General features: G+C 42.6%; 2 protein-coding genes across 2 annotated transcripts in view; one reads left to right on the top strand and one right to left on the bottom strand.

Annotated features, from left to right (window-relative positions):
• Nucleotides 1–4,932, top strand: part of PIGK (phosphatidylinositol glycan anchor biosynthesis class K) — a 115,406-nt gene extending 110,474 nt beyond the window's left edge. The window contains exon 11 of the mRNA XM_054038321.1: nucleotides 4,125–4,932. Coding sequence (XP_053894296.1) covers nucleotides 4,125–4,241 — 117 coding nt within the window. The 3' untranslated portion in view covers nucleotides 4,242–4,932. The remainder of the gene's footprint in view (nucleotides 1–4,124) is intronic.
• Nucleotides 4,933–27,723: 22,791 nt separating this feature from the next.
• On the bottom strand, nucleotides 27,724–119,587 carry ST6GALNAC5 (ST6 N-acetylgalactosaminide alpha-2,6-sialyltransferase 5). Its single transcript, XM_054036395.1, has 5 exons — nucleotides 119,225–119,587; nucleotides 117,997–118,230; nucleotides 46,577–46,986; nucleotides 41,135–41,242; nucleotides 27,724–30,966 (listed from the first exon to the last, which is right to left on the bottom strand). The coding sequence occupies exons 1-5, from the start codon at nucleotides 119,237–119,239 to the stop codon at nucleotides 30,735–30,737; spliced, it is 999 nt and encodes a 332-aa protein (XP_053892370.1). The 5' UTR covers nucleotides 119,240–119,587; the 3' UTR covers nucleotides 27,724–30,734.
• Between the last annotated feature and the right edge of the window lie 2,309 nt (nucleotides 119,588–121,896).

Below are 121,896 nucleotides of genomic sequence, written 5' to 3' on the forward strand. Positions count from 1 at the left end.
ATGCCCCCATTATGTGGGTACAAATAGGTATATGAAACTTTTGCTCCTGAAGCAGTCCCTTTGATTTAATATATTCTTAAGGCCAGAAAGGACCATTACAATATTCTAGCCTGACCATAGAATTTCACCCAGTAATCCTTGCAGCAAGCTCAGAAATACTGGTTGAGTTAGAACGTAAATCCAGTTTTGATTTAAAGATTTAAACTTTGGCCCTCAGCTGCGGGGCACTTTATAATTGCCCTCTTCTCTCTGTGCACCTATTTGCATTCTGAAAACATCTTCTAACACCTCCTTCCCACTTCACTGAAAAAACAGCAGCGTTTGTGACTGAAAAGAAACAGAAATGCTTAGACCAAAATGTTAGTTACTGTAAAATTCAAATAATTATTCTAATCACTGACATCTGAAAATTGTTTTGCTTATCTACATCTCTGAAATTCTTGATGTTCTGTGTTTAAAAAAACAAACCAACCCTCTTGTCTATAAGCTATACCCTGTTAGTCTCTGTCTTAGTACTTTCAGTACATATGAAGATTACTTATAAGGTTGTTTAGGCAATTTTTAGCCATCTTATTGTGTTTTTACATAGACTGGGAAATATGGCTCCATGTAAATACATCAAGTTGAGGAGCATGCTCACTTTCTCTGACTAATTGTTTTGTTTCATGAATAAGCATTAGTGGATAAAGCTTATAACAGAATCTGATTTGACTAACATTTGCCTATGTGGGTTTTTTTCATTGTTTCTATTTGAAATTTGTGTGTGTTGTTGTGGTGGTTTTTTCTTTCTTTCTTGTGGTTGCCTTTTTAACTTTAAAATTATTTTTTTGTACTAAAGTTTTAAAAGTCAAAGTGATTTAAAACACACAGCTGATAATGTTTGGGCAGTGGAACTCAAGCAATAGAAGAGGTTTTAAATAAATCATTTTTACTGTATTTAAAAGGCTAAAACATCATCTAAGTACATGATTACATTAAACCAAAATTTAAATTATTTAAAAATCCATCCCAGTATTGTTTCCTTGTACTCCTCCATCTGTCTATCTGTATCCATCTGTTGTCTCTTGTCTTACACTTGGATTGTAAGCTCCTTGGGGCAGGGACTGTCTTTTTGTTCTGTTTGTACAGCACCTAGCATGATGGGATCCTGCTCCATGACTAGCTTTCTTAGGTTCTCAGGTAACTCAATTAGTTAATAATAATAAACCTCATTCCTTCTCTTATGTCTCTGGTATTTGTCTTATCTCACGCTCTGGCATAGAAAGGAGGGGTGAACTCCTGACCTGGTTGAAATTAATGGCATAACTCCCATTGACTACAATACCGGCAAGTCTGTAATTCATTATTTCTCAGGATCTTAGGGAGGTAAATGTGTTAAACTAGAGCACTAATTCTATTGTTTTAAGACAGTCATAAACTCTTTTGGGAATCTTACATACAAGTTTTGAGAGTTTCAGAAAACGGTTTCAGGTCATCTCATCCATTTATTTCTGTGCTATCATTTTATGTGTTCAGTAGTTGTGGGATGTCTATGTGACACCATAGTTGAAAATGTTGGTACATTTAAATATAATTATGTACTCAGCAGCATTATTGACAGTTTTAGGTGTGCAACAGAGGCACCTCTTGGACTTGAACATAGCAGTGGTTTAATATTCACATATAGTTTTCAGTTTCTAAATCTGTAATCCTATTTCTCAAGATATATTTATGTTTAAGATAACTGAGCATGCAGCGTCACTACTCCCAACTATTTTCCTTTATGTTGCATTAGTCTTTCTATCAATAATATATCCAGTACATTTTAAAGTTGTGCTGCTTGGCTTTGAACAGATTATTTTGTGTCCTTGAATTCAAATGTAAAAGCATTACTGTACCAGACTCCATTTTCTCTTGGAATTTCATGGGGAAAGCTTCAGTACATGGCATGACAAAACGTAAAACCATACTCCTAGGTCACCTTATAAATATTTATACATATAAATTCTTTAAAGAAATTAAATTATGTGTTCTGTATAAAATAGAAGAGAGGCTTTTAGTGTCACTGACTGCAAATTGAAGTCATTTGTCTAGAAGGGTCAGGTGCCACTTTATTGTAAGGATTTGTCTCCGCTCCAAGAAGAGAAAGATTGATAGTACAAAGAGATTGATGAAATGAGCAATGCAATATGCATACGAAGTTGTGGGTTAATTAGAAGAATTTAAACAAGAAAGTTCCTTTGTATGGAGAAGTGTTTGGGAGCTGTTACTCTCAGAACTGAGGTACATTGGCAGCTTGCACATTTAGACTTGATTTTCCTGAGATATTTACATGAAGCTGTGTGGTTGCGAATACCAATGAAGGGGTATCAACAGCAGATACGTTTTATAGTTAACGATAGTTCTTTAGCAAATGTAAGGATGTATATATTTACTTTATTTTAAATCTTCTGCTTTGTTGTTATTAATGTAAATTATAATCTGAGTTTCTTGGTTCTTTCAGCAGGGAAAATAAATTCAACAACATTTCATTGGCCTGTTTTTCTGGTTTGTGTCTCAGGCCCTCCTGTTTCCATTTGTTTTGTTTATGCATAACAAATATTATACGTAAAGAGAAATTTTCTCTTGATTTAGGGAAAAAAAAAAAAAACTATCCAGATCTATCCAGCTTTAGAAAATGGAGGCAGAGAAATCCAAAGGCTTTTGTTGTTGATTGAAAAGCTGTTTTGAAAGAACAGACGCTGCAAACTGCACCTATGGCTTTAAAGTTCCCAGCCACCTGGTGCATTTAGTGGGAAACAGCAAACTTCCTATAACCAGTTTCATGCAGAAATTGGAACTGTGGAGTATTTTGTATTTGTAATAATTTACCTGAGTGAAATATGACTGTTTTAATTTGACTTCATGCTACAAAAGCAGAACACCTTTGAATGCTCATGGTATAGAAGGAGAATATGGTTCAAGCTTTAGGTAGAAAATGTATATATTCTATGCATGACTGATGGCTTTTCTAATCCAAATCACTCCTCAGAAAATGAACAAAAACTAAGCAAGAACTTCAGTACAGTATTTGTGCTATTTAGACGTGGCCTATTTCTTTAGCAATTCTGTTTTAGCTGCATGTGTTTATTTTTCCTCGAGCAACTCCACCCTTTGCATACACCTAGGATTCTGCATTACTGTTTATGGTGTTAGATTGTGTGCAGGAGGTGTTGAGTTGTGCTTCTCATAAGAATTGCAACTCTGATATCTCTGATTTCAGCATGTTTAAATTCTCAGCCAAAATGTTGCATGTACGTAGCATGAATTACACAGATCTTAGACAGATTTTGGGCACTCTAGGTCTCTACCTGGCAGAGTTCATTTCCCACCACAGACCATACAAGATCTGAAATTTTCATGGTGCTGAGGAGAGAGCAGAAGTGATGCGAATCTTACCATTCAGTTTGTATCAGAAGGGGCGTAGCTGTCCTGGATATAGTTCACTTGTCTGCAGATAAGAGGATTGTTCAAGGGAGGAGTACTGATTGAGGACCAGGCAAGCACAGGCTCTTGGGCTTCCTGAGGTGCAAATCCTAGGGGAAACTACTGCGTTCAAATCAATCATACTGTGTATTATAGTCATTTAACTATTAATAATTATTTATATATTTAAATAACTATTAATTCATTAAATAACTCAGCACAGAAGGAACATCTGACCATTTCTTAGATGATGAAAAACCACACTTTCACACTTAAGAATGTATATTTTTAATACCCAACAAAGTTTTACCAAATTCTCCCATAAAATTTCACAGTTCGCCTGAGCCCAACCATGAGAGATTTCACTCCAAACAAATGTGTGAGGGATTTTTCTTCTGGAAAGTTATGTGCACCTGCAAATAGTGTACAACGAAAGTGGTGTCTCACTCATAGCTATAGCGTCACTCCCAGGATGCAGGTATAACAGGCTGTCAACTCACTTCACGCCAGTTACTTTTAACTTCATTAAAAGGACAGATGTTTGGTGCTGGATATCAGCTTTGTAAAGGATGTGCATATTGTCAATATTTTGCTCAAGTGCAAAGATTTTTTTTCCAGTTGATAAATCCAATAAGTATTTAGCATGAAGAACTAACAGTGATACTGTTTTTATTTTACAGAAACCAAAACAGAAAGACTGGCATCCTCCAGGAGGTTTTATTCTAGGACTCTGGGCATTGATTATCATGGTTTTCTTTAAAACATATGGAATCAAGCACATGAAATACATCTTCTAGGTTTTCTGAGCAACCAAGATGATTGCACTGACTGCAACATGGGATGAAAATTGGTGTTATCAAAGGTTCTTTATTTGTGTATTATGTCTGTTTGTAGTGACAAATAATGCTGAAACCTCACATCTAGATGCTCTTTTGATGTTGTGTCATCTGTCCTCCTTTCTGTAAAAAGCCTAACTAATAGTTATACTATTAGATAAAATGTATTTAAATGAGAAAGTATAAAATTAATGTTGTTTCTGAGCAATTTTTCATCCTGTGTTTTCAGAGAGAGCAGGAAAACTGAAGATCTCAGCTGAATCTTTAAAATGTTAAGGCTGTTTATGAATTGTAAAAAGGGAGAATTCTTTCCCTTCCACCTCTAAGTAAATCTTTTTTAAAAGTTATCCCATCACTGGAACAAAGGTCTAGACAGTGTGCGGAACCTTATTTAAGTAAGATGTAATTTTATCAATAAAAACTTCAGGCATGACGTATTGAAAACTTGCTCAACAGAAACAAAAATATTGTAGAAAATATTGATTTTTTTTTTTTGGTGTTAAATACAATCCTTTAGATCAGTACTTTTACCTAGGGCAACTTTGGGTTTAGGATTCTATGAGCCATTAGAATTGAAAACAAAAATATGGCCAAACAATGACTTAATTGAATCTAGTTGAATAAAAAGCTGCCAAAATGTGTGAAAACATTATTTCATCTTGTCCATTAGAAAACAGTAAATATCTAATAAGAACAAACCAATAAATATGTCAAAACAGAATTTACAAGACTTAAAACAATGCAGCTCAGAAACTCTTGAGTACAATAGTACAATTTTACAACTATTTTAAATCCCTGATACCAGAGTCAATTTTCCTCTCTGCAAAGAAGATCCAGTGTATCTAACGCATTGGAAACCCTCTAATCCAGATTGCATAGCCTTAAAAAGACAGTGTTGCAAGGTCTATGAATGGTTCTATGGATGAATGGCTAATGTATGCTTAATTGGGCTTTGTTCTTAGATTTTACCAATATTAGGTGACAGGAGGATCAAATCTGTTCATATACAGGAACAACAAATGCCAGAAGAGAGATTTCTGAAAATGTTTTTCCTGAATGCCTAAAGGTTCTGCTCTGTATGCCAAATATAAAGATTAGATATACAGGAAGGGAATAGTCTATCTGGCATAAATCTCTAAAAATCATTAGCTACATTAGGCTTGATTGTAGCATCTTGCTACAGCCTCATGTTAGGGGTGGTGTTGAGGCGCGCTGTCCTACAGGCAGAAGTGCTGCTTCTGGAAAGGGTCTGGTGTCTGCCCAGATACTTCTAACGCAGGGGTGGGGAAGCTTTTTTCTATCAAGGTCCATTGACCCACAGAAAAAATCAGTCGAGGGCCACACACAAGTAAAAAGCAAGGGTCTGATCCAAAGCCCATGCTGTTGACTACCCAGGTCTTTGGATCAGATGCTGTGATGACGTTCTCGCAGTAAATCAGCCCTGCCATCCCCTGGTGGTGTTGTGTGGGCAATGATGCGGGGGGGTGGGAGCAGGAGAAATTGGGGCCATCTTCCCCCCCTCCCACCAGCCTTGTGGAGGGTGATGGACACTCTGTCCAGGGGTTGCCTGGGGCCCCGAGCTCACATCTAGCTCCGAGAGGAGACGCTGCTCTCCAGCAGCAACAGCTCCTGTCCCACCTCCCCGCACCGGGCCTGGCTCCCGAAGCAGCAGGCCTTTCTTTTTTGAGTATTCCTCTGCCGCCCCTGGGCTGCCTGCTCGCTCGCCTGTTGCCCTCCTTCCAGTGCCGGATTAGCCACTGGGCCAAGGGGGCGTGTCCAGGAACCCCAGCCAATTGGGGGGCCCCAGAAAAATGGGATCCCATCCACTCCGACCCGGCTTTCTGCCCTAGGCCTCAGGGATTCTAATGCTGGCCCTGTTTGGTGGCCCCCCTGAAACCTGCTCGCGGCTCCCCAGGGGGCCTCGGACCCCCTGGTTGAGAACCACTGACCTAGACCGTCCCTGGCCCCGACAGGTGTTTGTCCAACATGTTCTTAACTTCCAATGATGGGGATTCCACAACTTCCCTTGGAAGCCAATTCCAGAGCTTAACAACCCTGATAGTTATAAAGTTTTTCCTAATATCTAACCTAAATCTCCCTTGCTGCAGATTAAGCCCATTATTTCTTGTCCTACCATCTGTGGACATGGAGAACACCTGATCGCCATCATCTTTATAAAAGCCCTTAATGTCTTTGAAGACTGTTACTAGGTCCCCGCTGAATCCCCCCTTATCTCAAGATTAACCATGCCCAATTTTTTTTAACCTTTCCTCATAGGTCAAGTTTTCTATATCTTTTAACATTTTTGTTGCTCTGCTCCAGACTCTCTTCAATTTGTCCACATCTTTCTTAAAGTGTGCTGCCCAGAATTGGACACACTACTCCAGCTGAGGCCTCACGAGTCACAAGTTGATTCAGAGACTTTAAGGCCAGAATCATCTAGTCTGACCTCCTGCACACCACAGGCCACAGAACCTCACCCACCCACGCCTGTAATAGACCCCTAACCTCTGGTTGAGTTACTGAAGTCCTTAAATCATGATTTAAAGACTTCAAGTTACAGAGAATCCACCCTTTACACTAGTTTAAACTGCAATTGACCTGTGTCCCATGTTGCAGAGGAAGGCAAAAAACCCCAGGGTTTCTGCCAACATGACTTGGGGTGAAATTCCTTGCTGACCCCAAATATGGTGATCAGTTGGCCCCTGAGCATTTCAGCAAGACCCACCAGCCAGACAGCTGGAAAATAATTCTCTCTAGTAACTCAGAGCCCTCCCCATCTAGTGTCCTATCACTGACCATTGGGGATATTTGCTACTAGCAGTCACAGATGGGCTACATGCCACTGTAGGCAGTTTCATCATCATCCCCCCCCCAAACTTATCATATTCAGTCTTGAAGCCAGTTAGGTTTTTTTCTTTTTTTTTTTGCCCTCACTGCTCCCTTTGGAAGGCTATTCCAGACCTTTACTCCTCTAATAGTTAGAAACCTTTGTCTAATTTCAAGCCTAAACTAGAGTAAACTAGTTCTAGAGTAGAGCAAGACCATTACCTCCTGTGTTTTACGTATAATATTCCTGTTAATGCAGCCCAGAATGATACTAGTCTTTTTTTGCAGCTGCGGCACATTGTGACTCATATTCAATTTGTGATCCACTATAACCCCCAGATCATTTTCAGCTGTACTACTGCCTAGTCCCATTTTGTAATTGAGCATTTGATTCGCCCCTCCAAATATAATACTTTGCACTTGTCTTTATTGAATTTCATCTTCTTGATTTCAGACCAATTCTTCAATTTGTCAAAGTCATTTTGAATTCTAATCCTGTCCTCCAAAGTGCTTGCAACCCCTCCCAGTCTGGTGTCATCTGCAAATTTGACAAGCATATTCTCTATCATCCAAGTCATTAATAGAGAATATTGAAGAGTATTGGACATGACCCCACTAGATACATCCTCTCAGTTTGACAGCAGAACTGTGGTCTTTCAACAAGTTGTGCACCCACCTTACGGTAACTTCATCTAGACCATATTTCCCTAGTTGGCTATGAGAAGGTCATGTGGGATGGTGTCAAAAGCATTACTAAAATTAAGATGTATCATGTCTACAGCTTCCCCCTCCATCCACTAGGCCAGTGGTTCCCAAACTTGTTCCGCCGCTTGTGCAGGAAAAGCCCCTGGTGGGCCGGACCGGTTTGTGTACCTGCCATGTCCGCAGATTCGGCCGATCGCAGCTTCCAGTGGCCGCGGTTCGCTGCTCCAGTGCCAATGGGAGCTGCTGGAAGCGGTGGCCAGTATGTCCCTCGGCTCGCATCGCTTCCAGCAGCTCCCATTAGCCTGGAGCGGCCACTGGGAGCTGCGATCAGCCGAACCTGTGGACGCGGCAGGTACACAAACTGGCCCGGCCCGCCAGGGGCTTTCCCTGCACAAGCAGCGGAACAAGTTTGGGAACCACTGCACTAGGCCAATAAACCTGTCAAAGAAGAAAATTAAGTTGGTTTGGCATGATTTGTTCATGACAAATCCATGGTAGCTATATTTTATCTTATTATGGTCTAGGTGCTTATGATTTGATTAATAATTTGTTTCAGCATCTTTACAGGTATTTAAGTTCGGCTGATTGGTCTATAATTTCCTGGCTCCTCTTTGTTCCTCTTTTTAAAGATAGGTACTATGTTTACCCTTCTCCAGCCCTCTGGGATCTCACCTGTCCCCCATGAATTCTCGAAGATAATTGCTAATGTTTCTGAGATTGCTTCAGTTAGTTCCTTAAGTACTCTAGGATGAATTTCATCAGGTCCTGCCAACTTGAATACATCTAACTTATCTTTAACCTGTTCTTGCCCTGTTTGGGCTTGTGTTCCTTCTCTCTTGTTAGTGTTAATTGAGTTGAGTATCTGTTCAGTGTTAACGTTTTTAGTGAAGACTGAAGTAACACAGGCATTAAACACCTCAGCCTTCTTGATGTCATAAGTTATTAGCTCTCCTTCCCCACTAAGTAGAGGACCTACACTTTTCTTCATCTTTCTTTGCTCCTAATGTATTTATGGAACCTCTTCTTCCTTTTACATCCCTTGCTAGGTTTAACTCATTTTATGCCTTAGCCTTTCTGATTTTGTCCTTGCATTCTTGTACTATACTTTTGTACTCCTCCTTAGCAATTTGTCCAGGTTTCCACTTTTTGTAGAATTCCTTTTTGATTTTCAGGTAATTAAAGAGCTCTTGATAGAACAAGATTGGCTGTTACTAGTCTTCCTATGTTTCTTTCACATCAGGATAATTTGCTGTTGTGCCTTTAATGTTGTCTCTTTGAGAAACTGCCAGCTGTCCTGAACAAATTTATCCCTTACATTTTCTTCCCATGGGACCTTACTTACCAGTGCTCTGAGATTGTTAAAGTCTGTTTTTTTCAAAGTCCGTTGTTCTTATTTTGTTGCTCTTTCTCCTTCCTTTCCATAGAATCTATCATTTCATGATCATTTTTACCCAAATTGCCTTTAACCTTTAAATTTACAACCAATTCCTCCCTGTTGGTCAGAATCAAGTTTAAAATGGCTGACTGTCTCCCTGATTACTTCTTTTCTGAAACAAAGTTCTCCCCCAGAACATTCCAAGGACTTATTGGAAATTTTGTGTTTTGCCATATTACTTTTCTAATAGATGTATGGGTAGTGAAAGTCCCCCATTACTACCAGGTCCTGTGTTCGGATTTTTTTTTATTTGTTCTAGAAATGCGTCCATCACCACTTTTTAACCCCATTTTTCCCCTTTTACCTTTACCCAGAGATTTTCAACTGATCTGTCTCTCACCGCTTTCTGGAACATGTGTATGTATTTTTAATGTCTAATGCAACACCTCCTCCTTTTTTCCCTGCCTGTCCTTCCTGAACAAGCTATACCCCTCTATAGCAATTTTTTAGTCATGTATTTTATCGCACCAAGTCTTTGTGATGCTAGTTAAGTCATAATTTAGCTTATCTACTAACACTTCCAGTTCTTTTTTATTCCCCATATTCCTTCCATTTGTGTATAGACATCTAAGATCTTGAGCAGATTACCCCATTGATATCCCTCTTGATGCTCCTTGCTGACCCTGCTGTAATTTTCTATTGCCTCCCCCCACCCCCGTCCAATCTAGTCCTCTGTTAAGGTTGCCTTTGTTAATGTTTACCTGTGGGCTTTTGTCACCTGTCCTCTTTGAACCTAGTTTAAAGCCCTCCTCACTATGTTGTTGAGTTGGTGTTCTTCCCCTTCTTGGTCAGATGCACTCCATCTCTTCTCAACTGTTGTCCTTCCCAGAAAAACATTCCATGGTTAAGGAAGCTGAATCCCGGAACCCCGATAAGTCAGCCATCTTGCTCATGTGACAGTCTTTTCTTTCAGGTATTTGATTATAATTTTTGTCCCTAAATACAGTAGCACTCAGAAAAGTGACTCTAGAAATACGTCTCAGTAAGGTTCCAAGTAAATGTGCTGTTTACAAGTGCAATGCCCCCTGCCCTCCCCCAACTTCCAGCCCTGTGAACTCAACCTGGGATCTAAGAGTCAAACTGAGTACTTTCCATCTGTCACATCATATATGTTTTGCAGGGCAAATTATACCCTTTGTGCAATCTCAGTGCTTTCTCTGAGGTTGCATATTTTAGCTCTGCATTTGGAATTTAATAAACAATTTTGATGATAATGCACACAGAATAGAATCCAGCTTTTTCTCCCTCTTGGGAATATAAAACAGTAAAATCTTTTTTTTTAGTCACTAAAGTATGCAGCTATGAATGACTATAGATAGGAGTAGAACTGTTGTATAAAAATAACTTTTTCAGTAGACACTTTTCAGAGCAGAAGTACACATTGTATGTATACTGTATGTGTGTACACCCATGCCCACAGTGTGGCCAAGATTGCATTGCTGACCTTCTTGTCTGTAAATCTTTGACCATACAACTTCCCTGATGTATTGTATTGTTTCACTATGTAGTACCTAGGACAAATTACGATGCTATAGGAATGGTAAAAACTTTTTTAAAAAACCTGAATAATCATCACTCTAAAATCAGCACCTTTATTTCAACATTTTCACTTTTTTAGGATCACTTATTCAAGCATATTGCCATCATTTGACTAAAGGTATGGTAGCTTTTCCATATGTACATAGCCAGGTATGCATGCCTAAATGTCTGTGTACCTTGATTCATGGCTGTGGCTTTACCTTTAATAAGAAAAAATGATATCCTGGATGTATGTGCAGTACTTTGTTTTCCCAGGCATGCCCAAATGATTACACAAATACATGACTCCAGACTGGCAGAAAAGGCTGCAAATCAGAGATAAACAAGCAAACCTACCTAAGCCCCAAGGCAGAAAGTCCTGGCAGCTATGAAAATAAGAGGGTTCAATTCACCATACAAGCCAATCCTTGTTTTTCTGGGTTATCATAATACCTACCAGGAAGCTATGTCTTCCTGACATGATGAAGGAATATAGGTAAACCAAAGCTGCTGCTATCCCTACTATCACCAGTAATGCCACCCACTTTTGTTCAGAGAGCTGCCCCTCTGAGTAAAGACCAACCTCCATCAGATTATGGTAATGGTAGTGTTGACACCTGTTCTGCAGGGAGGACATATGCCCCTGTCTCTAAACTGCAGCGAAGTTGAGAGACATTCCTACCCCTACGTAAACAGCCTTGCCTGGATCTTTGCTCTTCAGGACCAGAGATTACAGATGGTGCTAAACTCTAAGCTTAGTGGGCATCCTCCATTTAATCAATTGCTCTTCAGTCAGGTCTGCAGCCTAAAACTAAAGATAACAGAGCTGACATCACAAAATTGCATGCAATTGGGCAAAGCAGGCCAGGACACTCGTAAGAAAAACTCTTATTCCTAATGGTTGGTGGACAGTGCAGCAAATAAAACTACTTCCATCATTGTTGACCCCTTTCCTAGCCCTGTTTCCCATGAGGCGTTTGATGGCACCCTCTTGAAATGTTTAGGGTCAGCAGCTCCAACCTGGCTAATTGAGTGGCCAGGACCATTGGACTGATTTTTGTCTTGTTTCACCCACTGCAATAGCCTGATAACAGCCGAGGAACCAAATCATTTCCACAGTGCTGGATAATTGCATCTAAGCTACCGGTGTTTTCCCTCAGCTTCTGTATTTGGACTGAGCAGATCACATCTCATGCCCTGATGCCTCTTCAAGTAAGGATCCACAGGGGATAAAACAAAGCTGAATTGGAAACAGTATTGCCTGCTTATGGGCCCAGTAGGTGATGCTAGGACTGAGGATTCAAATACTGTAAGGAAGAGTGAACACCAGACATGGTACTAGACCAACCAGTTGTGGAAAAAAAGCCAAAAAGGTGAGAGCAGGGAGCAAATTCAAACATGTGTTGATAGTGGGAGGAGACAGGCTGCTAATCTACGTGATGGAAGGGCCTGGAAAGTGTCATGACCCAACGAGGTCATAAGTAATAGTGTAAGCTGATTCTCTCATGCTGGTAACCTGGCTAGGTCTGCTGTTTTGGCAATCCTGATCCCAAAAGAATATGATCAGAGCCTTCCAAAAGATTGGCTCAAACTGGTTTTGCACTTCCCCTTCCCTGCGATGGAGTCTGCTGCCATGGAAGTAGGGAACGGAAGGTTTTCTTCCAGGGGCTGAACTGAATTGCCTAGCATTGCAGGTGTATGTTACAGAGACCCCATAGCCCATCTTTCAGCTGAATGCAGGTGTCCTATGGGTTTCGAGTAAGGTCACTAACATAAAATTAACATGCTTATATCGCATATAGCACTGTTTTTTAATTTTTAAATTAAAAGTATAAAACCAGAGCCAGATAGTCCCCTGCTGCAGAATGGGGCTAGTTGGAACATCCCCTTTCTTCCTGTGGAAGCAGATGAGGTTCATTCACTGAAGCCACTGTAGAGCCACAGGGTCTTCTACACTAACACCCTGTACTGCCACAGCAGCACCAAGTCCCACTTTCTCTGAATGTTGGCTTCCCGCTGTGCCTGTGTCACATAGCTATGACTTAATAACATTTTATCAAACTTTCCAAATGAATTCACTTTTGAGGACAAGCATGAGAAGGGTAATTCCTCCAGAAAGTTACAAGCTACAGAAAATAGGAGTGTATACAATGAAAGTGTCTCCTCAACCATAATTTTAGCACTGCTGTGCAATAAAGAGCATAATAGTGGGTTTTTTACAGTGGTGAAAGCCAAAGTAAAAAAGAACAGGTAGATGTTTGTCTTAGAAGATAATATCCTCTGCTGTTTGTAAACCTAATTAGCTGTGGTTTGCATTTGTCTGCAAACTTTTAAAAATAGCACACTGTAAGTCAGACATCTTGAAAGCCTTTGTGCTTAAATATGAAAATTTTTTATATCCTAAATAATATGCTACCGAAGTAACGCACCTGTTTCACTTGCAAATTCTTCAAAATTAGAGTGTGGGGTCTTTTGCTTTTGTTTTTTCCTAAAGTGGATATGTGTCGCATCTAAATGGTTAAACTGGCATGTGCCTTTCAAGTTTTGTTTTTTTTAACACAGGTACATGTATATATTAAATTTCTCTCCACTCCATCTATCCCTATACTATTATATATATATTTTTAAATGTTTGTATATGAGGGACACTGACTTGTCTATGCTAGAAAGGGTTTGTTGATATAGCCTAGTGGAGGTGCAGTTTGCATCAACAAAGAAATGTTCTTTTGCCAATATAGCTTATACCAGTTCCCTAAACTCTAAATAATATAATAATAAATGGAGATATACCTATCTCCTAGAATTGGAAGGGACCCTGAAAGGTCATCGTGTCCTGCCCCCTGCCTTCACTAGCAAGTACTGATTTTGCCCCAGATCCCTAAGTAGCCACCTCAAGGACTGAGCTCACAATCCTGGGTTTAGCAGTCCAATGCTCAAACCACTGAGCTATCGCTCCCCCAAATAACCTAAACAATGCTTCCAAAAGGATTTTTTTGGCTGGTATAACTATGTCTACACTAGGGCTGTTTCTGGCATAGCTGTATCAGGTGTGTGGGGAGGGGGTGGTAGGAAGGGATGATATTTTTTTCATATTCCTCACTGACTTTGCTATGCCAGCAAAACTTTTAAGGGTAGATCAGTCAACTGAGCTTTATATTCTGTTGGGAAGATGCATTTTGTCTCTGACATGTCATCTTATTTCCTTTTTCTAAAACTGTATGAAAATAGCACCTGTCTTCTCCTATCACCAAATGGTTACTGGAATAATACTGCCATGTATTTACAGTTTGATCAGGCCCATAGCACTGGGGGTGGGCAGGGCTATAAAGAAGATAGTTATAATGTACACAGCCACCATTTCAGAGTGCTTGGGAAGAAGAGTGACTCATGTAGTAACATCAAACAGTTTTATTTTTGAATTAAAAGTATAAAACCAAAGCCAGATTGTCCCCTGCTGCAGAAAGGGGCTGGTGGGAACCAGGGCCGGTGCAAGGAACTTCCACCTTGTGCCCCCGCTCCGATGTCCAGCCCCCACCTTCCTATGGCCAAGTTCCCCCCAAGGGCCCAGATGTTCACAAAGTGCAGGGCATGGGGGGGGCTGCAAAGAGGGGGGTCATATGGGGGCTCTTCCAGGGGGTGAAGGTGGCAGAGAGGGGGGTGCACGGGATTGTTGCAGGGGGTGGAGGTGGCCAAGACGTGGAGGAGGCAGGGGTGTAGTGGCAGGGAAGAGATTGCACAGAGGCAAAAGGGGCTCGTTGCAGGGGGTGCAGTGGCAGGGAGGGAGTGGCACAAGGGAAGAGTGGGCAGGAGGGGATTGTTGAAAGGGGCTGGCAGGCGTGGGGGTGTCTGTGCCCAGGGTTGTTGCAGGGAGTGCAGTGCCAGGGAGGGAGTGGCACAAGGGAGGAGTGGGCAGGAGGGGGAGTGTCTGTGCCTAGGGTTGTTGCAGGGGGTGCAGTGGGAGGGAGGGAGTGGCACAAGGGAGGAGTGGGCAGGCAGGGGGGTGTCTGTGCCTGGGGTTGTTGTAGGGGGAGGGACTAGCCGTGCTGCTGACGGCCCCTCTGGAACTGGGAGGCAGGGAGCAGCGGCAGCCTGGTGCTCCGCTGTTTAAAATTTTGGGGGGGGGCACCGCTTTTTGGCGCCCCCAACCACTTGGCACCCTAGGCGGCCGCCTAGTGGTTGCACCGGCCCTGGTGGGAACAAGCCTTTTGCCCCATTCTTCTTCCCTGCAGAAGCAGCAGAGGTTCATTCACCCAAGCTACATTAGAGGCACAGGTTCTTCTACCTTCTTCTACCTTCGAGCTTTTGTGAACAGGGGCTGCTAACAGGGAGTTTCACAAGGGAGTTGGAAGGGGAGCAGGAGGGAGTGTGGGTCCCTTGCCGGTTCTATCTTATACCCTTTATTCCCCTTATCATGGTGGTTAAGTCCATTAATGGCTATTAGCCAGGACGGGTAAGGAATGGTGTCCCTAGCCTCTGTCTGTCAGAGGGTGGAGACGGATGGCAGGAGAGAGATCACTTGATCATTGCCTGTTAGGTTCACTCCCTCTGGGGCACCTGGCATTGGCCATTGTCGGTAGACAGGATACTGGGCTAGATGGACCTTTGGTCTGACCCGGTATGGCCTTTCTTATGTTCTTATGTACTTTGACACCCTGTACTGCCACAGCAGCACCAATTTCCCAGCTACCCAGTAACCTGCCTCTGTTAGGACTCCCTTGCTCCCAGTTACCCCTTGGATTCTCCTTAAATGAGGGTTCCAGGCATGAACTTTCCTGTATGACCTACTTAGCAAGATAGGAATTGTTCCAGGATCCTGTCTCTGAGAATGACCACTACTACCTGATTCAGAAAAGGGGCTAGAAAAATAGACTCTAATTCTGCAGTGGACAGTTATGGAATAACCAACCCCTGTGGAATGTGTTTTGCTCATGTTAATTAAGGTGAATTTCCTTTATAGGGAGACAGGGTTGCATAGTGAGCAGAGCGCTAGACTGGGACTTGAGAGACCCAGTTTCTATTCCCAGCTGTGAGCTTGGGCAAATTACTTCATCTCTCATAGCATTGATTTACATAAAAGATGGTCATAAAGGAGATACAGTAATGAGACTGAAAAATAAAATACAGTAATCCTCCGAATACTGGTAACCATATATACCAGTTATCTCAGTATCTGCATGTAAGAAGGTGGCATTTCTGTACCATAACATGCTATCCACACACATTAGATAGGGTCCAAAGCATGGGTGCAACCACTGTGGGAGGTGAGGAAAATATATCCCTTTGACTTTTTCTTTATTACCCCCTGTTGGGGGTGTGATGAACTGGGACTGTTCTTACTGTGGTCTTTAAATGCTGACAGGGGAGTGTGGCTAGGATAGTCTGCATTGGGGGATGAGAGACTGACCGACGGAGAATACCTGAGCATGTAACATGAGAACCCAGGAAGGGGTTAGAGGCCAGGTGACACCTTTGCCCGGGAAACTGAACAAAGGCTGTGGGAGGGGTCGCTGAAGGGAGAGTTTTCAGGAGCTGGCTGGTGAAAAGGCTGGGAGGCAGACAGGGCTCTGACCTCCCAAGGGGGCTGTGGGGCCCCGAGACCCCAAGATGGACCTAACTGGGGGGGAATCTGTTGTCTGTGCCTGCAAGACCTGTCTTGGACTGTGTTCCTGTCATCTAAATAAACCTTCTGCTTTACTGGCTGGCTGAGAGTCATGGTGAATCGCAGGAAGCCGGGAGTGCAGGGCCTTGTGTCCCCCCACACTCCGTGACAACTGGTGTTAGCGGTGGGATCTACTGCACCCCGTGGACGGCGCTTCCTGCAGTAAGTGACTGGGGAGCAGTAAAACGAAGGGGGATCGACGGGGACCAGGTGGGCTGAAGAATCAGAGAGAGACGGTTTCAGGGGGCGCTTAACCCCTGGGAGTGTGTGACCAGTGAGAAGGACTTTTGCAGTAACAGGGTCCCCTGGGGGATCGCAGCGAGCGGTCCCGGGGCGGAGGAGTCTACAGCTCGACCCTGGCAGAGAGGTGGTAACCTGAAGAAGGGTGGGCACACTAGGGGTCCCCCTGGAACAGTGGAAAGCAGAGAGCACAGGCCGGCGAGTGGCCAGCAGGAGGATGTATGCTAAACGCCTTAAGAGTGACCTGGTGGAGCTGTGCAGGCGGAGGGGGCTGCACATTGGGAGGTCCACCAAAGAACAGCTAGAGGAGAGGGATCGCTTGGATGAACCGAGCCCTGTCCCTGAGGGAAGCCGCCTGGCGGATGCAGCGTGGGCCCTGGGGCCTGACATGGCTGGGAGGGGTCAGACTGCTGCCGAGGACATCCCGAGACCCTGCCTACCTGTGCCTAGGGGAGGGGTTGGGGGAAGCTCAGCGAATACCGAGGGCACCCTGACCCCGGTGGCCAGCAGGGAATCGTCCCGGCGGAGCTCCCTGTCGCGGGAGCGGATGTGACTGGAATGTGACAAGGAGCTGAGACTGAAAGAGCTTGAGTTAAGGCAGCAAGAACTGAAGCAGGAGCGGGAAGAGATGGAGAAACAACGTCAGCATGAGCTGGAACTGGCCAGGCTGAAGAGCAGTGGGGCCCTGGCTGCGGTGAGTGAGGGGGGAACCAAGACTGCAAAGAGCAAGACTGATAAGTGCTTTCTGGCCCAGCGTAAGGAGGGGGAGGACATGGATACCTTCCTGACGGCCTTTGAGAATACCTGCGAGCTGCTCCAGGTTGACCCTGCAGACAGGCTCCAGTTTCTCATTCCCTCACTGGACTCCACAGCCAGGGAGGTGTATAGCCGACTGAAAGGGGCGGAGACAGGGGACTATGAACTGTTCAGAAAGGCCCTGCTCCGCAAGTTTGGGCTGACCCCTGAGATGTACCGGAAAAGGTTCCGGAGTCAGCGTAAAACCCGTGAGGTCACATACCTACAACTAGCCAACCGGGTGCAGGGGTATGCCCGCAAGTGGCCAGCTGGGGCCCAAACTAAAGAAGACCTGCTTGACCTATTCGTACTGGAGCACGTGTATGAGCAGTGCCCATCCGACCTGAGGCGATGGTTGATGGACCAAAAGCCAGAGAACCCGCAGCACGCAGGCCAGCTGGCCAACGAGTTTGTGAATAATCGGGCAGGGGATAACAGGGAGGAGTCCCAAAGGAACAGTCCCACCACAAGAGCGAGAGTCACCGTGGGACTTCCCAGCAGGGAAATATGGAGAACCCCCACCAAAGGGGAACAGCCAGCGTCAGGTCCATCCGAACCACTAGAGGGGACCCACGGGACATGGGCTGCTATCACTGTGGCCAGAGAGGCCACATACGGGCCCAGTGCCCCAGGCTCAGGGACAGATTGAGCAGACCGAACCCACAGAGGGTTGACGGGGTAGAGGCCCAGTCGGACGAGGGGCAGCATTCCCAGGCCAGGGGGGGCTGGCAGCATACCACCTGCTAAGGAGGGAGGAGAGCTCCAGCCAGCTCCTCTGGGGTGCTGGATGCTCCAGACTCAGGGTTTTTGGTTTATACGGTGGGCGCGGGGCTGTCCCTCCGGAGAGAGTACCTTGTTCCCCGGAGGTGGATGGGAGGAAGGTCAATGGATACTAGGATATGGGCGCAGAGATGACGCTGGCCCGGCCTGAGGTAGTGGCCCCAGATCGGATGGTGCCTGACACCTACCTGACCCTGAGGGGGGTGGGTGGGACCCCATTCAAGGTGCCTGTGGTGAGGGTACACCTGAAGTGGGGGGCCAAGGAGGGCCCCAGGGATGTGGGGGTACACCAGTATTTGCCCACTGAGGTGTTGATGGGGGGGGGACCTGGAGGACTGGCCAAGCAACCCCCAGGGAAGAACTAGTAGGGGAAGCAAAAGTGGATGGGAACCTGGGAGGCAGTGACCATGAGATGGTCGAGTTCAGGATCCTGACACAAGGAAGAAAGGAGAGCAGCAGAATACGGACCCTGGACTTCAGAAAAGCAGACTTTGACTCCCTCAGGGAACAGATGGGCAGGATCCCCTGGGAGAATAACATGAAGGGCAAAGGGGTCCAGGAGAGCTGGCTGTATTTTAAAGAATCCTTATTGAGGTTGCAGGAACAAACCATCCCGATGTGTAGAAAGAATAGTAAATATGGCAGGCAACCAGCTTGGCTAAACAGTGAAATCCTTGCTGATCTTAAACGCAAAAAAGAGGCTTATAAGAAGTGGAAGATTGGACAAATGACCAGGGAGGAGTATAAAAATATTGCTCAGGCGTGCAGGAGTGAAATCAGGAAGGCCAAATCACACTTGGAGTTGCAGTTAGCAAGAGATGTTAAGAGTAACAAGAAGGGTTTCTTCAGGTATGTTAGCAACAAGAAGAAAATCAAGGAAAGTGTGGGCCCCTTACTGAATGAGGGAGGCAACCTAGTGACCGAGGATGTGGAAAAAGCTAATGTACTCAATGATTTTTTTGCCTCTGTCTTCACACACAAGGTCAGCTCCCAGATTGCTGCACTGGGCAGTACAGCATGGGGAGAAGGTGACCAACCCTCTGTGGAGAAAGAAGTGGTTCGGGACTATTTAGAAAAACTGGACGTGCACAAGTCCATGGGGCCGGATGCGCTGCATCCGAGGGTGCTAAAGGAGTTGGCGGGTGAGATTGCAGAGCCATTAGCCATTATTTTTGAAAACTCATGGCGATCGGGGGAGGTCCCAGATGACTGGAAAAAGGCTAATGTAGTGCCCATCTTTAAAAAAGGGAAGAAGGAGGATCCGGGGAACTACAGGCCAGTCAGCCTCACCTCAGTCCCTGGAAAAATCATGGAGCAGGTCCTCAAGGAATCAATTATGAAACATTTAGAGGAGAGGAAAGTGATCAGGAACAGTCAGCATGGATTCACGAAGGGGAAGTCGTGCCTGACTAACCTAATTGCCTTCTATGATGAGATAACTGGCTCTGTGGATGAGGGGAAAGCAGTGGATGTGTTATTTCTTGACTTTAGCAAAGCTTTTGATACTGTCTCCCACAGTATTCTTGCCACCAAGTTAAAGAAGTATGGGCTGGATGAATGGACTGTAAGGTGGATAGAAAGCTGGCTAGATCGTCGGGCTCAACGGGTAGTGATTAATGGCTCCATGTCTAGTTGGCAGCCGGTTTCAAGTGGAGTGCCCTAAGGGTCGGTCCTGGGGCCGGTTTTGTTTAATATCTTTATTAATGATCTGGAGGATGGTGTGGACTGCACTCTCAGCAAGTTTGCAGATGACACTAAACTAGGAGGCGTGGTAGATACACTAGAGGGTAGGGATCGGATACAGAGGGACCTAGACAAATTAGAGGATTGGGCAGAAAAAAACCTGATGAGGTTCAACAAGGACAAGTGCAGAGTCCTGCACTTAGGACGGAAGAATCCCATGCACTGCTACAGACTAGGGACCGAATGGCTAGGTAGCAGTTCTGCTGAAAAGGACCTAGGGGTCACAGTGGACGAGAAGCTGGATATGAGTCAACAGTGTGCTCTTGTTGCCAAGAAGGCTAACGGCATTTTGGGCTGTATAAGTAGGGGCATTGCCAGCAGATCGAGGAATGTGATCGTTCCCCTTTATTCAACATTGGTGAGGCCTCATCTGGAATACTGTGTCCAGTTTTGGTCCCCACACTACAAGAAGGATGTGGAAAAATTGGAAAGAGTCCAGCGGAGGGCAACAAAAATGATTAGGGGTCTGGAGCACATGACTTATGAGGAGAGGCTGAGAGAACTGGGATTGTTTAGTCTCCAGAAGAGAAGAATGAGGGGGGATTTGATAGCAGCCTTCAACTACCTGAAGGGGGGTTCCAAAGAGGATGGAGCTCGGCTGTTCTCAGTGGTGGCAGATGACAGAACAAGGAGCAATGGTCTCAAGTTGCAGTGGGGGAGGTCCAGGTTGGATATCAGGAAAAACTATTTCACTAGGAGGGTGGTGAAACACTGGAATGCGTTACCTAGGGAGGTGGTGGAGTCTCCTTCCTTGGAGGTTTTTAAGGCCCGGCTTGACAAAGCCCTGGCTGGGATGATTTAGCTGGGAATTGGTCCTGCTTTGAGCAGGGGGTTGGACTAGATGACCTCTTAAGGTCCCTTCCAACTCTGATATTCTATGATTCTATGATTCTATGAATCGCAGGAAGCCGGAGGTGCAGGGCCTTGTGTCCCCCCGCCACACTCCGTGACAGGGGGTTTGCCTTTATAACAACAGCAAAACCTAAAACAACTCAGCCTTCTGGTTCTCCTGCACTGGGCTGCTCCTAGTGTTTTCCCTACAGAACTTGCAGTTGTCAGCAGGATCTCAGCCAGTACTCTCCTAAGGGATATGGCACAACAGCTGCACTACAGATGTGGTCAGAGGCACTGTCATCCAGAGCTTCCCCTGGAGCCCTGAGACTCCACTTTGCAAGTGCTGCCTGGCCCTTTATACACTTTTCTCTGTTACTTTACATGTGTTAAAGCAACATTTTTAAAGAACCCCATGATGGGAACCAATATTTTGTGCTGCAAGTGTGGCCATTTCTCAACCACGTCATGTTTATATCGTTCTGCCCCAGCTCAGTGGAGGTCTCCCCATCGTATTGACTTTTCCAGTTGTTCTTTTACATTTCCTACACATTTTTAAAGGAGTCTGTTACTCCAGAATGTGTTCCCTGGACAGTATTACGTTTGACATATATGTTAGCTGCACTGCTCTGCTCTGTAACAGACAGCTGTTAATTCAAAGCTATTTGAATTTAACTTCCTTTCAGTAAAGATTCAGATGCTGATTCCTGGAATATCCATTTTTGTAGTTACAATTTGCTGATTGTACAAATATGCTCTACTTCTGTTTAACTGTGTTTTTACCTGTTACGGTTTCTTGTCCTTCAGCTATGATATGTAATTGAAATAGAAATAGGACTCATTATATCCAATTAAATATTTAATTTCCATCAGTTAGGGGTGATAATCATATTTTTTTCCTAAGTATGGTTGGTGAAGGGTGCTGTATGCAATATGCAGCATTACTGAATTCAAAATGCTGGAGAGGTGTGAAATAGTCACATAGTAACCCCCTCTAGTACCATGTGGTTACCATTACGCCACCACTGGTTGCCACTCTTTTGGGCCAGCTTACCTTAGCTGCTCAGATTCTATGGTGATGAGTGCCATATAAGTGCCTGGGCAGCTATAATCAACTTATGTCAGGGAGCCAAAGAAACAGAACAAACGTTATTTAGAAAACTTCCCTAACTTACTACTGTTTCCTCCAGAACTGCAGGAATAACTATCCTTAGGTTTAGGTCAGGATCTAGTGGCACAGTTCTCATTTGCTTGCTTCATCTTCTGTACATCATTCTGAACATTTTCCTGGAGCTCTAAGCCTCGCTGTCCTCACACTTTACTTGAGTAAAACGCTCACTGAAGCCCATGGAAAGATTGCCTGAGAAAGGACTGCAGGAGTGGACTCAAATTATTATTTTAATTTAATTGTTCTTGGGTGAATATTTACTTATTTTGTATTATGTATTTACTTATATTGTGAAATGAGGGATCTTTTTTGTGCACAGGCCATTTGAAATGACTGATGCTGTCTGTGAAGTGATGGTTCCTGACACGAATGCTTAGAACATTGACTCGTTAACAGGAGTTCTATTCTCAAGTGTGGTGCTAACTTGTCACATGACTTTAAGCCAGGTTACCTAGATGAAACCCATGGGAATTAGGTGCCTAAATACCTTTGAGGATCTGGACCTTAACCGCTATACATCAATTTCCGGATCTGTAACAATGGGCATAAATAGTACGTATCCATCTTTATAAAGTGCTCTAAAAATCCCTGGATGAAAGGTTCTTTGAAGTGCACACAATTATTATTTTATATCATAATGCTTTTAGCTGGACATCTTTGTGCTAAAAAAACAGAAACCAAAAGCAATATTTTTCTAGAGTTGCAGAGATGTTTCCTTTGTCATATTCAATTCCAGTTGAACATGTCACACTAGAGTTATAGTTCTTAAAGCTGAAAAACAACCACTGTAGTGAAGCTGGCCAGAGAAGAAAAAGTATGTTAGATGTTCAAGTTTAAGATTAAGTAGACCTTAAAATTACTGATATCTGTAAACACTGTTTTACAATGGTTTTTTTAATATCAGAGGTGATGCACACTGAAGCTAATGAGTCAATACAATCATAGTGACAGGTCTAGAATGACAGTACAAAGCAGATAAGGACAGTGGTGCCCAGTAGCACTACATCTCAAGCCTGGCAGCCTTTACCATTACCAATCCTTAGTTTAAGATATGTTTTTAACTGTCCTCTAAAACCCCACACCAGGCTGGATTGTAGCATACAGTTACACCTTTTCAAAATGTAGAAAAAAAGCAGTTTGGTCATTTGTAAATATAAATAGTACTAAAGCATTTTTAAAAATGAATGACTTCACTAGGTTTTATTTTGTATTCCAGTAATTTTTGCCGTGTGGACTAGAGGCGGGAAATTAAAAACGATTTATCTCCCTAAAAATATCCAATCCCTTTTGCTAAGGTCTTGGCCTCATCCCCATCCTGGGGCAGTGAGTTCTAATTACACACTGTCTGAAAAGTATTTCCTTAGAAATTTTTGGCGTAAACGCTGAAGCAGCCTTAAGAAATACTTCTACATTCTGCTTAATTAGATGGGGGAACTCAGACCCAGATCCTTAAAGCTACTTAGGTATTGGATCAGGTGTTCCAATACCTAAGCCTTAGTTGCCCTGCCGCCCACAGGAATTTTCAGCCCCAAGGTTGGCACTTAGGCTCCCCATACAACATAGGGGGAGAGTTAGGGGCTTGATCTACAAAGGTACTGTGCCATCTGAGTCCAACATTTAGGCACCACTGACAGGCTCAAAACCACTACTCAGCTGCCATCTAACCCTAAGTGTGGGCACCTAAGTTTCACCAGTTAGGTATGTGCAAAGCTGCCTGAGTGCTGATGCTGGTCCAGAGCTGCTGAGTGGCCCAGAACCCTAGTTCACAGATAAGTTCTGTCCTTGGCATTTCCTATTGGCTCAGCTTGCTTCCTGCTGTGAATCCCACTTTTAAGTGCCCAACTCTTCCTATGCATTGCATAGGGAGGCTGGATGCCCAACTCAAGGCTAAGGATTTTATTAGGCAGCACGGTGACTAAAATTAGACATTGCAGTGCTGAGCTAAAACCTCCTTTGTGGATCGAATGCCCCGTAGGCACCTATGTTTCTATTGGTAAAGATTGAGATGCTGACGTGGTGGATATGCAGCTGCTTCAGTCCTGACACCACCAAGTGACTTGCTGCCTAACTCATGGGCCTTGGTGGGATTCTCAGCCCCAACCAATCTCACCTGTGGGGCCCAACCCATAGTTAGGCTCAGAGGATGCTTTTTGGCAGTGGTGTGTAAACTGGGGGGAGGAGGGGATGCTTTCGGGAATGGGGAGAAATGCAACAGTCTCTATAGTGTGGGATGGGAGCGGGATTAAACAAATAGGCCGCAAACACCATAAATGCCCCCCACCCCCCAGCTGCCACTCTCTAGCACCTAGCTCTGAAGGCAGCACCACTGCCAGCAGCAGTACGTAGTGACAATGCCTCTCTTACAGCTCCTCCCATCCCATCCTGTGATACCCACTTGCTCCCGCATTGTTTGTTGAATTTTTAGCCCACTCCCGCTATTATGGCAGGGGGATCCCAGTCCTGCTGCAGGGTAGAGCCCTTGCCCAAAAAAAAAAAAAAAAGTTTCAGATTACATGTAACGTGGGGGGGGGGCAGGCGAGGGAGGCATGACAAATTCTGTGACTAGTAAGGCCTATGGGATTGCCCCTTCTTCCCCCGCAGCCCCTAGGAGGTGGGGAAGCAGAGAATGTCCTACCCACTGGCCAATAGCAATTCATTCATATTTTCCCCCCCCCTCTCTCTCTCCCATGCCCCCATTTCCCAACTACTTAATTATACACAGTGGAAGAGCAGCAACAGGAGAGATCAAGACACACACACCCATGTCTCCCAAGTACCCCAGTGCTTAGGGCACTCTCCTGGGAGGGTGGCTGGTCCACAAAGGGTGGGGTGGGGTGGGATTTGGCTCTCACATTCTGGGTAAATGCTCTTGCCCCTAGGATTTCAGTTAAAAGCAGACCCCCACCACCACCACCTCTGAGGTTTTTCTTGAGAAAGGGCTGACTGGCTTAGGCACCTAACGCCAGGAGTGGGTTCATGGCTGTGAATGCCAAGTGTAGGGAGGCACTGGTCCAGCCTGGTGCCTAACTCCCCAAACCTCGTGCTGCCAGGGGGTGGGGAGTGATAGCTCTGGGGCCCTGGTCCCTCTGAAAAAAATCCCCTGCCACGGCCCCAGACCTGAAGGCATTCTCGCTCCCCGCTGCAGCCACGGCAGGGGCACAGAGCTTTTCTGGCCTCAGGAGATGGGGGAGTGGAGGGATGGAATAGGGCCAGGGCCGAGCTTTCAACACCTCCCGCCGATAGCCCCAACCAAGCTCTCAGCCTCCCCTCTCCCCCGGGCCTGGCCAGGGTCGTGGGGGGTGGAGGTGCGCACGTGCTCAGCCCTGTGGCTCTCAGAGCTCCTTCCCCACCCAGTGGCCCTGACCGAGATCACAGGGCTGTGAGGGGAGTCAGGGGTGGGCTCTCAGCCCTCCTCCCCCATGCCACAGGGAGAGGCAGACAGCACAGAGTGGGGAAGGGCCCTCGGCTAGAAAAGGCAGACAGGGGCTAGCCTCCCCAAGGGGAAGCTTCACCCGCTGCCTGTGGGCAAGGCTACACCCCTCACCTCAGCATTTCCTATGAACTTGGTTAGCTGGCTAGCTTGTTTGGCGTCTGAGACTCCCATTTTTTAGGGTATGTCTACACTGCAATTAGCATGTGTGTGATGGCACAGCATTGTACATAGCTGCGCTAGCTTGTTTGGTGAAGCTGTGGCAACACAGACGTCAGCTTGGACTAGCTCGGGGACCCGGCTGCACGTCTGCAGCCTGAGCTGCCATGGCTTCGCTGCTGTTGCACCCCAAGCCAGCTTGGGTAAAGGTGGTTCAGGTCTGGCTACATGTGCTGCGGTCAGACACCCTGATTCCAGCATAGCCATTCCCTTACGCGTTTAACTCTATCCACGCAGCATGTGGAGGAGCCTGGTTGCCTAACTTGGACCTGAGGATGCCACTTGCACCACCTAAGTCCCTTTGTAGTGCCAGTCCCAGGCACCTAAGGGCTATTGTTTCTTTTCCAGAAACCAGCAAGCTGAGCAGGAAGCCACCTCAGCGAGCTAGGAGGGACATGCCCACGAGCCCGTCTCCTGTCTTTGCCTAAGTACCTAAGTGGCTGGCCTGGTACACTGGGCTACTGATCAGAGCCAGGCACTCACGCCACTCTGGATCCTGAGCTCTGAACCCTCTGTTGGCATGAGGCCCCAGCAGCCAAAACTGCATCGCTTGCTCTCTCTGGGTCCTGCTCATTCTTGAGCTCTGTCACATTTACCCTGTTTCCCTGGTGGGTGCTGCTCCTGTGCTTACAAGTAGGATTGCCAGGCATCCAGTTTTTGACCGGAATACCCAGTCAAAAAGGGACCCTGGTGGCTCTGGTTGGCACCACCAATCTGGCCGTTAAAAGTCTCATCAGTGGCACAGTGAGGGCCCAGGGCTAAGGCAGGCTTCCTGCCCTCCTTAGTGCTGTTCAGCTCCTGGAAGTGGCCACCAGGTCCTTGCAGCCCCTAGGCGCATGGGAAGCCAGAGAAGCTTCATGCGCTTCCCCCCGCCCCGAGTGCACGCTGTACAACTCCCATTGGCCAGGGCTGCGGGGACCTGGCAGCCGCCTCCTGGGAGGCGCAGTAAGTGCCCCCGGGACCCTGCCCCAGCTTGAAGCCCTCTCCTGCACCCTGAACCCCTCAGTTCTGGCCATAACCCTGAGCCCATACCCCCCAATCTCGTGCACCGGCCGGAGCCCTCTCCCACACCCCCAGTGAAAGTGAGTGAGGGTGGGGAGGAGGAAGTGGGAATGGAGAGAGTGGAGGTGGGGCCTCAGAGAAGGGGCAGGGGTGTTCAGTTTTGTTCCATTAGCAACTTGGCAACCCTACCTACTAGGAGCCTGCATCCAGCCCCCCCGCTCCTCCCCCCCCCCCCCCCCCCGCAGCTGCATGTTCAGTGCATGCCTATGGGAGCAGGCCCCACTGACAAGATAGATGGTAGCTTGCTGGCGGGGGGGGGGGGGTGGGCACCCAGCCTAAACTGTGTGTTAGCTGGGGGCGGGGGGGGTGGCCTGTGGGCTGAGGTGGCTTTGTGAATGCTGATTGGAGGACTCATAGGCACCTAGAGGACTTAGGGTTAGCTAGCAGCAGAGTGGCACTTTTGAAAAAAGTCAGTGGCAACTAAATGGAGGTGTTAGGTATCTAATGAGGCAGTTAGCCACCTAATACCTTAGAGGAGTCATTGGCCATTTAATGGATAACAGCAGCCACCAGATTATAGACTAGTTACTGGTAACAGTATTAAACCTCCTACTTCAAGGCTAAATCCAAGCTCTAGCTATTAGAGATTATCCCACAACTGCCTCCTGCAGGGTTCTCGTTCCCCTCTCCTACCCCATCCCAAAGTATCTGGTACTGGCCATTGTTGGTGACAGGACACTAGATGAGCTGGACCTTGCCTCTAATCCAGGCGGCAATTCCTAGTTAATATAGAAAAGGGACCAGTACACTGTTTAACCCATATTTAACTACAATTTCTTAGGGATTTTTACTATGGCGGCATGTCGCATGCAAGCCACACAGTGATAGACGACCTCAAGCTACATTGGCTCTGCAATGAAAGAGCTGCAGCACAGCTGTGGCTGGCCTGGGTCCGCTGACTTGGGCTCAGGCTGTGGGGCTAAAAATAGCAGTTTAGCTGGTCAGCCTTGGGCTGGAGCCTGGGTGCTGAAACGCAGCAAGGGGCTCACAGCCTGGGCGCCAACCCGAGACTGAGCGTCTCTACTGCTATTTTTAGTCCCACAGCCTGAGTCGCAGCCAACGGACCGGGCTCTGTGCTGCCAGTTTCTTTTTGCAGTGTAGACATATCCTAACAGCGTTATATTTTACCATGTCCAAAATCCTTTTAGCGTTAAACCAATAATAAAGTAACTAAAAGACAGGTCACTATGGCAGCCTAGGAGCCATTGTAATCTATAACAAAATCTTTTACAGTGACCATTAACATCCTCTGTAAATCAATTTGACTAAAGTTCACCAATTTTAAGTTGACTAAAGTTCACTATGTGCTGGATATGCCGCCAGTAGCCAGGGTGAAATGGCTCGTCACATAATGATTAGTTTAAAATCCATTCTTTTCTTTCTAAGGTGCCAGGACATAACACATGAGGAATAAAACACAGTCACTAAGGGTATGTCTTCACGGCAGCTGGGACCCATGCCTGCCTGCCCAGGCAGACAGACATAAGCTACCTCTGCTCAAGCTACTGTGCTGAAAATAGCAGTGTGGACATTATGACACAGGCTAGTCACCTGTTTAGGGAATCTGCCGGGGGTGGGGTGGTGGTAGGTGGCTCAGTGGCTAACCCATGGCCCTGTTTGTGCCACAACATCCTCAGTGCTCATTGTTAGCGAGCTACCTCAACTTTAGCTAGTGTGTGTCTGTCTACCTGGGCTGGGAAGCTCACCCTAAATCCACGATTCTCAAATTGGGAGTCAGAACCCCAAAGTGGGTCACAACCCTGTTTTAATGGGGTTCTGAGGGCTGTCTTAGACTTGCTGGGGCCCAGGGCCGAAGCTGAAGTCTGAGCCCCATCACCCCGGGCCAAAGCCTGAGCCGCATGGCCTAGGATGGAAGCTAAAGCCCGAGAGTGTCAGCCCTGGGTGGCAGGGCTCAGGTTACAAGCCCCTTGCCTCGGCTTTGACCCTCCCCCCCCCCACCCTGGGTCATGGGGCTTGGGCTTTGGCCCCCACATCTGGGGCAGCAGGACTCAAGCTCTGGTCCCCCCTTGTGTAGTAATTTTTGTTGTCAGAAGAGGGTCATGGTGCAATGAAGTTTGAGAACTCCTTCCCTAAATGGTGGAAATTAAACATCAGCTGGAAATTGGCCAGAGCATGGGGGTAAATAATTGGCCAAGTAGTGTAACTTGTACTAGTTTTGCATTCAGGGGTTTCCAGACGGAAAGAGTAAGTAGCAGGGGAAAAAAATACCAACTGAGGCAAAGTAGAAGGACTGCTGTATCTTACTTGCTGCATCCCTTCCACCTCTTTGCAGTTACAGTTTAGATTCTCACGGAATCATAAATTGGTGTAAATTATGCTATATGACCCATTACACCCATTTTCTAACCAAATGCCACCACCGTTTATGTCCTGGCTGAGTATGATGCAGAGACTTCCATAGGAGGTGCAGCTACTCCCATCAGGTGTGAATTTGGGCAAATTGTGTACACCCAGTGTGATCCCACTGCCTCGGTGTATTGCACCTCACTTTTGAGCTTCCTGACTTTTGACAGTTTAAGATCAACCATTAACAATAGCTTTGGTTTCACTCTTTGTACAATGAAGGAGCTTTATCGCCTGAATTATAGCATTCATGTAATAAGTAAATTACTCCCCACAATTACTTCGAAGAAGCGATTGAGTTTTAGTAGTTGGGAGGTGAAAGGACAAATAACACTGGAAATGAAATCCATCTTTCTGCACAAGCCATTATAACGCAATAAGACCCCCTGTGAATTTCCATATATCGAACTATTAGTGTCCACCCCTGTAATTCACAGGAACTAGCCACATGTGCATCATGAAGAACCTGCCATGTTCTGCTACTTTTTGTCCTCAAGGGGACAGTCTCAGAACCACTGAGCTCAATCTACTCAGGCTCCTAATCTCTCTGTGACCCAGGATCTATGAGAAGAAAGTTACTGGGGAAATGGATGGGAGAGAGTTTGGAATGGTAACGTTATATCTCATGTGATTGATGCCATACGATTTCTATTCTGCTGGTTGGTGTAGACTTAGGAACATCACATAAGTACCTATCGTAGGGGAAGGCATCAGTTCATATACTCTTAATCCATTGCGGGCTGTCTGCAGATTGCAGCTGGAAATGGGAGGATTACAGAGTTAGTGGGAAGTATAAAAGGCCAAACAGAATAATGGAGTTAGTGAGCGTCCTCTGACCTCCTGAAGTGGCCCCTCTCATTTCTCAGTCTTAATTATACACACAGTGCCACAGATGGTGGTGATATCGCAGGATAAAATCTAGTAAACCTTGCCCTGCCCTCTACCCCATCTCCATTAAGAAAGAGCAGCCTGACATCATAGCTGCAAGTGCACATTTACATCAAAAGGAATTTTCTTTGCCATTTTCATATTAATGTAAAATGTCAGACTGTAGCATCTCACACACGATCTTCACATGGGAATTTTCTTGCCGTTAAAGACTCTACCTTGGAGTGGAGCCCAGCCATTTAAAAAGAAATACAACATTTCCAGATCAAATATTAATTACATGCTCAATAGAATCATATTTTTCAAAGGGAAAACTTATAAACAAGAAGTTAGGCCTTTCTATACGACCAGCAATATATTTGGGATTTGAAGGCTTATGAAAGATAATCCCATAATTGTGAATTAGAAAAATACTGACCTAGCCTGCATAAAAACCTCCATTAAATAAGTATTTTAAGTTTTCACTATGAAAATTCAGTGGCAACGTGCTTTAAAAAACTAATGAATTAAACATCCCATTAATGATAGTCAAGTTGCTTTTTACAGATCACATACTTAGACAGGAGGTGAGCTGGCTGGACAATGTTAATTATTGGATTATAATACAATTGGATACAAAATGTCCTTTTATGTATTCCTTCGCAAGAACTTCCTGAATATTGTAGTGGTTTCCACCCACAAATCCTGTTAACCTTGCTTTTTTAGATTGCCTTGTTCTTCTGCGAGGTTCAATACCCTGAAGCCTGATACAGTAGGTGATTGTGATTGCAGTCTTGTGCATTCATTCCTCAGAACACGGGTTTAATCTCCAGGTGATTTATCGTAAGTGATTCTGGTTTCCAGTCTGGTTGAAAAAAGTGAATATTGAATGTCCGTGCCCAGTTCTCAAACACTCGTTTCTCTGTGATAAAACGATGATGGCTGCCCTTTCGTCCCCGCTCGTGTGAAATGTACATTGTACATTCATCAGGTCCCAAAGGTTCATAATAATGATAAGGTACTGAAGACTGATTAGGATCCCTGTGGAAAAAAGAAAATAGATGGAAGTCCAAGATGTTCTTTGTACTGATTGAAAAAAGATGCTATCTTAAATAAGCTGGTGGGCGCAAATCATTTTTTGTCCCAGTTAAACTGAATTTCCTGCAGGTGATATTTTTCTAGCATAGTTAAGCTGTATCTGAATGAAGCAAAGGTGGTTTTCTTTTCCCTTCCTGATAAAAGAGTGACTCCCCTGGCTCAAAAACAAGGGGGGGTCTGCGCGCTGCAGTGACACATTGCTGCACTGAAATTTGAAGCATGGTGCTTAAAAGAGATTTATATTCAGTTTGTAACACGAGAGGAGAGGTGCACACTGTATTGAAGGGGGGGGGGAAGGGGAGGAGTTGATCCAAGTCACTTCATTCTCTCACACCTGCTTGTGTGAATATTCTCCCAGCATGGTGCCAGGGATATAACCACCCAATTTCATTAGCACTTCCCACGCATATTAGGTTGATGATGCAACCCTCTCTTGCTGACTTTTTAATCAAATGGCACCAATGCACAAATGAGTTCCTTCTATTATAGTATCCACTTTCATATACCTAGGGGGCAAAAATTAAAGCCATTCACCCAGGGCATCTCTTAGACCTTGTAACCCCATGCACATCAACCTGCAGGGATGCCACAGAGCACACCATTTTAAGTAGAGAGAGATTTATGTGAGACATGGATCATTTTAACAATTTTCAACTCACTGATGGTATCTGCTACAGAAAAGGTGCTTGGTTTTAATTCTCACACCACACTTTGGTTGCCATGCTTGATTTTCTATATCAGCCAGTATGTTGTTTTGAAAAATATACATATTACCCTCCCAAATACCTTTAATATGGGCAAGGCTAATTTGATCTCACAAGAAAACATATCCAAGCCAGGGTTACTACTGGAGCTTAAATGGAGCGTATATGACCAATGCAAAACACCTCTAATGTAGGGCTGTTTTCTGGCTGATGCAGAGCCCCCATAATTCCTCTGTGCCTCACTCCTTCCTGCCCCCAGGCTTCGCCAGAATGCACTACTCTGACCATTGTGCACTGGCATAATGGTCCACACAGGGTTGTTCCAAGTTGTTGCAACTCGGAGGAGCTCTGAAGTTGCTCTAAGCTGAGCTGGCCCCGATATGGCACATGAAGAGACCAATGCAGAATCAGCGCTGGTAGCTGTAATACTAAGCTTATTACTTTCCATTTTAAAAGGAACTATTTAATGTTTGAGCTCAGTTTCAATCAAATATACAAAAAAAAAAAAATCTAAAGTATTTTGGTATTGCCCATTATTTCTATTGTATAGCATCTGTCACCTGCACAATTCTCTGGCTAATTTTCCTTATTTCACCATTCTCCATATTGTATGTGTAGCAGTAATGTAAAAAATTGCTGCTGCTTTCCATTTATCCCTTAGATTAACATTTTAATTCAATCAGTCTAGCTTTCTAATAACACAATACAATACTGAGATCAATCCTCCAGCACCACACTAACAATAAAATTACATTTCTAAAAATAAGATTGATTCTGTTCGTATTGTACATAGCCTCACTGGAATATGTATGAGAACTAAAAAAAAAACCCACCAACCATTAGTACTTCATCTACAGACCCCGATTTTTTTTAATTTTAAAAATCCATGTTTATATATGTATTTAATATAGATGGTTTCATCTATCACCAAGGTAGATTTCTAGATCTCTATTTCAAATGAATGTCACACTAAGTTTATTATAAAAGGTCCAATGTATTAAAAAGAAAAATAAATCTCCTAGCTGAGTGGTTTATACTGTTGCCATAAATCTAACAGGGTATATTTTTAATGTGGTATTCAAAAAGAAAATCAGAACTACTATGTATATAGGCATGTGCATATCATTTAGATTATTGCTCCTTTACAATGTAATCCCCTCTCTCTTACCCCCCCCCCACACACACACTTTCTCTACTGTAAATCTGGAGTAACTCTGTTTAAATCACTGGAAATACACTGGTGTAAAATCAGTGTGTGTGAGATCAGAATCAGGTCCATGTTATCCATCTAGCTAATACTTTTACTGTGATAACAAATTAACTGCTTAGGGTCCACTCCTGATAAAACTTCCAGGTTTACTGGCTCTGGCACTTCCTAGGCTTTTAAACAGCATCTTGGAGGCTGCATCATATTAAAAAGCGTGGGTATCCAGCATCTTGGATTAGAGAGGAATTCCTTTTTCTCGTCATATGGAAAGATAAAAGCCTATTAGGAAGATACCCCCTATTTAAAGAGGTTAGTTCAAAGCTACAGTTGTAGAAACAAATGTAGACTTCAGGGTCTGGAGTTGGGACCTGGATGGTCCCAAGAACTTGGAACAGAAGAGCAAATGAAGCAAATAAATTATTTTTATTATGTCTCTTCCCTCTCTCTCCTCGTGCCTGTACCTTGAGTTTAACTCCCATGGATCTTATTCTTTGCTTTGTTTGATGGCTTCCATAGCAGGCCAATCTTTCCTATGTAGGTAGGCCTATATCTTGTGCTGGATGGGGCCCATAGTTACTTCATAACAATGTGTTATTTTAGACCCAGATCCTGTGAATAACTCCACACTGGCTTCAGTGGGACTCTGTACAGGTACAGATGTATATTCATGAGCAGTCACTTCCAGGATCGGGTTCCAGAAATTCCAGGTTATTCCATTTAATACAATGGTGACTACTAGAAATGGGTCTGAACCAAAACCAGTTATAGGAACACACCAAACTCAGGGGAAGGGAACGTCCAGATTTGTATCATAACAACTTTGGCCCAGATCTTCAAAGGGATCCCCAATGGGAGTTACGTGCCTAAATACATTTGAGCAGCTGGGCCTTTGTGTTTAGTCTCTTCTTCTCTCATAGAAGCCAAACCTACATCCCAGTTCCAAAGACCCCTGAACTTCAGGAAAGCTGGGTTTGGATCTGAACTCTGTGGCTTGAGTAACTACACAGTAACCCAACTTAACTGTACCATGTTCTCTCCTAACTGCAATTAACTTGTGTCACCAGCAAATGAAATGCATGAGTAATCTCTATCAGGAAATTGCTAGTCATCTCATTTATTAATATTAAAACAGATGCTATTTTACCACTGCCTGATACTGGACATTAATCAGTATTTTGTCAGTTAGCATGCATATTAATATCACAGCTGGGAGGGAGCTGTTGGATGGCAGTTTGTAAAATATACTATACTTCCTCACTCATAGCATGCCAGCGCTGACACACAATAAGCACTTGTATCTGGCGTCAATCATTTACTTTTTGCCACTTCAGTGCACATGTTTCCACAGATGGTATCCACCCACACTGGTACCTGAAAATACAGCAAACAGTGTTTGCATTGAAAGGAATGAAGCAGAAAAACAAGGCCATCCCATCTCCCGCTCCAGTCAATCTCTTCCTTTACAAATTAAAAGTGGCTGTAAATCAGCCATGCAGAATTATACTTGCTCACTTGGGGTGAGTACTATATATATTTTGAAGGGCGAATAAAATGTCATTATTCTTTATCATCGTCAATCACCATGTTGAAGTATGGACAAGCAGATTTTGTGCTTCGGCTGTTAAGTTTTCTGGACAATTTTGCCTCCTCTCTCCAGTGCCCTGCCCCCTTTGGAATCTAATTTCTAGTCTATTAAAATTGTTCCAAACACCTTTATACATTTTGCTCCTGATTATATAGGACGGAATTGTGCAGCGCTTACTGAGGCAGTGCTCTCACTGAGGTCAATGAGTAAGGACTGAAGGAGATAACCCACTATGAATAGTGGCTATACAATTGGGAATAAAATGCATAACTCCAGACAACATAACTAGGAACAATAGCTACTTGATTTAAGGCAGTTGGGGGGGGACAGAGTAAGAAGCCAGAGTCAGAGGTGGTGGCCAAAGGAATAAATTACAGAACTTTAAACACCAATTTGCCTAAATTTCCACAAAGGAGAAATGACCTGACAGCCAAACAAGAGAATTCTTGATAGGAAAATATCATTTTTTTACCTGACTCTAAATGGCCTTTATGTATATGCCTCTGGTTGTGCAATTAAAACAGTGGTCAGAATAAGCTCTAGTGTGGGAAAATCTCCACAGATCCATGCCAGGGCTCTCCTCAAGCAGAGCTCCTCCCCAAATGCGGAAAGCAGCAATATGTATGGTGCCAGACTCCCTCACCAGAAAAGGTTTGCTGGGGTTGCAAGTGGAGCAAGAGCCTGGCAGCTCTCTATGGCACCATTCCGAGATTGTCTTAGATTTCCTATCAGGAGTTAATGCTGCCAGAAATAACATCAACCCTCTTGTGTCCTTCCAGCAGATACTACTGGGCAGCCAGACGCTTGGGTATATCTGTCTGCACTGCAAACTAAGACCAGGCTGAGACTCAGGTTTGAGCCCAAGCCCCACTGTGTCCACACACAAATCAGTCTGACTTGCATCAGCAAGCTCTCAGGAGCCAAGGCCTAGGACCCTGCTAGGGCCTGAATCCCACTGTGACTTGGGATAAACGCTGTCATTTTGCAGAGTGGATGCAGGTCAAACCACCGACCTGAGGTATAAGGTCTGTGTAGTGCAGAAGAGATGCATTAGCACAGCTGTGAAACCCGGATCCAGCAACTGTAAACACAGGTTTACAATGCAGGGATGCTCAAGCCTGGGCTAGGAAACACTACTCCACTTGTGAGTTTGCAAGTTTGGGTCCCACAGACCCGGGCTTAGTGAGCAGTGTAGACATACCCAAGGGGACCCAGCAAATGGCAGTGCAGCTCCTGGAACTGGGTTGCAATGGGAGCCAGTAGAGATAGGAACATCCACACAGAATGCCTCCTGTCTCTGGGGAAGAATGACCCTTCCTTGTGTGCCCAGGATCACAGGGATTAGGAGATCTCACTTTTGTGAATTCTACAGGAACCCAAATCCCTCACTTTGCAAGGACAATTAAAGGAAGCACTGCGAAATGTGGTGTATTTCTGTTCTTTTGACTTCTTCCAAGGGCTTCTCTACAGAAGAGGGAGATCTGACCCCAAGTCCATTATGAGCTGGAATTTGCTTCCTGAACACTCAAAATCAGAGTAGGTGATCTTCCTCCTTAATTTTCTTTTGAGGCAAGAGTAGTGTATTCTCTGTGCTAAGCCTTTGCTATGGGGACTTAAGCAGGTTATCATCTTACTACTGGAATACTCAATAACTTCAGCACATCCCTATCCAAGCAGCAATTTGTACGTCAGATACTCACATAGAGTGGCATAAGAGCAACCTTATGGACACATCTTAGGGTATGGCTACACTGCAATTAAAATCCCACAGCTGGTCCCTGTCAGTTGACTCAGGCTTGTGGGAGTCGGGTTAAGGGGATGTTTAACTGTGATGTAGACGTTCGGGCTTGGGCTGGTGCCCGGGCTCTTGGACTCCACAAGAGAGGAAGATCTCAGAGCTCGGGCTCCAGCCCAAGGATCTACATCGCAGTGAAACATCCCCTTATCGCGAGCCCCTTTGTCCAAGTCAGCTGACATGAGCCAGCTGCAGGTGTTTAATTGCAGTGTAGCCATACCTAAGGTGTGTCCATAAGGTTGCTCTTATGCCACTCTATGTGAGTATCTGACACACCCTTCGCTTTTGATAAAATCGAGTAATATTATGACCAAGGTGAACTATTCTATCTTATGTGTGGATCTATTGCATAACACCAGAAAATCACACTACTCAGGTCAACCATTCCACTTTCAATTGCAACTACCAACACACGTAAATATTAAATTTAGTAAATGTACAAAATGATTTATACACCTAAGTGTTGTTCATGTTGACAATGAAAATCTTCTCATTCTGAGGAAAAATTCCTTCAAACAGAATTTGTTTCCCCCTGTCCTGGTAGAAAGAAGTTTGGTTAATTATCTTAAGCTAATAATTTTTACAGAACCAACTGTGTAATATTTATGATTCCTCTGAAATGTCCTTCACATTACAGATGTGATATTAATTTAGTTCTATGACAGTGATCATTACTTTGCTAATTAAAACTTTAAAAAATGGGTAAGAGGAATTGTAAATTTGGTTTTATTTTAATTCTGAATATAAATATGAATATTAGACATTCAATTTTAATATATTTGTATTTGCTATTCAACTAAATAATCAGCAATACATTCGAAGGATTTTAATCTGGAAAATAATGAAAACAAACTTTATTGCAAATTTATACTGTGTTGGACCTAAAATACATTGTTCCTAATGTACCACAGGAACACAACTCTAAAGTCCAGCCTTTTGTGCACATTTCCAGTAGTAGACAATAGTTAATGGCACTAGACTGTATTTTGTAACCATTTATTGGAAAATAAGAATCACGCTTTATTTGCTACAATATTTCATAATTTAATGAGCAGACTAAGGACAAATCAGACAGTTCAGGTTGTATTTATGGGAGCACTGGGTTCTTCTCAAGGGCCTTTGTAGATGACCTTCCCCAGAGTTAGTCTCTACAGCACAGATGTAGCTGTGCCCTTTAATAAGGATAGATTAAATTCTACTGCTTATTAAACTGCTTTTTCACATCTTTATGAGCAGATAAATGAACCGCTATACCATAATTTGTTCACTGAACTATAAATATTAACCATGTATGTAAAAGAGGCTAAAACTATATGTATACCCTAAATTACAAAAAAAAAAAAAAAAAAGAGTAAGAGGACCAAAAAATGGCACCGTGGTTAAACAGAGTAAAAGAGATGGTTAGAGACAAAAAGACATATTTTAAAAATTGGAAGTTAAATCCTACTGAGGAAAATAGAAAGGAGCATAAACTCAGGCAAGTCAAGTGTAAAAGTATAATTAGGCAGCCAAAAAATGGATTTGAAGAGCAATTAGCAAAAGAGACAAAAACTAAACAGCGAACGTTTTTAAAGTACATCAGAAGCAGGAAGCCTGCCAAACAATCAGTGGAGCCACTGAATGATCGAGGTGCTAACGGAGCACTCAAGGACGATAAGGCCATTGGGGAGAAGCTAAATGAATTCTTTGTATTGCTCTTCACTGCAGAGGATGTGAGCAAGAGTCCCACACTTGAATCATTGTTTTTAGGTGACAAATCTGAGGAACTGTCCCAGCTTGAGGTGTCAATAGAGGAGTTTTTGGAACAAACTGATAAGTTTTTGGAACAAACTGATGTCACCAGGACCAGATGGTATTCACCCCAAGAGTTCCAAAGGAACTCAGATATGACACTGCCGAACTACTATCTTTGGTATGTAATCTGTCACTTAAATCAGCCTTTGTACCAGATAACTGAAAAATAGCTAATGTAACACCAATTTTGTAAAAAAAAAAAAAAAAAAAAAAAAAAAACCTATAGTAAAGAACAGAATTTTCAGACACATAGGTGATCATGATAAATTGGGGAAGAGTCCACATGGCTTTTGTAAAGGGAAATCATGCCTCACCAATCTATTAGAATTCTTTGAGGGGGTCAACACACATGTGGACAAGGAGAACAGGAGTACTTGTGGCACCTTAGAGACTAACAAATTTATTTGAGCATAAGCTTTCGTGGGCTACAGCCCACTTCATCGGATGCATAGAACAGAACAAATAGTAAGGAGATATATGTACACATACAGAGAACATGAAAAGGTGGGAGTTGCCCTGATAGCATGGCGGGCTCATTCACCTGCACATATACCAATGTGATATATGCCATCATGTGCCAGCAATGCCCCTCTGCCACGTACATTGGCCAAACTGGACAGTCTCTACGCAAAAGAATAAATGGACACAAATCTGACATCAGGAATCATAACATTCAAAAACCAGTAGGAGAACACTTCAACCTCTCTGGTCACTCAGTAACAGGTTAAAGGTTGCCAGGGGATGTTGTGAAGGCCAAAAGTATAACTGGGTTCAAAGAAGAATTAGATAAATTCATGGACGATAGGTCCATCAATGGCTATTAGCCATGATGGTCAGGGACATAACCCCCTGCTTTTGGTGTGACTAAACCTCTGACTGCCAGAAGCTGAGACTGGATCATTTGATGATTGCCCTGTTCTGTTTATTCCCTTTGAAGCATCTGGCACCAGCCACTGCCAGAAGACCGGATATTGGACAGATGGGCCATTGGTCTGACCCAATATGGCCATTCTTATGTTCTTATATAAACAGTAGAGAATCATAGAATATCAGGGTTGGAAGGGACCTCAGGAGGTCATCTAGTCCAACCCCCTGCTTAAAGCAGAACCAATCACTAACTAAATCAAATATCAATATTATAGTATCTTATAATTTAATATTATGCCACTTTGTTACAGTACATTAATTCTTATGAACATTTTACACATGGTCACAGTGAAGATGTTAAGCTCTCTGGACCAGGGATTGCCCCTTTTTTTTATCTATATGCATGTACCCTAACAAAGCAGACTTAATCTTTCCCTCAAAGGGGTTGCCTTGCTTTACACTGAATTAAAGTACTACACAGATTTATGACACATAAATTCATAAGGATCGCTTCACTTACCGCCATTATGCAACCACTTCTGGGATAGGACATGGCAGCCATTATAATGGTGCCAGGAACTTTACTGTTTTAGAGTAGGAAGTGAAGAAGGACTTATCCAATTGAATTGGCAGGAGAGCTCAAGTAGGCGGATATAATGGAAGTTGTGTATGATATCCATAGTATCTGATCTCGTCTGATGCTTTCCTTGAAGAGCTCTTTGTGAAATTTAGGAGCTCTGGTAGGGACAGCCCAAGTTACAGTCATTAATGTTCTGTTAGAATTACATAAAGATTCTCACCATGTACAATTTGGTGTTGACATTGCCTATGGTAAAGATCCTGTCAATAAGCTGCTACTTCTTCATGGTCAGCACAAATGCAAGGTCTTGAATGGTCATTTTTAATGCTCAAAAGAATTAAAACAAAAGAAACTCTACCTCCATGATACAATGAGCCAACGCATCTCTGTAATCTTGCTTTCCTTGCCACTGAAAGTTATTTTACTGATAAACCTGACTTCAGTGAAGTCAGTGAGTTTGCAGCAGAAAATTCAATGAAGTACTCACTAGTTCAAATGGGGAGTGAGCGATGAAAAGTTGTACTGAACCCCTTCCCCTTGTTGCATATGAACACTGAATGTGGCCCAAGATAAACTGTAGTTGTGAAATGGCTCAATATCGATTTTTGTAGCAAGTTACCTCTCATTGAACTTACACCTGTTACCGCACAGTCAACTTGTGGAACTCCTTACCTGAGGAGATTGGGAAGGCTAGGACTATAACAGCGTTTAAAAGAGAACTGGATAAATTCATGGAGGTTAAGTCCATTAATGGCTATTAGCCACGATGGGTAAGGAATGGTGTCCCTAGACTCTGTTTGTCAGAGGGTGGAGATGGATGGCAGGAGAGAGATCACTTGATCATTACCTGTTAGGTTCACTCCCTCTGGGGCACCTGGCATTGGCCACTGTCGGTAGACAGGATACTGGGCTAGATGGACCTTTGGTCTGACCCAGTATGGCCGTTCTTATGTTCTTATGTTTTTATGTTATGTACCAAACTTTCTAACACTAGCCAGTTTCACTGGCAAAAATCTGAGTGCTGCCTCTTTCACCTGCAAAACACATTTGCATGCACAAGATAGCTAATAGCAAGAGTAATCATCCATTTTACATTTGCAAATTCAGATTTTGTGGGGGCAATGTAGGTGGCCAGTTTTCCAGATGTGTAGGGCTTACATGTCAGGGGAACTGGGATCTTAATTTTGGTTTCATAAATGGTTCAGTTTAGAAACTAGTCAAACTGTCAGAGCTTCCCTCCTTCTATAATGAAAAATCCCTTCAGAGGAGGATTGAAACTAATATTTTCCAGATTAATTTCATGCCAATTATTGCATTAGTTTTAGCTGATAAATATTCAAAGGCTAAAAGACATCAACAAGATGGATTAATTCTCCCACTGTACGAACAAAAACATTTAATATTTTATATACCAGAATTAAATGCTGTTTGTTGTTTCTTGAACCAGATCCTGGGACATGTTAATTAATTGCTTCAAGAGGACTGTAGACATATTTCTTGGAAACAAAATTAAAGATTTCAATATTTATCTCCAATGTTCAACCTGGCTAGCAAATAATGCTTCCAAAATACATCTTACCTGCAGAAATCTGGTGGCACCATGCCATAAACATTTATCCTGTCACAGAGTTCTAATGCGATAGTCATTGTGAACCATCCTGTGCTAAGCCAAGTGTTGGATATCTTCCTAAAAGTAAAAACATAATTAAGTTTCCAGGATGACAAATCATTCTTGAAATATCTAAAGTAATTTCTGGGCAGTTTTCTCCATTCTTGTGAAAGGTTATGAAAATTGGGCAACCAACACCTCTTTTGCTGTCATTAATTTTGGGCACAGAAACATTAATATTTTTGTGACATTTATCTTAAGCAACTGTAGCCTCCAAACCTGTGTTTATATTCTGATACTAGTTAACTACCAGAAAAATACCCTGTATCGATAATTGCTTAATGGAAGCCATCACCCAAATGCATGGCGACACAGGAGGCCATTTAGAGCTGGCCCCATTATGTATGTCTACACAGCCTCTGGCAGCAAGCCTCTCAGCTCAGGGCTTGCACTAGTGCTCTAAAAATAGCTGTGTAGACAGTGCTTTGAAGTTGTGGCTGTGGGACCCGAGCACGTCCCCACCCAAGCAACTTCAAAGCATTTTCTGCACAGCTATTTTTAGCACAAGCCCAGATCTGTTGACCCCAGAGGCTCGCTGCCGAGAGCTATGTAGACATGCACAGAATTTCAGTGGGACCAGGATTTGGCCCCAGGAGCTCAATCCAGCCAAAATGAGCTTTTGCAAGTGCTGGTCTGTGGACATGTCTCAGCCACTCTGTGTTCCATGCCTGAGAATTCTAATTGTGATTCTTAGCAGGGAATCTCCTTTCTTCAGTGACTAAAGCCATTGCCATCCATTAGCCATAACATGACACCTCTTGCACAAGATCAGAGACTCTGACTCCACCTAGCCTGAGTGTCATTAATGGCATCTGGGATCTTTGAACAACAATGTGGGATTCCATTTGAGGAGTAACCCAGATATCCTGGGTTGGCTGGCTCCTCCCTGGCTAACTGAACATCTGTAAACTGGGAACAGTCTTTAAAAGGGGCATATCTGATTCCACTCTTGGGTGTTTATTTGACTTATAGGTTCATTCCTGAGGCTTCCAAGGAACCATTTATGCCTCTATTAGCCTCAACCCCTTACTATTGATGAGGAGGCCAATGGCTAGCATAAATTAGTCTACTTGACTCACCTCAGGAATGGACTTGTCTGCTATGGGAGAACAGTAAAGGCAGCAGCCCTTCCTTCCATCCATGTATGCACCCATCATCATGGTATTTGGGCAGAGAATTTCATGCCATGAAAAGTCAATCTCTCTCCAGCTAAAATTCCACAGCTATCAGGGCCCATTTTCTAGCATTCTATGGCTTCTGGCATAGGGGGAGAGTTTTAAACAACACTTTACCACCACCTCTGATGTGTATGAGGTTGAGACTGCTGGAGTCCATCCGTGCCATCCCACACCTCACTTCACCAGCAGTTGATCATGAAGATTATTGCAGAAGGAGGACAGTCTTCTAGTTAAGGCACTGGCTGGGGACTCAAGAGATTGGGGTCAAATTCCTGGCTCTACCAATGATTTCTTGTGTCTCATTGGGCAAGTCATTTAAGGCAAGATTCCAAGCCCCTTACTCATATTGGTAGGCCGATTTACATTAAAGTTTACTGGTACAAAAATCAATGGGACTGCTTATGCGAGGAATTGTTCTTCAATCTGACCTTTAATTTCTCTGTGCCTCGGGTCCTCATCTGTAAAATGGGGATAGTAATACTTCCTTTCTCCTACCCTATGTTCTGCCATGTCTATTTACAGTGTAAGCTCTTTGGGGCAGGGAGTGGTTTCTCACTATGTGTATAGGCAGCATCTAGCACAATGGGGCCCTAATCTCAGTTGGGGCCTGTAGGCACTATTGCAATACAAATAATAATTTTCCAGCTCAGAGGTGGAGGGGGATGGGATAAGGATTCAAGGAGGAGAATTTGTTTGCCTGGCACAGAAGTGAGAGATTTGGGGAAAATAGATTGTTCTCAACAGACAAGATTCCCCCAATGTCTAGGGTTCGCACAGCTCAGAAAACCCAGGGCATTTGTCAGAAGGGTCTGGCCCTTTTAGGTTAGACAATTATTATGTTAGTTACTGTAACTCTCGAGGTTTCAATAAATAGGAAAAATAAAGGAATTTAAACAAACGTTAAATAAAAGACAATCAATGAGCATAAAGAATTTAAATCTGAAAACCTGTTCAAGTACCACTGTTAATGCTTCCATCTCTCTAGATGCCACCTCTGCAGTATTACAGTATAGAAATAGGGTTACATTGTCTTGCCTTTTCATAAAAGATTTTAACAAGAGTCCAACAAAAGAATATCTACTGTTTTTACTTCTAATCAGCTGTAATGAAAGAATACAAAGAGCTGTCATGTGCTTATTAGGGGGAATTATCAGATATTCTTTTATATGATGAACTAACACACTGTGCTGATAATTCTGTAGTGCACACTACATTACAATTAAAGGCCTTTCTGCTCCACCAAAATCTCATTTATAATCTCTATGGAAATACTCTTCCTGAAGTTATTTCATTTACGCTTCCTTTATCTAATTACTGAAATATTGGTTCTGAATCATATTTTCTTAATGTACCCTTATTCAATTACAAAGTTATTTTCAAGTACAGTTACTTTGTAATATCAAAGTATATTGCTCTGCAGCCTCTGTCATTTGCCATACTATTTCATTGGTGACATTTTCTGAAGGTTCTCCTTCAGTTTTAAAAATCAGCCCTTTTTTTATAAAGCACAATACATCCAATTATCCTTTTTCTCATAACACTAAAGACAGAAATGGATGGCTTGATTATTGCTTCCTTGCAATCAGATTTCTCCCCCTTTGTTTTTTGCAGTCAATAACTCAGTAGTACTCAATAGGAAAAAAAAAAAAAAAAAAAAGAACACTGAGTAGAGAACATTCTGGTTACACAGTGTTCTGTTCCTGCACCCACAGCTCTGTAATTGACTTTTTTTCTACAAATTCCTTCCTGCCCATGTTTCCTTTCATCTTCCTTCCTCCTTCCTTTCTGCTGCCTTTTCATTTATTTTCATCTCTTGTTTTAATCTTCTTAGTCCTTCAAGTAGGTCAGAGGTGTCCTCTAAAGGAGCATTTCTTGTACAGTGGCGCGTGCACCTTCTTATTACCAACAGAACCTGTTTGTGAGATCGAATGCTACAAGGATCCGAGTGCCTTTGGTACCCACTGGGAGCTGAGGGTGCCCAGAACAGGGCTCCCAATAAACTCAGCTATAGGGTAATTAAAGGACAAAATTCCTTCAGGAGGTTTTCACTTCTCCTACAGGACAAGACAGAGCTCTGATCAGATGTGACTGCAGAGGCGTAAAAAGCCCTCACTCTGTGCACACAAAGAGCCTGCTCAGATCCCTGCTGCATGCAGGATATCCCCACTGCAAGTGAGGAGGCATGATTCCACCCTCCCCCCGTGTGTAGCCAACAGAGCTGGCCAGACAGCAGGGCAAGACGTACCCTGCATCTCAAAAAGCAGTGCTACATCTTACTTGCTCTAGAGCAAGAAGGGATCAGGGGAGGTATTGTGACTGGGAGAATACAGCACTGCACTGCCCGATAGGCAGAGCATGAGCCTAAATGCCCCATCTAGCCCACAGTGACACTTCATTACACTTGCTATTAAGTTTCACTCCCCTAGGGTGACCAGATGTCCCGATTTTATAGGGACAGTCCCGATTTTTGGGTCTTTTTCTTCTATGGGCTCCTATTACCCCCCACCCCCTGTCCCAATTTTTCACACTAGCTGTCTGGTCACCCTACACTCCCCTGTATACTGGGGATGCAGCTAATTCCATATATCCTCCAAAAAAGTGTTAAATGCACAATTCCCTGGGGATTGTCAGTTTACCCTTCTTCTCTGCTCTGGCTGAGCAAACTAGGAAAGGGAAGAGTTTTTTTCTGTGCTGGTAGAGCCGCCCCCTCCCCCTCACCACAGCTGTCGTTTCCCACTGCAATTACAGTGAATGAAGAGAGGCCCTGCCACCACTTCTAAGGTGAACATGAGAGGATCTTTAACAAGTAGGCCTAGACATAGTTACATTATGCTTATACCGGCAAGACCGGTCCACATCTCCAGAGCCACTGAGGATTCCCTGACAGTGGAGCCAGTGGAGGAGGGGCAAGATTTAGAGGGCAGTACTGCATCCCCTGTTGAGAGCCCTAGCCTATGGGGGACTCTTAGGTAGCAAGGTAGGCTGGGGCCAGAGGATACATTGTATCTTTGCAGTGGTCCTTTACCTTACAGTGTGGGCTTGTAAAGGGCATGGACAGCTACCTATCATTATTATTTATCTGTATTGTGGTAAACGCCTAGGTGATCCCATCATGGACCATGCCCCCATTATGCTAGGTGCTGTACAAACACAGAACCAAAAGACGGTCTCTTCAGCCAATAGGGTGTAATAGTCTGCCATGGAGTGGCTCTGCCTCTGCCCCTGCCCCGCAGCCTGGAAGACAGGACACATCCCCCACATCCCCTGTGGTTGCCCCAGTACTAAGACCAGCTGCATGGGCTGGACTTTGCAGTAAGTTTCTAGGTGACGAAAACTGGTCACAATGACTTACTGCATGGTGTACTCACCTCTTCATTTGTATCGAAGTGGGGACCTTGTACCTTTTTTACTGCTGCATATTTAGTATGTACAAATATAATGAGTTCATAAAAATAAAAACAAATGTATTTTTCTTGAGAAAGTCCTTGGCTTAAAAGCCCATTTACCTACATTATGCATATAAATACTCCAGTCCTGCAGTGGGTCACTTATTAAAAATTTCATTTGAAGATCAGTCTATAAGTTACAGATACATCTTTATGAGACTAACTATAATAACAATTTCTTTTTTTCCAAGCTGTAAATGGAAGATGAACTGTTCAGAAGCAACTAATATATGAAAAAAGTGTGTATTTGTTTTACAGGAAGCTTTACAGCAGCAATGTTCAAGAATGCTTAAATTCAATAAGTAGCCATTATAATTCACAGAACAGTAGCATTTCCTCCATATGAAAGTAAAACCTATCAATTCTGATTTTTCAAAACCAGTAAAAAACTGCTTTCAGGTTTATTAGCCCAAAGTGAGATTTAAAACACAGTGTCTATCTCCTGGCTGTTTCTTTCTGCAATTCCCTTGCTTAATTGTATACAACACACACTGGTTTTAGTGTTATGAGTTAATGGACAAATATTCAATGCACATGATTTTGATACACATTTTGGATTTAAGTTACAAAAGCTAAGTGTTATTTAGCATGTAAAATCATATTATAACCACAAGCACATTTAACGGGCATGATGTTCCGTCTGAGTTAATCTGAGGCTGATGAGTGTAAACGCCATTATTCTGCAGCTATGCAAATTTCCCCAAATGTACCCTCATAAATTTCCTCACCTGTCTTTGCCAGTTTCCCGTTTGAAGAGGTCGTCAAATTGAAGCATCTTGTGCCGAGAAACCATATATACTTTTAATTGAGGTAGTATCTGATTCATCAATTGCAGATTATTATAAACCAAACCTTTTCCATCTCTTCTCATATAGCTGCTGGGACCCCAGAAGATAAACACAGTACCTTGACTCATATTTAACAGTTCATTGCGGTTTCGCAAAATTCTCTGGATACTAGAATGTGCAATGACTCGAAGGCTAGTTTTGTTTCCAACATCTTTTCCATAACCTCGAGTGGGTGCATCGTTCATTCGTATTACACACTCAGTCTGGTCGATTCTGTTGCCTTGTTTGCTTCCCAAAAGGTGTCCAGAACTGGTTACCAGTGCACAACTCTTGCAGTGCATTTTCAAAGGCTGCAAAGAAATAAACACTTCAAAATTAACTGCAATCACTTTTTCATCCACTAGGCAATAAAATAATTATTACTAATTAGTTTACTCATATATTGCACCTTTTAGTACAAGGATCTCAGAGTGCTTTCCAAACACCCTCTTGGATAGGTAATTGTTTTCTATTAACATTTTTATATGTTATAACAGATTCTGTTACTTAAAACATTGCTTTGGTGAATGGAAATAATATTTTAATCAGGTTTCTCTGGTGCCAAATGTCAGCAAATTGTCTCCCTTGGGTTGTCATCTGCAGCATTAATGTTATACAGGTTCAGCATGTAACTACACTCGTTTTAAACAAAATCACTGTCAAGATTATCATAGTGCTTTATTAATACATTTCTTTGTCTTTAATGCATACACATATTTTACAATCGCACTGATAACTAGTGCTTTGCACTTTTTCTAGATTGTCTTTCAAGTCATCTTCAAAAGATACACAGTAACAGGAGATGGAGTACATCCATACAATGTGTGTTTACAAGGCAATGGAAGAGAGAGGAAAACCACAAACTTCCATGAAAATAAGCCAGGTTATTAAAAGATGTATAAACCATCATTCTCAACCTGTAAATACATCTTATCCCATTGTTTAACAGGAGAATTAAGAAAAAGAAAGAAGAAAAGCTAAAGATAATCAAATACGCAGTATGCAACAAGGTGCAGTGATAATATACTGTACTAAGAAGACAGAACTGTTTCATGATGCGGCCCTTAAATAGGCTCCTGTGGAATGATGATATCTTGCAGCATCATTCACGATTTGTTGAACTGGTCTAGATTGTCTCTCCTCGATTAAGGAGAATGCAGTAGCCTACATGTCTCCTTCCATTTGCTGCGCTGTCCTGGGCTGGATTTGACCCTACATTTCCAAGGAGCATAATGCTGGTACAAAGTACTTTAGCATATCCCTCTGTCTCTCCAAGAAAACTGAGGTCACCTGCGTTGTTTGTGCTCACCATCCCAAGTTCCCCTCTGGGGATAAGGCCGTTTTTAACCAGAGACCTTGTCTATGGATCATCCTCTCTGATGATGTTCATCAGATTCCCAAGGTTCAATGCTAAGTCTTTCTATTTAGGTCAGCACAACATTGTACTGTCTATGGTGCACCAGCTCTTCTTTTCTGGTTTTAATTCTTTTCTTAGTAAGAGCTTCTGGTTCTTGTGGGCACTGGGCACAGTTTTGTTTTAAACTTTGTTTAAAATTTGTATCACATCTCAGATTCTGTACTCAGAAATGAGTATTCTAGAAATCAGTAAATAAATTCTATTAAATAACTATACCTGATTTTTGCAAGAGATATGCAAATTCTCTATGTACTAAATTATCAATTAGCACCATCTCCAACAGTCACTGTTACAAGTGCAGTGACACTAGAAATGTCACAGAAAATGAAGAAATTTTGAATCATGATAGCAAAATTTCCTATAAGTGGTGCCAATAAAATGATAATAAATTTGTTAACTGTAATGTTACATTTTACAGCTGTGCATGAGAAGATGTACCAAGCACTGAATCATTAACAGTGACAGCCATTGTGTCATAGTTAAGAGAGCAACTGAGTTTCTGTTATAAACCTGATTTCAGCCCCACCTTTTATGTATATTGCTGGAGGCATGAAGGTAGGCGTAGCGGTCGGTGGGTTTTCGGTATAGGGTGGTGTTAATGTGGCCATCGCTTATTTGTACGGTGGTGTCCAGGAAGTGGACCTCCCGTGTAGATTGGTCCAGGCTGAGGTTGATGGTGGGGTGGAAGCTGTTGAAAGCGTGGTGGAATTCTTCCAGAGCCTCCTTCCCATGGGTCCAGATGATGAAGATGTCATCAATATAGCGTAGGTAGAGAAGGGGCATGAGTGGACGAGAGCTGAGGAAGCGTTGTTCCAGGTCAGCCATAAAAATGTTGGCATATTGTGGGGCCATGCGGGTGCCCATAGCGGTGCCACTGGTCTGGAGGTATATATTGTCACCAAATTTGAAATAATTGTGCGTGAGGATAAAGTCACAGCCTCCAGCTTCCACCCCGGTCACACCACACGATCCATCGTCTACAGCCAAGCACTGAGGTACAATTGCATCTGCTCCAACCCCTCAGACAGAGACCAACACCTACAAGATCTTCACCAAGCATTCTCAAAATTACGATACCCACACAAGGAAATAAAGAAACAAATCAACAGAGCCAGACGTGTACCCAGAAGACTCCTGCTACGAGACAGGCCCAGAAGAGAAACCAACAGAACTCCACTGGCCATCACCTACAGTCCTCAGCTTAAACCTCTCCAACGCATCATCAGTGATCTACAACGCATCCTGGACAATGATCCCTCACTTTCACAGACCTTGGGAGGCAGGCCAGTCCTCGCCCACAGACAACCTGCCAACCTTAAGCATATTCTCACCAGCAACCACGCATCGCACCATAACAACTCTAACTCAGGAACCAACCCATGCAACAAACCTCGATGCCAACTCTGCCCACATATCTACACCAGCAACACCATCACTGGACCTAACCAGATCAGCTACAACATCACCGGCTCATTCACCTGCACGTCCACCAATGTTATATATGCCATCATATGCCAGCAATGCCCCTCTGCTATGTACATTGGCCAAACTGGACAGTCACTACGCAAGAGGATAAATGGACACAAGTCAGATATCAGGAATGGCAATATACAAAAACCTGTAGGAGAACACTTCAACCTCCCTGGCCACACAATAGCAGATGTTAAGGTAGCCATCTTACAGCAAAAAAACTTCAGGACCAGACTCCAAAGAGAAACTGCTGAGCTTCAGTTCATCTGCAAATTTGACACCATCAGATCAGGATTAAACAAAGACTGTGAATGGCTATCCAACTACAGAAACAGTTTCTCCTCCCTTGGTGTTCACACCTCAACTGCTAGCAGAGCACCTCACCCTCCCTGATTGAACTAACCTCGTTATCTCCACACTGATATATACCTGCCTCTGGAGATTTCCATTACTTGCATCTGAAGAAGTGAGGTTCTGACCCACGAAAGCTTATGCTCCCAGTACTTCTGTTAGTCTCAAAGGTGCCACAGGACCCTCTGTTGCTTTTTACAGATTCAGACTAACACGGCTACCCCTCTGATACTCATACAGGTTTGTGGAGGCAAGGGGGAGAACTCGAAGAGCCTGGTCAGCTGGGGCTGAGGAGACTCAATGGGGGCTTCTCCCTTCCTGCAGGAAGTGGGAAATGCCCCCATTGATCTCCTTCCCCTGCCCCTCAAGCTCCACTCCCATCCATCTCCCACCTCGTGGACCTCAAGAGGTTCTCTGATCATGCTCTGTGGTTCCTCTCTGATGAATAACAGGAGGTTCCTCAGGGAGAGGTGGCAGTAAAGATGCTGGTGCACCCCACAATGACTCCTACATGCATGCTGCTAATGAACACCTTCCACACCTGGACTCCTCCTTCAACTGGCAGGCTTCACCCCCACGTCATGAGGTTTCTAGGGGGTGGAGTGCAGGAGAGAGGACCCAGGTGCATGAAGACCTGAGAGGCAACAGGTCTCTGGCTGGGGCTAATGAGGGGGAGAACAGAGCCTTGGGGAGAAATGAGGATTAGGTGAGGCATGGATGTTTGGGGGAGGGGTGCTGCCAGGAGCACAGGATCCAGGTGAGGAGAGGGATACTCAGGAGCAGGGGGAGAAGTCAAGCAGGAAGCATTAGAATTAGCACTTCACTACCTTTTTCAACAAGCCACCTGTGGTTCATCGGCAGGGAATCCCATTGCTGTAAACAACAGGAGATTCATCTGTTGCATAAGCCAGGGAAGGTACTTTCCCCTTCCTTCCTTCTGCAGTGCTAAGCTCTCCTGCTCCTTGCAGCCCCCTCCCTAAAAGCCATGAGCACAAATACACTCTCCCCAGAGCTCCCTGTAGCCCCACTCCCTGACCTACAGTCACCCCATAGGTCTTAGGGATCATGAGGGAACCACAAACCTCAAGGCCTGTGAGGGGGGAAGTTTGGGCACCCTAACAATCATAAGGATTATAAAGGCTTGTGAGATTCCTCACCAGACCACATGGCTCTCCCAGCAGTTGATTCCCATACTCTTGTGCACCTTATAAGGCCTACAAGAGAGAGGCTCCCCCCCAAGATTCACAGAAGGTGTAGATTAGTGAGAGTCCCTTCCTGCAGGCTTCAGGAAGCCAGGGTGACAAAGCTCCCACACCCCCTTACCTAGCCTCTTCCATTCCCCAGTCCAATGACCAAACTAAGGAAATCTCCCTCAAAACCCTTATTAAGATGGAGTTACGGTTGCAGGCGCGTATCAGTGGTCTGACATAATAGTGCTTTTCAAAAATGGTAAAGTGAAAAAACAAAATAACCCACCACCATCCGCACAAACTGCCCCAAGATTAGAATGCCAGGAACTGCAAAGTCAAAGTTACACTTCTCAAGCCAGGCACCCAAACTACCTGCACCCCCAGCAGTGCCCTAATAGATAGCCTTAGCTATCCAGGTCTACCATAGCCAGCCAGTTACTTTTGATCACAGATCATAAAAGCTAGATTGTTTTAATTGTAACTGTACAGAGCCAGATTCTGCCACCCTTACTCAAAATGTGTAGCCTCACTGAAATCAATGGGTCTATCATTTATCTGAAATCCTATTATTTGAAGCTCTGCATCATCCAAATCCTTTACTTGTCCCTCAGCATGGGACACATGCTGCAGAAGACAGCTCTCTCATGGTGGGGGACAAGAAAGGGACTCAGATAATGTGGAAATTTGGATAACAGAGCAGAGACCCCCGAGGGGCATTACTAGGAGGACGACAACATCAAGCTCTCAGAGGCAAGGGAGGAAATCCTGGGGCTGAATGGCTCCTGCCCTCTCAATTATCCAAACTCCTGATTATCTGAATAAAATCCATGTCCATCTCCCCCACACTATTTGGATAATCAGGAATATATTGTATTTGTGGAGCAACATACTACCAATGTAAGTAAAAGTGGCTGGGGTAATTCACAGCTTCCTTTATGGACAACTACAATGTGCACAAACACACACACACAGACACTTGTATTATTATTTACAAATTCCAACATAACATGCTAAAGGGCCTGAAATAAGGGCCTGATCCTGCAAACCACTAAGGGAATTCAGGCCCAGACACTGAAAGGTGTTTAGGCAGCCAACTCACCTAAATACCTTTGAGGATCTAGGCCTCAGTGCCTCACAGGAGTGCTCAGCGCCCATGAGATTTGGCCCTGTGGCAGCCAATTATCCATGTCATTACACACGTCTCCATACATAAATCTCATATTCCTATTAACGTACTTGCACAAAAAGAGCAGAAGTTAGCATGGTGACATTATCATTACACTTAATACAGAGACATGTACATATGAAAAACATTATAAAAGAGATGTTCTATGATGCACATCTTTGACATGGTATAGGCTAGGAAGGCATCAATATGGAGCAGAGTTAGGCCTGGTCTACACTGGCGGGGGCGATCAATCTAAGTTACACAACTTAAGCTACATGAATAACGTAGCTGAAGTCTTCGTACTTAGATCTATTTACCATGGTGTCTTCACTGCAGTAAGTCAACAGATGATGCTTCACCATCAACTCCGCCTGTGCCTCTCACCCTGGTGGAGTACCAGAATTGATGGACAAGTGCTCGATGGTCGATTTATTGTGTCTAGACTAGACGCGATAAATCGACCCCCGCTGGATCGATCGCTGCCTGTCGATCCAGTGGGTAATGTAGACAAGCCCTTAGAATAGATTGGGACATCCTAGGTTTCTAACAATTGAGGATTTATTTATTTACTTATTTCCTCTTTCATTCTTGGAAGGTAATATCCACTGAAACCGCATAGAACTGACTGCAATCTCAACTTCATCTTAATGAAGATTTGTGTGTGGAAACAGCCACTGAAGAATGATTTTTTTTATTAAGATAATCTTAACAAAAAAACAAAACAATCTTTTCAATGGAATTACTAAAAAAAATTAAACAATTTGTGTAGTGGTATTTCCAAGGGGTGTTATAGTCTCATTTTTCACACAGAGCTAAGTCCATTTTCATTCACACACATGCGTTACTATAATCCTGAGGGACCTAATGATATGGGTAGAAATATTCATGCCTTTGTGAGTCAGGTTCCTAATGAGTATTTACATGCATTTTCCTTCAAGCACTCGTCTGCCACTTTGATGAATTACGTACCAGAAGGCACTAAGGTGAACTAGTTGCTCCAGCGTCATGCATGGAAAAGCAAGATGAACTGCTAATGAGGTTAAAGGAAATATAGTCAGCACCAATGTTAACTCACATACTTTTAAATATCCACATAGCAAGGCATTTTCACCTAAAACAATTTCTGCTGGTTTCTTGCCTACTGAGCTACAACTTATTTGTTTCTTTAGAAAGCCTGCCAAAGAACCCATCAATTGCAAGGAAACAAGGACAACCATCACTGGAACCATGAAAACCTTTTTTTTTTTTTTTTTTTAAAAACAGATATATTTTCATGAATGGTGACATATCTGTTAACATGCCCTCTCGTTCCTGCTCCCACCCAACTATTTCCTTTGTGAAAAATGTGTCAGTGATTTCCCACTTACTTCCTGAGCATTACTTGGAACCTGATTTTTTGCAGCTGCTCCTTGCAAGCGACTCCCGTTGACTTTCCTGGGAGTTTCATTTACTCTCAAAACTACAGCTATAGACTGGGGCCCAGAACCTCCAAGGTACTGAGATGTTGCTCCGCTCAGTGTTATGATGTTTAATTCCTAGGTGGTCTCCCGCCCAGTGGAATCCTCATAGCCCAGCAAAGCACCTGGGCTCCCCTACAATGTACGGTGAGAGTTAGGTGCCTAAGGAAGGGATTTTCAGAAGCCAATAAGGTGAATGGGGTGACTCCTAAGCTAGCCAGGAGTGAAATGCCAAGAAGAGTCATAGGGAGAGGGGCTTAGGTGCCTAAGCAGCTGACCTGGTCTCCTTCCTTGTGCCTGAGGTAGGTACCTCTCTCTAATTGGGAACCTCAGCAATGAACACTCTCCTGGAGGCAGGCAGCGAAGCCAGGTCAAGTGCTTAGGTAGCCCGTGCTCTAGCAGTTGAAACCATCGCTCTTTCTCTCCAGCCCCTGCTCATGTTCGACAGCTCTCTAATTATTATATCTGCTTAGTGCTGGAGTACACCAAACCCCTAAGGTGCCAAGAGCGTGGCAGCAGTACCATGACTTGCAGGCAAGCACTGAAAGTGCTTCCGCAGCTCGGTCTTGTAGGCACTAGCCCTAGTGGGCTCAAATAACCACTCAGACTCATGGCTGAGTGAAAGGGTATCTTAATAGGGTTGGCAAGAAAGGCAAAGGTTGCAGATACTCTAAATACAGAAGCTTAACAGTTACAATTCAAAGTGAGCGACAGTGGTAATTGTTTGGGTTCCTGTGGAAGGACAGCCGAGAGGCAAGGCTCTACGGGCCTAGTGCCTCTCCAGTCCAGTCAGTATTCCAAGCAAATTGATGCTTGCAGGCTTCCAGGCCAAGCTCAGTTAATGTCTCTCACTGGCACCCCTCTGCGCTGGTTTCCTGCCCTGACACTGCTGTTTGCCTCTCTCACACTCACCCTACATGTCCCTGTGCCCCGGCTAACTCTTGTGTGGGTGTTGTGTTGTCCCTTCACCTGGCCTGCATTTGGCCCTACTGCTGCAGGGTCTGACAAGTATCAGTTCTTAGTCGGAACTGCCCCCGCCCCGCAACACCCGGCCACCCCTTCCAATATAACCCAGCCACTGGCCGCCAGCCCCCACCCCCAATATAACCCAGCCACTGGCTGCCACCCCCACCATCCCAATATAACCCAGCCACTGGTTGTCCCCCCACACACACACTAACAAATAGCAGCCACCACTGGCCTTCCATCCCCAACCAACTGAAAGGACCCAGTGCCGATTAATTATTACTAAACTAGGTAATTAATTTTTTTTTTAGTAATAGAGAACCATGTTACAAAAAAACCCAACAAAATACACACACACCAGACACAACCTCTCCCACCCAACATCACAACCTGTCCACAATACATGTCAGGTGTGGCCAAACTGTGGCTCATGAACCACATGTGGCTCTTTCACAGTTAAACTGTGGCTCCCGGAGGCCCCCACGCACAGTCCCCCACCCATTCTCCACCTACTGGGCAAGGGGGAGCTCAGGGCTTCTGCCCTGCAGCGGGGTCGTGGGACTAGGAGCTTCTGCTCTTCAGGGAGGTGGGGGTCTAAGGGTTTTAGCCCCGCGGGGGGAAGGGAGGGGGCATCAGGACAGAAGCCGCAAACCCTGATAGGAGCTGCCCCGTGGGGCAGGTGTGTCTCTCTTGCGGCTCTTGAACATCTGAAGATTATTGTTTGTGGCTCAGAGGTTCGTTAAGTTTGGCCACTCCTGATAATGTATTTTTAATATTATTTTATCTTTTTTGTACCTTATCTTAAAACGACACCACCAGCTGGACTACCGGGGGTGTAAATTGCAAAGCACTCTACCATGTCCCAAGTTTGTTTTTTGTTTTTGTTGCAAGGCAGTACAAAACCAGCCAGGTGGCAACCCTGTCTTAGGCGTGCTCAGAGCACATCTATGAGATCAGGCCTTGCTAGAGAGACAGATGATCCCCTGTCTAGGGCTTTGTCTATACTACCACTTTTGTCGGTAAAACTTGTTGGTCAGGGGTGTGAAAAATAAATACTCCCCTGACCGACATTAATTTCACTGGAAAAAGTGCTGGTGTGGACAGCACTATGTTCCTGCCAACATAGCTAACGCTGCTTGTTGCGGTCATTTAATTATGCCGGCAGGAGAGCGGCTACACTGGAGACCTTACAGAATTGAGAATTCTGCACAGAATTCTGCTTTGAGGCCTCCGAGGCTTTGGCTTGAGCTGCTCATTAGTTGTGGAGTGGCATCAGGCTTAGGCAGCTTTGCAAATGCTGGTGGGAATTAGGCACCTACAGTATAGGTGGCACTGGTGTCTAAATGGTGAACTCGGGTGCCTAAAGAAGCAGATAGGTGCCTAAATACCTTTGAGGAGCTGGGTCTTGGACCCTGAAGGTGTAGTCCTAGGCAAATCTACAGCCAACAGCCTCATCATTTGGGGTACCAGTTGTGTAAAGTGTCTTGGTAATACTGCAGATAACTAAAGTGAGAAGAAAGAAAGTATTAGCTGTAAGATTCTCTCATTGGAAGAAATAAGGCATTGGTTGCAGCAGAACTGTCATCTACCTAAGCAATAATAATGGAGGTGCAGGGCATTTCCATGGGATTGATGGCCAGATGGGAAAAGCTGATGGACTGAGACATAACCAAGGGTCATTAAACCTAGGCTGTCATTAATTCCATGCAATGCTCTCTGTTAAGGTAATTATCGCTGTTATAAATGGAAGATCCTAAAAACCTAAGCAAATCCTGACATATGGATTTTTTTTTTTTAGGAGGGCCATTACCCTCATCTCAAGACTCACCTCTGAGAAGCCCACAAAAAAAGGGCAGACAGTTGAGATAGAAGAGATATTTTTGTTCATTATTTTGAAAGACTATATATAATGCATAACTAAAAATGTATATATTTAATTGTATCCCTCTCCCTCAACTGTCTTCTTAGATAGTAGACTTTTTCAGTCGTGTTTCATGGTTTCCAATGTGCATATGCAGACCCAGCACAATGTGGTTGGGGCATTTGAGCACTTCCACAACACAAATAAATAACGTACAGGACATTTTTAGACTATGAATGACTCACAGATCACTCATAGCAGATAAAGAAATAGATCTAAAGATGGTTAAAGAAAACTTAGTTTGATAGCATCCTGTCTGTCAAGAAATCACTTATCAATAGTTGTAGTTGTGAAATCCTCATTTCTTTATTGTTTTGTCATTATGGTCCCCACTTCCCTATTGTTTATCTGTACGATCGCTGTCTGGTTCTTTAATTGTTTCTGTCTGTTATATAATTAATTTTTCTAGGCATAAATTAATTAAGGTGGTGGGATAGGATTGGCTAGAGAATTTTGTTACACTATGTTAGGGTTGGTTAGTAAAATTTTAGTATACTGGTTGGTTAAGGTATAGCTAAAAAGGACTCAAATATCACTATATAAACTGGGGTCCAAAAGGAACTTCTTTGGGAACCAACCCCAAGACACAGCTCCAAAGATCAAAGCTGCCAGACCTCAACGCTCTGCCAATGACACCGTGCAGAAACTGGATTCCCCCGGATGGACCTGATCCTGACTGGCCATCAAAAAAAGTTCATCTGTCTTATGGGGAGTGGTGAGCACTGTATGTGTAGCGTGTGTAGTCTGTTTTTGGTGATTGTTAATAAATAGAGGTTATGTAGTACTATGTAAGGCTCTTTCACTGGTAAAAGACCCCATAAACCCGCAAAAGATTAAGCCTGAGTCCAAAGGGAAAGGGTGTTTGCTCTGAGTCCACAGGGAAGGGTATTTGGCCGGATCCCACGGAGGAGTAGAGCCTGGAGCCCACCGAAGAGTAAAGTTAGGTGCTTTTCATCTGGAGCCCTAGGAACTGGGAAAGGGTGGAGATGCCTAAATTAAAAGGGTTAGGCCTTGAGCCTGGAGCCCTAGGAATTGGGTAAAGTTTCAAAGTTTTTGACTTTTATATGTAATTAGTTACCTTGTGATAAAAATCAAAATATCTAATAATGCTGATATCCATAAGGTCTCGAATTCAACAACATAGGAGGCAAGCAAACAAACTAACATTGGAATTATACTTCACTAGGAAATACTACAGTTATTTACTAAGCACCTAAGGTCAGTGCTCAGTAAGTAACTGTACCCAATGGCATAGGAAGAGACATAGGTGTTTGAATCTGCTTGTTAAGCCCTGGGTGCAGATCACAGTGCTACTAGCTCTGTGAACATTTTCTTCCTACGGGGGAAAATTAATTTCTGTATATTGGCAATGGTGACCTGTAAAAAAAGACTGAAACATATTCTGGAGTCAAGAGTCGCTTATTACTGAGTTCAGTAGAGCGAGTATGTCAGTTCAGAATCATTAGCATCCCTAATAGATATCAGCTTCTGACATATTGGGGCCATTTGGTGAGGCAGAGAAGGGTTAAACAAAATTTCCCAAACCCTCTTCGACAAATCATCTTCAGCTAAAAATTTGAGATTGTAAGGGCAAAATATCAACAGACTGCTCAAGTGACTCTGCTAGCAGCACATTGTCAAAGCTGGAATTCTTGACAGACAGTATTCCCTTTTGCACTGCAATATTTCCACATATGTGGTATTTCTCAGTGCTGGCAGTGTTTGTTTAAAACAAACAAAAAAACGAGGCTCAGATCTTAACTGGAATGAAAACCTTAAGAATCCTCGACCCCAAAGATTGATCTTTTTTGCTTATGAAAAATCATATCAGCTGCCTGCTCTCCATAAGCACCCAAATCAAGGTGGAAAGTAAGAGCAATATAAAAAATTAGAGCTATTATTTAAAAGAAGCCAAAAAATGCCTACCTTTTAAATTGGGGCATCATAATTTCCCAGCCTCCCTCTGTACAGAATGTTGGAGATAGCTGTATTATTTTTATGAATAGCGATATTTCCATCTATTTCATTACTCTCATAATGAGAGTACTACATTGGAGCAAAGAATTAGTCCTTGGGGGTTTACATGTCTGCAGAAAGGCAGACAATGGGTGTAGATAGCCCAATCACTGATACTTAAACAAAAAATACAGGTGTCAAGAGCTTTTGTTGATTTGTCCAAGGGGAGAGGACTGGCCGAAGAAAATTGACACTAAAGACTCTAATCCACTGTTACAAGAACAAGGTTTGGATAATGGAAAAACCCCAATGGAGATATAGGAAGAAATATGGGTTTTAGAGTCTGCTGTTAACCAAGCTGCTAGCAAGGAAGAGCAAACCAGAACCAGAAGACGAGACTGGGCAGGAGGCAGGGGGAGAGGGGTCGGCTAAGGAAACTGAGGCAGGGTCTTGCATGCAGATGTTTGTTATTTTTCTGTAAATCTGTACATCTCTCATGCTTTGTCTGAGTAAAGTGTGATTGGTTTAGAAATTCCTTTGCAACTTGGTGTGTCCCTTGTTTTGTCATGAAGTCTCTGAAGGGTGGAACTGTAATCCAGAGTAACCATGAGGCTGGAGCTCTGGAGAGGCCATGCATAATATATTGGGGAGATGTGGGGGGTTAGCACTGAGCTTGGAGGCTAGTGAAGCTGAACCACAGGTCCCACATCCAGAGAAGAGGCACCAGATTGAAGTCTGTACCCTGGGAGGGTGCCTGAAAGGCCAGATATAGGGTGCCTGAAAGGCCAGTGCTCACTCAATAAGCTTAAAAGCACTTGGGATCCAAGGTTTGGGTCCACTACAGCAGTCTGGTGACCAATCATAAGGAGAACTCAACCAGCAACTGTAACACCCTCCCTTCCCAGTGTCATTGCAATTTTTGTAAATGTTTATACATTTTTTATTTTTTACACAGACAACTGGGGGTTGGCTAATGTCTGCTTTCCTAGAAATTTTGAATTAGTTCATCAGAAAACAGAAAGCACACAACTTGAAAATTGCTGGACAAAATCACAAAGTTTTCGGACAAGTTCTCAACATAAAATTTTCAGCTGTTATCTGCCAAATATATAAATATTCAGGCAAAACAGTGCTGGAAAATGCCCAGCCCCATTGGTTTTCAGATGAAAAAAATTCAAAATTTTCTTCAGAGAAAAAAACATTTTCTAATCGGTTCTATTGTAGATGTGCTCTCCTCAGCTCCTGCTCCTCAGGTCTCATCTCCCTTCTTAGCCATTTCAGACTATTTTAAATTCAATTTTACTAGCATGAATTTTGTTGTAGCATTCCAAAATATATCCCAGCTAGTTCCCTCTTTTCCCACTGTGAACATCCTAAGCATTACGGAATATCAGATAGTTTTCTATAACTCACTGCACATTACTTCAATGTCTACTTTTCTAATGTGCAGTATTTTTTAATCACTGCCCTTTCCACAGAACCTCATCAGCATTTTACGCTTGATGACAGTAGCTCCTAAGTTCTCTCCAAGTTCAGTGTAGTTTATTATGCCTGGTTTACTCTCAGCTGTTAGGTCTAGAATAACCTCTGTCATTATTTGCTGTTCAATGATTGTATAAGAACATAATCCCAGACTGCTCCTAAAAATATGTCTCTGACCTTCGTTTTCCTAGCTGATTAATCAATTAACTCTAGAGCAAAGTTCTGCTCTGTTACATGGATAAAACTCCCACTGAGTCATGTAACTTAGAGCAGAATTTGGCCCTCAAAGCTTTATTTTTCTAAAGTTCATTTTCTTCTGCTCTATGAGTCAATGTAGCAAGTCATGTTGCTTAACTTGTCTTTTCCACTGGCTAAGTACCAGCCCTCTCTACCACTCTAGAATTTATTTCCAAAATACCCAATTATGTGCCCAAAAATGCTTGCAAGAATAACCTGGAAACCTCTATTTGTTTATTTGGGTTTGCAATATAGGGATGCTGGTTCAGTCCTCTCAATAACATGGAAAGAGGGAGTAAGTGGGAAAAGAGAGAGAAACTCTGCCTTAAAATTCTCAGCCTCCATCCACCTGAATACCTGTTAAAAGATGCACCAGATCTAAGCAGCTCTGAGTGGTGAGAAAGTTCAGATCCTGATTTGAATTTTTTACCCAACCTTTTTTCATATAACAAACTGCAACCCAAACTCCAGATTGGAACACTTACAAATTTCTGTGGAAGTCTAGATGTGGATCCAAGTTCAACCTTTTGAGATCTATGCCCATCTCTCTCTAGTCTTAGATATATGACGGAATTGCTTTCCAGTTGTGAGTTCTGATCTCAGCAGTATGAGGCTGTTTCACACTGGTATATGGCTTCACATTGACAACACAGTTGTTATGCTTTGCACAACTCTCTGTGTGGATGTTAGTTTCAGGGAGGGCATATAGCTTAATTTACAGGCTGTGCACACTAACTCAGACTATCCCTTGAACTTTCATTCTGTAACTACTACGCTTATAAGTATTGTGAGGTCTACTGTGTAAAAGCAGAGAAGAGCAAATATAATTTTATTTGTTGTTGAACTAGATTTTGGAACCTCAGAAAGTCTGCCATAAAAAGCTGTATTGTTTATCCAATAAACGGAGAGCAGTGACTGACACCAAAACAGAGACCCAATGACAGACATTGAGCAAAGAGACAAAGGTTAGGAGATACCACTTCTCTTGATAGTGTTAATCCTTATGCACAGCCAAACAAAAAGCATTTGCAGCAAAACTTTGCAATTCAAAAAAGGTCTGGCAGGCCTATTTTTAAAGATAAACAGGTCTGTTTATAAAGATAAAAGCTAAAAGAAACCAACTACTTATTATTTGTCTTTGTTTCTTGTGCTGCATAGCTTAAACATGCAAATGTTAAAGAAACACAAGTATCTTCAATGTCCATTGAGTAAACTATGAGTTCATTACATAGCTAGACTCTGTCTTCATTTTTCTAATGATAAAAATGACAAGCAGTGAAAATAAAAATGTAGTGAATAAACTCACCCACAGCAGTGACTTTCTCTTGGTTTTTAATACTGAGTTGATTTCTCAAAGTCTGTATCTGCCTAATGTCACAGTGATGGGCAGACCCGAGCTAGTTCTGAATGGTCTTTACACAAATATAATTCAATTTCAAAACATGAGCCTACGTCAAGAGAAAATAAAACCATATGCACTCCATATAGCTTTCAATGGGATAATTTTCTTATAGAAAGTACTGTTAAGCACTTTAGTCAATGATGAGTCCTTTGCTTGTGCAAAGCGTTTTCCGCCACATTAACTTTTTTCAAGGGACTGCCTGCTAGTTAAAGCTTGCGTTAGAATAATTAAAATATGGCTCCTCTCACTGGAGAGAAAAATGCATGAGTTTGGTTCCTGGGAATTGACCAGCTGTATAAAAATGGCCCTTACTAGTCACTTAAAATATAAGCCAGCACAGCGCATGATCCTGAGTGAAATAGTATATGAAACAAATTTCTGTTCTTATTAGGAAGTATGATTACAAGGTGTGGATGCTTTCCCCTAAGCCACCTGAAGTGAATATAAGGTGCAACCTTGTAAATTGTCCACACATATAAAGCTAAGATTTAGAGAATAGTTTCCATCCTGTATCCTATAAATGTGTCCCAGGAGGAAGATTAGTATCAATCATAGGCTTATTGGAGAGGGAGATAGGATACAATGATAACCTGAAGCTATCAACTAGAGTAATGGTCTAAAAAGAAAAAGCAATCAAAGAAGAGAAAAGGATATCCACAATGAAAGACAGAACTGGAAAATCAGGGAGAAATGTATCATGTTGATGAACACTAGCTGTTATACGAGAGAGAGAGAATCACATGAACAATATATAGGCTCTAAAGAAATGGTTATTGCCTAATGTTTATCTTAAAAGGAGTGCAAATAGACATCCATATTACATCAAACTGCTTTACTTTTGTTCTTTAGCTCGAACACTTGCATTGAAATGCAATAAAGCCACAAATGCAGTGTCTTAACCATGCAAATTGTTATTGCTGAAGTCTCAGAAAAACAGAGGTTATTCCAAGGGTTTCTAGACAAGGTGCTTGAAGAGTTTGGTATTTTTCTTCATAAAGCCATTGAAGCCAGCCAATTCCCCCTCTGTAAAAGTTGGAAATGCTTCAGGATTCTATTCTGCCCTCAAATGCCCCTTGTACAGTGTGTTTGAAGTGAAGAGTGACATTACAGCTTAATTTTTTATTTAAATAATTCTAAATTTCACTCCTAGAATTTGGTGTAAAGCCTGTGAGCTAGGAGAGGACACGGGGAAGAAAGCAGAATGAGTTGGAGAATTTTTCACAATGACAAAGATGCTCTACATTACAGATGTCTGGGGGGGGGGGAGGGAATCTTTAACCCCTTCTTGTTTTGGTCACCATTCAAGAGGAAGTTTGGTTTGTTTTTTTTAAATGGGAAAAGCTGGACACCTAACTTAAATCTGTCATCAGAAAGCTTTAATTTATATAACCAGCACTTCCTCATGGGATCACCATACAGTAGTTCTCCCTGATTCTGGCAGCAGTCCAGAACCAGTTTCACATGGATATTGAACAGTTTCTTCAGTGCAGTAGGCATACCAGAAAGTAGCTTTCCTGCATCAGGCACGTAGGTCATCTTTCCAACTTTATTGCTCCAAATAAAAGGGATGATTTAGTCATCTAAACAGTAGCTTTGACAAACCTAGACTCTCTAGAGCCACAACTTCAAACTCAAGCAGCCTTTCATTCTTCTGAGGGAGACAAAGTGAGATGCATAGAGCTTACTTTATGTGGATCTTTCAGCCAAGAACTTAAGAAAGAGGGGCCAAGTCCTCAACTGGTATAAATTGACTTACTTCCATTGAAGAAAGATCTGACACTTGAGGTCCTCTGCAGACTTTTAAAATCACTTCATCCCTCCTGCTCCTGCTTACTGTTGCACCAATTCCACTGACTACCTGGTGCTGAGAGACATCTACAGTCCTTACTGGGAGCTTGTCCTTCCCCTGTGGCCTGTTGGCTATTTCTAAGGGGTGTGCATATAGGCCATGGCTAGAAAGAGTGGTGCATATTTCTAGGATACTTTCCTGTTGCTAAGGAATAGCCAGGGGAAGTCTCTGCCCCCACCCCCCAATCAACATTTGAACTCCACATCCAAACATGCCATCAGCCAAACTCTGCTCAGAGACTAGTGTTTAATGTTAGGGATTTTATTTAGACATAACTTGTCATTGCTGCCATATCTCTTCTGTCTCCCAGAAGATCTAGAATAAGAAAAATGTAGGTGTTTCTAGAAAAACAAGTCAGATGACATCCTCTAGCATAATTAAAAAGCAATTAAGTTGTATTCCAGAGACTGCCATAAGTACTGTAGGTTTATCTCACATTTCATTTTAAATTATTACATGTCATTTTGAAACAGAAGACATATCTACCTTTTCTAAGCTAACCGCGCTGCACGCGTGGGGGAGGGGAGAAGGAGGGGAAAGAGATTGCAATGGGTACATTGTTTTCATCCAATTAAAAAACACTGAATAAGTTGCTGAAGCAGCTAATTTTAGTGCCACATGCATTTAGTTTGCATGCAGGGTTTGGTTTTGTTTTTTAAATGTTTGGAAATCAGGTTTGTTTAAACAGAATCCTGAATTAAGCACTGGATGTCTGGCAAAACAACAACAGGTTGATATATTTTCAAAAGGCACTGAAATGGTAGTGTACATCATGGAAGTTTGTTAATGCAAAAGTATTTTAGCCACCAATGGCTATTTTTTGAAGTGTTCACTATTCCCAAAGCAATGGCCCAAATGGCCAGTGTAATCAGGGGAACAATACCAAAATTTTTCTAAATAATAAATGACTTTTCTGACATGTCAGAAATAAATGCATCAGAGAAAGTTACTCCTCGTGCATAAACAGCCATGCTTCAGGCCATAAACCAACCTCTAACTGATGGGAGTTAGAAAGTAACATTACTAAGGGGTAGATTATTCCTTAACTGCCTACTTCAGGGTTTCTTGCACCTTCCTCCGATGCATCTGGTGCTGGTCCCTGCCATACACAGGATGGTGAACTAGACAGAGCACTGGCCATGTTGGCATGATAATTCCTATGTTCCTATATTCAGGAATCATTATAGGAAACATTGTTTTAATCATTCTTTGAAAGACTGTAATAAATCTGTCATGAACACCTACTAATTGCTAGTACATCAGCAAAGTTGCAAGTGTCACAAGCCTATCCAAAAGGAATCAAGGTGAAAAGCCTAACATATTAAAGAGCTCTGAGGGCAAAATTCTGTCATTTTCCAGATGAACTTGTAGTCTATGTGACAGTAAATGATGCATGATGATCACCATATTTGAAATCAAGCCTCCATGTGGGGACAATCTGACAAGGGTAGGCAATTTTGGGACTATGCAGCAGCAATTATGGAATGGACAATAGTCTTCCTTCCCTTAAAGACTGCAATAATTCTGTATTGCTTCATTCCCTAACATCAAAGGACACTTGCTTTCATTGATTAGTCTGGGGGGGTCGCAACAAAAAGAAGGGAGGTGTGTGCCCAAGAATGACTGGCAAAGATCCTAACTTACCATTCCAGACACCATTTGGCCTGACAGTTGATGGGAAATGAAGTGTGATCAATTTCAGTCCATTGTACATGGGTTTCCCTTTGACTGATCTGCCAAATCCTTGATTGAATAATTAGTTAAGGTATGAGTATCAGACATTTTGCACAGTGGTCTCAAGGCAAAATCCTAATGTCATGACAAAAATGGACAATCACCACAGAGCTGTGATTCTGATTATTTTTAATTTCGCTTATATAACTTGATGACGTAGAGGCTTAAAATATACAAAAAACAATATAATTGTACATGAGATGAGAAAATAAAACACTCGAGCATGAAAATGTAGAGGTCAATGCAACTTTAAGTAATAGTCCTTTTGATATACCAGCTACAGATTGCTATGGAACAGGAAAACTACGTGACCCTTCTACATTTTCTCAGGCCATCCGCCCTACAGTCGCTGTAGGGACACTTGTGTGTGGGGAGATGAAATGTAGGAGCTGCTACACCAGCTGAATACCACCACAGGATCCTCCTACACTAAGGTGATGATGGCATGGTATGTTCTGCTGGATTTGCTGAGTCAATGTGGCCCTAAAGGAGGGACATATCTGGGCCAGTCTCTCCAGAAAGTGTTTGCCAATTGTAATTTTACCAGAGAAATATAATGAATGTTCTCTCTTTGTTCTTCAGTCAGTACATATGATATGTATGGACCCAAAAAGGAATCGTAATGATTTGTGGAATATTGACATAACTGTGTGTGAAAAAAGTGGTTTTTTGTCCTCTCTTCTTCCCTTATCCCCAAATATTTTCAAGGTTTAACATGTGTGTTCACGTCTTTTTATCAGAGGGGTAGCCGTGTTAGTCTGGATCTGTAAAAAGCAACAGAGAGTCCTGTGGCACCTTTAAGACTAACAGATGTATTGGAGCATAAGCTTTCATGGGTAAAAACCCACATCTGAAGAAGTGGGTTTTTACCCACGAAAGCTTATGCTCCAGGTGCCACAGGACTCTCTGTTGCTTTTTACATGTCTTTTTAATATGTTTATAAATAAAAAGTAATGCTTTGAAAGGCATGGTTCAGACATGATCAATGAACTACTGATTAACCAGTGCTCACAGCAATGTCATTCAACTGCCAGGCAAAGCTGTCCTAAATCTTCTCTCTGGGCCAGATTTCTAGACAAGAGTCTCTATTTTCAAGGTACAAATAACTACAAGCAGGGCCGTCCCTAGCCATTTTGGTGCCCTACACAGCCCCAGGCCTCCACCGGGGGGTGGCGGGGCAGGAGCAGGCTTGAGGGTCAGGGGGGAAACTGCCCCGCAGCACAAGCTGGCAGAGAGGAGCGGGTTGGGGCCAGGTCGCTCCACTTCCTGCCGCCCGGTGAGTGCAGGGCAGGCCCAACCACACTCACGGGGTGGCGGGAGGTGGAGTGACCAGTCCCCAGCCCGCTCCACTCTGCTCCCCTGGCTCCCAGCCTTGGGATTTGGGAGGGCAGGGGGGAACTGCCCCCCAGCACTCACCGGCGGTGCTTCACTTCCCACCGCCCGGTGAGTGCAGGGCAGGCCCGATCCCTGCTGCAGTCCTCAGGGGAAGGGGTGGAGTGGGGACGGGGCTGGGGACGGGGCAGAACAGGGGTGGGAAGAGGCAGGGCGGGGGTGGAGCAGGGGGGCATGGGGAAGGAGTGGAGTGGGGGCGGGGCTGGGGCAGAACAGGGGCTGGAAAGAGGTGGGGCTGGAGCGAACCAGGAGTAGGGGCTGGAACAGCACGCAGCTGTGTAGGGCACCAGGAAATTTGGTGCCCCAAATTTCCTGGTGCCCAATGCAGCTGCGTGCTTTGTGTATGGGTAAGGACGGCCCTGACTGCAAGTAACATTTAGGTCACTTAGGGCACATCTTCACTACCCGCTGGATCAACGGGTAGCAATCGATCTATTGAGGATTGACATATCGCGTCTAGTGAAGATGCGATAAAATCGATCCCTGATCACTCTGCCGTCGACTCTGGAAATCCACCGCGGCAAGAGGCGGAAGCAGAGTTGACGGCGGAGCAGCAGCGGCCGACTCGCCGTTGTCCTCACAGCCAGGTAAGTCGACCTAAAGTACGCAACTTCAGCTACGCTACTCACGTAGCTGAAGTTGCGTATCTTAGGTCGACCCCCCCCCCCGGTAGTGTAGACCTAGCCTGAGATATTGAGTGTCCCCTCCCCGCAATCTGTGAGCGTACTCACAGACTAGGACATGGAAGTGGCTTAAATTCTAAGCACAATAATTTTTTGGTGTAAAAAATGGAAGCCTGGTTAAGTTGGAGCTGAAAATTTGGCCCTTTGTGTTGCAAATAAAATTTAAATGCTGAGTCCATATGCCTGGATTTCATACGTCTTTCATTGCCAAGTACCCTGGCAGGATGGAGGAGTCTAAAAAGGCCATCTATCCTGCAAGTACTCCCTCATTGTCGCCATGGAGTCCTGCCTATCGCACCCCCACCCCTCCCTTAACAGCCAGTGAAGAGCAAACATAAAAGAGAAAAATAAGATTAAAAATTTCAGCAAATGTCCACTAATCTGCAGGAAAATGCCAGTGTTTCACAGAGCAGCAATGAAGAAGCCATCTTATTCCACCTATCAGTAAGGTGTGCCTCATTCCTTCACATGCTATGTTGTAACAAATCTTAGCCTTTGCCAGCATAAAGAACAGTGAAGATCTTTTAGACTTAATAAGATAAACCCTGCTTAGTACTAACTTCAGTATGCTAAACAGGATGAGAGCTCTAGCTTGTCAGCGAACAGCACCTGAGATAATCCAAAGAAAACGGGTTAATTTGTCTGATGCGTTGGTAACGGATTAAAGTAGATGATAAAACTTTGGACCCTCAGACAGAAAGTGTCATTCTGGACAATTATGCCATTCCTGCCTCAACTCATTGTTTTTAAATTGTCAGAAAATATTGTTCCATTGAGTTCCAAGCGAAAGTGCTTGCTGGCTGATTGTCCTTTGATTCCTGCACTTGGCAGGTGTGTGTAACAGCCACTACATGCCACAATGTATTTCCATGGTTGCTGCTCTAGTTCGGTAGTTTGCATTACACTTTGAAGTGAATGTTCCTTAAGAAAGGAAATCTGTATGACAGAGCCAGCACTTGTAAACTATATGTTCAAGTTCAATGTATATTTTTTCATGTAGAATCAGCCTCCTTTTGGAACTGTGCACCAAAGGGAGATTGTTATATTCATGTATCGGAGGGGTAGCCGTGTTAGTCTGAATCTGTAAAAAGCAACAAAGAGTCCTGTGGCATCTTATAGACTAACAGATGTCTGTTAGTCTATAAGGTACCACAGGACTCTTTGTCGCTGTTACATTCATGAACTGCAAATAAGGAATGTGAAAGAAGTTGGATGGATAGCCATCCTGAACTGTTTAAGTAAAAATGCTGAAATAAACGTATGAGCTGTATGCACTATAAAAACTTGAATATGGGAATTATATACATATTTACTATCTACAGGTGAACATAGTCAGTAGGAATCTGGTTCTGTGTATTTTACTTTAAATACTAAAATAGCTTTTCCTTACATATTTTAAGTGGTACCCCTTTACCCTAGATGCGGATCTGGTCCTCTATTATTAATAGTTCATTACAACACTTATCACAGCTGAGTAATAGTACAGGACTACCAATGCTAACCTATGCCTATTTAAAATAAATACAAAACCAAAAAACTGAAGCCCTCTTTGCTAATCTTCCTCTGATTATCCAGTCCAATATGTCTATACTGCATAATCTGTCCATCTGTCTCTAAAGCCCTAAACTCTTTCTCCATGTTGTGTTCAGGGCTGATCATACTGCTGACGTACTTTTTATTATTTAATAAACTATAGCTACATCTTTAGAAAAATGCCTTCTTAAGGAGAGAGTTGTAACCAACTGATGGGGTTTGTAAACATTCAACCCCTGCTGGATAAGCCCAACACAACAATGATTGCCAGAATTCTATTTGTTGTTCTTAGCCAGAGCAAATGCTACATAAGGCTCACATAAAAAAGTTCCATCTTTAGCAAAATTGGCTCTAGGAATCAATCAACTTATCTTCTCTCAGAAGAGCTAGGCTGTCTAGAATTTTACACCAGTGAAAATGGTTACTAGTCATTCAGTAATATAGACTAAATGATGAGCTGACAAGACTTCAAAATATTTTTTTTCTGACATGGTAAAATTCTGATTCTGCTCAGTAACAAATGTAAATTATTTACACCGTAAAGACATGGTAGATACTGTACAGTATAATGCATATAGGTACATAATTCTTATATACATGTACAGTAATAGTATAGTATATATGCATAGATAAAATAGAAAGTAGGCAGAATATTTCTATTTTGAATAGTTTTCCACGTTACCGGTAACCATTTGAAACTAATAGAGTGGCTTCTCTTATTTGATGGTGTTATTAACTATTGACAGTTTTTCATTCAACTAAAACTTCTCAAATGAAGAAAAATGACAAGCGCTTAGCAGGTCAGATAAAATGGATACAGTGGATAAAGAAAATCCCAGTATTTCACAAGAAATCTGCAACTTCAGAAATAACATTTACTAGATGGATTTTCTCAAGCAGCAATTTCCATTTGCCGAGACATAGGTAAGCGTAGAATTATAAAGTCCAAGGAAAGGCACTGTATGTTCTCTGCAAAAATTAATAATACAATGAAAGAGAAGGTTCCTCTTTATCCAGCACCAACTACATTTTGCTGTCTCTTCAGCCAGGAGGAAATCAGATTTCTTCTCTCTGGTTACTCTGTTTCTCACTGTCTAACCCACTTCATCAGGCATTCAAAGCCAGGCTGACTGAACTATTCTCTCCTGATTCTTGGCTGACAGTCTGCTTTGACTTTACCCTCACCTGGTACCCTCACCAGTTTTATTCATTTCTCCCATGGTTGCTAACTTCCCAGTGTACGTTTCCTTTAGGGAGCAAAATCTCTCTGCCACAATAGTGATGCAAATAAGGATGCACATCCAGTAAATGTGAAATTCATTTAAATGTTCTTGAAAGTCATTTTATAGGACACGAGAGAGTTACAAAGCCATGAAAATCCAGGCTATCCCTTAAATTTCAGGATGGTAGTGAAGGCAGGTGGGCATACTGTTCACAGTGTGCAACTTATCCCGTGAACTTCAGTCTTTCTCCTGTTCCCAAATTATTCATCAATAGCTCATTACAAATGTGCTTGCTATTTGTAATGAGCTGCCAAATGCCTTATATGAACAATTTCAGCTTATGGATTGTTTGAATTGTGTTTCCCACAGATATTCACTATTTGTTAAGACAACTGCATGACGGTCACCTATCTTAGTCATATAGTATTCTATCTGCTCCCTGTTTGGAGGAGTATAACTTTAATAAATAACAGGAGGGCATGATCCAGTCAGGGTGCCGTGATTCTCTCAGAAAGAGAGTGGAAGCAATTCCTGGAATAAGACCTGAAAATTCAGGGACTTTATGGACCTTTTCTTTCTAGGTACTTGCATGAGGCCTTCCTTGCCTGAGGCAGCACTGCTAGAGAATCTAGGTTTCTGTAACACTGTAGTCTAGGGTTGGCTCTAAATGTTACCAGCTCTTGTAGATTTTACCACAAGTCTCATGATATTTGATATTTTTTTAATCCCCAGCCCCCAGAGTTGTAGACTTATGTGAGAATCTCAGCTCCCACTAAAAAAAAAAAGTACATTTCTATCCCTTTTGCAAAATAAAACTGGAAAATGTGACCCCAGTGCACCCTAAACACTCAAAATCCAGAGGGCAAATAAAATGAACCCCAAATTATTTTTAAATGTAATGATTTTAAGCCAATCTCATGATTTTTGAGCACTTGGGTTGGAAATGCTGTTATCACAGTTGTAGTAAGGCATTTTGCATTGTCCTAGCTGTGATACTGGAGTCACATACCCTCATGTAACTGTTTGGTGCCAGGACTTTTGTCTGGGGTTTTGGAAAAACAGTCCCTCACCACTGGCTCTCTCTCTCTCACCAATTAATTAATCTAGGCTCTTCCTCTACCCAAAATTAATAAACTTTGGGCTCCCATCTCCCCAAACCGAATTAATTCTGCCCCCTGGTAAATGAATGCTGCCCATATACACACCTCTTTGCAGGGCTTGTCTGGAGCTGCTGGGCCCTGGAGGACACAGTAAATCCTCAGCAACTCATCTCCACATGACCGCTCTGCTTTCCTTGATTTTCCTCCCCTGCATTGCTGGAACAGCTGCCAGGGCTCCAGACCCTCCTCCCCCCCTTACCTGAGCCTATGTGCCTGCTTTACTCCTCCCCATCCACAGTTCTGCCTCTGCAGCTCTGCCCTGAAACAGAGCAAGGAATGCAGGGCCTGTCTCTCTGCTTCCAGCCTTCCCCTCATCTCCTGTTAGAGAAGCAACTCTGCTCCTTTCTTCCTTCCTCCCGCCGCCCCCTGCAGGGAAGAAGCCAGTGGCTCCCAGTCCAACTCAGCTCACTCCCTCCAGCACAATTTCTGCTCAGCATGGGTGAGAGGATTTTTTGAGTCCTGGCCTCTGTTCAGTTCCTCGAGCTCACTTGGGGCAGTCAGGAAGTGACAATTTGAACGAGGGGATGTTTTTTTAAAAAATTGAATGAGATTTTAAGTGTCTTATTGAAATACTCCCCCTTCATGCCAAATGTCAGATATTACAAGCTGCCTTAAAAACTGATCCCAAAGGAGTGAGTCACCTTCTTCTCAGTCACTGAGACTTGGCAAGACTGCACAAAACCACCACTGCCTTCTGGCATCACTCACGGCAGCCTCAGTGGTGAGGCTAAGGACTGAGTGGATAAGGATTCTAATTAAAATCTCTCATTGCTAGGATATGTCTTCAGTGCCCAGTTATCCCAAGGTCTAACCCAGGTGTTGCCCAACACCCCTTGCTGTCCAAACAGAAAAAAAACTCTCACCTAGGCTTGAGGTAGCTTTAAGCCTGGGTTAGCATACACAGCTGAGATTAAAGCCATGAGCCCAGGTTTTGCTTCCTACTTTGCAGTGAGGACACTGGATAATCAAGCCTGTCTGCTGAGGGTCCTCCACCACCTTCCCACACCTGGGCTGTATTTTCTTGCCCTCTACCTCTCTGGCATGGGTAAGGCTTTGCAAAGGGGACTCGAGACAAACCTGAGCTCATTCAGCAGTGATTATATACTTGTAGAGGAGTGAGCAGAATAGAAGCCCATTGACGGGCATGGGTGCCAAGTTTGTATAATTTTTGGTGGTGCGCAGAATGGGTCCAAGCAGAGCTGTCCCGTCTCTACGGATGGCTCTGAAAATATAAGCCCAAACATTGGTGGATCCAGGCCCACATTCCTGAATATTGGTGGAGCATGGGCACCACGGGCCCATGTAACTCACCACCTATGTTGGCAGAATAGTTGGGGAAGCTTCCTTGCCTCTCTCAGTGCTATTAACAAGCAGAGAACCCTGGGTCTCGGTCTGACACCCACCAAAAGAACTAACTTCATTTTGGCATAAAAGAAACGTTATCCTTCAGGGAGCAACATTTGCTTTATTTTGCTAGGCAATAAATACATGATAGTGTTAGCACCAACAATCCCTTTCTTACACAAGCCATTTAACCCCACTGCAGTAACTTCCAATCATTCAAGGATTTAAGGCAATTCCCAGTAAATTTCTATGTCTGGATGTGCCTTTGTCAATAAACTTGGTCTGTTAAGTAGCAAAGGAAGATTAGAGAAATAATCCTCCTTAAAAATAATATTGTATTCCCTTTTGTATGTGAATATATTGACTGTATAATACAAACATCAATTTAATAGGGGAAAGTCTTATATTTAGTCTGTGTGTTACACGTGGTTCTGCCTTTTCTTTCATATAGGCCAGTGGTTCTCAAATTGTGGGTCGGGACCCCAAAGTGGGTCATGACCCCATTTTAATGGTGTCGCCAGGGCCAGCATTAGACTTGCTGGGACCCAGGCTGAAGCTGATGCCTGAGCTCCACCCCCACCTGAGGCAATGGGGCTTTGACTACGGCCCCCTCTCCCCTGACCTGGGGTGGCAGGGCTTGGCCTGTAGCCCCCTCCCACCCACCCACCCTCAGGTCAGCAGGGCTCCAACTCTGGCTCCAAACCACCCTCTCCCCTCTTCCACCCCGGGGTCATGTAGTAATTTTATTGTCAGAAGGGGGTCGCAGTGCAATGAAGTTTGAGAAGCCCTGATATAGACCTACAGCAAGGTACACAAGTATGATTCATTTTGAAACCAATAATACTGGTGAGCTTCACCTTTTACTCTTAGTGGCTTATGAAATTCATGCAAGCTTCCAAGTGTGACAGGTGTTCAATGATATACTCTTCATGATGGGCACTCAAGATATCATTTGAGTTGACCCAGCTGCTAAAGTAGCTCAGATTTCGGGCTAGAACAAAACACACCACTAAATAAATCTGAAAGGATTACCTCTTTATTACATTAAAGTCTTTACTCACCCCTGACCAGAGAAAGAGGAAGACAGACTATTCCCATATCTTCAGCCTTTGACATTCTTAGATTCCCTCCCCCCAGAGTCAATAGCTACACTGATAATAATGTTATTTCAATCAGCCACGTACTAAGGGAGCCTGACAATTTCCATTGCCATTTCAACAGTGCAGACTGGATCAACCACTCTGAACTGCACAAAACTTCCAGCTTCTTATGTCTCCCTGTTCCACAAATGAGAAATCATGTCTGGTGCTGTACGATCCCTTTGATTTGCAAAAACTAATTATAACATAATTTTATATTGGCCAGTGATATTTTGAAGTTATCTTTTAATTCCTTCTTTGTTTACACTTTGTGGTGGCACAGTTCTGCCTGATTAGTATTGATGTAAATTCTACCCTGTCAGTTACAGCTCTACTCCCAAGTACTTTCTATGAGAATGAGAACTGTAATATTTCATCTCTTTCTAACCAAGTTCTTTGTGGTCAAACCAGAAAAGTGACTGGAAAATTGACATGGATGGCTTTCCCTCTCAATGATTTCCATGTCAGATTTGTTTAGGGAAAAGTTTATATTTTTCCCTAAATCTCAGTACCTGGGATCTGGAAATGATGCCAAGTTCTTTCTCCCGCTTAGATCATTGCCAGAAATTAAGATTTTGCAATCAGTGCCAGCTGACCATCTGGATGATGAGGCGGACTGAGAATCAAGGTTCACTCAAGGTTCAAGACCTCCTTTCCATTGCTTGGTGGCAAAGTCAGCACAAGAAAAAGTCCTAGTGCAAATAACCCATGGAAACTGTAAACAGCTACAGCATAACATACTTCCCCAAAACTAAGGAACCCCATCTGCATGAACACTGAGATTGGGGCTCCATGGATGTCAGACCAGAGGCCAGCAAATTTTCAGTGGAAATCATTGCTACTGCATTAACTCCACCCTCAGGGTTCTAATCCCCTCTCAAATGGAGGATTGTACACAGCTGTGGGGGGAGAGAGCCAAGGGCAGCAGGATGCCTGAATGAGCCATGCTGCCAAGAGCAAAGAAGAGTCCAGACAGTGGCGTGGAAGTTCTGATAGGCTATGTACAGTTACTAGAATCTACAGGATTTGACTTTGAATCCTTGGGCTCTGTGGGGTTTCATGGCCTTCTCCAGGTGACCGTTAGTCTATTAGCCCTGAGGGCAGAATGTAGGAGAATCTCCAGGAGTTTAAATTCATGGAACCCTCTCTAGAATTGCCAACCCTCCAGGATTGTTATGGAGACTCCAGGAATTAAAGATTAATCTTTAATTAAAGATTGTCATGTGATGAGACCTCCAGGAATCTGTCCCACCAAAACTGGCAACCCTACTTCTCCCTCCCACAGGTTTTCCATGGGAGGGGATCATTTGGCCCCTCTGCTCACTGTTCCATAGTCTATCAGCTCTGCACTTCTAACAGTAGTTACAAGTCGCTTTTGGCAATGACGCTGGCAGATATGACTCTGCCTATTCACAAGGAGAAGCACTCTGGAGACAGCAGGTTCTACTTTTCCAAAGTCACTTTCCTGACCATAGCCTTGCTTCAAGAAAAATAAGGTCCAAGTCATGGCCCTTTCCCCCCTGCCAATTTGTTCATGCTACACAGAAGAGAGGGTCAGCCACTTCGTTGGAAGCCCTTCCACTCCCCCTGCAAAGAACTCGCATTAAAATTTAATTTTGTATTACACATTATTTTTTCTTCTAACAAACCAAACAAATTCTGAATGTCAACATATAAATCAAGTACAAAAGTACTACACATAAAAAAAAGACCAAGATAATTACACAATGCTTGCCTTGCCATGTATTAACTGTGATATTCCCAGCACATGGATTTTTGTGACATACAGTTTCAGGGCAACTACACGTGCATTCCCCCTCCATGATCCACCAGGGGCTCCAAGTTTAGGCTTCCAGTTCCCAGCCATCACCACTGTTGGGCAGAGCCCCCCCCCCCTAATCTCATTCTCTCCTGATTGAGGATTTTAAAAGTACACAGGTTTGTGCCTTACACTGTGATATGTCCAGCAAGATTGACAGCCTAGAAAGGCCAGCACCTGCTCTGTGGTTTCTCTCTGAAGGCTATGACCAGTGTATTGCCCACAGTTATAACTTACTGCACAAACTCTTTCTAAGCAAGCACATTTATTCTTAAGGTAAAAACATTACAAAGAAAACATGTTAAAACAATAAAAGAGCCTACAACCATGGTAACAAGCTTATCAGAGGTCAACCTCCCCCTAACTCCAACCTAGGGCTCTGGTAGGTTTTAGTCCTTGAAAACCATACAATGGATCAGCCATTTATTTATACAGGGCCTTAATCAGCACACAGCCTCTCCTCAGGACGTGGCTTCGAAAGCTTGGGATCTTGCATAACCAGAGTTGGGGAATTTACATTAACCTCTCCCTAATAATTCCCCAGGAAATCTACATCATACATATTGACCCAAAAGCCCATACTTGTCTGGCACATTTTCAGCTTCTGAACTCCCAGGTCTCTTATCTGTCATCTCTCCCTGCCAGAGAAGATACATACAATCACAGCCCACAATAATACATAAACTAAATACAATAAGGTTTTTCAAGGATATTGCAGGAAATTGCCTTATCTGTCACAATACATATTAAACAAAGCTAAGGAAATCAAAATCAAGAGGTAAAGAGCAGCAAGACAGGGAGGAGAAGGGACAAGGAGGGAGCATATGGATTTATCTCCTTTCAGCCAGGCCTCCTGCAAGGATCTTTAGTTGACCAGTTTTAGGAAACTGTCCCAAATTAACTCCAGTTTTTCCACGGTTTGACGTCTATTGCATGGGATTCTTTCCTTTGCAGCCATGTCTGCCATTCCATTATACCAGCCTTTGTGCATTGGGAAGGGGGTTTACTTTTCCAACTGTCTTGCACCCAGTAAAGCTTTAAGTAGTCATCACCTTCAGTATTGCAATAGCCTACATTTGCTGGGTATATGAAACAAAAGTTGAGTGAAGTCTCTAGGATCATGTTCATTCTGGTTTTACTATGATCCCAGAAGCTTGAAACAACAGGGAATTATTGAAACATACGTGCAGGCATGGCTCTTTCACCCTCACCCTTTCAACATGGATCACAGAGTAGTTTTAATCCTGTAAAGTCTTTGTAGTGACCAATGCAACTTAAATATGATTTTTTGTTGAAAGAGATATAACCAGAGGTCCACAGTCAATTCCTTATTTTCTCTTATTGCTCTACTCCGTTGCAGGGGTGAGATATTTATTGCCAATTCTTTGTTTCATTTTTGTCATCATTACATCTGTATTAGCTCTTCAATGGGTCATTAAGAACTCATACAGTGTAGCTGTCAATCTGGGGAAACTGTAAAGTTTTCTACGAAATTCAAGCTGTTTTGGCACTTCAGACAGTGCAAGTGCTTTCACACCAAATCCTGAGTTGAGCAGGTGACAGATTTGAATAGGCTGACATATTGCAGTAATTGGTGGGTTGTACTGTATTTAGAGAGAAGTAAATGTATAATCTGGTTCTCAGTATCCTTAACTGGGATATATATAATATGCTGTATTCCATCCAGTTTTTTCAGAATATCATTTCCCACCCAATTTTTAGCATGGGATTTCCCCAGACTGGGGCCTCTACGTGAGATGACAGGTGGAATTTATGTTGGTGTGCTATACTAGCCCATCTCTGATGGTCAATCTAGATGATGGGGTTTAGACCATTTTGGTATCTACAGTATCCAGAGCTTAGTATGGGACAGCACTTTCTTGATACTCATCCATATAGATTTTTTTACAGCATTTCTCCATTGCATGGCCTGGTTTATTCCCCAGTGGGTCTGGGAATCCACACTGGGGACAAGATCCAGACAAGGGAGGAGTTGAAAAGCTAAAGACAATGCTGGACCAAATATGCATCATCTCTCTAAAGGACCTGCCATGGATCAGCAGGAAAACTAATAAAAGGTATGTTACTTTTGCTCTTAAATTCACCATTGTAGTTGTGAAAAAGTCCAGGGTGCAGCTGCAGCCAGAGAAAGCTCCGGAGCCATGCTGGCAAGAAGTGGGGAAAGAGCACCAGGGGCCCAGAATCAGCACAAAGGTACAGGACCTCCATATGGATGACCTTGCCTCCTGCAATCCCATAGGATATATAGATGTTTGGAGCTGCCTTGAGTCCTTGTTAGACCCCGCAGGGCTGGCACCTGGGCCCATGGGGGTTTGAGGATGCTGACACCTTCACATAGCCATGGGAGGCTTAGGTTGGGCTCCCAGGAGGGCACCCTGTAAGGTTGGGCTCGACAGGAAGTACCGCACAGCAGGACCTGAGTGGCGACCCCTCACAGCCTCCGATTGGTCAAGACCAGTACTTTAACTGGGAGCTACAAAGGGGAATTGTCTGAGCAACAATACAGACTACCTCCCTATCTCTGCTGCAGACCCTGCTTGTGATAGACCCTAGACTACCTCCCGACCCTGGTTTGTCCTCAACTTCGCTATTTGATTGCTATCTGTAACCTGGTGCCCAACCCCGATCTCCTGGTAACCTGACCCTGCCTGCCTCCTGATGTCTGACTCTCGATTCATCCTCTGGCTTGTCTCAGACTCTGACCTCCCAGTGCTTGACTCAGCCTGACTGCCGACTCCTGCTCCGACCACTAGGTCTGACCTCCCTCATCCTGGTCATGACAGGCTTGTTCCATGGATAAGTCAGCTTGGAGATCAAGGCATTAGCTCTCTTCCACAGCAGAGCGAGATCAGCACCACAGTTACTAACCTAATCACCAGGGTATTACAATTTCCACGAAAGGTTCTTTCTTTACAATTTTGCCTTTTTTCATTTTTGTAATATATATAATTATATTGTTTGTAATATAGGCTTGGAAGGATTCGATTTTTAACTGTAAATTTTGATTTCAGTGTACACACACACCAACAAAAATATTTCCATAGATGATGATAGAAACTTACAGATAGATAAACTAAGAAAAATGTTGCTTGAGAACTTATTAGAGTTTGATTTAAAGATTTTTACTTTGTATATTTTGACATGTAATGTGGACAATTTGTGTTTTAACAGTTATAAAGCTTAACTATTTGAATCCAAATATCTATTGTCATCAAATAACTGCCTGAGTCCCCATAATTTCTTGCAACTGTGAAAATTTCAGAATTGATAAAAACTAGGGAAAAAAGCTTAAAACCCATAATTTTGCATAACTGTAAAAATGTAAATTGATAAAAATTGGAAAAAAATGCTTAAAGATAAACACTGATATTATAAAAACTGAATTCTGCCAAGTCTAAATATACATAAGGACAAATCTCCATGGTTTAAGCTATATTAATATATTATATTTTATATGAATGAATTATATATTGCTGAAGCCATGGCAATTTGTCATTAAATAATATTTTCAATGACAAATCTCCATGTACTAAGCAATATTCCGTCAAATGTTTGGGACATCCAAAAATATTTTTATCATGAACGAGAGTAATGGAGGTGTTATGAAAATATTTGGTTCACACATGTAGCTGAATGTATCATAAATTCTTCTTTTCAACAAAGAACTAACATTGTTGACTACTATGTAGGCCTCGTGAACATCATGGGTGCGCTTATAGAATATTTTGTATATATTGCTTGCATTACATCCACCTCATCCTTATTTCCATCACTAATTCTGTAATTTCAAGTAAGTCCAAGAGCACATCTCCAGTGAAGATATGAAATACAGTATTCCACTCACACCTACAGGGCAGCACTGATATGTCCCTGTTTTTCTTGAATCTAGATTTGAATGCACTGCTCTTAGAGAAGTACCCACTGCAATAGTTTAGCTCTTAACAGGAGTCACAAACACTGACTCAGCACATTTGAAACTGAGCTCTTACCACCCTGCACACAGATACATAACTATGGCTTACTGACATTATATAATTTCAGAGCAAAATCACATCAATGCAGTGACCTAAAATTGCCTGCTATGTATGAGTCTCATATTCTTTCCTAATTACTTATAAAATGCACCCTAAACACTATTTCACAAGGAGGAAAAATCTATGCGGTAGAAAATAGGATAAATAACCTTATTGGACACATGCATTCCAAGATGTTAATTCTACTTCAATTCCTGTTTAGCAGAAGTTCATTAAACTTCTTCATCACAAGCCTGACCTAGAAAAGTAAATAAGTACTGTGTTTTTCCCCTTCGAATCCTGAGTTACTAATAAGGAATTATAAATCTCCAGTCAATTTGAAAAACAACCAAATATATCACAAAGTGAAACACAACAGCAGAAGTTCTGTATCTTTCATGAAAATGAGACTGAAATGGAAGACTAAAAGCATGATTTAGTTTTACAGACCGTGAATTAATACCATATTGCTTCAGCTTTTCTAAAGTGCATTCATCTCCTTTCGTACGGCAAGAGAGGTGATTAGCAATGTTCAAATAACCAAGTCCAGATTAGTGCAATGTTATTCACCTTGAGAACTCCTGAAAGATAATCAAGAGGGCAAGACTATAACCTTCATGTGGTGCTCCTGTTACGTGCTATTGATTAACACAACAAATGTCATCAAAAGGCTACTGGACATCGATTTGTCGATATGCCAGTATGATTAGCAACTATAAATATGCACAACTGGGAATGAAAAGCAGGCAATTTCATTCACCAAGCCCAGTCTGCTCCTTCAGGCGCTTGTACTTCATTTTTTTCTAAAAATAGCTAATCACTGCACTTACAAAGCACTTTTCATACATAGATTTTACAGCACTTTATACAGATGGATAGTGAGAAGTAGCCCCATTTTACAGGTGGGGAGAATAAGGAACAGAGAGGAAAAGAGAAGCATAAATGGTTAACACGTGACTTAGCAAAAGTCATACTGCAAGCCAGTGGGAGATTTGGTAAACATCCTGGCTCCCTGCCCCCTGCTCTAGCAGCTAGAACATACTGCCTTGATCTTGATCCAGCAAAGCATTTAAATGCATGCATAACTTTAAGTACATGATTAATCCCATTGGAGATATATGTTGGATCAGAGCCTTGTTTCTATACACATAGGATGAAATCAACCCCTAGTGAAGCCAGTGATAAAACTTCCATTAACTTTAATGGGGCTAGGATTACTTCATGCTTTCTAAAGCATGCTCTGGATTTGCTGGTCCTTAATTTGATGACCTCAGTTATATCATCCAGAATACTTCAAAAATAGTAGCATGAATTGTCATTAACTACAGCGATTAATACTGTGTCTTATAATTAGATCCCCTTCAATGTCCTCTTGACTTGCAAATGTGTGTTTCTGACTTTCCCTTATGCTGCTTACCATTTGATACTAGGATTCCTCTGGTCGCCCTTCCTGGTTCAAGAGCTACAATGTGTTACCTGCAGGTAATGTGACCAAAACTGAACACCACACTTAACAGGCATTGTTTATAATCGTGTTTCCTCTCTCTTGCTATAAAACACCTTCTTAAACACCCAAGCCCCATTTCCAAACCTTCCTACTGTAACTTCTTCCCGCTGATTTTGCAGCTGTCACTTGGAGCACTGCTTTGCAGTTCAAGTATTCAGTATATTGAGATTTCAGAATATTTATTCCATCCATGTAAACATGGCATTTGGAAGGATTTTGCCCATATTATGAATACTATTTAAATAGGTGCTTATTCAGGCACTCAGATACCACAGTGATGAGCATAGTATAAATGCCTAAATAGACATAGAGGATGTAGCCATTATTATCAGAATTAAGATAATTTTTAATAGATGAGATTTGTGCACAAACTCTGACTTGCAAGGACCCTGTCATTGTTAGACACAACCTCTCTCTCCTTCACTTTCCTCAGATGTAAAATGGGTATAATAATATCTACCTATGTGAAAAGCATTCTGATATCCTTGAAAGATAGAGGGAATGGTTTAGAAGTGTAAGGTGGAGGGAATGGTTTAGAAGTGTAAACATCTGTTATAAAGTACCAAGAATCCCTGGAACAACAAGGTCAAACTTGGAAAGGTAAAATTCAGCCTTTCATCATTCTGAGTTTCACGTGGTTTACTACATGGGGTTCTTTCAGATGAGGTCTTAAAATCCCAGCTCCTGTCTGTTGTGGACAACAAAGGTCCCACGCCACTTTTCACAAGAGCAGGAATTTGACCTGTACCCTTGGTCAAACTCTCCACTCTCCCCACTTCTCTGCAGTGTGTTATCTGGCTGCTGCCCTCCCATTAGAGAGGTGGCTGTGATGGATGGATGTTTGTAATGCAGTTTGGGATCCTTCGAGATGAAAAGTGCTTGAGAAGTCATAACATAACAGTCCAATTTTAATTTTATCTGATGTACTTGTAGTGCTGATTTTTAATTCTCTATTCATCTCTAGACCTCAAACTGCACTGTTAATTGGGATGCCATACCTGTGTGAAACTGAATGAAACTGCTAAACTGAGATTGCTTTCAAGAAGATGTTGCCTAGCCTCATTAGCAATACAAAAGGGCAGGTAATTGAAATACATGCAAGAAGCTATTAATTCAACTGGTCAAGTAACCTGACAGTTGCTAAAAGCAATCTTTACCTAGCCAAAGAGAGGGTTAATTAGAGATATGCAAATAATTTGATTTCTAGTGTTTCAAGTTTGGAAGGTCCAAATGTTCTGTTTAAATAGATGATCAACCCACAATGGATGAGCCCCATGTAAAATGGGAAATAAATTATAATGGAGGATGTAAAATAATCATGTCAATACACTATGTACCAGGGAGATGCAAATAAACCGAATCTGAATATTTCTCATGCTGTCAGACCTCACTTAAGTCACAGACAAGGCTCTGTCATTTCTGTCTTTCCTGGGCTGCTCTGTGCACGTCTTCTATGTTAAGTCAGTAATGTTCAACAGAGGGAGTCTTCCAGTCATGTTCCTCCAGCTGCCCAATGGCACACCTGCTCTGCCCTGGCAGACTCTCGCTTCATTCTTAACACATGGAAGTTATAATATGTTATATTTGGTCCAACTCCCAAAGAAGGAATGTCTTGCTCAAAAGTCAGTACATATTTTGGCACACTGAGGAAATAAACCTGTTTTGTTACTACTGACACTTCCACACCAAAGTCAGAAGGCCCAGCCACTGATGTTGGGGGTTTCCTGGGCACATACACAGTCTTTCTAAGACGACATGTCACACTCCTCACAGCTCTGACAGAAAAAGACAGCTATGGCTTTGGGCTGTGGGAGAGCCAAGATTTTACTGCTATGTAGTAAACCAGCTACAATCTACCAATTATTCTGTAAACCGGAGAGTAATGCTAGCTAGTAATACTGGACATTCTGTGTTTCCACTTCAGGTGGTTTAATATCACCTATTTTTTATTTTCTGTTTTCTCTCATCTTGTAAAACACTAATAAATCCGTCTTTTCTTTAATCTAAGCTTAATTGGGTTTTTGGCTGTTATCAGAGGAAATTACTTGCTGACATTCCTGAGGGAAGCAAAATGCTGTCCTCAGGAAGGCTAAAGATAACAGTCAGTGCATTGGTCAAGGGCAGAAGAAAAGCTGTTATGTCTTTCAAAACAGTGCCTCAGCAGGGACAATGGTATCAGTATGAATACAAGGAGGGCCAAATGACTAGCGGGTACAATGCACCATCAGAGACTGCTGTGGATGTAACATAGTACTATTAGGGCATAGTATCATTATGCAGGAGCAGGAAAGAAATGAGATGGGTATCTTTTAAAACAATTTAAAAGCAATGTGTTGTCCTAAAACGTAACTAAGGACTTATCTGCACACAAATGTCATAGTGCATTACCAGTACAGTTAAAGTAATACCAATCTCCCATAGTGAACCCAGTCAGTCACACCAGCATAAAGGTACTTATACCGGGATAGCTTATTCTCATAAGGGAAGGGTAATAAGTTCTACTGGTATAAGGCACCTTTACACCAGTTTATCTGCACCAACACTAGGAGATTGCACCAATTTAACTTAGAATTTAAAATCCAGAGGGATCTTGATCGACTGGAGAACTGGGCTCTAGACAACAAAATGAAATTCAACAAAGACACATGTGAGGTGCTACCCTTAGGGAAGAAAAATCAAATGCAAAGATACAGAATGGGGGGAAACTGGCGTGGCAGTTCTGAGAAGGATCTGGGAGTTGTGGTGGATCACAACCTCAACATGAGTCAGCAATGTGATGCTGTTGTGAAAAAAGCAAATGCATTAACAGAGGCATAGCATGCAAGTCACGGGAGGTGATAGCACCGCTCTACTCGGCGCTGGTTAGGCCTCAGCTGGAGTACTGTGTCCAGTTTTGGTCACCAACGTATAGAAAGGACATAGAGAAACTGGAAAGGATCCAAAGATGAGCAACAAAGATGATTCAAAGGGATGGAATGCAAGTCCCATGAGCAAAGGCTGAAAGAACTGTTAGTCTGGAAAAGAGGAGATTAAGGGGGGATACAATAGCAGTCTCTAAATACTTGAAAGGCTGCCATAAAAAAGATGGAGAAAAGTTGTTCTCTCTTGCCACAGAGGGTAGGGCATTGGGTTCAAACTACAGCATAGTAGATTTAGATTAAATCTCAGGAAAAACTTCCTAACTGTAAGAACAGTAGGACACTAGAACAGACTGTCTCGGGAGGTTGTGGAAGTTGGAACCTTCACTGGAGGTTTCAAAGGAGGCTGGAAAGCCGTCTGTTTTAGATGGTATAGACACAACAAATCCTGCATCTTGGCAGGGGGTTAGAATAAATGACCCTTGCAATCCCTTCTAACCTATGGTTCTATGATTCTAACTATTTCAGTAGAAAAATCACATCTCTAATCAATATAGTTAAATTGGAAATTGTGTGCAGACCAATCCTCACTGAGGAGGCATTACACCACAAGTGTATCAAGAATCAAGCATCAAGGTCTTAATACAAAATAAAGACTGACACCTTTCGTTTGCACATCCAGGACTAGAACAACCACTACTAACACACTGGGCCTTCTTGGTAAGGGCCTTCTGCATCTGCACACCTATGACATTCAACTAATAGTTCTCCACATGTTATTACAGAACACCAGAGGAGGGTCCGATCTGGTGAGGTGCTGAGAGCTTCCCGGGAGATACTGAGGACCCCCATTCCACCGGAGTTCAGCACCTGGCAGGTCTGAATTTGAAATTTGTATTTTTGCCTCGTGGCACTGTGCTGTTTAGAATATTTATTCAGAATGCATGTATTCCAAATACTTCCCTTTTAAGAATACAATTTACAGTATAAACAGAGTAACAGCCTGTTCCCTTCCCAACAGCACTGATAAGAGCCAAAATGTTTACAATGTAAAACTATCTAAGAAGCAAAGCAGCAGATCTCTATAGGGCAGGCTTTCAGACAAGGGTATCTGGTAGTCAATCTGAAAGAGGCTTAAACCAAGTTATCCTACATGCCCAGAAGTGCTCCTGAAACGCCAGACTTATTCTGGAGTACACCAAAAACTGTAAAGTTTAATGTAAAAAATACTGGATGTTTCTGTTCCATGGCTTCCGAACATCCCATACCAAATTCTATCAAACTAATTTGTCCTGACACTGATGTATAGTTAAGATCTTTTCCTCCAAGATCTCCTAGCAGGAGTACATTTCCAGCCAGTGTGTGAGGTGTTAGGATCAACACACTCACTGTATAGTCTGATTGGATTTTTTTCAAAAAGAAGACTGCACAAACACTGGAAATTTACCTTTGCTTTTGTGCTGTCCCTAGCATTGACTATTGTTATCCCTAGCTGTACCCTTAACACTGACTCCTGCAATGCAAACCTGCTCCCCTGAGCCACAGTTTCTCTCTTCTGCTCTAAACTAGGCAACTTGGAAAAAGACTGTAATATCCACAATTCTATTACTGCTATTTTGGAAGAGGGCTTGTTGGCAAATAAATAGCTGTGAACTCAATTGTGTTCTATGAATTATTCTGATGCATAATTTGTGTTTAAAACACTCTTTGTGTGCTAAAAAAAGGAATGTAAATAACAATGGATATATTTTTATATTTGGATTCACTGAGTCTATTATGAAAAAACTGATTAGCCATAACTCACATCTAAACACTAATTTAAAGAGACAGCTCAGAACCACAGAGGTGGTGAACAGCTCCTTTAGGCACAGAGGTAAGGGTTTATGGGTGTTAATTTCCAGTATTTTTATTGAATGTAGTGGATTTTAAGGTATTTTGTGCTTCTCAGAGTGGTTGCCTCTCAGCCACCATTTCATGGTGTCATTCCAATTGTCAGTATTTAGATATGAAATACAGTATTTAAATTCAATTACAATATCCGCTAATAGAGGTCACTAGGAAATTCCTCATTAGCAGAAATAATTTGGTTTAGAACTTGTTATTAAAAATGATAAACATTTCCAAAACACTGGCATATTAATTTTTAAACAATTAATATGTACTCCTAGGGTCTGATTCTGAGCTGTTTTACATTAGTTTTATAGTGGTGTGACTCTGACCTCAGTTATATCTTATTTTACACCAGTGTAAATCAGATTAGAATTGGGCACCCAGTTATCATTTTCCTTTTTCAACATTCTGATGGATTTGATAATACACCAGAATTATAAATCTGATGTCTTGTTTAGAGATCACTGTTTTATAATAACACCAAGGAGCTTAAATCTTTAATTCTCAGGAACTTATATACGAGATATCAAGTTCAAGTGCCCAAGTTGTCACCTGGATCAATTTGAGATACCTTTAATAATTCAACATATGAAGGGTTAATTCCAAACAATTTAAGCCCTTTAACATCTTCTAAAAACAACTCATGACCTATCTTGCAAAAAAGTCACTTTGCAATTTGCGTTGGAGGATTTTTTCCCCACTTCATCTCTTTCAAATGCAGCTTTGCATTAGCATGTTCAATAAAGCAAGTAGCACTCCAGCTCTATTAGTTAGAACCAGTCTTGACCCTCATTTCAACCTAACTGGAGATAATTACTTGATACTAATGTAAAGTGTCAAAGCCATTCTTGAATTTCATTGAGTTATTATTAGACAGATTTTGGTTCATATCACTCCAAATACTTCAGTTTACTTTTAATACTCTTTCTCTTTTGCTGACAGGTCATCATGGCCCTTCTCTGCACATTCAAGCAAAACTCCCAAAAGACTTCAGGACCAAGTCCATAATCTGGTACACTCAATATACATATTGATCAGTTTGTACAAATCCTTCCAATATAAGATGTACACCTGTTAAACTGAAACATTTTAAAAACTACATTTATCGTAAGTGGAATGTATGGCATATTGTGTTCTGAGTGCACTACTATATCTGACATATCTCAGCTATGTAGAAAGCAGCAACTGCTTTTTGTTTGGGTATGTCCTATGTGCTGTCAACAGGGAGGTTTGTCAAGCAGTAAAAGCAAATATCTTGAAATTCAGTTACATCTCAGTGGATGGCTGGTTCATTTTATGGAGTCTGGGTTAGAAGTCTGAAAATTAACATGCATACATTTAAATGAATCATATCTGTGCATTAAGTAGTCACTACATTACTGATATCTATGGTAAGAGGACCAGAGTTATTCTTTGAGGCTCTTGAAATATCAATAAAAAGAAAGGCACAAAAGTCTACTTTTCAGTGAATATCTAAGTGGCTCCACAGCCATTAATCTACAAAGAGTGAAAGGGATACATTCTTATCTTTTTATATGGGGGAGTCACATTCTCAACTCCCATTAGTATAAGTGGTGGTCACAGGGGTAAAGCTCCAGGAACCAAGATTAGAATGTACACCACAGTGCTAGCATTCCACATGTTCCAGAGACTGGCTAGATTTTTACTAATCAGTTTTGAGTGCGCCCAAGGCTCAATGATTGTTTCATCAACTCAGGTTTGTTCCAAGTATAGCTCATCAGATTACAACAATCTGACAGATGTTAAAGTACTTTACGGTGTTAGTTGATGAGCACAATGTCACAACAATAGAGCAAAGCGGATAGACAAGCAGGATCTTTTTTCTCTAAATATATACTATTAACTATCGGGATTATTCCTATGTGCTTTAAAAAAATAATACCACCATGTAGGTTTGCATTAATGTTCTGAGACAGAATCTGTATATATTGAAAGATGACAAATATGACTTTTTGCATTCTTAATGTATAAGAACCAACACGAGAGCTGACACTTGATCTGAGACAGAGAAAGGCACATACCTATGAACTACCTGAGTGCTGAATAATGTACCTGAGATATGGGGCAAAATCCCCATTAAGTGCTTCCCCAGACCTCAGATATGTATGTCACTTTGACAATGGTGCTTCACAGAAACATTGTTCCATTCTCCTACAGCACAGTAACTGGTTCGTATCTGAAAGCATTAATATCATTTGTTTCTTAATTTTTTTATTATGCTTTTATATCTTATAAAACATTTCATTTTCTGTCACATTTCCAAGACATACTTGACACAACAAGGACTGACACAGGAGAGCACACACATGCACACGTAATGCACTGTTAATTAAAACCTCAGTTTTACTGGCACAGAAGTCACTCTGGGAAATTAGAGTTTACAACCACTGAAATAGCATATGGTCAGTGATTTCCTCTGCAGATGCACTTGTGAGAAGCACTGAATATTTCAGTAATTCAGTTACCTAGTGTAGTGAGTCGGTGTGGCTCCCCTCCTGCCCAGAAGAGGGAGCCCACGTGCCGGCACCAGAGTGGGTGGGACCACCACCGCCTGTCCCCGCCCCCCGGAAGTCAAGGGGCGGGACAGGAAGTATAAAGGCCGGCCGCCAGAGCTCAGTTGGCGGCCAGCCACCACAGGGAGCAGACGTGCGGCCGGGAGCTCCCGGCCAGGAGGCCGTCGAAGACCCTAGCTGGCCTGAGCTACCCCGGGCCCGCTACGAGGAGGAGCCGCCGGAGCCCGTTCACGCCCGCCACTGGGAGAACCCCTGGGAACCGAACCCCGCTAACCCTGAGGGTGAGACTGGACCCGAACCCCTCAGCCCCTGCTGCTATCCAGAGGAGCCGCCTGAGGACCATTGGCCGGACTTCCCGGCAGAGCTACCAGACTTGCCGCCGAGCCCGGGCAGAGAGGAGCCCATGCAGGTGGACTGGCCCGATCCCGGCGCAACGACCGAGGTAGGCTGTGAGGGGGATCACGGAAGTAGCCCGGGGGTAGCCGACCCCGGTCCGGCTGCAACTGAGTGTGAGCCTATGGCAGTGTGTTGCGGCCTGGATACCCCACTGACCAGCAGCGGCAGCAACCGCTGTTAGGGCCCCGGGCTGGAACGCAGTGGAGTGGGTGGGCCTGCGTTCCCCCCTGCCACCCTCCGTACGGGTGGCAGGCTTCCCCCTCACCCAACGCTCGGCTACAGAAGCCTGGGCCTTGAACTATTTGCCTGCTCAGCCCCTGCAACAAGGGCCTGAGCTTAACTGTGTTTGCCCCGCCCTGATCCAGGGCCTGGGCTTTGAACTGCTTGCTCGCTCAGCCCCTGCAACAAGGGCCTGAGTTAACTGTGTTTGCCCCGCCCTGATCCAGGGCCTGGGCTCTGAACTATTTGCTCGCTCAGCCCCTGCAACAAGGGCCTGAGCTTAACTGTGTTTGCCCCGCCCTGATCCAGGGCCTGGGCTCTGAACTATTTGCTCGCTCAGCCCCTGCAACAAGGGCCTGAGCTTAACTGTGTTTGCCCCGCCCTGATCCAGGGCCTGGGCTCTGAACTATTTGCTCGCTCAGCCCCTGCAACAAGGGCCTGAGCTAACTGTGTTTGCCCCGCCCTGATCCAGGGCCTGGGCTCTGAACTATTTGCTCGCTCAGCCCCTGCAACAAGGGCCTGAGCTTAACTGTGTTTGCCCCGCCCTGATCCAGGGCCTGGCCTCTGAACTATTTGCTCGCTCAGCCCCTGCAAACAAGGGCCTGAGCTTAACTGTGTTTGCCCCGCCCTGATCCAGGGCCTGGGCTTTGAACTGTTTGCTCGCTCAGCCCCTGCAACAAGGGCCTGAGCCTAACTGTGTTTGCCCCGCCCTGATCCAGGGCCTGGGCTTTGAACTATTTACCCGCTCAGCCCCTGCCATAAGGACCTGAGCCTAACTGTGTTTGCCCCGCCCTGATCCAGGGCCTGGGCTCTGAACTATTTGCCCGCTCAGCCCAGCAAGCAAGGGTCTGAGCTAACTGTGTTTGCCCCGCCCTGATCCAGGGCCTGGGCTCCTGAGCTTTAACTGTGGTTGCTCCGACTCTGCACCAAAGAGCCGGAGTTTCAGGACTAACTGACTGCTTATTCCCAGAGTAGTGAGTCGGTGTGGCTCCCCTCCTGCCCGGAAGGGTCGAGCCCCGGCTAGGACCTACTACACCTAGTCTATCCTGTGATGCTCTACTTTTCTCCTTGACTTTTTGCTGGTATATGATATAGTCAAATTATCTGCTTTTCCCATTATTTGAACATACAAGTATCAGGTTGGAATTAATTATAACAGTCTCCTCTCCATGATGCTTCCAAAAAACTCCATAATGAATAGGGAACTGGTGTGCTGTGACCTGTTTATCTCACTGATTGCAAGAGTCTTCTTTTTACCTTGTGCTCCCCCTGTCTGTTTGATCCATCCACTTGTCTCTCATATTACACTTAAGCTGTAACTCTTAAAGGCAGGGACTGCCTATAAAGTTATATGTTTTACAAAGCCTAGCAAAAGGTAAAATAAATAAATGATAACAATAGACAATAAAAATTTCTTATTGATTCAACTCGTCTACAATGCAGCAGCTCCCTTTTGTGTTTCTGATTCTCTGGATAGAACAATTAAAACGTTTCCTTTTCATCCATAATCAAAATACTAATTCTATAAAGGACAAAAAAATAGCAGTGAGACTACATCCATGTAACTGAAATGTAATAACCAGAATTAAATTACTCTTCCAAACATCTCTATAATCTACAGTTTACAGGATCTATACTTCACTTGGTGGACACAGATTTACTCAGCAAAAGGACAGCAGACTCCCAACACCCAAGACAGTAAAGACTGTATTCCTCCTCTCTGAGCTGAAAAAGGTATTTTCAAACAAATGGATTCTGATCATTACTGCACAAAAAATGCAAATGTTTCTACATGCTGGAAAATTACCTTATTACTGTATGAAATGAGAAAAGCAGGGAGAAAAAGAGCTTTTTATGTCAAGGGTTTTCATCTTGTCACAGGCTCCATCACTAGCTTTATGGATTTCACCATAGTGATAATAACTAATAAAGGTCCACATATGCACAAGTCTCAATAGCTGCTTATTCCCAGAGGAAACGGAATCACTTCTTGAAAGACCCATGTTCTGTTCTAAAATGGTTCAAGGTACTCTATACTACCAGGGGAAGTTAAAACCATTCTGGCATTGGACTGGGACAACAAACAGCTCATCACTCATCATGTCACCAATTCAGCAAGTTTCTTAACCATGTGTCTAACTTTAAGCACATAAATATTCTCACTGAAGATAACTGGAGTACTCACATGCCTAAAATTAGGCACGTGCTTAAGTACCTTTATGAACTGTATACTACAGCTGTAATTATAGTCCATTCTTTCTGCCAGTGTCTTTTTGGTGCATCTGATGGCAGTGTTGCTAGTTTCAGGTCCACAAAGTGTCTGGTCTGCTTATGCAATAAAGCCCAGAATGGCTACGGGAAAGGGAGAATCATCCAATAACTTATGAAAGATAGCCCTTGTGTCAGTATTCCCCAAATCACGCAGATTCCTGCCCAGGTTTACTCAGATGAATGGAGAAGCACTGCATACCTACTGAAGGCATGGTTTCCAAAGCACAGTAGCACACATTCCTTGGCTGAGGTGTATATTTGCATAGTGAAGGGGGCACTAGAAAACCAAACTGGGGCATTACAACTATTCTGATGAAGGCCGTTTCTTCAAGTTTCCAACTGTGGAATCCAATAAGGTTTGCGCTTCAATAAATATTTCATGTGAAACACACTCTTTGGAACTTGAATACATAGTTAAGTATGGTAGTTATTAAACATATATAGAGTTTGAAAAGTTCAGCATAGTTAAAAATACCAAATATTTTACATGCAGAGTAATCTGACTTTCCCTGATTACCCACTGAACCCCCTTGAATCTCTTACAGTGCTACGTAAACTCCTAGATCACTAGTTATTGTTCTTAGTCTTTTGGGAGATGTATTAGTGCATTTCAGGGATAATTGCTTAAAAACAGTTTGGGGCACTAGATGGTTTCTGAAAATGATCATTATACCTTCCAGATGTCGGTGACTGATGTGAATCCAGGTCTTACTGGTAGTGACCCAGAGTTGTGACCATATGACAGCAGTTAGACAGGCAACGTGACATCAATGGCAGTGTAAGTTGAGTTCTCGATCTTTACACCACACATTAACTCTCCATCATAATTTTTACCAATTAGTCCTCGTTTGCACTCTAAACAGAAAAGCCAGACTAGAGCTGCTCAACATTTTTTCAACAAAAAGTCTTTTAATAAAAAAATGGTCTTTTTTAATAAAACAAGTTTTTGTAAAAAATTATCAACATTATAGAAAAGTTTTTATTTTTTCAAAAAGAGTGTGCCCTTTCAATATTTTATAATGTTTTAATTGAAAACATTCTCAGAATGGTCATCAACACTTTTATTTATCGAAAACTGTGGTTTTGGTACTTGAAAAATGTTGAAAACCATTTTATGTTTTTGTAAAAAATTTGTGAAAATGGTTAAAAAATGAGAGAGGGGTTTGTTTCCAATCCCTTGAAATGAAAATAACTTTGTAATGTTGACATTTTTCACAAAAATGCGTTTTCATTTTTCAACCAGTTCTATGAAAGAATGAATGTATGTTCACGGACATGGAAACTGATTTATGTTCTGAGCCCTTCAGGCTAGTCCCTCCCCAATCCGGATTGAAGCAGAGAGCCAGAAGAGAGAGGGAAGCTCACACTCTCTCTACCTATGCTACAGCTGTCTTGTGAACGCACAAAGAACTTCAGGCTCCTAGGCTATCCAGACAGCATCTTGCACACACGCTCCAGTCGCTTCACTTAAAACAGAAATAGATGACACACTCTTAGCATGCAACTTACTTCATATTAAATTGCTAATTAAACAATGCTGAATTTAATGTGGGGATCATTTGATCTCAGAGTGAAATAAGCAAATAGGACCCCATTTGTTTTCCTGATTATGGGCTCTCTGATCTACAAAATACAAGGAATATATTACACTTTTGAATATTGCATATTCAGCACCATTATTTCTTACTATCAAAGTCCCTGAACCACAATTTCAATTGAGGAACATACAGAGATTGTTCAAAAAGAGCAGCACATAACCTCCAAAATCGGACTTAGGATAGAAGTAAGGATGGGGTTTAGAAAGATCAAAACACCAAGACTGGAATAATAATGTAAGATGATTATTGACAGACCGAGGAAGTAAGTAGCAAGAAAGGGCATCAGGCAAGAAAACATGGAATTTACTTAAAGCCTGGCAATTAAATTGCAACGTGACAGAAGCAAATGACAAAAGACTTCAAGGTAGGCAAGTCTCTAAGAAAATTATCACAGAGGACATCAGAAAGTACAGTCCATGGAGAATGATCCAGAGTAGTTTTGAAAGGAAAAGTTGACTATAAGGGGGCTCATGTGCTTCTTTCAAACATGACTTCGATGCATGACTGGTAGAGAGGATCAGAAAAAGAGATGACACTCATTAACTTTTTTTCCTGACATCAAAAACGGGTTAAGAAAGAGAGGGGATTAAAGGCACACCCCACATATCAATAGACCAGCTAAAGCAAGCAGTGAAAGATGATTATTGAAGAGAAAATGCCTGAGGAAGGGAGAATAGATCAACATTAATCCCACAAAGGATGATTCCAGAGAATAAAATTGAAATAGTAAACTGCAAAACTAACAGCCTCCAATCTGATGAGCACAAAGCTTTTCTTAAGAGGCTGACCGGCTGCACTGGATTTCAACCTATAGAGAGAACAAGAAAACTTTTGATTAAGATCATCTATAACAAAAGACCATCAGGCAGTAAATGAGTTACTAGAGATGATGAATGCATGCAATCTATCATTCTATAGAGACTATGAGACAGTTTTTGATTCAAGAGTACTAAGGACAGACAGAAGTTACATTTTGTTCTTGGAAAACGCACATAAAAATTAGACCTCCAACTCAGAATCACAGGGTTGGAAGGGACATCAGGAGGTCATCTAGTCCAATCTCCTACTCAAAGCAGGACCAATCCAGACAGATTTTTACACCAGTTCCCTAAATGACCCTCTCAAGGCTTGAACTCACAACCCTGGGTTTAGCAGACCAATGCTCAAACCACTGAGCTATCCCAACACATTTCTGTACAAAGAAAGTAAAAATATCAAATAACAACACGCATGAGAAACAGAGGGCAACAACAGAAGATCTTGCATAGACTAAGTAGGAAAAATAACAAAGACTTTTCATACACAAAAAGCAGATGACCCAACAACTCATGCAAATGAATGGGAGCTATATTAACTCCACTGATAGGCAGAAAACAAAAACTACCTGAATAAAGAACATCAGTGGGAAGACAGTACAATATATTTGCCTGACCTGTGCTCAGACCAACTATGAACTGAAATGGTCACCATGCAATTAGGAATAGTCTACTGCAGGAGTATGTGTATGTAAATATATATGTATGTATATGTATCCTGCTGGTGAATATGTATTACAGATCCCCCTCTGTGCCTGATCTGCAGAGTTTGTGAGTCTGTTATAATTCCAGCTAGAGAAATTTGGCTCAAGCGCACAAGCATGTGCATTTAGCACTGGAAGTCCCTGCTTCAATTCCTAGCGTTGGCCAAGATAGCAGTCGTCACATATACATATGTTCACACACACAGCTAAATAAAACACAGACACGTATTAGAATCGAGCAACCTTTAGATTCGAATGGGGCTACAAATATTCAGCATATCTGTATGTGTTTGCAACATAGAAACCTGAATTTCTAACTCTATCAGTGAGTTCGAGGGGAAGAAGGTATATCTGCTCATTTTCAGGGGCAGGGAAGGGGCCAAACATGAGGGAATATGGAGAAACTCTGCAAGGAAACTTACAAAATTGTCCTCACCTATGATAACCTCCTGCCATTTTTTCTGAAAGAAATGAGCCCTCTGCCCCTAAGTAAATATATGTAAAAACTGTTTGTGAGTAATATATGTTCCACTCTATATGCATCCGAAGAAGTGGGCTGTAGTCCACGAAAGCTTATGCTCTAATAAATTTGTTAGTCTCTAAGGTGCCACAAGTACTCCTGTTCTTTTTGCGGATACAGACTAACACGGCTGCTACTCTGAAATTTGTGAGTAATGGAGAGAGTAAACAACTAACATGTTACATATTTCAGCATTTATTATATATCCCGGACAAATCTAAACAATTATGGTGAAAACTTGGACCTATCAAAATCAATAGGAGTCGTGTCACTGACTTCAATAAGGTCAGGATTTCACCCTTGACATTTTACTTCCTAACACGAGTTGTCTTTGTTTAATAAATTCTGGCTGTGTATGTATGAGATGAATATGTACATATTAATTTGTTTGATACTACGTTCCACACATTAGGCTATCTGACAATCTGCCAAAAAACAGAGCTCACCCCAAGGGAGAATTTGACATTCCAAGAGGCAATCCTGCCAAGGGAAGATGTTTCCTCAGACACCACAATTTCAGCTGATAATGTTTGCAAAGCACCAGTGTTTTAGAGGAGCACCACAAAAGGGGCTGGATATGGCCCTGTGTGTTTTTCTGCCATGAGTGGTGAACAACTAAAGTACCAACAGTCTCTGAGAGGGTCTGAAGGTAAAGATCATACAGAAGGGCCAGGGGAAGCAGTGGATTTAATCTCACTCCCATTGGAGTCATATTTCTCCTTGACCAAAAAAGTATGTTAGTAGTACTTCATCCTTATGAAAATCATAATGTGCCTAGTCAATCCTGGCTATTTAAATTCAAGTTGACTAGACTCTAACCATAAGACTACTGATTCTCCTCACTTCTCCTCTCATCTACTAATTTGACTCCTCCCCAACCATAAACAAAAACGACAAGAGGTAGTAACCTTGCCTTAGATAAGTAAATTAGGCTACTTTAGTAAGATTCCAAATGATTTTAGAGGGCTTGGGATCAGACCTATGCTGAGGGAAATACGGTATATCGATATACCTAATGCAAAACTGGCAAGGTTTTAAGGGTGACTGCTGCACATCTCAAAAATGCATATCAAGTAATCAACAAAGCCCTCACCAGCTCTAAATAATCAAAAACATTACAGCAAATGAGCATGTTGAATAGTCATATACCCATTTCTCATTGGTTTCAATGGGACTCAATGTTCCATACCTGATAAATTATATTATATAGCTGATGAAGCATTACATGAATACAGCATTACGTGAATAATAATGGATATTTTTGTTTGTTTTTAAGTTCATAATTCCATAAATACTATTTTATATGTTGTATCAATTTTAGGATACATAGAATACATCATATCCTATTACAATGAATGAGGGTGAAAATACAATTATTGAAAATAAAATTCAGATAAAGACAAAGATGGTGACATTTCAGTATTTCTTCACAATTTTCAATAGAAAAGGAAGACAATGAAATTTATGAGACTACAGTTAAAGATAGGAGGAAAAAGAGATGACAAAATGTATGCCATTGTCCAAATGTACGAGATGGATTTAGAAATCTAATAGCATAAATTATTCTTGGATATTTTCAAACAAATAAAAGGATACAAGAAGGTAGCTGGCACTTATTTCTTACTGTTTACTTCTTGATTGTGCCCTATCAAGCTTAATTTTCTATCTATAAATCAAACATTGAAATCATCACCACTTTCCACTCAAAAACTGAAATCTAGGGTCCTTAAAATATGGTTAATCTTCTGGAAAACAGCATTAATACTGGCAAGCATGATTATATCAGAATCACAAATAAACAAATTTAATAGACTTCTATAAGACCCGCATAGATAAACTCATCAATCAAATGTAAATGCTTGAATAAAGCAATAATGCTACATATTTAAACATGTCTACAGAGAACAGGTAGATTCTACAGTTGCCAAAACCAGCAAAATGAAGTTGAGTATAATTGTAAACATAGTAATTCTCAAAAGAAAAAAGAGGCTGTGCAATCCACAGAAAGGGGGAGGAAAACAATCATTATGAAGAAAATGCAAATAAATGAGAAAAAGGCAGACTATAAGGAGTGAAACATATCAATATGCCCTGTTGTGAGTTATAGTATGAACGTACTAGTACAAAATAGTAGTTTGAATTTTGTCCAGCTTTTCATGTGCTTTACAGAGGCTTAAGATTTGTCTTAATTTAAAAATCTGAGTGCTTCCCATGATCTTCCACAACAGTAATATTGAACCATCATAAATCTATTGTTGCTTCTAAAGAAACTTTTTTCCTTATTAGTCCCATATACTTAATCATGTCTCTTCTGCTTCTGGCTTTTTTAGAGCACCTCAATGATACTGGATGGGTCTTGCGAGTCAATGAGTTTAGAGCAGAGCTGTGTGAATGAATAACTGGGTTTTTTGGGGTTCACTGACAGTTTAAATTTTTTTTTTAAAACTGTTTGCTTTTAACCAATTCTGAAACTTGTTGGGATTTTAAGAAAATTTTAAAAAGTCTATTTCAGGTCACACAAAATGGTTAGTTTTGTTTCTAGGCATTTTTAAAAGCAACATTCACGAAACAGCCTGAGAAGGAGTTGCTGCCGCCAGCCCCCTTATAACTGTTAGCCTGGTGGTTAGGGCACTCACGTGGGATGTGCCAGTCTGGAGCAGGGACCTGAACCCACATCTTCCTTCTCAGGGGAGTGCCCTACCCAACAGACTAGGAGTTATTCTAGAGCAGGGGTTGGCAACCTTTCAGAAGTGGTATGCCAAGTCTTCATTTATTCACTCTAATTTAAGGTTTCGCGTGCCAGTAATACAGTTTAATGTTTTTAGAAGGTCTCTTTCTATAAGTCTATAATATATAACTAAACTATTGTATGTAAAGTAAATAAGGTTTTTAAAATGTTTAAGAAGCTTCATTTAAAATTAAATTAAAATGCAGAGCTCCCCGGACCGGTGGCCAGGACCCGGGCAGTGTGAGTGCCACTGAAAATCAGCTAGTGTGCCGCTTTTGGCACGCGTGCCATAGGTTGCCTACCCCTGTTCTAGAGGTAGGTCTTTCTCAGGCTCTCAAAGCCAGTCCACAGAGGGGAGTTCAACATGCATCTCCTCCCACACCCAGGTTCAACTTCCTACTCTGGAACAGGGACTTGAACAAGGTCTTCTCCCCAAGGGGAGTGCCCTAACCACTGGACTAAAGATTATAAGGAAGGGGCACCATACCATGCCTTCATTTCACAACTGGTATCAAAGTTCCCTAGGGAATCTAGCCTTTTTTTTTTTTGGTCCGAAACTATTTGGGCAAATTCATGACAAATTCACAAACAGTTCCGTGTTGACCAAAACTGCATTTTTTGGCAAATATAACTATTCATTCACAAAATGTTGCCCCGCTCTAGTTTAAAGGCTATTATTAGCACTATCGACAAGTTAAAGGAGGAATGTTTTGCACTGAATTTTGGAGTACAGGTTTCCAGTATTACATGGTGTAGTGCAATATTGGTGTAGTCTAACTGAATATTGCACTGAACATGCACTAAAATGAGGAAATGACACCCAGGAAAGAGGACCTTATCACAAAAATATACCCGTCACTCAGTAACGGTATGCTTCCATTTAAGGATGGATTGAGTTGATACATGGTGTTACAGTATACTGGCACTCATTGAGAGCATGAGTTTCTTCAGAATTTAACCTTTACTGAAAGATTATGTCTCTAGCCTTCCTGACTTCAAAGACAAACTTCCAAATATGACCCAGTGACTCACTGGTCTTCTGAAAACCTGAAACAGTAATCTCTGAGAGGTATCTAAGGCCCCATTTACCTAAACAGGGTTATCTCTAAAGCCCAACAGCTAAAGTACTGAGCAGAGCCAAAGGCAACATGCAAAGAATCATCACCACTGAATGGTGTCACAGATATACGAGATAATATGTGATAGCCTGACACAGTGCGGCAATGCTGCCACTGTACCATTCATCATCCATAACTGATGAGAATGCTTTGCCCTGATTCAGCAGCCTCCCACAGTTATACAACTTCACAATGCAAATGTTGCAAAGGACTGGTAGGATGAGAGAGAAACCCTTTCCCACCTCCATCTCATGGTGGCTGGGATGAAAAAGTTGTTTTCTTCCCGCACCCAACAGCCCCCTATCAGGTCTAGATAGTGGGGTTTATAAACCCCACTATGGGTTTTTTGTTGTGTCTGTTTACTTTCCTTTGCCCCGTCCTTCTGTCTGTTAGACTAAAAGGGGTTTGGGGCTTCTCCAAGAAGCACACAGGGAAGAGGGGGATCCAGGATTTGCCAGACTGTTGATCTGTTTCTTTGACGCTTTCATCTCTCACAAAACAAAAAAGAAAGATTTAAGGTGAATCTTGCAGAAATGTGATGTTGATTTCATTCTTTTAGCTGTGATATGGGGGTAATAAAACTGGACCTCTTGTAAAAGGCTTTGAGAATCTCAGATAAAAAGTGTTGTGTAAGTGCCAAGTACTATTTTATACAAACAATTAATAGAATATGAGATGTGTTCATATGTATCTCAAAGCCAACTAGTTCATTGCTAATTCAATAGCAAAGTTTGCTAACAGGAACCTGACTGCTTGTATGGTCCCTAAGTAAAGAAGCTGGTACTTGGAAACTGCCATGCTATTTGTTTACAAACTGCCTGTAAATTTAAAAAAATCCTTGGCACTAAAGACAGATTAAAACAGGTCTTCTTTAAATGCTTGGTTTTAATATGCGGTAAGTGGTGTTTGATGGAGATGTGTCCTGCGCTAAACATCAGTCCTACTAGTACATGTCCCCAGTGAGAGTTTAGAGAAATGCTTGAACAAATTGCTTAAGACAGGAAAATGAGTATTCGGCTCTCGGGTTATTACATTTCTGGTTAGATGTAGGTGCTGATAGTATTTGTTCTATTTCCTGACTCTTTCTCAATAGTCTCTGTAGGGATGAGAATTAAGTGCTGAAAAGTGGGAGCGGAAGCAAAGATTAGAGGTTACCGCACTCACAACACCTGTTCTGGCACACACATGAAAAGGTTCCATGTGCATTTTTAGAAAGTTTTCACATCTTGTTCTCCTTGGGAACAGCTTGTAATACCTGAAGGAGTGGAACCCTACAAACTCTTACAGCTGTCTCTGAAGCAGGTGGCTATGTCTTGGAGCAAATGCACTGGGTTTGAAATTTTTCTCTTTTAATATTTAAAGATAATTTCAAGCTAAAAACGGATTCAATAAACTCGGTTGTCATTTATGCTCAGGCCCTTTCACACCGCTCCAGCTGTGTAACAGCCTGAAAATGGGTAGACACTGTCTCCCGAGAAAGCTCCTGTACAGAGGACCTGGGAGTAAGAATTCTTCACAGTGACCATTCTCTCAGACCCTAGTGTTGGGCAAGGTCGGAAAGGACAGCACAGCACAGTGGCTATTCTCTGCTTCCCAAGGACCACAGGAGGCTACAGGAAGCAAAGTATAAATGAGAGCAACCCTGAGGCAGCTTTAGCCCACATCTGGGGCCAAGCAGGGCTCCTCATGGTCCAAGAATACTTTGCTCCTTGCCCGCCTCCATCTCTGTCCCAGCCCAGGAATGGATAGAATCATTCCCAGGGTAGCCATATTTACTAGTAGGGGTTGTGTTCACTGAAATATTAAAATCTCAGAAAACTAAATATGTGTAATATATGATCCCACACATGTTTGCATTTATAGAGGGAAGGTTTTAGTACTAATGTCTCAGGTTTCAAGGTGAGCGACACGTCTTTCCACCTTATTCAATAAATGTATTCTTTTCTGTTCCCTCCACTTTTATTAATATATCCCTGAATGTGAACACTCTTCTCCCTTCGGCAGCTTTATAATAACACATTTAAAAGATGTTCAGGACTCACATTAACATCTAACTGGCAGCAAAATTGTCGCTTCCACCTCAGCCCTCTCAGCTCCTTGATTACAAAGTTCTATTAACTGAAAGACAGCACCAGTTCACCAAGATAATCAAGAAAAAAGGTCAGTGGCTTATGAAAGAAAGTTCTGGCCTTTTAGTGAACCTCTGGGACTTCAGCTCAGCACTAACCTGAGTATTAAAAGGCAGGGTTTCAGTGGTCCCTCAGCACTGGACTATAATCCTGACACCACTCATAACATGGTACTGCTGTTAAATAAAGGCCAGAACTGAGAACTAATGATGCATCAACTCTCAACCAGGCAAACCTCACAGGTGAAGGCTGAGAAGACATTATGAGGGGCATGTGGGTTAGCCGGCAATGCAGAGCTTGTATCTTTCCTTAAATATGGAACTGTTTATAAAAGCCGGCATCATATTCCAACAATCTCAGCCCCTTATCTTAGGGACCATAAAAATGCTTCAAAATTAATAATAACATAATGATTTCCTTCATTCCAATTATGCATCAGCATAGCAATCCCCATTTCTGTTACAGTATACTAGGCTTCCCCTTCTATTTTAACAATGAGACCCCTTGAAGGAAGCTGAGAGCTCTCAGCATGTTGCTGAAAGTGCTCAGTATCTCATAGGACTGGACCCTATTACAGTGATTCTCAACTTTTTCATCAAGCTATATGAATTTAGTAGAGAGAGGACCTGATCTCCTACTGATCTCAATGTAGGTTGGGAAATGATCAACACGTTCATGTAGGAGTGGAGAGTGCTCAGCACTTTACAGGCAGGGTTGATTGTCTCACGGAATCCAGAACTCAGCATTGAGAATCCTTCCTAATGGCATTTAATCAAAACAGGCTGCAAACTCAGGTTGCGCTTCTGCTCCCACTGAAGTCCAGGGGAGATGTGCCACTGGCTATGGCAGAACCAGGATTGGGTCATTCGGTAAGAGTAATTTTTTTTTCAGGCTAAGGAGGGCTTCCACATTATCTATGCATCTCTAGCTGTAAAAAAGCAATATGTGTGAATGGTATTATTCTTCCAATGCTATGCTTCTGTTCTCCTAAGATAAACAAAAAGAGAGAAGGTTATAGGAGTCTTTGCCAATATAAGACTGTTAGACGATGCACAACAAGTGATGGATCATAATATAAGAGAAAAAAACACAGCTGTGGGAGGCAGGCTCTCATGACAGAGCCTCAGCATCACCTGATGGATTATTTGTCAGGGTTCACCATTTGTGAATCATGTATCTAGCTTAAGCCACAAACACTTGCAGCAGATCTAAAAGATGTGTTTTCCAGGGTGTAATCAGAATGGTCTGTTTTGCTGCAGAGGGGGAATGCACCCTTAATTCTAAAAGCTGGGCAATGCAGCAAAGCCATTGACAGTATTACAGAGTTTACAGCTTTGCTATTTGTGATAACCAGAGTTTGCTATTTCTCATTTCTTCCCTATAACTATCTGGGTTTAAATGAAACCATTTTAATTTTATCTTAGCTTCATTTCCATTCCCTGCAATGGAGAGAAGGGATGAGAAAGGTACCTGCTCCTGGTCCACGGAAAATAAAACTGAAATCAGTCCTTAAATTTCAGTTTAATCATTTTAAGACTGGAAGAAGACCTGAGTTTCCTCAATGCGGATTACTGCATAAACCCTGGTTTTCCAAAAAAAGAACCATTCCTATTGAATTCTTGCTGTGCACCACATCTGGTAGTCTTTTGGAATGAAACACATACAGTATGTAACAACTAATTGAGCAACGTCTTACAGATGTTTATTTGCTCACTCTGTTTCCAAGTTTCAGACAATGGAAGTTAGGGTTACACACACACATTAACCCATTAGTGAGGCACTGAATGCCCTAAGAATTTTAAGGACTGCAGGAGCTTGCCACTTTCCAATGTAGTCCATCTTAGTACTGACTGAAACTTGTTAGCACGTAATGGCTAGTAAAGTATATGACATTAATGTGGTGGTTTAAATCCTAAAACAGCTCCCATTAAACAATGGTGGCCACAACTGAATGATAATTAAATCTTTGGGACTTTGCACTGAGATCAAGAATTGAACTGGCATGAAAAATGAGCTACCCTTTCACACTCTTTAAGGTGGTCCCTCCAGGAAAATGCTGGCACATGTTGGCAGCAAAGCTTGCACTGCCACTCCCCATGCTGTCCCTGTCCTATGGCAAGATGTTGGACTTCAATCTCCAGGGCTGTGAACGCCAATATCTTTCACAATCACACATTCATATTTATTTTGCATGCTCATTTTCAGTATTTTCCTTTTGGAGTAGTGTATAGTTTTTTATTTTTAAAGATAAATTATAAGGGGTTAGTTAAGTCTGCAAGGCAAAAGGGGAAATAATTCAATAATCTGCCATGCAAGATCATATTCTTTCCCCTTCCACATGAGTCCACTTATTTGCTTCTCCAAATATATAAAAAAGACTTCTATTACCATGTAAGGGGCTGGTGAATGTCTGACAAGAATAGGTAGTTGGTCTGTAAAAGGGTGACTTGCCCCTTTAAGGGCTAGAGGCCTGGGGTCAGCCAACCCGGATTCCTGAAGAGGCACACCTGAGTGAGGTCAGATAATCCCGCTATAAGAGCTGTAGGATTCTGCAGAGAGGGGAGGGGGACCTCAGGAAACTACAGAGAGTAAGAACGCTCTTGCAAGGAAGATCCTGACATTGAGGGAGTTTTGGCATCTGCAAAGAGTAAAGGAACTATAATCCAGCTCCAGGAAGGAGGGCTGGGGACTCCCTACCCAAAGGAAAAGAGACTCTGAGCTCGGGCAGGGATGTGGAAGCCAATGGGTGTCAGGATTAAATAAACTGGATCCCAGAGGGGGAGTGTTTCATTTATCTTTGGACTGTGCTCTGGAGTTTTCAGGAGTCCAAGAAGAGGAAATGGAGGGACTGCAGAGCACCCTCTGGCCATGAGGAGGAGCTTGGGTGGTAATCACCCTGCTACATGGTCCTAATACAGTGACGTAATCCAAAACCCACTCAAATCAATAGAAGTCTTCCCATGGATGTTACTGGGCTTTGGATCAGGACCTATTTCCTTTTTGGTTGTCTGCACTTGCTTACTTTAAGCTCGTGAGTACCTGTGTTCTCAAGCTTCATTTATTAGAATGTAGTAAATTATGTGGTCCTTGAGTGCACACCAAATGCCAGTGTTCAAGGGGTTAGTCTTCCCTAGGCCACTTTAGTCATTGGGAACTGCATGTGCTTAACACCTCCAAGAATCAGGCCACTTATTTAAGTGCCTGGATATGGGTTTAGAGTGGGATATTCAAAAGTGCCTAAGTGACTGAGGGGCACAAGCACTATTGCGTCTCCATGGGACTTGTGCTCCTAAATCACTTCAGTGCATCAGAAAATCCTGCCCTTAGATGCCAAACAAGGCATCCAAGTCTGAAAAATTTGGCCTGAATGTTTTTGTGCTTTAGTTTCCTACTATGTAATATGGAGATAATAATACCTCCCCATGTTACCAAGATGCTGTGAGGCTCAATTTTTAATATCTGTAAAACACTTTGAGATCCTCAGAAGCACAGGGATATGTAAGTGCAAACTATTATTATTTAATGAGCTGAGGAGGAAGATGGATTGTTTTATAGACTGTGGTGGTTGCGTGTGCAACATTTCTAAAACATACATCCTTTGTTAGTCTCTAAGGTGCCACAAGGATTCCTTGTTGTTTATGCATCCTTTGATTATACTTGAAGAAGAGCAAAAGAGAGAATTTATGATTCTTCAGTGGCTTTCTCTGTTCCTGTTAACTCAAAAATCGTAGACTGATTGGCTTTGACATTTTAGAAAAATAATATTTTTAGACAGCTAAGCTACTGCACCTAATATCCTCTACTTCACAGGTGCATTGCATTTTTCGTCAGTCATAAAAAGTATACATCATTAAACATTTAAATGGTATCATCACATTTGACAATTACCTCTTTCAATTCTGTGATTACATATATTTACACAAATTGCATAATTACACTAATTGTACATTAGCGGACCACAACTGATTAAAAGAAACCTATGGAAGTTTCCATTAAGACAACATTAAAATCATTAAACAGACCAGTACCAGTAAGGACATTCACAGATTAGATCGAAACCTCTAATACTTATAAGCATAACACAGCTGCCCCTTAATATTATTGTATTATGCCCTGTTGTGTCTAGAAATTGAGCTTTAATCCCTTAACTGTGGATTTGATTTTGCCTCCCAACCTCACCATTTTTTTCATGCAGTTTTTGTTGTAAGAATATTTAATGTCTTGCCTTGTCTAAATATGCTGTAACTACAGTACATTCTTTCTTGGTGACTTAATGTTGTAATTTGAAAGGAAAATGTAAGGGTAATTACTGATGCAATAAAACATGAACATACTGTAGACAACTCTATGGAATTTTAATTAGGAAAAGTAGGCTGTGTTATGATTTCCCTGTCCTCTTTTCAATGAGCTGTCTCCAAGTGTAGATCTCATTTTCATGGATTTAAAATTTTGAACATTTTTGTCAACTTCAGCCTCATCTTTTAGAAGCATAAACATAAAGCAAGTTATCATGTAGCTAAATATGGGCTCCGAATGCAATCTTCTTATAGGGGAATGTATGTATAACACAACTTCTCTTTTTATTCCTTGCTCTGTGCAAATAAGCTAAGGCATAAATATAGGAAAGGTTGATTCTTTAATTTCTTTGCACACAGATTCTGCTTAAACCAAGGCCATATCTAACCAGGCTCTGACAGTAGAAGATTAACACCCCTGCCAGACCAACACGCTTGACAAAGGAGCTTAACTTTATCCTTACGGCAGTATAAGTCGTTGTATGTGTATTACTATATAGAAACACAACTTTAATAAACACAGAAATGTAATTTTCAGTACTCTGATTGATGACAAAATATGGGCTATGAAATTTAAAAAGCACAGATCTCTATTTGTATAAGAGAAACAAAGAAATTACAATATTCATGTCTTCAAAGCATTATATTTTGAAGTCCAAAGATGCAGTGCTTTGCACAGACTGCTACACAAAAAGCACTTCCAGTAACAGAAAAGAAAGACACATACAATCCTTGTCATCCGCACTTGACAGGATATGGAAACACAATTTAAGCTACTGTACATGACGAAAGTGTTACTTGATAATAAAGATATTACCCAGTTAGCAGTCACAAGGTTTTCATGCATTTTCTGTCATCACTGCATTGAACAATTTTTGTCGAGGGCTTGCATGACCATATTTAATGTGGCCTTGTTTAATTCTGCTGCTTTCAAGTGGCATTAGTCCTCTTTTCCTATCTGGGTAGACTCTCCAACACAATCATATCAGAAAGTTCCGAAGTTAGAATATTGTCTTTTTAAAACAATATTTTCCCTTTGTGCAATACAAATGAAATATGGCATCATCACATACACTGAAAAAATACCCAGGAAGAGGCATAATTATAACAAATCAGTTATGAGAAACTTTAATGAGAGCTGAGTCTCCTTATCATCCATCACTTTATTCTAGAAGTGTCTGGGAGTACCACTATAGGTATTAGGGCTTTGTCAGTGTTCTGTCATGAATCCCATTTCTAAGATGCTTTTAAGTCAGCACTTTTACTGTACTCCACAACAGTATAAAGAGGTTTTCAGCTCAGGTGTGAATTTTCTTTCCAGATTTTGATGTAAACAGATATGGCCTTTTTCCCCCCCCTATTAAAAACAGATGGTGGAAGGAAAAAAACAATATTTTAGTGGCCTGTAGTTTAATTTTTGTATAATACACAGCTTTGTCTGCATAGTTTCTTTTATACAAACTGCATTTCAAAATCCTTAGCAATGTTAAGAGGTTACATTAGCTCCAAACACATTTTGTAATTCTCCAGCGGGAAAAAAAAAGGGCAGGAGACATATCATGTTATCATTCCATGCTGAAGTCAACATGGGCTTTGTGAGCATATTGATGGAAAGATTCAGGGCCTGCTCCTACTGAAGTCCAAGGATGTTGTGCCATTGTCTTCAGTGAGAACAGGAGCAGGATCTAGACACTGAAAGCTGGATTCCCAGCTGTGATGAGTTTAGACTCAGATGAGTTGGGAGTGAAAGGTGTTTCTGAGGCATCTTTCCACTCCCTTGGGGCCAAAGTAGTCCCCAGCATAATTTAGAACCAGGCTGCTACAAACTGCACCAACTGCAGCAGTCCCACTGGGTCATCCACTGGCTGGGCATCATGCACACAGCAGCAGCCACTCCAGGCCCCAACCCTCTTCATCAATGCCATGCCTGCCCCCAATGCTACAAGTTGCAGGAACCTGAGCTGTTTTGTGCTGCTGCAGAAGTGCAAAGCAGACACAGGTGAAGTCAATAATCTGGCTCTAATTTTTTTTTTTTACAAACTGTGGCTATTTGGGTGTTCGTACAGATTGAAAGAAAAGAGGTATTTAAATTGAATTAGGGGTTAATTATGCATGTGAATATGTATGTTTCCTAATAGTATTTAACATATTTCTTAGCAGGCCTCGATTAGATGGACTGAAAGGCTACTACCAAAATGTCTATTGTTTTTGGGGGGACTTTGTGAACTAAGACTTACATGTTGTTGTCAACCTTTTAAAAGAATTTTACGTAGTAAGAACACCATAAGGTGTATCGCAAACTTCAGCAAAGGAAGTGACATGTCAATACGTAGAGTAATAACCTAGCTATACTGACAATACTTGGCCAGAATTTCAAACTTGGGTGTTTAAAGGAAGACACCTAAAAAGCTGTTTTAGAGACAAATGTGCAGATGTGGGTGTCTAAATCAGGATGTCAGTGTCTCTAACAGTGATTTAAATACCTAAATTCTGATCTAGATGCCTATCTTTAGGCATTCAGGTTTGAAAATGTGGCCATCAATGCCATTTGTCAGTCTCAATCGATTAGGTAGATAGATCCGTTAGGTGTTACAGAAATGCAAAAGTTAGACAGACGGTATTTTAAGTAAGTCTATCAAACATCTGACACACTGTTCTCATTACCAAGATTTGTTTAATACGACTACTCTGAGCCAAGTAACATTTGTAATATGTAAAATCCTAGCTAACTGAATAATGTATTGCTGCATGGTATGAATGCTGCATGGAGCTAGAGCACTGCATCACGTTCTCCTAGCGCTACATACATGGAACTCCCAGTGGCATGGAGGAGGAAGAGTCTTACCGACACTCTTTCAGGCTGACACTGGGTCAGACTGCAAGACCCTTACTCATATCTGGCAGTACCCTACTCCACAATCAATCCCATTGACTTCAATGGGACTTCGTAGTCAATGTCTACTATTCAATGTAACTAAGGTTACAACAAACTGGCCCACTATTTGTATTGGTTGCAAAGTACACATTACAGTGTTGAAAGGCAAAACTGGACAGTCCCATTCAAAGGCAGAGCAAGTGAGGCAATATCAGAAAGAATGTGCGTGTGGAACTAGCAGAGCAGGGAGTTATTACATGTTTTTAAATTTTTAAAACGTATTTTGGATCATTATCAATTAAAAAATGACAAACAACATGATCTGAACACTGGAAGAGGGATTTTTCCTAAGAAGGATCCCAACAAATAGCCGAGCACAAGCAGATGAGTTGAGAAAAGAGTGGCAGTTTTAATTCAGCATTTCCCTGCCAGTTACAGTCACACCACTGACTTTCTTTTGAGTTTTTATTTTCCTATTTTAGAGACAACCAATATGCTGACGCAGCTGGAACCAACCCTTTTACAGCAGCCTTAGGAATAAAATGGACAGCAATATTTAAAAGTACAGGTGTAATTGTTATAATCTCTGAAGGTGAGTTCAGCCAAATGTGGATGGCTCACACAAGGACCCCCTGTGCCCCTTAAACTCTGCAGTGGAGCTCAGATGAGAAGTCATAGGTTCTATGGCTGCACCTGGTGCCTATGATCCTCTGTGTTGTGTGGAATGGGTATGGCCCGGAATAGGCTGGCAAGTATGGGGCTGCTGCAGGATGGGAACAGGTCGTGAGATCTGTGCTTACGTATAATAAGCGGCCCAAAGCCCTCACCTAAGGAGTGTGGAGGGGCTATGGTGACTACCACAGTCTATGACCACAGTCCATTTTCCTGGCAGTGGGCTGGAGAAGTGCGTTCTGTGCCTCTATAGTCCTCTTATGTTTTTGTGCAGGGTTAGAGGGCAAATTTCATCATTACGGAATGGGTGTCTGTCCATAGAGAATGTAATGCAAGGAAAAGAAAACACAAGTTCAGAAGAGTAATGAGCCTGCGTGTAACCCATGTCACTATAGAGGAGGCATATCCCGGAGCCTCCAAACCAGAAGGAAAGGTTTTATCACTATGTGGGGAGAAACACGTTCTTGGTGATGAATGCAGTCCCAGAAGGACCTGGTCCTTTTATTCCTGATTATTGCTCAGTGAACAGTTTCCCAAGAAGAGCAGTTTCCCTTAAGCTTCCTATATGCTGTGCCTGAAGTATATGTACATGTTTGCACAGACCTTCACTGCTGAATTTTTCTTTTCCTTAGAGAAAACTACTGGGACGGATGCTCTGCTGACTATTACTATAATTGTTCTCTCTACTCCTGACCTCCCACAGCTGAGGGCAAAACATATTCTACATCAACTTTGGCTAACAATATGAACTTTATAGAATATTTTGTTCTTGAGTATTAAAGCCATGGCAATATCTAAGGATGCTAATAATGCACTAAACTACAAACATGATATTATTTGGTATGACACTGTGAAGTGCTGGCAAAGCAAAACATCAAATACTGGAATTAAAAAGGAAAGCCAATTCAGAGTTCAGAGACTACTAATTGAGAGTCATTATCCTTTGAATATTCCACACTATTTCTTATCAAAGTATCTCTTCTGTGATGCTATTTTTGACTATAACTGCAATGGTATTTTAAAGGGGCACATGTAAGTATAAATCATGGGGGTTTTTTTTAGAAATTTCTAACCCGTGTTATTAACAACACTCTAGATTATTAAAACTGAAATTAACCTATGCCGCTTGTTTACCATTTATGCCGTGGATTTACCCTTTACAGTCCCCTTTTCTTAAACAGGGATGCTACAACTCCTGGTTCTTATGCACTAGCACAATACTGTTGTGTTTGGGTTCAAACACACCAGTGGAATGTTTAAGTTTACTAATTATATAGAATTGATTTGCATCTCACTTATAAAATAATTTAATTTTGTCCCACATTGTAACTGACAAATGTTTCTTTGAGAATCCAATATTTATGAAAAAACAACGAGGAGTACTTATGGCACCTTAGAGACTAAAATGTATTTGGGCATACAAGGACTCCTCATTGTTTTTGCTGATACAGACTAACACGGCTACCACGCTGAAACCTGTCAATATTTATGATTGTACTTAATACACACATACCTAAAACATAGAATGCACTTCTCTTATGCATTTAGGAGCAAACCCTCTCCTCCAGAGTACACTCTAAGCAGTGGCAGGTTCCCCATCCCAGCTCCACCCGTCCTATCCCATGTGCTAACATGTAGGTTTTCTCGACAGAACGGAACTCCACAATGCACATATCCTCTGAGTGGCCCCTACCCCACCATTAGCACCAAGGAACTCCACCAGTTCTGCTGCAAGGAGGCTCTGAGGGCATGAGGCAAGGGTTAGATTGCCCATAGGGTTTTATGGAGGTCAGGGGAGAATCTGGCTCTTATCTACAATTAAATTACACAGGCATTTGGACATTTTCAAAAATGAGAATTTGAGAACTGTTAGTAGGAGTCTTTGAATTTAAAGTATCTGCTTTTCTAGCTGACAGGAAGCTTCACTAATTAACCTGGTCTTAAAGCACTTAGTGTTAACTGTTAGAACAAAATAGCCCTGACTAATGGAGACACATTACTTAGGGATGAGGTGAGACACTATGATGTTTAGTCTCACCTTGAAAGTGACCTTTGGGCTGTCACGTCAGTTTATATCAGCACCAAAGCTCTGCTGATTTGATCATAATTGCATTAATTAGAACTGAAATTAATACACTGAATTCCTTACTATCAATGCCACCTCTGCATCAAGAGCACGGCGCACCATGCTGTACTGAGCAATGCAGGTTGGATTAATGTAGAAGGTCAGTAACAAAAGGAAAGCTCCACCTGTAATCAGATGTTCTACAGATTTATAGACATCCCTGTAAATTCTGACGTCCAATTTCCACTTAAGCTCCAGTATGTTAAAGGGGAAAACTTAAGGTGCCTTATGGAAAGTCATCAAGCAGAGGTGGGCAAACATTACAGTTTCCTTCACAGCAAGTCTCCTTTGGCACAGCCTTGCTACTACTGTAGTCAATAGAAGCAGAATTGGGTCTGTTAAGAGGACAGTTTGCCTCTGTTGAAAGACATGAACTAGCCTAAAATGCCCACAAGTAAAACTCAACATGTGAGAACTGTACAACATGGCAAATTTAAAAGGATATCAATATAATAGTTCAATACAGTGCATACTACAGATACATATAAGAAGACTGAAACTAATGATGAAAAACAAAGCATTTTGTGAACCTTCTGGGGTGTGTGTGTGTGTGTGTGTGTGTGTGTGTGTGTGTGTGAGATGCTGCTATTATTTATTAATATATGATTATCTTAATATTCACAGTGGAGAGATATTTACTGTAGCTTCACTGTTCACAAGTCAGAGTGAGGGTCATAACTAGGATCAATGGAGAAACCACAGACAAAAAATGGATCCTGCATTTTTAGAGTCCTCCTATGAGTTCTGCTATTTTTCACAAAGCCTGTAAAGAAAAAGAACTTTCTACCTTAATCTGTTGTAAAGAAGGGATCAGTGCACTATGGTACATTTCATGGCTGTCACATAATACACATGAAATGTGACATTTTGAAAGTGTGAGAAAAAGCCTAAATACTTTTACAGCTTATCAAACCAAAAAGCACTGCAATATGCAAATTAACCACCTCTCCCATTGTTCATAACTGTACTGAAATCAATCTGTAACACTAAAAAAAAAAATCTCTAAAGTAGTTTCGTGTTGTTTGGGTTTCTATGAAAGAACATTTTAAAAACACTGAACATGTGGATGAGTTCAGTGCAAAAAGATGAGTTTAATAAAAACTAGTTTTAGTTGTTAAAATTCTTCAAATATATAAAATCCATCAAGCAAAAAACAGTGAATGAAGCTACACACACATTTCTGAGTTCTGATGACATCCAAACTACTTGGGGACAGATCCTCAGGTGCTGTAAATTGTCATAGCTTCATTGACTTCACTGAAGCTATGACAATTTTCTCCAGTTTAGGATCTGCCTTTGATATTTATGATCACAGAAACCAGGGATGTTATCAGAATCCCATTATTTGTGTGTGCGTTAGTACAAGCTTTTACACCAGGGATGGGCAAACTATGGCCTGCGGGAACAGCGAACCGCAGCCAATGGGAGCTTCAGGGGAGGTACTCGCAGGTGAGGGCATAGCGCAGGGGCTCCGCCCCCCTCTCTCCCCAGGGGCCGCAGGGATGTATTGCTGGCCACTTCTGGGAGCAGCGCGGGGCCAGAGCATGCAGGGAGCCTGCCTTAGCCCCACTGCGTGCCGCTGCCACCCCGGAACCTGCACCCCGAATCCCTCCTACACCCCACACCTCCTGCCCTGAGCCCCCTGCCACACCCCTCCTGCACCCCAACCCCCTGCCCTGAGCCCCCTGCCACACCCCTCCTGCACCCCTCCCCCTTGCCCTGAGCCCCCTGCCGCACCCCACACCCCTCCTGCACCCCAACCCACTGCCCTGAGCCCCCAATCCCCTGCCCTGAGCTCCCTGCCACACCCTGCACCCCTCCTGCATCCCAACCCACTGCCCTGAGCCCCCAACCCCCTGCCCTGAGCCCCCTCCCGCACTCCGCACCCCCTTCCTGAACCCCAACCCCCTGCCCTGAGCCCCCCGCACTCCGCACCCCCTTCTGCACCCCAACCCCCTGCCCTGAGCCCCCCGCTCTCTGTACCCCCTCCTGCACCCCAACTCTTGCTCTGAGCCCCTTCCTGCACCCCGCACTCTCTCCTGCACCCCAACACCCTGCCCCAGCCCTACATTCATGGCCCTTCATACAATTTCCCCAACCAGATGTGGCCCTCGGGCCAAAAAGTTTGCCCACCCGTTTTACACATTGCATGGTGTGAGTTTATGTATAACAACTTCATACCTTAGGTGCATAATGAAATAAGAGACCAGAGACCAAGTTTCTTCAGCTACACTAGATACTCAGGCTTATCAGGTAGCTACATTTCTTTAAATGTGTTTCTGCTTTGATAAAAATGTTCTGCTAACGTATTTTATCAATTAACTAAATTCCTGGCCTGTGTAATTATACCGCATATCCATAGTCAGTATCTCCAACAGCCAGATTCCACCTTAGATAACTCTTATTTTATGAAGACTTATACTTCACACATCAACCTGCGCTGCATTCCCCTCTCTATCTTTTACTTTCTATTGCCAAATTCTGCTGTCCACACATTCAAGCAAAACTACCAATAAAGTCAATGGAAAGTTTGCTCAATTAAGGACAACACAAATCTGACCCTGTATTTTTAAGTCAAAACCGTAAATGCATAACATGCTGAGCTGTCTGATACATAATCAGCAACAGTAATGTGTACAGTACTTTGAGAGCTTACAGATGGTAACAGTGCCAAGCCAGAACTGCTGGCTGTGTGCAAAGGTGCCTGCAATCTGGAATACAGCGAAAGGTACCATTTTCTATCTCTGTTGCATGCTCTGTAATGCAAATTGAATGTTATCACTTACTGCACACAGAAGCTGCTAAAAACTTTAAACAAGGATAATCAAAATGCAATGAACCAGTATTATGATTTGCTAAGATGAGAAAAATAGAGATCACTGCTGGTGGCACAAAAGCAACAAAATATAAACACAAGATAGTCAGCATCCAATTAATTATAACACTTTCAAACAGCTCCAAATGTAAGCCTGGTAAAACACATTTCTCTAATATGTGTATATATTTTTTCACCCAATTAAATCTTTTCCAAGTCTTGTTAAACTAAAACACTGTATCTGATTGTACTCATTCTTCTCCCTCAAAATTTGATGGAAACATTAAAGACTTTTTCCATTTTTTTAATCTATTAACTGTATTAGTGTTTAATAACTATATGTGCTATATGTATAGACTAATTCCACTATCTCAAAACACAGGGGCAGTGCTATGAAAAGAAGCCAGAACCCCTCTCTCATACATAAATACATACTGCTGAGATTTACGTCACGACAAACTCTCCCCTGACAAGGTTATTCCAGAATAAAGTCTCCCCCTGGTGGATGTGTTACATCATAATGGCGCCATCAAGATGCTTATTGCATAATAAAGCCTCCATTCCTCAGTGGAACTTGTACGGGGAGAGGACTTCATTCATGTTGCTAGTAACATGCCTCGAAAGTCTCCACTACAGCTCAACTTCAATGTTTGATCCCCCTCTCACCAGGAGCAACTCTCCTTGATCTCCTCAGGAGCAAGTAACTACTCTGTTCCAAAATGCTGTATGATTCTGTGATATAACAAAATGGAATAGACTGAACCCTCAGACTCATTTTCCTTATCCCCATAGTTTTCCAGATAAGAATAGTTAATGTCATGACGCGATGAGCCATTCACCCCAAACATGTCAAAGTTGTTGCCTGTTTAGGTGGGCTGAGTAAAGAAGAAAGCAGAATAATTTTTTCCATGTAGGAGTAAAGTACCAGCACTAAAGTCTGAGAGATTATGGAGCTATAAGACTATTTGCAGAATGACTGTTCTTCAAACACTTGATTAACTGTACTACTCTCTGATCTGTTTAATTATATATATAAATATCATTGTGATCCATGTAAATTAGTGGGTTGGTCATCAAGTTCTCTGAGTGCTTCAACAAAGGCCTAAGAGCTCATACATTTTGTTTGCAAGGTTGGTCTTGTTATGGTACTTTTTTGGGGGAGAGGGGGAATGCAAAATCTTTGGTGGTCTGAAATTTTTTCCAATTACATCTGTGGCAGGACTCTCACGTGTTATTGATAGTAACCACAGATGAGTCAATACTGGGTAAAAAGCTTTTTAACTATCCAGAGTCATGTTCTCATGTTCACTTCAGAATAATCAGATGGTTAAATACTTATTTCTTGCAAGATTTAGAATACTGCTAGCCTTTCTGTTTTCATAAATTCTGTCCTACTCACATGCAGTAATTGTTCATAAAACATTAGCACTGCCATTTATTGCTAACATTGTGATCATCATTTTGATAAACTAACAAAAAATTACATCCCCTATCTGATGACTAGGCAGGTAGAAAGCCTGCTTCTATGGAAATCAATATGAAAATTCCTGTCGATTACAGAAGTCATGAAAGGTGCTGCTTTGTTAGTCTGTGAGACCAGTGTCCTCTCTTTAGTCATGGAACAAGTACAGCACAGACAGAAGCAGTGAAAGCTTCTCCAGGCTGGCCTGCCAATGTGCCGCAGTCTTGCTGTGAAGTAAGAGCTTCTAGGAGTAGCAAGGTGGTTGCTATTTGCCTCAGTCTTTGACCTCTCAGCAGCAGCTATCAACAAACAGTGATTTTGTGCCACTCCTGATAGTTTTATAATGTAAACACCTGGCTACTAGGAACTAAAGGGAGATGTCCCACTCATTTCAGTCATCAGGTGGCAATGATTTTCAACCACTGTTGGCCTGAGATGCTAATGGTGAAATGCTGAGAACCAGATCCAGATCCATCCAGCCTTTTTCACTATTTTTAAGAGCTCAGTTCAACAAAAAATATTATACAGCTTCTAAAGTGCAAAAGGCTGCTGAAGCTAAGAACATTGGCTGTGATGCAGAATAAAGGTAAAATGCATGAAAACAAAGACTAGTAAGAAAAAAGTTTCAAATCTCACTAGGTGCTGAGAGGCTCATGCAAAGCATTCTTCAACAGTGACTAGGAAATTAGATATGTTAGCCATATTCTCAGAAGCTGTGTGGCCATCATGTCTGAGTGGACCTGGAACTACTATTCTGACTGTATATGAAATGAAAGAAGAATGTATAAGGTAATCTGAGCATAGTAGGTGATAATTGAAATGTACGGTATGTTTATGCTGCAATTGGAGGCAGGGGCAGCTCTCTGTATTTTGCCGCCCCAAGCATGGCAGTGAGGCAGCCTTCGGCAGCATGCCTGCGGGAGGTCCACCAGTCCCACGCCTTTAGCGTACCTGCCGCCGAATTGCCGCCGAAGCCGCGGGACCAGCGGACCTCCCACAGGCATGCCACCAAAGGCTGCCTCATTGCCACACTCATGGCGACCGGCAGGCCGCCCCCCATGGCTTGGTGCCCCAGACACGCGCTTGGTGCTCTGGTGCCTGGAGCCGCCCCTGATTGGAGGTGTGACTGAAGCTCAGATAGGCATACCTGACTAACTTTAACCTAGCTAGCACAGTTAATAAGACCAATGCAGAGATGGTGGCAGGGATTTCAATACAGGCAAGCAATATGAGTACATACCCAGGGTTCCAGGCAGGCTCCTACATTTCATGCTGATGCTTCTACCACCACATCTTTACTGCTATTTGTAGCTGCGTTAGCTAGCTTGAAGCTAGTGCAGGTATGCCTACCTAAGCTGCAATCACACCTTCGACTGCAGTGTAGACATTCCCTACGTGATACTTTGATCAACAAGGCCCAATGCCTTGATTTTCTGGCAAATATTCTCCTCAAGCATAAGGTGATTTAGTTCGGTAGTAAACTAGTACTGGCCCACTACTGCCAGTAGCCATACATACTGTAGCCTGTGACATTTTAGTACTGTGAATAATTGTTAAATTTTATCCCTGAAGGGAAATGCCACTACAACCACAAAATACAACCTTTATATGTGCCAATATATTTCTTTTGTATATTTCTTCTCCAGAATCTAGATACCATATAAGAGAGCCCTGATTCCACTAGAGTCCATCCACCTCCCTGCCCTGCACTTGTGAAGGACTCCAGGATCCACCCACACCAAACAACGGGCACTAAGGTATGTCTTACGTGAGGGACAGCCAAGATTGCACAGCACTGGTGATGGATACCAGAATCTGTCCATCCTTAGGCAAAGGATACAGAAGTCTGAGATCCCAGGTGCAAGTGTTACCAGTCAGCCCACTCTGGGGTTTTGAGCACCACAGTCGGCGGAACTTGAGGGAAGGGATACCACAGTTTACCCAGAATGGCTGAAGAGCACCAGTGTTTGTTCACCTGAGATCAAAGGGCAGCAATGTACATAATCAGAGAGATGCACCACAGTCAGCATGCCTGCAAGATGAAGACCGTGATCGACAACTTCACTCCTCTGGGACAATGGACCTTTCTACAATAAAGGTGAAGCTCATCTATGCTTTCTTGGGGGCCAGTCCAAGGCTGTGGCATGAACTCTTACAAGAACTAAGGACCATTGCAAGCCACACCACCTTCCACTCTAAGTCAAGGCCCAGTTCCTTGACCTTGCCATCTCTAACATAAACATATAGCAGGGGGTATGTATATTATTTTTTAAAAATCCAAAATAAAACAGTGGTCGGGGAGAGGAAAGAACAAACACATAACAGATGTGCAGCCACACTGCTTTCTGCACTATTGGAAGGTGTTCGGCTACTACAGTAATGAGTGCAGAATACAAACGTGAGCAGAGAAGAGTAGAATAGGGTGACAAGCATCAGTCCAGAAACAATGAAAACACTGGTGTACCACCACAAATAAATGGCTAAGGGTACCAGTCATTGCCCACCCCCCACATACACACAGAACAAGCAGAAAACAATGACATTCCTGCCACCAGGAGTCACAGCCCTGCCTCCCATGAAGCAAAGGGTACTAGAGTCATACCAGGGCAAGGGGTGCAGGAGTCACAGCTACCCCATGGACAAGGAGTACCCCGGCCCCAGCCCCGCCCCTCTCCAAGGGGAATGGTGCCAAATTACATGTCTGAGTCAATCATTCAGGACCTGCCAAAGCTTCTGCCGGGTCTCTGACAACAGGCCCTGAGCTGGGAGGAACCATGTGGGAGGCACCCATAGATCATTGCACCTGCCTGGAGTGCTCCATCCCCCCTGCCCTTGTGCCCAGGCCGGGGTCCCGTCGCCTCACCTTGTGGTCCAGGACACTGATGTAGCCCTCTAGGAGCCCAGCCCCCACAGGGAGCCTCCGGCGCTGCTGGCTGCTGCCCAGCGGCTCGGTCTCCGGCTTCCCACTGGCCGCCACCGCCACCTGCTGCTGCTGCTGGCTCGGCTCTTTCGGGCCCCCGCCGCCGATGCTGCTGTACATGAGCAACAAGCTGGTGCACATGGTGGTGAGCACTAAACACACCGCCAGCCCATGGCGCTGCAAAGGGGACAAAGAGACACTGAGCCCCCCTGCGAACAGCCAGGGCCAGGGGCACAGACCCACGGACGGAGGGATGGGGCTGAGCCTAACGGGGGAGGGCGCAGTTCCCCCCAGGGTGGGAGAAGACTGGACATCCTGGAGGGAGGCGAGCGGAGGGGGATGGTTCAAATCCTGAGCGGGGGAGACCGGCTGAAGTCTGGGTCTCCTGCTCTGCACACACACACCCCCCCCATGCAGCGCGACCTATTTGCCCCCCCCCCCTTCCTGTCATCACATTACAGGTGGCTACACCTCGCCGGGGGCAGCGGCGGAGGTGGGGCTCCCAGTTCGTTTCACTTTCGGGGCAATGTCTTGGCGGGCGGGCGGGCGCAGCTGCTCGGGTTAGGTGTCTATTTTGGCAGCAATCGCCGCGCCTTTCCCTTTGCAGCTCCTGCAAGTTTGACACCAATTAAGACCAGGCAAAAGTGCGGCTAGCGAACTCCAATAATCCCCCTTCTCCCCCCGCCACCTCCCTCTCTTCTCCACCCCTTCAGCTCTCATCCCTTTCTTCTTCTTTTCCTTCCGCCTCTGCCCCTCCCCTCTTTCCCTGTCCCCCTCTCCTTCCTTCCCTTCCCCTTCTCCCTCCGCTCTTCCCCATGCAGTCATTCCCCTTTAGCCATTCCATCCGTGCATTTTAATGACTGTTAGGAATTGTTGCACTAGCCAAGTTACAGCCAGACTCATCCTTTAAGCCGATCTGTTTTCTACACGCTCCGAACAATAACCCTGCCCATGAATAAAAGAAAAGCAGGTGGAAAGTTCTCCTCCGCCCCCGTTTTGTTCCCTTTAGTAAAATATAACAAAAGAGAAGATACCAGCCCTGGAAAGGCTGGAGCATATGTCTGATGCCCTGGCCAGCCCCGCTCCACTACCTTCGTCCTCTTCCCCACCCGGGCTGCTTTCGTTTGGTCCCCGGGTGACCTGGGATAATTAGGTCCAACAATTGACTTACCATCAGGGTCTTCATGTTGTGCACCTCTTTGTACCGAATCCTCAGGCTTGCGCATCTGGGGCCACTTTTCCCTCTAGGGTTTCCATTGTGAGGAAGCCAGTGACATGTTTTTGCTGTGGATCAGGCTGGAGAGAGAGAGAGAGACGCCCGAGCCCGAGCTGGGGCTGTTGGGGAAAGCACTGCTGTGGCAGAGATTAGAGACAGAATTAAAACTGGACTGGACCCTCTTAGTCTCTCAGTGATCTACACAACTGCCACCTGCCACTGTCTGCTGGGTCCTAAACTACTCCGGATCCTTCCTCGTCTCCAACACAGAGGCAATTTCAGGATAAGTAGAAGTTAAAGGAAGACATAAGTTAGGTCGTATTATTCCTCAGAAAGAAACCTCATCTCAGCACCCACAGCAGCCACTTTCCCCTCTTCTGAAACAGAACAGCAGAGAGGGATAGAAACACACTCTACAATTCTACAGTCTTCTGCACAATGTCATATTTAATCAGTGGGTGGGATTCTGATCAACATAAATGAAACGCTTTCAAAATACAGCAGCATTATATCCCTGCAGGCTGAGGCTAGCTTTGCCTTTTTTTAAATCCTGCTTTTAACACCAAGACACAATCTTCAATTTACCTTATTTCCATTTTGCCTAGAGGAAGATTCAACGCTCTCTAAGCATTAACTGGGTTTTCTGAGCCTTGTGGTTTTGAGGCAACAATTTTTCATCTAAATAATTTTCATTTTCTCTTTGCAAATATTTTAACACCCTCTATTTCTAGTATAGTGTTAACTAAACTTTTAGAGTCTCCTGCTTTTGTATTATCTAACAACCCTTCATAATAAGTTTTAAAAAATTTAAACACACGCTGTTCTCACTAGTAAGTGGAGTTGTAATTTCTTGTACTCTTGCTCCTAATGCCATCTTTCTGGTTGCTGGAAATAAAAGTCATTCTATTCTCATTTTATAAGCAGTCCTCTGGTGTCCTTTACTGTTTCCTTCTTTGATTTTGCCATATTAATGATGCATAGTTCAATTGTGAAAACTTTAATAACGCAACTTAAATTACATGAATTTCTTGCTCTAGGAATTCCATATTTATCTATGCGCCCCTTCAAAACAACCCATTTTCAGGTTGGTTTCTTATGAAGTTATTACAATGACAGTATAGCATTTTGAAAAAATATCTTAATTATGAACATATTTCTCTTGAAATTATTCATCAAAAATAATAGTTCTAATATATGATTTCACATCTAACCTATAGCAATATAACATTAAAGTCTACATTAAGGAGAAAATGCTCATCAGGCTAACTCAACCATGTTCACAATAATATCTTTCTCAAGGCTGGAATTGTCACTGAAATCCATTTTTCATCTTTACTAATTCATTGGTAGACTAACAGTGGAACAAATGTCATCTCTAGCTACGGCACAGCATTCAGCATTTAATTCTTTTTAAGAAAGTAGAAATTATTAGCAGAAACAAAAATGTATGCTACATCAGTGGAGATGGCAGTAAACATGCTTTGTCATTTCAAAGAAGATTGCTGGCATTGCAAGTATACTTGCTATTTATTCCATTTGTGGTTTAGGTTAGAATAGTACCAGTTGTTAAGACAGGAGCAGCAGTATAAGAATAATCTTATCAGGTCTTGGTAATTCTTTATTATGTGGTTGCACTTGACACTCAAATTAGTGAAACAAAGGGCCAACTTGATGAATCATTGAAAGCAAATTATCTGCGGCTCTCCAAGGCTTCCTGCAAAAAACTACAAAAGGCAGCTCATGCATTTTACAGTGCTGTTTCTCAACCATCAGCAAGCAGGTTGCTGGTAACTGACAAAGATCCCCTAATATATTTTGCCATGCCTAACTGAAGCATCTTATTTATGATGATTTCGGTTGATAGCTATATGTTAGACATCTGTGACACAGTATGCTGACCAAATTCATTACACTTATAGTTTGGGATAGTAGCTGGGCTGGTAGCTGAATATATTGATAGAGTAGCCAGGCTAAATTTTCTAATTTAATGCTGAGTTGGCCTTGAATATTGTCCAGTTTTCTGATTCTTAGATATTTAATTAGATTGCCATCCTGGTCATAAACACTAATCTTGGCAGTCAAATGAGCAGCAACACAAATAGTGTAGTGTAAAGTAAATTCTGCCGTAGTTTTTATGTGTAAGCATGGTTTGTCCAGGGAAAATTATAAATCAACTGGAAAACTGCCCAGACACTTAATTTAATTTTAAGTTTCCATAAATTAATTATTTTAGCTTTGTGGGTTTTTATATTTAAGAGCATGTATTTGTGTCTACATAAATGCATAGATATATAGTTATATGCACACACACATTAAATTTAATAATTAGGCTTGCAAGAAGTAGAAGAATATGGGCTGAGTTCATAAACACTTAATCAACTTGGAATAAAACATTTTAAAGTTCATCTGACTCGCCTGATTCAATATCAAGTGAATCATCTGGTCATAATTTCTTTTTTAAATGAAAGGGATACTGAAATGGATTTCTGATTATTCTGAATTCTGCCACAGTCCCCTGTTTACACCAAGCATTACAGGAACTGTGTTTTATCAATCAACAATTTTGTTTACTGCTTTCAGAGGGCATGTTTCACCATGGTCTAGGTCAGTAATGCTCAGTCTGAAGT

This window comes from Malaclemys terrapin, chromosome 8 (assembly GCF_027887155.1).
Source record: "Malaclemys terrapin pileata isolate rMalTer1 chromosome 8, rMalTer1.hap1, whole genome shotgun sequence".
Classification (NCBI taxonomy): Eukaryota; Metazoa; Chordata; order Testudines; family Emydidae; genus Malaclemys; species Malaclemys terrapin.

Coding starts and splice junctions, on each gene's coding strand:
- ST6GALNAC5 (XM_054036395.1), bottom strand. Junction 41,243..46,576: donor CGGGAAACTGGCAAAGACAG/GTGAGGAAATTT, acceptor TTTTACTTTTAG/GAAGATATCCAACACTTGGC. Junction 30,967..41,134: donor GTGCCACCAGATTTCTGCAG/GTAAGATGTATT, acceptor TTTTTTCCACAG/GGATCCTAATCAGTCTTCAG.